The 144,179-nt window shown below is 44.3% G+C and overlaps 1 protein-coding gene and 1 pseudogene across 1 annotated transcript; both read right to left on the bottom strand.

Moving 5' to 3' along the window:
- Positions 1–10,385: 10,385 nt before the first annotated feature.
- Positions 10,386–13,353, bottom strand: LOC122097945 (nuclear pore-associated protein 1-like). Its single transcript, XM_042668513.1, has 2 exons — positions 12,918–13,353; positions 10,386–12,727 (listed from the first exon to the last, which is right to left on the bottom strand). The coding sequence occupies exons 1-2, from the start codon at positions 13,351–13,353 to the stop codon at positions 10,386–10,388; spliced, it is 2,778 nt and encodes a 925-aa protein (XP_042524447.1).
- A 35,181-nt stretch (positions 13,354–48,534) lies between these two features.
- LOC122097944 lies at positions 48,535–113,088 on the bottom strand (annotated as a pseudogene).
- Positions 113,089–144,179: the final 31,091 nt, after the last annotated feature.

Below are 144,179 nucleotides of genomic sequence, written 5' to 3'. Positions count from 1 at the left end.
AAGATGTGAACAGATGCCCAAATTCATGGCCTCCTTACAGCCCAAATCTCAGGAAGTAAAGAGAAGCCAGGCAGACTTAATACCTCTCATTTTCAATGACAAAAGTTACTAGATAGAATTTAATATAGAGGTAGTGTCAATCGTTTTTTGGACAGCTACTTTTTTTTGTCCTTCCCAGATTGTCCCTACCCTGAACCATCCTCTCAGAATATCCTCTGTGCCTCCATTTCTTTACAATGGAATAAAAGTGGATACCTTATATTTTCAAGATATTAGAGGATGCTATATACATGCAAATCAAACAAAGCAATTAACCCAAGTAAGTTCAGCTGAAGTAAATGCTACACACTTTTGGCTTAACGAAAGGCAGCTAAGATTATAGTAAGCCTTCAACTCATTTAAATCTCTCCCCTAAGCAAATACTTTGCTGATTGCAGTATTCTCAGGGTATTTGATAAAGCATTGCTTCAACCATAGAAAAGCAGACATTTGTGAAAGTAATTGCCAAAGATTTTATAATAATTCATAATCACTATCTGGAACCTTAATGTAAACTTACATGCACATTTTTGGTGAGCTATGTAATCTTATATTCCAAAATGGGGGGGGATGCCTTCTTTTCAATATCTGAGAATGGGTCCACTAACTGGAAACAAATAAATCTTACTGCAAATACATGGACTTTTTATAGTATAAACAAACTATAAATATTACTACTAATACATGGACTTTTTATATTAAAAATCAAACAAAGGAATTTTCCTATCTTATCTGCTTCTCTTTCTGACTGACTTTCACATACACATAGGTACAGGGACATTCTCTCTCTCTCTCTCTCTCTCTCTCACACACACACACACACACACACACACACACACACACACAGTACCTCAAACTCCCAATTAAGTGTGTTTTATCCTCTGGAACATTAATATTAGCTTCAGAAAAAGTATAGTCAACCCTTCTCCAAACAGAGTAGGTCTACATTTGTACTTTTTAAACTATAGCTGCTAGAAGCTGCATCCCAAGCTTAACATATTTATATTTCATTTCTCTAAAATCCCTTTGTGTGAGACTCACATAGTTATTTACTGCTTCTGGAAAATGAAACACACATACACACATGAACACATACACACACACACACACACACACACACACACACACAAAATTTCTCTTTAATAGAAAGACAACCCCAACAGATGTATAGCATATTAAAATTTTTCATAGAAATGCAGTGCATGAGAAAATGAACCAGTGCCCATGCTTACCACACATTACATGGCCTTCTCTCTGGCTTCACAGTAGGATGAGACAGAGAAATACAAGTAAGTTCATGAAGCAGTCATGTGACCTTCTTACCCGCCAAGCACTCTGGTCCAAAATAAGAAGCTTTAAATTTCTTCCTCATTAAATACTTAAACATCTTCATAGAGAGATTTAATAGATAAGTCCTCTAAACCTTGTGTTTAAAAGTTAACCAGAGCAATCTCTCTCTAGAGTCCTCAGACCACATTTTCTGTCCAAAACCTAAATTTTAATTTACAGAGAGGCAATTACAACTCATCCCCCAGTGTTTGGTTTCTATGTTCTTGCTTTTCGATTACATTCTTATGTATTTTGCTAAATGTCCAAGGCCACACATGCCAGTTTTTAGAGATAGTTCTAGTTTCTAATAAGGCATATAAAATATAGTCAATTTGAAGTACATTTCTTCCCCAACTTGGTGAACAATATGTTGGAATGTTTTCTTTGATTGAAGGGAACTTTCTTTCTCATATTTTTACAAGTTCTCCACATTTATTCCTATCTCTCTATCTCCAAGAAGACCACAGCCTCTCATCACCTAGCCAGAGTAGATATCAAAAGTCAAACACTTATAGTCCAGGAAATGCCCAGAAAAAATGTGTTAATCAGAAGTCTAACATCCAATTGTCACTAGGACAAAAGCCTAAATTTTCAAACAATTCTTCCAAGACAGGATTTGTTCTTCCTTTTTGTAGGCGTTCCTAACTCACATCTATATGCTTTTCAGTGCATCCCATTTCTTTCCTGTGAGAAATACACCTGTATGAGTATTGCAGCATTGTTGTTATTAATTGCTTTACCACCCATTTTCTTCTCAGAAATGTCAGTGAGATCTGGGTCTGGGAACAGCCACAAATCCCTCAATATTTTTAAGCCTTGCCTGCAGGCTGATGGCAGTCTCTTAAGCTGCCCCTGATTCATTCTCCATCACTCACCAGAATACAGAGGGCTGCTGTGACCACTACAAAAGGATGGTCCTCTGCTGCAGAGATTGATCTCAGCTAGCCAAGTTTTTACTTTCATTTCTAATAGCAGAGTTTAGAGTCTTATTTTTCCCAATTGCAACAACCCTGTAAGATGTATCTTTACATTCTTCTGTATATCATTCCAATCCATCCTAATATAAAAATGCATTATTAATGTCTACCTTTAATGTATTTATTTGCTCAACATTGTGGGAAACAAACAAAAAGAAATCCAATGGCCTTCATCTGGCTTATATATATCCTCAGAGACTACTATTGCTTGTTTCTTCCATCTTGCCTACTCCTCCATATATCCACTTTGCTGTAGCTATATCATATTTTGTGCTAATACTAGGGCTTGAACTCAGATTCTAATACTCTCTCTCAGCTTTTTTCCCTCAAAACTATTGCTCTACCACTTGTGTCACACTTTCAAGTACGTTTTGTGTTTGTTGGTTGGCTTGCTTTGTTTTGTTTTTGCTGGCTAATTGAAGAGTCTTACTCAGATCTCAGCCTTTGGAGTAGCTAGGTCTATGAATGTGAGCCTCCAGTACCTGGCTTATTATTCTCCTATGTAGTTCCTCTAAATAAAATGAGGAAGATCTTTGTCCCATTAATGTAGAAAGTTGTCAGGGAAGTACTGTGGTTTCACTCAGGTAAATGTCACTCTGAGCTATTCCATAATCTGCCCTAAGTTTAAATCCACCCTGGCTGTCCCTAGCTGCACTGCACATACCTTGTACACAATGATTTGACTTTTCTGAGGAGGAGGCTCTAAGGACATTGCATCTGTTCCTTTTTCAAATGTTTTAATTCAAAGGAAATTTGAGAGGAGGCAGGGTTCTAAGAGTGAGGTACTTTTTTCTGCTATAATGATAGATGAAGCGTGAACATATGTCAGAAAAAGAATAAATGAATAGAATTTGGTTCATGTTTGCTTCTTCTACAGATGCTCATATCTCCTCTCTGTGTCTGTGTCTGTGTCTGTGTCTGTCTGTGTCTGTGTCTGTATCTGTCTGCTCTCTCTCTCTCTCTCTCTCTCTCTCTCTCTCTCTCTCTCTCTCTGATTATCTCCTGATTATCTTCATCTCTCTCCCTCTGTCCTGGGGTTGGAACTAGCTTTGTGTTTGTTAGGCAGGTGCTCAGCCACTTGAGCTATGCTCTCAGACCTGTTTAATTATTTTTCAGATATAGGCTCATACTTTCTTCCTGAGTCAGCCCTGAAACACCATACTTCCACCTTCACCTCCTAGATGACTAGGATTAGAGACAAGAATAATCATGACAGACTAGTTCATTAAGATAAGATTCCACTGTTTTTGCACAGATTAACTTCAAACAAAAATTCTCTCATTTCTGCCTCTAGGCACTCCTGATTACAAGCATGCTCCACAGCACACTTATTTCCTCTTTTAATGACAATGTAGCCAGAGAAGTTTGATTAATTTACAACAATTTTAAGTATTAATTTCTTTATAGTAGTGTAGTATGGCTACTTAAATACACAAAGAATTAGTCATTTGGAATTGAAGTTATCTAAACAGGATGGGTAAGAAGACTTGAAGAGAAAGATGTAAGTCAAGAATTGTTTTGTGCTCTAGAGGTTTAATGCTGGTTCTAAAACATTCATCCATCCCCTTCAAAGTACTGCACCAAGCAGGTGCATTAAAAAGTGAAGATGAAGAATTTAGCTATGAATGCCTCATGTTGAACTTAACGTTGGTAAAATTCAAGTCTTGTTAGATCAATGAAAACACTGCACCTCCACTTTCCTCACTGCATGATATGAAGGCACTTAGACAAATCACTTTCAGAGTATAACTTCAGTGCATAATTTGGAAAGGAAATCCATCATCTAGTTCTTTCCTACTTTCTCAGCAAACATATTATAAGATTTAAGGAATTAAGGCCATGTTCTGAGACTTCTACCTATTAAAAACAATCAAACTTAAGTAAACAATTTAGGTAGCCTCAAAATAGGTAGCTACTGGGTTTGAGAATTCTCACTAGTATTGTTCTAGAGGGTTCTGAAGAGTGACAGTGGGTGTTTTCTGCCACCACTATCCCCACCATTCTGTGAAAATGTCAGGCAGAAAATCAACTAAATAGACCCAATATAAAGTTACAAACTTGCCCCAAACTCTGAAGTATTATTTCTGATGCATTATTCTTAAGCTACAAATACATTTGTCTAAGACTCTGGAGTATTAGTATCAAAAGGTATGACATAAAATAAATTGGTGACAAATAAGTATATCTTAAAATGAAGGTCAAATTAAGTATGACATGTACTCAAAATGGTTTATATGTTTCATCTTTTTGGGAAAGAGGGGAAAAATGTGGTTCTGCTAGCACTTAGAGAAATTATTTGTTTTCAGGTCATAGATCAGCCAACAACCAGAATCAAAGCCTGAAAACTCTTCCATCAGACACAAGCGCTGTGCAGGGTTGACTATGGAGGGAAGGAAAGTGTGGGACAAGCCAGGTGGCAGTGGATCTTGCCTTTCATCCTAACTGCTCAGGAAAATTACAGTTCAAAGCTAACCTACACAGAAAAGTCTACAAATGTCTACTTCCAATTCACCAGCTAGAAGCCAGACTTGGGAGTGGTTCAAGTAGTAGAGAGCAGCCAGGGGCTGAGAGAGTGTTAGTTGAAACCATAGCATCACAAGATGGATGCAAAATCTGCTTGTGGTACCAGTTTCTCCATGGCTATTTCTATCCCTCAGTCACCATGGAACCATACATAGAACAGAGTTTGAGAAAGTTCACCATCACATTTCAAATCAATGGGGTAACTAGAAACTGACAAAAGACTAGAGACACCAGTGCCATATGCTATTTGAATCATTCTAATAAAAAGTGAGAACAGTCTATCAACTCTGTAAAATTTAAAGACAATGTGGGATGCATGTTGTTACTTTCTAAGTTGAAAAAGATGAAGGTACATTTTAACTTGCCTGATATATGCATATATCTCACAGAATTACCCTTGCCCCAATTCTCCTAGGTTCTGACTTTTCCTTTCTGGATTTTCCTAACCACTAGTTGGCTTGACAAGCTCAAACCCGTGGACTACTGATACTATAAAACTTCTATCCATCAAAATCCCCTAAAGCAGCTCTGATATTCTCACTAAAAAAATCATGAGATGAGAGCAAATAAACAGCTTCTCTTCAAGCAAAGTGGCAACGGTGTGTACTTAAGGTGGAAATAGTTCTCTGTTAATTAACCTGTTAGGTGAAATATTACGATTCTCAAAAACTCCCAGAGGATGAAGTACAGAGAAGCACTTCTTAGCCCTTAAGCTAAACCATCAAAACAGAATTATAGAGAATCCTTTTGTCTTACTCAACACAGTCTGTAGTACACAGGATAATGTGCTCCTTACAATGCTTCAATTGTGACACAGTGGAAAAATGACTTATTTCCGAGAACATTTTCAGCCTTTGGAATGTCTTTGGAGTCTCAGAAAGTCAAAGGAAATCTACTATTGTTTGCTTGCCTGAGTTTATGCCCATTGTGTTTAAACAGAATAAACTCATTTTCAAATTTCTTTGCATAGAACGCAAAATGCTAGCTGAGCTAAAACATTGTGCTAATCTTAAGGAGAACTTTGGTGATTGCAGCAGAACTGGCTAGTGTTATTATATTAAAACATGTTCATCATAGCAAGTCTAAGTGTTTTAAACTTGTCTCATGGTGTTCTCTTCAATGAAGTCTGAAGCTACATAATCACAATTTTTTTTGTATTTGTTGAGTGTGGCTCTGTCCTTGAGCTTTTCTCCTCAAGGCTAGTGCTCTATCACTTGAGTGAAAGCACTTCCAGGTTTGTGTGGCTAACTGGAGTTAAAAGTTTTAGGGAATTTCCTGCCTGGGTTCGTTTTGAACAGTGATCCTGCTAGTATTCAAAGCATGACCCACTGGCTCCTGGCATCTTATAGCTTTTAAAAAGAGCACTTCCTTCCTTCCTTCCTTCCTTCCTTCCTTCCTTCCTTCCTTCCTTCCTTCCTTCCTTCCTTCCCTCCTTCCTTTCTTCCCTCCTTCCTTCCTTCCTTCTATCCTTCCTTCCTGTCTTCCTTCCTTCTTTCTACCTCCATTCCTCCATTTTCTCCTCCTTTCCCTTTGGCTGAACAGTCGTCCTGTGCCCCCTTTTTCTCCTCTTGCTCCCTTCTATTCCCAGAATAGAAGAGTCACCTTTTCTATGCTAATTAATTTTGAATATTCACAATTACTAAATGAAACCAGTAGGAAAGAAAAGCAAAATAGTCACTTGCCTTGATATCCCTCCCTCTGCCTAACTGCCTTCTGTGTAGTCTCACTGATCTCTTCCTGGAGCTCCTGGAAGAAGTACTCTGGGTTTGTGTTGACTGAGTAACTGATATAGGCAGGTGCATTAAGTTAGATTTTGTGGTTTCACCTCCAGCCCAACAGGTAATACAGAGAACAGGGTGTGGAATCGTGATGTTCAACTAGGCCTCATGAACATTGTCAAAAGTATCATTTGAAATCATTTTAAAGGTTCACTGTTGTCATTACCTGTGTATCAATATGAGAAAAATGAAGAACAGAAGGAACACATTGAGGATCTGGGAGAGAATTATTATGGAACAGGGCATTTTTTAATGACTCCCTTCCAAAGATCCTTAAGTATAGTCTATCCTAAGCCCATTCTTTATTTCTTTTATTCCTTTTTGCTGCTGCTTCTTGTTCTTCTCATTTTTCTTTTCTTCTTCCTGTTTCTGTAGTTAACTAATTCAGTCTCTCTCTCTCTCTCTCTCTCTCTCTCTCTCTCTCTCTCTCTCTCTCTCTCTCTCTCTCTCACCATTCTAGTATTGGGATTCAGCTCAAGTCTCACAGTTCCTAGGCAAGTACCATTTGAACAATGCCTCTAGCACATTCTTGGCTTGGGTGTGTTGTGTGTGCACACACGCACATGTGCGCATGTATGTGTAAATTTTCACTTTCTCCCTTTATTCTTTAATTACCTCTCATCGCTAAAACCACTGAACCCATCTCCTCTTCCTGGTAGTTATTTTGATAAACAGTTTGTTGATTTGGATTAATTTTGGGAGTGTCTGATTTTATGACCAGCCTGGACTGTTATTCTCCTGTATTTCCTTTTGTCACTAGGCTGACAAGCAAGTGCCATTGTGCCCAGCCATAGTGCTTTCTCCGTAGTTTGGGATAACAGGCTTACACCACCACAGCCCTTCATTGTTGAGATGGAGTATTATGTACTTCTATGCTCAGGCTGGCTTTGAATTACAATCCCTTAATATCTGTTTCCGAAGTGGCTAGTATTATAATTTATGGATCCCTGACTGAATTTTAAAGCCTACTTGCACCTTAAATTTTGTATAGTTACTAATTTTAAATTACAGAACTCAGGGTCTTCAAAGGATTTAGCATTCAGTACCCGTTACTAGACACTGGAGAGTCCTTGATTCTGTGTAGCTCTTTACATTGTCACTTAATGATGTCTTCTACAGGGAACTGAGCCTGGTGCCTCAAGACACCGGGACTGAGAGCCTGAGGTATTTCAGATGCTCACAAATCCCTGCCAGCAGGGAGGCTTACTGGATTCCACCCACAAAGTAGTACTTTATGGAACTTGGAGGAAAAGAACTAGACCTACTCAGGATCCCATGATTTTTCAACTCCCTGACTCCACAAAAGCAAGCAGAAAACTCAGAGCCAGTAACAGCTTTCTCCTTAGGGGTCCAAAAATCCCAAAATGTTTAGTAAACACCTCTATCTTTATGTTGACTCATTTTTTTTGTTTGAATGACAAGAAATGTTTCAGGTTACTTACAAACGAAGATATCTACATACTTATACTCCCAGCCCAAAGCTGATGTTCAAACCTCAATAGCTCTCTCCTATAGCACCCATGTTTCCATATTCACTAACTTCCCTTGTAAAACCTGCATTATTTTGTTGGAATTATTTTATTTAAAATTGTATCATTTTTACTGTTTTATATTATTATACCTGGTAAAAATCATACTACACAGCAATTGAGAGGATGGAATACTTTATCATTCACAAATATTTCCTTTCTAAATAGTAGTCTATCCTCTGGTTTGATTCAAGAAATGCAGATTTGAGATGGTATAACTTGCATCCAATTTTTTTGTTCATGTACTGGTATTGGGAAATGCAAATGTTTTTAAGTTCTGGAACTAATGTCATTTAAAAATGTGAAGACACAGCTGGGAAGGTGGCTCAGTGGTAGAGTGCTTGCCTTGCATACCTGAGGCCCTGGGTTTTATTCCTAAGCACCACATAAGCTGAAAAAGCCAGAAGTGGAGCTCTGGTCAAGTAGCAGAGAGCTAGTCTTGAGCTAAAGAGCTAAGGGACAGTGCCAGGCCCAGAGTTCAGGCCCCACACCAACCAAAACTAAATAAAAATAAATAAAAAATGTGAAGACAGAATGGGGAGCACATGAGGAATTCCTACAAATGGGGTACAGGAAGCTCCTGCTGGTAATCTTACCTATTCCAGAAAGTAAGATGCAGAAGATCATACTTCAAGGCCCACCCAGACAGATAAGTCTAAGATATTCTACCTCCAATTAAACATCAAAAAGCTGGACTAGAGACATGGTTCAAGTGGTAGACCACTGGCCAAGCAATCAAACAAGTATGAAGACCCCTGAATTCAAACCTTTGTACTTACTTCAAGTTACTTCATCTCCCATTGTGGATGCTGCTGCAAGCATAACGTGGTTCAGTGATGAATTAGGGTCACCAGAGCCTGCTAGTCTGCAGTTTTTGTGCCAGTTTTCACAAGTGTGGCAGTGTGAAAACACTATGTGAGTCACTACAACAGGCCTGCTGGGGAGTAATGGCAGGGTTCACTGCAGGCACAGGTGATGTTGTGGCCACATGTCCTGACTGCATGATGATGTCACGAGGACGTCGTGGTGCCACCAAATGAGGCCAGACAGACAACCAAACAGATTTTGGGCATATCCAAGATAGTGCTAGGGCACTAGCACTAGGTGGATGGCCAGTATTTGTTGCAGAAGTGGCCTGGTTCAGGGATGAATTAGTGTCATGAGGGCCTGTGCGTCTGGAGATTTTCTTGCCAGTAGTTTTCTGTCTGGCAGTGTTGCAAACACCATAAGAATCACTACAAGAGGTGTGCTGGGGAGTATTATCAGCGTTCACTGAAGTCACAGGCATGGACATGCCCATAAGTCCTGTTTGTATGTTGGTGTCATTAGGTGGTTGCATTGTAGGCACAGTTAAGCCAATAATTGGTGTTTGCAAGGGTACTGGTTGGCTCAGAGACAAACTGTCAGACTGTCCATTGAAGACTCCAGTGGTGGGGTGTGGAAGGGCACCAGCACTAGATGGATGGCCAGTGTGTGGGCTTGGCCCCGGCATGTGCTGGGATTGTATAAACTGATTGTAGGAGTCCTGTTGGTTAGAAATAATGTCACTGTGTGGCACATGGGCATGAGCAGGATGGGCCTGGTTCACTACAGAGAGGTTGTTTGTCAAGATGGGAGGAGATGGAAAGATTGAAACCTCTGAAGGAGATGTTGTATCCATCATGTTATCGTCATCGCCCATGGATAATTTCATTGGTGGGGAAGAGCCACTTCCATGAATAAGGACAACTGCTTGGTCCATGTTGGGGAAGACTGGAGGAGCAGAAGATATCGGAAGAGAGGAATTGTGCATTTAATGCACAACAGGGATCACATTGATGGAGTCATTAGGTGGTTGCATTGTAGGCACAGTTAGGTCAATAACTGGTGTTTGAAAGGATACTGGTTGGCTCAGAGAGAAATTGTTGGATTGCCCACTGAAAACTCCAAGTGTGGGGTCTGGAAGGGCACTAGCACTAGGTGGATGGCCAATATTTGTTGCAGGAGTAGCTTGGATCAGGGATGTATTAGTGTCATGAGAGCCTGTGCGTCTGGAGATTTTCTTGCCAGGAGTTTTCTGTCTGGCAGTGTTGCAAACACCAGAAGAGTCACTACAAGAGGTGTGCTGGGGAGTAATATCAGCGTTCACTGCAGGCACAGGCATTGGCATGGCCATATGTCCTGTTTGTATGTTGGTGGCACTAGATGGTTGCATTGTAGGCACAGTTAGGTCAATAATGTGTTTGTAAGGGTACTGGTTGGCTCAGAGACAAACTGTCAGGTTGTCCATTGAAGACCCCGACGGTGGGGTGTGGAAGGGCACCAGCACTAGATGGATGGCCAGTGTGTGGGCTAGGCCCCGGCATGTTCTGGGATTGTATAAACTGACTGTGGGAGTCTTGGTTGCTGGAAATAATGCCACTGTGTGGCACATGGGCAGGAGCAGAATGGTCCTGGTTCACTACAGAGAGGTTGTTTGTCAAGACGGTTGGAGATGGATAGATTGAAGCCTCTGAAGGAGGTGTTGTATCCATCATATCATTGTCCATGAATAGTTTCGTTGGTGTGGAAGAACAATTTTCAGGAATAGGGACAATTGCTTGCTCCATACTGGGAAGAACCCGAGGTCCATAACATATCGGAAGACAGGGATTGTGCAACTGCTGCACAAGAGGGATCACATTGACAGAGTCATTAGGTGGTTGCATTGTAGGCACAGTTAGGTCAATAACTGGTGTTTGGAAGGGTACTGGTTGGCTCAGAGAGTAATTGTTATCAGGTAGTCCACTGAAAACCCCAAGTGTGGGGTGTGGAAGGGCACTAGCACTAGATGGATGGCCAGTATTTGGGCTGGGTCCCTGCATGTGCTGAGACTGTATAAACTGATTGTGGGGGTATTGCTTGCTGGAAATAGAGTCACTATGTGACACTGTGTGCTGTGGTTGCACAACAGTGATGGAATTGGTGGAATAGTGATCATTTTGAGGGACCAAGGTTTGGGAAGAACAGGACCCCCTGGTAGGAGGTAGGTTGGTGGGGGCTAGCCCCATCCCAAGTTGCCCCTGGTACAGACTGCAGGGGATTTGGGGAACTGGATAGGTATAGGGTGTTGCAGGGGCAGTGGGGTCTGGGCCCACGGTGACATGGCCCTGAGGCGGACTGCAGAGCGCCTGGGGTACTGGTGGGCTGGTGGGCACTGGCCCATTCGGCAAGTGTCCTGGTTGCAGGCCATAGGGAACCTGAGGTACTGGTTGTGGGGGAGGTATAGGTGGGCCGCTGGGTACTGGCCCATTCATAAAGTTTCCCTGTTGCAAGCTATTGGGAGCCTGAAGCAATGCACAGGAGTCAGTGGTGGAGACTTGGGGAGATGAGTAAATGACGGCTGCAGATGGAGGTGTGGTATCCATCTGAACAATATCTTCATCTGTGGCCGGCTGCAGGCTCACATGACAGGATACACTGGGGGCGGCTGTAGCCAAATCAGTGGTGGTAGTGTTAATGGGAAGTGGGACTACAGGAAGGGTGGAGAAGGGAAGAGGACAGGAATCAAGAGAAGTAGCAGTGTTAGATTCCTTTGTGCAGGGGAGAAGGGAATAAACAGGAAGGTAAAGTTTGGAGGAGAGAGAAGTGGTAGGAGTTGCAGCTCTCATTAAAGGAGCATGGTTTCCATTTTTATCATTTAGAACCCCTAGTTGAGAAGCTGGGGTACCAAAAGGAGGAGAGTCTGCAGGAGGAGCCAAAGAGGAAATGAGGATTTTAGGTGCTAGACCCTCGTTAGAGTTTGATGAGGGTGCTGGCACAATGTTGGCCCCAGCAGCCTGCTCTTCCACATTAGTGGTGTTGAGAAGAGCTGGGATGTTTAAAGTGCAGGTAGGCAGGGTCACGAAGACATAAGTCTCTGAATCAGATGGAGGAACAGAAGAGGCAGTGTTGATGTCACTGCCATCTGTCACTTCTGTTCTCCTCCCTGAGCATTTTGTATTACAGATTTTACTGTGAATAGACTGAGTGGTGTTACAAATGTCCACGTCTTTCTCCATGTCCATGCATGGAAGTTTAGGAGGTGGGGGAAGCTCACTGCCACCCCACTGTATTGGTACTGGCACAATCTCTGGCAAAGGAAGAGCTGATGGCAATGCTGCTTTCCTTTTGGATGCTCTGCGAGCTGCCAGATTTGGGGTAGTAGGGCTTGCTGGTGGTCTAGCTGTGGGTGTTTCAACTGCCACCCCCTTCACTGACTCCAGGGAGTCCTGTGGTGGACGAGCTTTGGGCTTTACATCCACTGCCCCCTTCGCTGACTCCTGAGAGTCTGGTAGATGAGCTCTGGGCTTTTCACTGTCCACCATCTTCGCTGACGCTTGGGAGTCTTGTGTTGGATAAGCTTTGAGCTTTTTACCCACTACCCCCTTCGCTGACTCCTGGGAGTCTGGTGGTGGACTTGTGGTTGGCTTTTTGCCCTCCACCACCTTACCTGACTCCTGGGAGCGTGAGCCATTCGGGGGTTCGTTTTCACCCAGCTTGTCTGCGGTGGAGCTTTGCGAGTTAGGAATGTCACAGCCATGAGATTGGGTAACTAGAGGAGACACAAGTACCTTTTCATTCCTTTCCACACTGGGAAGAGTCCCCGGCTGGGGAGTAAGGCAGCATCAATTGAGAGTAAGTCTCTCCTGATGGTCACAGAACGGCATGGTGCCTTTGCTCCATTGCTAGGTCTCCCCTCCCACTGGCCTGTCCCTGATGGTCTCCCTGAATTTTGAACTCACCCTCTTGGCCTTCAAACTCTGCGCTGCTTGAATCAGGAAGAGGGACGTCCCACGGCATCTTGGGCACCACAAGATGATTGCGCGGCCTGGGTGTTGCAATTCGAGGTGTGGACTCGAGCTGACCCGAAGGGGTGCTTGGGCTTCTGGGGGTTTCCAACCCCGAGTCTCCAGTTGGCAGCAGAGGCGCAGGTCTTTTTGGCGATCGCTCTGGAGACGCTGAAGGGCCCTGCCCCCGGGTGGTGTCCGAGGCCTCCGGCAGAGGGCACCTCCTCTTGGGGGCCCTAGGTGGACGGGCTGGTGGTGGCGCTGGCCTGGGAACCGGCCTGACCTTCCTACAGACAGGGCAGCGTGCAGGCTCGGGTCCTGCTCTGCGAACCCACCTCGGGAAGGTGAGGCCGCGCAGCTCAAGATACGATTTACTGACAAAGTTTCCCATGACGGGGAAATATGTGCGAATTATCAGCTATGAGAGGGAGGAGCAGCAGCAGCGATCCTTCTCCTCGGGTCGCTGAGGACGCACTGCCCAGCTTGGCCTCTGTGACATCACCTGCCCATTCCACAGACCATGCATGCATGCGGAGGGTGAGCAGCAGCCTCAAAGGAACGTTTGAACCCCACATTCTTCTGATGGTCACACAGATGCTAGTGGCCCAGGCAGCCCCTGGCCTCAGCATGAATTGGGAAAGCTCTCCGCCCATCTACCTCCTTGCAATCCTAGTATCTGAGTTACTATTTCCATAGTCCATCCAGGACCCTCCTCCACATTTCTTATCTACAGTGAGCACAAGCACTTGTCCACAGGCATTATCTACTCACATCAGGCTCCAGGGCACCAACTGTCATCACAGCTTCATGCCCCTCTCTCTTGGACTTGAATCTTGCACACTAAATGCATTTCGTTTAGGTGGAGGAATTCAACGGTGTCGTGGAATTCCTGTGGGCTTTTTGCCCCCCACCACCTTACATGATCCCTGGGAGTTTGATCAGTCTGGGAGTTGGGTTTCACCCAACCTGTCCTTGGCACAGCTTTGGGAGCTGGGGATCTCACAGGGTAACTACAAGAGACACGAGTATCTTTCAACATTGGGAAGATTTCCCTGCTGGGAAGTAGGGGAGCATCCACTGCATATCTCTTTGGATGTGTGCTAAAGAAATTCAGCAGCCTGTTATTCCATATAAATACCAAGCTAGTTTTCTGGTCTTTATGGAAGGTGTTGACAAATCATACGACTCATTGGTTTGCTAGCAAAGAACAGAACCTAATTTGGACTTTATGAGACACCAGTTGGGTGTACTGTTCAAGAACATTAGGGTCAAGTTAATATAAGTTTAGATTTCCTTATGCCCAAGACCAGAGTTCTCTTACTGGAGGTGTGGACAAGGGATATATACATAGGATGATTGAAAGAGTTATAAATTTCACCAAGATAAGTAAAATTGGAAAACACGTACCCATGACTTTGTCTTAGTTATATCTTGTTGGTTTGACTCCCTACATTGCAGTCATTGTCTCTCTTATAATTATTTGTGTCACCATTATGCAGAGATCTCAAATACATGAGTAACAGAAGGCTAATGAAGTATATATGTATATACACATACATATATTTATATGCATTTTCTTGAAAATAACATGAACACAAAATGCATATCTATCTGTCTGTCTGTCTGTCTGTCTGTCTGTCTATCTATCTATCTATCTATCTATCTATCTATCTATCTATCTATCTGTGTGTGCTGTTTTGTGTTTGAGTCAGGGTATTTAATTCATCATTCTCCTGCCTCAGATTCCCATGTGTCAGTATGCCCAATTTACTGTTTTAATTTAAAAATCTATTTAAGAGAACATTTACACATTGCACATAATGACAACTGTTGGTCATAACAACCATGAATTTAGCTTCAGGAATGTACGAATCTGATAGGTTTGAGAATTCCCACCAGAACACACTAGTATTTTTCTAATTGGTGACCTGGTGTGTGATTTCTGTCCACATCATCCCCACTGTTCTAGGAAACTGTCACAGTCTAAAAAGTAAGGAAACATAATATAAAATTACAAATAATTGGTCTAAAACTCTGAAATATTATTTCATAGAATGAGTATCAAAAGGCCTGACTTAAAATAAATTGATGACATGGAATTATATCTAAAAATGAAAGTCAAATTAGGAATGATATGTACTGAAGAGGTTTATATCTTTCATCTCTTTGTAAAAGAGAAAAAAGTGGCCTGCTAGAACTTGGAGAAGTTACTTATTCTCAGGTCACAGACAGCCAACAACCAGAGTCAAAGTCTGAAAACTCTTCTTTCAGATGTAAGTGCCCTGCAGGGTTAACTATGAATGGAAGGAAAATACAGGACAAACCAGGAAGTACAGGCTCTCACTTGTCATCCTAGCTACTCAGGAGAGTAGCCATCCTATAAAGAAAGGTTTACAAGTGTCTACCTCCAATTCACCAGCTAAAAGCCAGACTTGGGGAGTGGTTCAAGTGGTAGAGGGTCAGTCATGGACTGAGAAAGAGTGATAGATGAAACCCTGGCACTACAAGGCAGATGTAAAGCCTGTTTGTTGTTCTACAGTTCTGCAAACTTCAGTCACCATGGGACCATACATAAAACAGGGTTTGTGAAGGTTTATAATCATGTTTCAAATCATTGGGGTGACTAGAAACTGACAGTAGACTAGAGACAACAGTTTCATATATTATTTAATTCTTACCAATAAAAAGTGAGAACAGTCCATCAACTCCCTGAATTTCAAAGACAATGGTAGGATATTAATTCTAAGTTGAAAAAAGATGAAGGCACCCTGTAACTTTCCTGAGATAATATGTAAAACTGATAGACTTACTTTTGCCCCAATTCTCCCAAGTTCTGACTTAGAGCTCCTTTCTGGGTTTTCTTACCACTACTTGGATGGATATTATTTTCAACGACATGCACAAAGCTAGAGACTGCTGATACTATGGAACTTCCTTTCATCAAAAGCCCCTAAAGCAGCTCTGATAGTCTCACTAAATCTCTTCAAGCACAATGACAGCAAGGTATACTTAGGATACAAATAGTTTCCTGTTAATTAAACTTGTATATGAAATCTTCAGATTTTCACTATGATTAAACAGAGTAAATACATTTTTTAAATTTATTCACATAGAAAACAAAATGCTAGCTGAATTGAAACATTGTGCTAATCTTAGAGAGAATTTCAGTGATCACAGGAGAACTAGCTAGTGTTTTAAATCAAAATGTTCAACATAGTGGGCCTGAGTATTTTAACCTCGTCTCATGGTGTCCCTTCCGTGAAGTATGAAGCTCAATTCCTTCCTATTGAATTTAAGAGGGCCCTTCCTTCCTTCTTTCCTTTCTTCCTTCTTTTCCTCCTTCCTTTTTCCTTCCTTCCTTCCTTCTTTCCTTTTCTTCTCTTCCCTTCCTTTTCTCTTCCTCTTTTACGTCTTCCTCTTCCTTCTTCCTTCCTTTCTTTCCCTCTTGCTTCTCCAACTTCCCTTTTCCTATCCCTCTCCCCCTCTCTGTTTTTCTCCCCTTCCTTTCCTCCTTCTTTCCCCACTTTCATTTTGGGTCTGAGATCAAAGAACCCATGCTATATTAATATTTGTTGACTTTACAAACAATGCTAGACAATTCAAAGTGTTAAAAAATAAAGTTAAAACAGGACAAGAAACAGTCTTCAAATATTCAATACTAAGAGCTAGAAACAGCAAAGAGCTACTGTTGTTACAAGGTGGAGTAGAGAACAGGAGCAAACAATGTACTATGGTATTCACAAAAGCAATGAAATTAACTTTAGGAAGTATCATCCATGGCATATCAGCATCCTAAATAACATGGATTCTAGGTATGAGCCACCAGTGCCTAGTTATGTCCTTTTATATAGAGTTGCAATGATCAGGGTAGCTGCTCTTGCTTGTGGATTTAGAACTAAAATTCTTATTTTCTTTATTTCTATCAAGTACACAGCAGGAGATTTTAGTACATTATGTGGACATTTCTGTCCTCCATGCTCCATTTTTTTCCTCTTCTTTTTCTGACTAGTAGCTTGAAGAAAGATCTGATATGTCTAAGTAATTTTCTATTTTCTTTTCTTTAGATAGAGTGATTGTGACTGGCCTGGTTCTGAGGCTTGGACCTCAAAATTGTTTCTCCTTTGGCTTTCCTAAAGGAATCTGTAATCATTTTGATCCTGTACTAAAACAAACAAGTGTATTTTATACCTGATGCTCAACCTTGGAAGACATATGTGTTTCCTGTCTCTCTCACATGACATATTTTCTCTTGACTCAAAGGCTTTGCACATCCTTCCTGTGTTGACTGATAAAAGTCCTTTTTTAATTCCTTCTTCTCAGTTCTTGACATAAATGTTATCTCCTCAGACATATCAGCTCCTGGTGAAGCAACCCTTCCTCCATACTCCCTCATCTTCTCCTATTAAATATTCTGCTTTTAAATAGAATAGTATTTAGGGGTTTTTTGGGGTCCAGTCATGGGTCTTTGAACTCTGGGCCTGGACGCTGTCCTTCAGCTCTTCAGATCAAGGCTAGCACTCTACCACTTGAGCCACAGCACCACTTCCGGCTTTTTTTTCTGCTTATGTGGTGCTGAGTAATTGAACCCAGGGCCTCATGCATGCAAGGCAAGCTCTCTACCACCGAGCCACCTTCCCAGCCCTAGAATAGTATTTAGTACAAAGTTAGTGCTTAAGCATATCACATTCAAAATGTTGGAAATGGTATGTCACCTATATTTAACTACTATTTCTTTTTTGCCACACATGTTTGCTACTACTCACAAATGCAAGTGTGATACCTGGGAGAGAGCCTGGTTGGTGCCAGGCAATAACAATTTAAACTAAACCCTCTTCTTTCTAGCTATTACCCACCTGTGCAAGCAGCCCAACCTACTTTCTTTGCTTCCATTGCCAAGGCTTAGATGGGAAAACCCAGGGAGAACCTGAATACCACAATGCAACAGCCTAAAAGCAAACCACAAAACAAGACACTATCAGGGACTAGGAGGCAAAGATGATGTGGATGCTGCCCTGTCTCCCTAGAAACCTGGGAAGTGCTTCAAATCCTGAGGATCTGAGCATGCCCAAGAAAGAAATGTTTGATAAATAAACTGATATCATTCTGTCCTTTCATCTGAGAAACTCATCCAAGGTCAAGCATAGTGTTACAGATAGCTCTAGGGTCATGTCATCCAACACAAAAATAACTCTTTTACCATATCAGGCACTTATAGTTCATGCTACCTTTTCTGTGAAAGATCTTCCACTTTATTTCTGAGGTTAGAAGTATATTTCATTTATTTTAAATCCAGAGAGAAAAAAAATGAACATCCACATTGCACACATTAGAACATATAGAATATTTTTTAATCAGAACCCTTTCACAAGTCTTGCCATTTTCCAAATCCAAAATCATTTTGTACTGCTTGAAAGCCAGCTCTAGCATTGCTAGCAGAATTATACATGAGGTATACATTTCTCATGCTGATGACTGCATTCTTCTTGGCCCGGTTTCTTAGACTTATTTTGTGTTTTAATTATGACCAAGATGTATTTGGCTCATTTGATGAGGATCCCTTTCTCTATCTGTTGATATTGAAAATATAGAATAAGGAAAACAGCTTGTTACCTTGTGTGGCTGAATTCCTGACATGTTATTTACTTTTTAATCTATTTCACATAATAAGAAAAACTACTACCAAGATAGGTAGTATTCAAAAGGAAATATTGCAGAAATGTGGGTTGGAGGGAAACAGTAATTGTTCAGTTTCATTTAGTTCAGTTCTTGAATTTAAATTTGCTTTAGAAAATGTGATTAGGCTACAAATTTTACACTATAGTATTCATGCATTCTATAACAATATGTAAGAAGGCCAAACCTGACACAGTTAAGTTCTATTTACAATATTCAGGTAAATACGTGTAAAGTAATAGCATATCTTCATTAATGAATATCTAATAAGACTTTATTCAGGGTATTAGGTATTCATAGTATATGTTTTTTAAATTTCATTGTTATAAAACACAGGCTTCTCTATTTTTAAAAAAATCTGGTTGCTATTTACATAGATTTCATTTTTTAAAAAGTCAAAACATCCTATTCTTTATGATTAAACAGTATCTCAATGTATTTATAAAAGATAAATGATTTATCCATTTATTTGCTGTTAGTCAACAAGGCAGAGTCTACATTCTCTACTGTGAACTGTGCTACTACAAATACAGGAGTGTAAGTATCTCTAATGTATGCTGATGTACACCCCTTTATGGCCAGGAGTGGCAGAGCAGGATCAGATAGTGGTTTTGTTTTTCATTTTCTTTTTTTTTTTAATTGTGAAAATACTGTACAGAGGGGTTACAATTACATGGGCAAGATATTTTTTTTTTTTTTTGTCGGTCATGGGGCTTGAACTCTGGGCCTGGGCGCTGTCCCTCAGCTCTTCAGCTCAAGGCGAGCGCTCTACCACTTGAGCTACAGTGCCACTTCCGGTTTTCTGGTGGTTTATTGGAGATAAGAGTCTCACAGTCTCTCCTGCCTGGGCTGGCTTTGAACCGCAATCCTCAGATCTCAGCCTCCTAAGTAGCTAGGATTACAGGCGTGAGCCACCAGCACCTGGCTATGAGTACATTTCTTATCAAGCATTGTAGCCCCCTCCTTTGTTTCACCTTCCCATCCCTTCCCATCCTCTCCCCCGCCCCCCACCCAATCTTCCCCGCCCCCCACCCCCCTCCCCACAGCAAAGTTGTGAAGTTAGTTTTTGATATAACGACTTGTACATCTCATTGTTGCAATGGGTCCACCTGTATCCCTAGTTAAACGATTTGTTTTTCCCCTTCCCCTCCACAAATTATAACAACATCAAATACAGTGAAAGCAGGGGTTATACTGTGGGGAAGGGACATACAAAGCAACAAAGAAATAATCTTATAAATGTGTTAGAAACAATCGCATGAAAGAAAAAAAGACATTTGAATACATATCTTAGGGTTCATTTCCCTAACATCACCTTATCTGACCTTTTCTGCTTGACTCAGACATATACCAGGTACTGCAAATAAGGGAAACCACGGGACCTATGTTTCTTTGGGCCTGGCTTACTTCACTTCATAGAATTTTTTCCAAGCCTTTCCATTTCCTAACAAATGGGCAAAGTCATTCTTTCGGATGGAGGCATAGAATTCCATTGTGTATAAATATCACATTTTCTTGATCCATCCATCTACTGAGGGGCATCTGGGTTGGTGATTTACTGTCTCATTGCAGACCAAAAGGCAATGACCAATTGACCACAGACCAAACCTCCAAAGTACTGAGCCAATGCAAATCCTTTATCTTAACTCCTATGTTCCCACAGTGATAGAAAGCTCACAAGCAAAATGTGAGATCTTTAGTGTTACCAGGCATAGTGGGGAAGTAGCATGAAGTTTCTGAGAACCACCAACTGTGTCAACTCAATTCACTGTGTTGATCCAGCCAAGGAGCAGCGGAGACCCTGTGTGTCTGCACTACCCGGATGAATTTCATCCCTTCTGCTCTGCAATCCAGTGGCCTGTCTACTCCAACCAACCACAAAATGCCAAGCTGTCTCTCTCCAATGCAAATGCCATCTTGTTACCACCTGCCTAAAGCACTTAAAAGGCTCCTACATGGCCAGAGAATAAAGCCAGAACTGGGTGGTAAATGCCAGCACATCTCCCAGCTGCATTTCTGTCCACTTTCCATCTACCCATCCACCCATCATCCATCTATCCATCATGCACCCATCCATCATCCATCATCCATCCAAGTATCGATCCATACATTCAATCATCCATTTACCCTCTATCTGCCATCTATCATTAACCTATCTACTCATCATCCATCATCCTTCTATCATCATCTACTCTCCCATCCACCCACCCATCATCTGCCCATCCACCATCTTTCCACCCATCCACCCATTCATTCATCTACTATCTACCCATCATCCATCCCTCCACCTTTTACCATCATCCACCATAATCCATCCATCCTTCCATTTATCTACCCACCCATCCATCCACTCACTCAACTATCCATCATCTATACACTCATGCATCATCTACCCATCATCCATCATCCACCCATCAATCATCCATCTGTCCACTATCTACCCACCCACCCATGCATCTATCATCCATCCATTCACTTGTTCATTCATTTAAACATCCACTCACCAGTACACACAGACAGAAAGACAGACATGACCACTTAGAATTAAGCATCTATTGGATTGCAGAAATCTGAATTGATGAGAAGGAGAGGGGTGGTTGCTTCTTTGCTATTGAGGGGATGGACCAGAGGGAGGCCTGGTGCACAGAGTCCTAACCTCCCCTGTAGCTGGGGTGCAGTCTCCTCTGGAGGGAAGTCCCACCTCCAGAGAGTTCATTTTGAAAAGATCAAGGACCCTCTGGATTTAAGGACCATTTGTCTACCCTCTACAATAACAAAGATGTTGATGTTACCCACCCCTTCCTTCCCTCCTGGCCCACTGGGAGTGATCCTCATGAGAGAGAAGCTTGTAATTCACCCCAGAAATAATCACAGTACAAGTCTGGGGACATGGCTCAAGTCATACAATGTCTGTCTAGCAAGCACAAGGCTCAAGTTCAAACCCAAATATCAAATACACACACACAAACACAATTATGTGGTTACTTACACCTATAATCCCAGACATATATATTATAGATATTATATAATATATATCCTATATATATATATATATATATATATATATATGTATACAAAAGGTTCACAGACCTTAGCTCAACATACAAGCCAGACATGGTGCTTCATGACTGTAATCTCAGCTATGCAGGAGGTATAGATAGGAGAATCACAGTCAGCAGTCCACTTGGGCAAAGATGTGAGATCCTATCTGAAAAATGAACAAAAGCAAAACTAGCTGGGATGGTGACTCAAGTAGGTCAATACTTGCCCAGAAGTACAGGGTCCTGAGTTCAAACCCCAGGAAAGAAAGAAAGAAAAGAAAAGAAAGAAAAAAGGAATGAATGAGCCGAGCGCCGGTGGCTCACGCCTGTAATCCTAGCTACTCAGGAGGCTGAGATCTGAGGATCGCGGTTCAAAGCCAGCCCGGGCAGGAGAGACTGTGAGACTCCTATCTCCAATAAACCACTAGAAAACCGGAAGTGGTGCTGTAGCTCAAGTGGTAGAGCGCTCGTCTTGAGCTGAAGAGCTGAGGGTCAAGCGCCCAGGCCCAGAGTTCAAGCCCCACAACCGCCAAAAAAAAAAAAAAGGAACGAATGAAAGAAAGAAAGAAAGAAAGGAAGGAAGGAAGGAAGGAAGGAAGGAAGGAAGGAAGGAAGGAAGGGAGGAAGGAAAAGAGGAAGGAAAGAGGAGGGAGGGAGGGAGGGAACAATCCTGTAGCCTCAGTACTAAGGAGCAGGGAGGCAGGCCTGTGATGTGCTATGTATACAATATTGACTATTAATTTTGATCCAAGACCCATTAAAATGATCTGTTTTAATCAGATGCCAGTGTTCCATCACATAAGTGGCTTCATTAGCCATTTATCTGGACAGTACCTCATTCTGAAGTTTCCCTTAGTCCTCCCCTCCGTGTCATCCTGCTCAGCATATTTCATCCCAGAATGCAAGTAAGTGCTTCATTGTTCTGGACTCACCATCATCAATAGTGAATGGCTTTGCCATCTTCAGGCCAGCGCCTGGGGCTGAGTCCAGCTGGCTAAACTCCAGTGGCTGAGGAAGAGAATTCCTGGGTGGGTAGCTTTCTCCAGCCCATCCTGTCTACCAGGTGGCAAAGTGAAAATATTTGGTGGCACCAGAAGGGTGTCAGCGATGCCTGAAACAGTGCGTGTCTCCTGGGGAGACAGTGTGCGCTTTGCTCCTGCCGTGGGTCTTCCCATCACTGGGGCACCCCTCTCTGCCTGGGACAATTTCCTGGCATTTTTCTTTAGAGCATATTTAGTGCAAATCTATTCTATGCCCTCTTGCACTGGATCAGATGTTCAAGAATGTCCTTGCAGAAGGAAAGGGACTGAGGGGAAATGTTGTCAGTGCTGATCACCTTGTATGGCCAAAGGGAGCAGCCAAATGCCAGAGTTGAAGAGGCAGAGCAGCTGGAGGGCCTCAGCCTCAGGGATAGAAGGGAAAGCCTCCCTCCGAGGCTGTGGGAATTGCCCAGTCTTTGAAAATGACTTCCCCCACGAGTCTTATGTGAATTCCATCCTGAAATAGCAAAGTGGGGAACAGCAACTCTGGTTAAAAATCAGGGAAGGAAGGAGGCTTTGGGTGTAAGCACGTGACATGTAGTTGCTTAATTAATTAATTGATAGGCATGAATTCATTCCTGCAGTGTGACCAAGAGTGATTTTTGTTTGGTTGATTTGTTGGTTTGGATGGTAATGGGAGTTGAACTCAGATACTAATCTGGTCTCCTTTTCACAGTCTACAAAGAGGTCGGCTAGCCAGACATCCACCATCAAAGGGTCCATGGTTCATGCCTAGAATCCTCGCCACTCAGAAGGCTACGATCTGAGACTCTTGATTTGATGCAAGCTGAGGCAGACAAATCTGATAGATTGTTAGTACCAATTAACCAACAAAAACTGGTATGGCTCAAGTGGTAGAGCACCAGCCATGAGCAAAAAAAGCTAAGTAAGAGATTGAGGTCTAGAGTTCAAACCCCAGTACTGAACACACACACACACACACACACACACACACACACACACACACACACACACAGATCTGAGATACATTATATATAACATGCTATGATTTTCTGCTTTCTAAAATCAGGCAAAAGTTTTCAAGGTCTCTAATATTTCATGAGTTTCACTGTGAGAACCTAGGCCTCAACATCTTCAATTATCTTATAACAAAGTTCCATTGCCCTTCCTGTCTGCTGCTCCCCAACCCCCCTAACCTGGCCATTTCAGCCCTGAACATGCACTTGGTCCACAGCCCACCACACACACCTATGGCATTTCCTCGCTTTGGCTCAACACTTGCTTCTGTTTCTTGTCTGTGTTAAGAATCATCTGACTTGGGGCTGGGAAGGTGGCTCAGTGGTAGAGCACTTGCCTTGCATGTCTGAGGCCCTGGGTTCGATTCCTCAGCACCACATAAGCAAAAAGAAAAAAGTCGGAAGTGGTGCTGTGGCTCAAATGGTAGAGCGCTAGCCTTGAGCTGAAGAGCTGAGGGACAGCGCCCAGGCCCAGAGTTCAGGCCCCATGACCACACCCCCCCCCAAAAAAAGAATCATCTGACCTGCCACCACCCAAGAACACAAGTAGGACCCTCAAATGCCTCAGAAGGACCTGAGAAAACATTGTTTCCTCATCAGCTGACTTTCCTCAATGACAGCTACCAAGAAGCCACAGGAACCTTGTCCAGAATCAAAGCGATACTGGGAACTGTCCCAGAGCTGCTGCCTTTAGAGGGCTCAGCCTGCTGTCGCCTTCCTGCCCCGGCCCCCACTTCTCCCAGTCTCAGGTGATAGCAGCCTTGCCAACAGCAAACCTCAAGCCCAGGACTCCATGTACCATGGGGGCAGAAAGCAAATGTTTCCTCAAAGTGAGGGCCCCGAATCCACCTTAAAAAACACCTGAGAAAATATGACCTTGGATCCTGACAGCCAGAACTGAAACCATCTTACACTTTTGTACATGGGAACCCATACGGGCAACTGGTCCCTGCCTCCTCCACTCCCTTCCAGAACTAAGAATTCAAGGAATTCAAGGAAGGATGGACAGGAGGCAGGAGGCAGGAGGCAGGCATGTGGCATGTTTGTTCTGGTTTTGTTGTCCTTTGGCAGGACTCCCTTCGCCCCTCCACCAGGGTACTACCAGGATATCACCTGACTGTGCCACCAACACTGAGTTACCAACAGGCATTACTTCACAGTTCAACTTGACACAGAAAGTAGGCAAAGACTTCTGTCAGTGTGTGTGTGTGCCCACGCACATGCAATTTTACAAATGGAGACAGACAATGTGCAAGCACATAATCTCTCTCTCCCATTATTACCTGTATTAGACAGAAGAGCTTTCCTAGCTCCTTCTCTTCAGATCCAGTACATTATCTGCACTTAGCGTATTCATGCAGTTTTTACTTGATTATTGTCGATCCTTCCCAGGCTAGTGGAACGGCAGGTGATAAGGGCAATGATTGGCGATGAGCTCCCATGATGATAAGAGTATAGCTGGTGCGGGGCGCCGGTGGCTCACGCTTGTAATCCTAGCTACTCAGGAGGCTGAGATCTGAGAATTGCGGTTCAAAGACAGCCCGGGCAGGAAAGACTGTGAGACTCCTGTCTCCAATAAACCACTAGAAAACTGGAAGTGGCGCTGTAGCTCAAGTGGTAGAGCGCTTGCCTTGAGCTGAAGAGCTGAGGGACAGCGCCCAGGCCCAGAGTTCAAGCCCCATGACCGACAAAAAAAAAAAAAGAGTATAGCTGGTGCTCACTAAACAGTTGCTGAATGAACCAGTGCCATCATAACTTGGAGGTATGCCACATGGCGTCTCTAGAAGCTGATTTCTGTCCAGTTCTCCAGGCATTTTTCTTGCCCCTCTCTCTGAGAAAAAGCCACATTCTGTCTGCAGCTTGGCGGAAGTGACACAACATGAGACTTTGCACACACTGTGTTGCTTATCCAGAATGTTCTTCCTCACTTCGTAGGGAACCTACCCATATTTCCAAGTTTAACTGGAATGCCAACCCCCATTAAGCCCTTCCAGGCTCCTACAGGCAGACCTGTCCTGCCCCCAGGCTCCTTCGTCTGAATGCCTCCATGCTGTCCCCTTCTCATTTTGTGTCATTACATACCTGTCCATCCGTCCTAGAGCCACTCAATGGCAAGGCCAAGGTCTGCACTTGACATGTAGGGAAATCAGCCTAAAACCCAGGGCTCAGAACACTGTCCGAAAGAGTCACTGAATAGAAGAAGTGAACATGTTTTATTTCTGTTAATTCCACATGTAATGTATGTCAGTAATTTTAAATAGAGGTAAAGGAAAAAGGAATTTCCTGCATTTTTGCAGGACTTTTGAAGCTACTCTTTTTTTCTTTTTCTTTTTTCTTTCTTTCTTTTTTTTGTATGCTAGTCCTGGGGCTTGAACTCCAGGCCTGGGCACTGTCCCTGTGCTTCTTTGTTTGCTCAAGGGCTAGTACTCTACCACCTGAGCCACAGCGCCACTTCTGGCTCTGTTAATGTGGTACTGAGGAATTGAACCCAGGGCTTCATGTGTACTAGGCAAGCACTCTACCACTGAGCCACATTCCCAGTCCCCTGCTTTTGTTGTTGTTGTTGTTGTTGTTGGTTGTGGGGCTTGAACTCTGGGTCTGGGGACTGTCCCTCAGCTCTTCAGCTCAAGGAGAGTGCTCTACCACTTGAGCTATAGCACTACTTTTTCTTTAAATCACTGTAATGTTGCCTAAGCTAGATTTTTCCCAGAGAAGTGAGTAATGTTATTATCAGAAAATGAATTTGTTGACTGTTCAGCCTCTTATTTTTGGCTTTATCAGAAACTCAAAAACATAGATTATTTCTCCAGCCAGGCCTTCCTCTTCAGCCCACCCTGTGACCTTGATATTCTGTGCATCTCTAAAAACCGCTTGCTCCAATGGAAGCCCCTGCCAGGAGCTCAGTCTAAGGCAGAGTTGTCTTGCCAAGAGACATGAGTAAACTAGACAACTTGTGGTTTAAAAATTGATAGCTTATCTAATTTCACTACCGAGAAATGATGCTCTGGCTGGCAGGGTTGACACAGGTTGACACAGACTTTAAATTTTAGGAAATTATTTTTCTTGGAGAGAATGATGAGGTGGTAGTGGTGGTGGTGAATTCGATTGAAATACATATATGCATCCATGAAAACCAAATAGTGAAATCCCTTAAAATTGTAAAGCACAAAGGCATTAAAGGGGTATAAGAAAGAGCCACAAAAGGAAATGACATATAATAAATATATATAAATAATATACATAATAATATATTACATATTGTATAATATATAATAAATATATAGTAAAAGGAAATGCTCTTTCTCTGTGGAAATTGTGATTTTTTAAAGGCAATTTGTTCTTTAAGCAATGAGGGCTAGCACTGTGACTCAAATGGTAGAGCACCTACCAAGGAAAGAAGAGTGCTGGAGACTCAAAGAACTGGAAACTCAGGATGGCAAGAAAGGCAGAGAACAAGGGAGGGAATGAAGGGAGAGGAAGGAGGAAAAGGAAGGAGGGAAGAAGGAAAGAGGAAAGAAGGAAGGAGGATAAGAAGAGAAAAAACAGTGAAAGAAAAAAGAAAAGGAAAAATATTAGGAGAAAGATGCTAATGTTGATTTAAAAAGATGATTTTTTAAAAGCAAAATAAGTAATGTCAGGATTAGTGGGATTTTTTTCCCCCAGACCTATAAATATTAAATTAACTCTCCAAGCATCTTGAGAGGCTTTACTATAAATAAACAGGATGGGACGCCCTTCTGCTTTCCAACCTAGTTAATGGCTCCCTCTGGTGGTCAGGTGAATTTCTGCACTGGCCACTTCACTAAAGGAGGCTCAGCAATTGCTTTTGTTGTAAGACAACCAGGAATGAAGATTTCACTGGGCTTCTGGAATCTACTTTTCCTCACTGTGACCTCAGTCCCTATCTTCCCTGGCTTCTAACTCCCACTTCTTCACTTCACCACGGTTTCTCCCACAGTTGCTTTTTTTATTTTTTTATTTTTATTTTTAATTTTTTTTTTTTTGGGTCCAGTCATGGGCCTGAACTCTGGGCCTGGGAGCTGTCCCTCAGCTCTTCAGCTCAAGGCTAGCACTCTACCACTTGAGCCACAGCACCATTTCCGGCTTTTTTTTTCTTTTTGCTTATGTGGTGCTGAGGAATCGAACCCAGGGCCTCGGGTGCAAGGCAAGCACTCTACCACTGAGCCACCTTCCCCGCCCTGTTTTTTTTATTTTTATAACCAACTATATCAAGTCTGAACTTTAATATAGATGATAATTCTAGTTTGCATAATAGTCTAAGGTATTTGTTTTTGCATCAATTATCTGACCAACCCCTTGCAAAGTAAGTAGACCTATAGGCAAGCAGACTGAATTTCAAAAGGGTAAAATTACTTACTAGAAACCACACAGTTAAATATAGCACTGAGACTTCAAATGTTTATCTCATACATGTCTTGAGTGCTTCCATTCACACTGCCACAGACACTGAAACGTGGAGGTTATATGCTAATAAGAAATACAGGCAAGGGAAAACAGGTGTTAAATTTTGGCTCCCTTTTAATACACCACACAGGGAAGAAATGGATTTAAATGAGACTCAGTATAATATACTATGAGAGACTATTATAAAGTGAGGCTGTCCCAGACACTTAGTGAGAGAGCATAATTAAAATGTTCTAGGACACACAGCACTCTTCCTGTTTGCCAGACTGGGATACATTCCCTAATGTATTCCTTTTGTCTGTCTGGAGAAACAGACAGCTTCCTATCAGATAGCACGACATACAAAGGAATGCTGTAGTTATGGACATCTCAGAATAACTTACCAGTGACATAAAAGTCTGTCTTTTGAGTACCAAAAGTTTTCTCTTTTTTAAAATGGTGAGCTTCCAAAGTTCTTTCTGTTTTGGTGGAGTGCAAGTTTTTGGTGGAGTGCAATATTTTGAAAAACTGCTAGAGATTCGCTTCTAAGTAACATGCCCAAGAGAAATGCTGATATATGATAGCCAACAGAAAGCTATCAGGCTGTTATAGCTATTTTATCCCTAATAACCTTGAACTGGAAACAAATCAATGCCCAGCCATAACTTGGAAGACAAAGATGAGAAAAACTAGCTGGGCGCCAGTGGCTCACGCATGTAATCCTAGTTACTTAGGAGGCTGAGATCTGAGGATTGCGGTTCAATGCCAGCCCTGGAAGGAAAGTTTGCGAGACTCTTATCTCCAATAAACCGCTAGAAAACCGGAAGTGGTGCTGTGGCTCAAGCGGTAGAGTGCTCTCCTTATGCTGAAGAGCACAAGGACAGTACCCAAGCCCAGAGTTCAAGCCCCACGACAAAAAAAAAAAAAAGATGAGAAAAACTTTTAGAGAATACAGCAAAAAAACACAGCTTAAAAAAAATAGTAGTAAGAGGACAAAAAATACGAAAATCCATTTATATAAACACCAGAAGAAAACAGAAAAAATGAAGACAAGGAAAAAAAATCAAGAAATATTTAATTTCAATACAGCAAAAGTATTTCTAAGAGGTAAGATTGTACAGTCAATGCTACATTAAAAACCTGAAGAGCATCTACCTTGAACAACAGGAACCAATATACAAGGACACGTGCACCTCCATGTTTATTGCAGCACTGTTCACAATAGCTAGGATATGGAAACAACCCAGATGCCCCACCACAGATGAATGGATCCAAAAATTGTGGTATCTGTACACAATGGAATATTATGCAGCTATTAGAAATGACAAAATAATGGCATTTGCAGGGAAATGGATGGAGCTAGAAGGAATCATGTTGAGCGAGGTAAGCCAAGGACGAAGAGACAAACAGTACATGGTCTCCCTGATAAGTGGATGCTAAATCCAAAATGTTAGGTGATACGACAAAAGTAACAGGACTTAAGAAACAAAGAACTCCCACTCATCTGGTTGAACCACTACTAAATATCCCCATGCTGCTGCTCACATATATGGTGTATAACATGTGAACACCGTTATATGTTACAGACTGTGATAGACAATTTGCTCCAGGAAAGTTAGAATGAACTTGTGACTTTAAATGAGCATCATTATTCCACAATACTGTGAAATTCCAGAAATTATGTAATCACTTAATCACAATAAAAAAAAAAAAAAGAACCTCGGGGAAGGGAGGGAGGGAGGGGATGGTAGGGGGAAAACAATGGAGGGGGTAACAATGTTCAAGAGGAAGTGTACTCATTACCTCACTCATGTAACTGTAACCCTCTGTATAGTATCTTTACAATAAAAAAAAAAAAAGAAAAAAAAAACCTGAAGAGATAATGTATAATCTCAGTGGCAGAACACTTGCCTCAATTTACATCTTGGACATTTAACAACACACACACCGTCACAGTCAAGACACAGACACAGATACAGACACAAACACAGACTCAGACACACACACACACACACACACACACACACACACACATACACACACACACACATTCATCTCCTAGATAAGTATATTTCTAGATATTGTTGAAGCTATTACTAATTGTTTTGTTTTCCCAATTTCTTTTTCTGCATTTTCATTGTTGGAATATAGGAAGGCTACTGATTTTCATAGGTTGATTTTGCATCATGCTACTTTGTGATGTGTTTCTTGGAGAAGTCTCCAGAGTCTTTTAAATATATTATCACCTGGAAGTAGATAGTTTGACTTCTGGGCTGGGAAGGTGGCTCAGTGGTAGAGCGCTTGCCTTGCAATGCATGAGGCCCTGGGTTTGATTCCTCAGCACCACATGAGCAAAAAAAGAAATGTACTCATTATCCTGCCCATGTATTTGTAACCCCTCTCTACAGTATGTTCACAATAAAAAATAAAAATAAAAAAAGAACGGGCAGAGATAGTTTGACTTCTGCCTTTCCTATATGTACCTTGTTTATGCTTTAGCTTGCCTCATTGCTGTGTCTAGGAATTCCAGCACTGTTTTGAGTAAGAGTAGGTAAGGTGGTTATATTTGTCTTCTTCCTCATTTCAGAGGAAATGGTTTCAGGTTTTCTTCCATTTATGATGATGTTTGCTACAGATCCACATGTGATATTGTCTCATATATCTTTCAATATGTTGAAGTAGATGCCTTCTGTTTTTAGTTTCTTCATGGCTTTAACATAAAAGGATGTTGAATTTTATGAAAGGCGTTTTTTTCTGCATGTAATGGGATGCTCATGTGTCTTTATTCTGAACATATGTCACATTATATTTACTAATTTTCATGTGTTGTACCATCTTTCATGTTTGGAATGAACCCACCTTCCTCACAGTATATTATCTTCCTAGTGTGTTACTGAATTTGGTTTGCCAGTATTTTTGATGAGAAGTTTTTGCATGTATATTTACTAAGAAAATTGGTCTATATCTTTTTTGTTGTTGTTGCTCCATCCTTATCTAGTTTGGGTATCAGGGTAATACTGGCTTCATTGAATGAATATAGTAGAATTTCTTTCTTTTCCATTTTGTGAAATAATTTGAGAGCCACTGATGTTAGTTCTTCTTTAAAAGCTTGGTAGAGTGAATCAATCTAGTCCTGGACTCTTCTTTGGTGAGGAACTCTATTAGCTGTTCCAATCTCATTGCTCATTCTGCATCTGTTCATGTGGTTGATATCCTCCTAGGTTAATTCAGGCACATCTTGAGTCCAGAAATGTATCCATTTATTTTATGTTTCAGTTTATTAGAATCTACGTTTTTAAAGTATTCCCTTATGATCATCTGACTTTTGTTGATATTTGTTGTTTCTCATCAGTAATTTTGTTAATTTGGACCTTCTTCATCTTTCACTGTCCTTCTTTTTGGTTAGTGTAGGTAACTTATTTCAAGGTTTGAAGGAAGTTTTCTGTCCCATCACTCTCAGCTTTCAGCTTCTGTTGAGAAACCATTTTCTGTTGAAAAATCTGCTGTCATTCTAGTGGGTTTGCCATTCTCTTTGACTTGATACTTCTCCTGCAGCAAAAGAAGTTCCACATATTTCATTTTTTACCTACAATTTGTCTGGAAGTTGTTCTTTTCTGTTCTTATACATTAGGTGTACCTGACTGGCCGGCTCTTTCTCATGACTTAGGAATTTTTCTTCTTTTTAATTGAATATGTTTTCTATCCACTTAGCTTGCATCTTTCATCTTCCATGCCCATGATAAGAGTCTCACGGCTGGGTGCCAGTGGCTCATGCCTATAATCCTAGCTACTCAGGAGGCTGAGATCTGAGGATTGCAATTAAAAGCCAGCCTAGGCAGAAAAGTCCATAAGACTCTTATCTCTAATTAACCACCAGAAAACCACAAGTGGTGCTGTGGCTCAAGTGGTAGAGTGCTAGCTTTGAGCTGAAGAGCTCAGGGACAGCACCCAGGCCCAGAGTTCAAGTCCCATGACTGAGCCCCACCCCCCAAAAAAGTCTCAGACTTTCCTTCCTGGGCTGGCTTTGAACCATGATCCTCAGCTCTCAGCCTCCTAAGTAGCTAGGATTACAGGTGTGAGCCACCGGCACTGGCTTTATTGAATTCATCTTCCATATCCTCTACTGTTTTTATTTAATCAGCTGCTTATCTTTTTCTTTCTCAGAATTTGTCCAGTTTTACATGTTACTTATATAACAAACTTCCTAGTCCTCAATGGAGCAGCACCTTTCTGCTCTGTTCCACCAAGGTGCACGGGCTTCCTTGCAGTGCTCAGCACTTGGTGCTCAGTGAGTTGTAAGTGATTCCCTGTTGCAAACTGCAACCCTGCCTTCTGCTTCACTTTATCCTGAAGACCACTCCTCCTCCTCCTCTCTTCCTCCTCCCCCTCCTTGCCCCGGATTCCTAGCCTACCTTGGAGACTCTCACCCACTGGGAGTCTACACACCACAGAAAGCAAAATGACCAGGACAATGAGGAAATGGGCTACAGGATATGCACCACATATTGCTATTTCTACCTGTTCAGTTGGTCATAGATCTAGTAACATAAAAGTAGATGAGATTCCTGTCTCCCAGAAGTTAGCTCAGACTTCCTCCTCCCCGGCCCTTGCAGAATTGTTCTTGTGATCAGTGATGCACTGAAGACAAGATGCCACTATGAACACTGGCTGCTTCTGGGGTTAGAATCAAATCCTAACCAGTTATCCCTCTATTGCTGGCTTTCATCCTAGCTTGCCAATGTCAGCAGCACTTTCCTCCCTCCCCCACCACTGCTTTCTAAGCTTAGATCTCAGCCTTTTTACCTACTGAATGATCTTAGGTAACTTGAATTTCTGTTGCCCTTGCAAAGCCTAGGAGCCTTGGAAGTCCACACAGCTTGTCCCGGTCAGTTCTCATTCTTCAGTGACCTCAGCACCCATCTCACAGCATCTCTTCTAACAATCACATGGACTAGCTATCCAAAACAGCACCATTCAGTTCTTGACTTGGTGGTAGTCAGATTTCCTGTATTGTGACAAAATGCCTGAGATAATGAAGGCAAGATTTTGGTTTGGGCTCACAGTTGGGAGATTTCAATCCATGATCTTCTGGCCTTGTGGCTTTGTGGCTCTGGTGATGCAGTACATCTTGGTGGCTAGTTCACCTCATGGTGCCCAGCAAGCAAGGCATAGGAAAGGGTTGAAGTCCAAGTGCCCTCGTGAAGACCCTCAATGACTTCACTTGCTCCCACTAAGCCAGGTCTCCTGAAGTTTTTACCCCCTCCCAATAGTACCGCGAGCCTTCAGAGGACACTTAGAATCTACTTAGCTTTTGTTCTGTCCTTCACCCAAATGGAAGCCACCTAGGCATTAATTATACTTGTCATCCAGTGTAGTCCTGTCATTGTCCCACTGCTTGACCAGAGCCTCAGCCTGTCCATTCCTCTGATTCTATACCACCATGTTATGTCTTCTAATCTATTTGTCATTTTACTACTACTCCCCTCCCCTGCTGGCTTGCAAATGTCCCTTGCTGGTTGTTGTTTTATACCAGTTTGCCAAAAAACAAAAACAAAAAACAAAATAAAACAAAAAACCTGTACTGTGTTGCCCCAGCCAGCTCCACACCTCAGCAGCTGGAGAAACTATTCCAACATTAATACTGCCTCAGTGTACTAACCTCGCCACTCCATGAAACAATTTCACACTTTGCTCTGTAGTCCTCTGGGATATCTTTATATTATTTCATAGGAAAACTGCATCTATCAGCACATCTAGAACCAGCCAGCATCCATTCCCATTTATTACTACTAGGAGATCTCATGTCTTACCCTACCCTGGCCCCTCTACTGTCACACTCTTACCCTAGAGGTAAGGTATCACTCATGTTTCCCTCTTTCCCCTAGAATCATCCATTTTTCTCCCTTTTGTGAGTCCCTTCAACTGATACATAAGTATGCATAATATCCACCTTTTTGTTATTATAAAGGTGGTGTACAGAGGGGTTACAGTTACATATGTCAGGTAAAGAATACATTTCTATTTGGACAATATCACTCCTTCCCTCCAAGTTTTTCCCTGTTCCCATCCACATGCTGTATAGTTCTTATTCAGCATAGTGTCTAGTGAGTACCACTGTTTCATTTGCTCACCTTTTGTCCCTCCATTTGTGTGTATCATCCACCCTTTAAGAAAAAAAGATCCCTAACACCGTGTCTTTCTATAGCCACCACTTAAATTCTCTGCCTCCTACACCAAGAGTTGCCTGTGCTTGGCCTTCACTCCCTCAATTCACATCTAATCCACAGCTCACAATTCCTGCAAAACTTCTATTGGTGTCCCTGATAGGCAGCTTTTCTAATAAAAACCAATTGTGTCATGCTTGTGCCTGGAAGGCCTCCATTAATCAGTCATCTGGGTCTGTTTGATGGCTCCTCACCCTCAGAAAGAGGGGGAAGTACTCCTACACTTTGCAGGGCCAGGGAACAACGGTTACTACCCACACTGACCTCAGGAAACCTGACTTTATACCCAAAAGAAGCCACCTCACATTATCTATTTTACTGTAATTTCACAGCTCTTTCTGCAAGAAATATGCAGGACAAATGGTGAGGAGAAGAGGAGCCATATTCCAAGTTACTCAAGAGGCTGAGACCTGGAGGTTAGCAGCTCAAAGCCACCCTGGACAGGAAATCCTCAAGACTCTCCCTCTAATTTATCAGCAAAAAATCAGGTTAGATGCATGGTTCAAGTGGCAAAACTCCAACTATAAGCAAGTAAGCCAAGCAAACACAAGGCTCTGAGTTCAAACCCTACTACAGAGAGAGGAAGTACATTTCAGTTATAAGTTGTGCAGCATTACCCAAATGTCAACACTCATGAGCATAGCTTCTAACAGCTGGCCACTCATCTAATGTGAACCCAAACTGTGGAAATAATTTAAAATAACAATAATGTTCACTCAGTAACAGGAACCTCAAATGCAGAAATTTTCAGTCTTGTTGGAGGATGAGAGCATTCAAATTTAATGGTAGGAACAAGTTTGTTTCCTCATTTTTAACATTTAAAACATTACACACTAGTAGACATAGTTTTCATTTACAGTTCTGATGTAGGACAGATCCATCATCTATACAGCAGTAACTACACCATACGCTTCATGTCCTGGGGCACAGGGAATAGGTGACATTTATGAATAGTAATGGTTATTACAGCATGACCCATACACACCCAACTAAGCATCAACTACTCAGCAGAACATAATCTTGTCAGGGTTGAAACGTGGCCCGGAGGGACTCATTTCCACATGCTGCAGTGCATAAAGAGAGTTGGGGTACAATTATGCCTACCATCATTTAAGCAGATTTATACGAGTGTGAGCATCTTGCAAGTATAATTAACCACCAGTAAAGATCATTTTTCAAGGAAAATAATAATTTTCAACATATATATGGGAACAGTTAGTGATCTTACAACTAAAAAAAATATAAACAAATAATTTCTAAAAATAGCTAGTTCCTGACTTACCAGGATTAAAGCTGATTAAAAATGCAGCTTAAGAAAGGCTTTCTTGGGGTGGGTGGGTGGTGAACTAGCAGAGGGGGTTGGGCTAACAAGAAGGGTGAATGGGAAAGAATATGGTAAAAGTACATCCTTTGCATGTGTGTAAATACAACAATGAAGCCCATTGAAATTGTTTTAGAAAGTGGGGCAGAATAACAGAGGGGATAAGACTGACTAGAATATACTGTGTACATGAGTTGGAAATGTCACAATGAACCCTAGCCACAGAATATATGCTTAAAAAAGAGTGGGTATTTTTACTCACTGGTTTGGACAAATCTGGCCTAAGAAGTGTGCTTTATGGGAATTCCTGTTTTCAATATTCTAGCTTGCTCAGACACCAATTAATATATCAACAATTTATTTCCTAGAACTTGCCACTTAAAAAATTAAGTTCCTGCTGGGAGTGGTGGCACACACCAATCATTACACACCAGGGAGGCTGAGGCAAGAGGATCACAAATTTGGGTTCTAACTGGATTACACAGTGAGTTCCCATCTGTAAACAGACAAAGTATGTTTGTGAATGGAATATTCCTCATAATGATCATTTCTGCTCTCATGTTATTTAGGTTTGGATAACCTTGACAGTATAATCCTAAGTCCTAGCTCCCTTTGGTCTATGAGAACTAAAACTATGATGGACAGGCAGGAGTAAATGTTGGTATAAATTATCTGTAAGTAGATGATCACAACTTCAAATAGTGCCAAAGAAACTGACCAGCTCCTATGCAATCAGGCTGCCTGATTTCAATAGCATCCTTCAGATGCTGTAGTCCATGTCTGCTTGCAGACTTTCCTTCACATGCAGAAATAGCTGGGCACCGGTGGCTCATGCCTGTATCCTAGCTATTCAGGAGGCTAAGATCTGAGGATCATGGTTCAAAGCCAGCCAGGGCAGGGAATTCCATGAGACTCTTAGCTCCAATAAAAGCCTCTTAGAAAACTGGAAGTGGAGCTGTGGCTCAAGTGGTAGAGCACTAGCTTTGAGCTGAAGAACTGAGGAACAGGGCCCAGGCCCAGAGTTCAAGCCTCATGACCTACCAAAAAAAAAAAAAAAGGCAGAAATATTCAGATAAACTAAGATGCATATAAACTCTCTACTTATGTTGCCATATAAAGGCTATAGCAAAGTTTTGTCATGTTTATATTAAAATGTTCTTAATTAATAAGGCAGAATGAGCTGGGCCCCGGTGAATCATGCCTATAATCCTAGCTACCAGGAGGCTGAGATCTGAGGATTTGAAGCCAGCCTGGGCAGAAAAGTCCCTCTGAGACGCTTATCTCCACTTAACCTCTCAAAAGCCAGAAGTAGAGCTGTGGCTTGAAGTGATAGAGCTCTAGCCTTGAGCTTTTGCTTTAAGCTCTTTTGAGCTTAGGGACAGCACCCAGGCCCTGAGTTCAAACCCCACAACCAACAACAACAACAAGAAAAAAAGGCATCATGTTTTAGCATTTTGCTAAATATAAAATTTTTATTTTGGAAAAAGATAAAAAACCCAACAACAGGTGAAGGTTCCGGGAATATGGCGGAGGAGAAGCTGGAATCTGAACAAGCTCTCACATAGAAAGCAGTTTAAGAGTTCCAGTGAACAGTCCTAAGCCAGAGAATCACACCAAGTGTGCCATCACAGGACAGAGAGTTAGGCAAGAGAGGGGAAGCCAAGGCCAGGAGACACATCTGAGCGCTTGCCAGCAGCCGCCGCGGCGGCAGCAGGGTCCTAGAGGCGACCACTGCCGCCGCGGCCATACCTGAGCCACAGAGAGTCTGGGACGAAGGAGCCAGACACAGCGGGCGAGCGGATTCTACTCAACACCATCAAGAACCGACAAGGAGCGGACATCTTCATCCTGCAGGTTGCAGACCAGAGACGACCCAGGATCCAAGACTCGGCGTGAGTAGAAGCCCGACGTCCTCACTCCTTCACAGGGAGCAGAGGAGGGAAGGCCACCCCTTCCCCCCCAGCACCGGTGATCTCCATCTTAGATACTGACAAAGCTCAGAGGAGCTGCCAGCTCCAACTCAGGCCTTGGAATAAAACGAGTCATTTAGCAGAGGTCACAAGAACTTAATGGCAAAGTGACCTGCCAGACTCAGCTCCACCCAGGGAAAAGTCACCCAGCTCAGGCGCCAGCCATTGGAGTGGCTTTCCTCACTGGGTAACCAGAGCCGGAGGCTGCCCCTCCCTCTAGCAGCCTCCACAATCAATTGAAAAACAGAAACCCTGAGAATGGCTCCAGGCTGCGCTCTGTGAGTTTTTCACAAAATAGCCCCAGGGAAAAGCTACTGTTTTATTGAAAGGCCTCAACTCTACCCAGAACCTAGCCTAATCACTGCATCCCCCTCTTTTGTGATTCTCAAAGCAGATCACCCTCCCATTAAACTAATCTGGGAGGGGGATCTCAAAATCTTGGGTAAAGCAGAGCATTTTTCTGCCTGTTCAAACAAACTGACTTAAGAAACCAATCAAGCCACAGGACCTCAAGCTGACCAGAGACTTCAACAAGAGGCTGGTTACAGACAAAAGGGAGATACAGGATTCTTCCCACCCCTCCCAAAAAAATTTAAAAAAAAAATCAAAGAACATTTTTTTCTTCTTCTTTTTTTTTTTTTGGTACCTTATATATATAAAATTTTTTTTTCCTTTTCTAAAACTTTTATTAATCTTTAATTTTTGCCTTTTTTGAAAAAATAATTGTTTTCCAGTAACTTTTTTTTCCTCTTATAATTTTTATTTTAGGAATACGTGAATGTGCGTTTTCCTTTCTTTTCTTGTCTTCTTTCTCTTTTTCTTTCTTTCTTGATTATCTTTTTGTTTTTTGTCTAGCTCTACTGAACTTCTGATCTTTTTTCTCCCTTTCTTATCCTTTTCACCTTTTCCTCTCTTTTGTTCTTCTTTATGTGACTTAACTCTTGTCCTGCACATCCTCAGATAAACCCGTAGTTAACTAGTAGACCCTATCCCCCATTGTGTACACACTTAATCCACAAATTTATTACTCAATTCAAAACCTCTGAGACTTAAATTCTTTAATAGCAGTACTACCTCTTTATACCTATATAATATTTTAAGCATTTTTTTAAGTTTTTCACATCTCCTCTATGTCCCTCCCCTTCTCCCAATATATTCACATTCCTCTCTAAATAGATGGTCTTTTATACTCCATAATAATATTAATTTTTGCGTTTCTATTTTTTTTCTGGTCTCTTTTCATTTCCCTTTCCCTTTCTTCTTTTTCTCTCTCTCTCTACTTGCATCCTACCCAACCTATTTCCTGCATTATGATTAGGACATAGTTAACTCTCCCTGTGCCTCCCCACACCAATATATTCCTATTTTTTACCCACATCTCTCCCTAACCCTAATAATTTCTGGTTTTCCAAATTCTTCTCTGCGGTTCGAAGTCCATTAACATATAGTTGTTTGATGTTGAATAGATGTATCTGTTGAACTGGATTGTATCTGTAGACTATTGACTGTACAAAAGCAAACTTTGGTTGATGGTTGCCTTAGGATAGTGTTCTAGCACAAAACTGGTGCTATCTTCATCTCAAATGGGCAGAGTAAGCCAGAAAAACACTAGAAAAATGGCAAATCCGGGTATCTCAATTCGCAATCTTGATAATCAGGGGTCAAACAGATAATGAATAATCCAGAGGAGAGTTCCCAAATAGCTCTACAAACACTGCTGGCAAACATGATAAATGAGAAGTTTGACAACTTACAAAGGACTCTGTATGAGCGTGATAGGGAGAGAGAGGAGGCATCCCAAAAGTTTATACAGGAATATCATAAGCGTGAGGAAGCTTCTCAAAAACTGATACAGGATTTGCGTGAACAACTTGAGAATACTCAAAGAGAAAGGGAGGAATGGTGTGAGCAGGCTGAGAACACTCAAAGAGAACTGCAGGAATCCCACGAACAGGAGGAAAGAGAACTGCAGAAATCCCACGAATGGGAGGAAGCTAATCAAAGAGTAATACAGGAATTGAAAGACCAGGTAGAGAATACACAAAGATCACTAAAGGCATTCATGGAATCCATTAACAAAGAGCTGAAGGAAGTCAGGGAGACCACAAAGGGAATGCTGAATGGAACCCAACAGAAGGAATGGGAGTCCAAAGAAACCATAACCAATCAACTAAGTGATTTGAGAACAAACACTGAACACCAAATTAAGGAAGTAAAGAAATTCATACAAGACCTAAAACAGAGCTTCAACAAAGAACTTGAAGCCATCAAAGCTGACCAATTAGAAGGAAAAGAGATAAAAAAACAAAGTAGAGAGTCTTGACAGCAGGTTAGACCATGCAGAACATCGAATCTCAGGGATTGAAGACAGCCTAGTATTATAGAGAAAGAACATACAACCATCCAAGACAAGTCCAAGAAATATGATAGATCTATCCAACACCTGGAAGACACCATCAGAAGGCCTAATCTAAGGTTAATGGGTGTAGAGGAGCACCTAGAAACAGAAGTTAATGGTCTAGGAAATTTGTTTAACAGGATTCTAGCAGAGAACTTCCCAAACATGCAAAAAGATAGGCCTATTCAGATACAAGAAGCCTTTAGAACCCCAAATAGACCAGACCAGAATAGGACATCCCACCGCCACATTATAATCCACACAGGATCAACTCAGACCAAGGAAAAGATCCTTAAAGCTGTCAAAGAGAAAAGGTTAATCACCTATAAAGGGAAACCAATTAGAATCACCTCAGATTTCTCAGCAGAGACAATCAAAGCAAGAAGAGCCTGGAACAATGTATTCTATGCCCTAAAAACAAACAACTATCAACCAAGAATACTGAACCCAGGTAAACTCTCCTTCATAACTGAAGGCCAAATAAAAATCTTCCATAGCAAAGAAAAATGGAAACAATACATCTCCACCAAACCAGCCCTACAAAAGATTCTTAAAGATGTCCTACACATAGAAAACCAACAAAACCGCAAAAAAGGCCAAGAAACTGCACCCAAAATGAGAATCCAAGAACCATAGGAAGAACCCAGTTTTCGCAGCCCCCAAGAAGGTGGATAACATGGCAGGAACTCCCAAATACCTCTCAGTCCTATCTCTTAACGTTAACGGACTGAACTCTCCAATTAAGCGACATAGACTGTCTAGTTGGATTAAGAAACAAGACCCTTCTATCTGCTGCCTGCAGGAGTCACATCTTGCCCATAAAAACAAACACATTTTCAATGTTAAAGGTTAGAACAAAATCTACCAAGCAAACGGCCCCCATAAACAGGCGGGAGTTGCAATCCTAATATCAGATGAAATAGACTTCAAATTAAAATTTGTGAGAAGAGATAAAGAAAGTCACTATATACTAATTAAAGGATCTCTCCTTCAGGAGGATATTACAATTATAAATATCTGTTCGCCAAACAATGGAGCACCCAAATTTATCAAAGAAACACTACTTTCCCTCAAATCCCCATATAGATCCAAAGACATTAATTGTTGGGGATTTTAACACACCACTCTCCCCACTGGATAGATCAACTGGGCAAAAACTCAACAGAGAAACCGCAGATCTAAACAGCTGCATAGATCAAATAGACTTAACAGACATCTACAGAACATTTCACCCAGCAGCATCAGAATACACGTTTTTCTCAGCAGCACATGGAACGTTTTCTAAAATAGACCACATTTTAGGCCACAAAGCAAACTTGTCTAAATTCAGAAACATTGAAGTTATACCTTGCATTCTCTCTGACCACAAGGGAATAAAATTAGAACTCAACACCAAAAGCCACCAAAGAAAGTCCAGTATCACATGGAGGCTGAAGAACACACTGCTGAATCATGAGTGCGTCATGGAAGAGATTAGAAAGGAAATTAAAATGTTCATGCTATTCAACAAAAATGAACACACAAATTACCAGCTCCTCTGGGACACAGCAAAGGCAGTACTCAGAGGCAAGTTTATAGCTCTGGGCTCCTACATGAACAAATTGGAGAGATCTGAAACTAACAATTTAATGACACATCTAAACCTCCTAGAAAAAGAGCAGCAAGATAAACCCAAATCCAGTAGATGGAAAGAGATAATCAAAATTAAATCAGAATTAAATGAATTAGAATCCAAAAAAACTGTAGGAAGAATCAACAAAACAAAGAGCTGGTTCTTCGAAAAACTTAACAAAATTGACAGACCCTTAGCAAATCTTATCAGAAAAAGAAGAGAACACACCCAAATTAATAAACTCAGAGATGAGAATGGAAACATCACCACGGAAACAACCAAGATTCAGAACATTATAAGGGAATACTTCTCAAAACTTTATGCTAATAAGTTTGAGAACTTGACAGAAATGGACCTCTTCCTAGCAAATATTGACATGCCAAAACTAAACCAAGATGAGTTAAACTATCTTAACAGGCCCATATCAAGCATTGAAATAGAAACAGCAATAAGAGACCTCCCAGCTAAGAAAAGTCCAGGACCAGATGGTTTTACAGCGGAATTCTACAAGGCCTTCAAAGCAGAGCTCACACCAATTCTCCTCCAACTCTTCAATGAAATTGAAAGAGAAAGCTCACTACCGAACACATTCTATGAAGCCATCATAACCCTCATTCCAAAACCAGGCAGGGACTCATCAAAGAAAGAGAACTATAGACCCATTTCTTTGATGAACATTGATGCAAAACTTCTCAACAAAATTTTGGCCAACCGACTTCAACAATTCATCCAAAAAATCATACACCACGATCAAACAGGATTCATTTCAGGGATGCAAAGCTGGTTCAATATATGCAAATCAATTAATATTATTCATCACATCAACAGGAGCAAGAATAAGAACCACATGGTTATCTCAATAGACGCAGAAAAAGCATTCGACAAGATCCAACACCCCTTTATGATGTAGGTTTTGGAAAAATTAGGAATCCATGGAACATTCCTCAATACAATAAAGGCTGTATATGACAAACCTACAGCCAGCATTATACTCAATGGTGAAAAACTAAAGCCATTTCCTCTTAACTCAGGAACAAGACAAGGATGCCCACTCTCTCCACTTCTCTTCAATCTAGTATTAGAGTGCCTAGCTACAGCAATAAGACAAGATGCAGACATAAAGGGGATCCAAATAGGGAAAGAAGAAATAAAACTCTCCCTCTTTGCAGATGACATGATCCTGTATTTAAAAAATCCCATAGACTCCACTCCCAAATTACTCAAGCTGATTCAAAACTTTGGCAAAGTAGCAGGTTATAAAATTAACCCCCCAAAATCAATGGCTTTTCTGTATGCCAACAATGAGAAAAGTGTGGCTGAAATTAGGAAAGCAACTCCATTTGTAATAGCCCCACAAAAAATAAAATACCTAGGAATTAACTTAACTAAAGAAGTGAAGGACCTCTACGATGAAAACTTTAAAATCTTGAAAAAGGAAATCAACACAGAACTTAAAAAATGGCAAAACCTCCCATGCTCCTGGATTGGAAAGATTAACATCGTGAAAATGGCAATACTTCCCAAGGCTATCTACAAATTCAACGCAATACCTATCAAAATTCCACCCTCATTCTTCAAGGAAATAGAAGAGGCAATCCAAAAATTCATATGGAACAATAAAAGACCCCGAATAGCAAAAACGCTCCTCAACGGAAAGAACACTGCTGGAGGAATATCAATACCAAATTTCAAACTCTACTATAAAGCCATAGTAATCAAAACAGCTTGGTACTGGCATAAGAACAGACCTCAGGACCAATGGAATAGAATTGAAAACCCAGAAATGAACCTACAGACCTATAGCCATCTAATCTTCGATAAGGGAGCTAAAACAATAGAATGGAAGAAAGACAGCCTCTTCAGTAAATGGTGCTGGCAAAATTGGTTAACTACTTGTAGAAAACTAAAGCTAGATCCTTATATATCACCCTGCACCAGAATCAACTCCAAATGGATCAAAGACCTTGAAGTCAAAGCAGACACTCTGAAAACATTACAGGATGGAATAGGAGAAACCCTAGGTCTCCTTGGCTCAGGCCGAAATTTTTTGAATAGAGACCCAGAAACACAACAAATCAAAGAAAGGTTGGACAAATGGGATTGCATAAAGTTGCAGAGCTTCTGCAGGGCAAATGACATAGCTAGCAAGATCAATAGAAAGCCCACGGATTGGGGAGAAGATCTTTACTAGCCATACAACGGATAAGGGTCTCATATCTAAAATATACTTGGAACTCAAAAAATTAACCCCCCAACAACAAATCCTCAAAGAAACAATTGCCCAATAAATAAGTGGGCAAAAGACTTAAAGAGAAACTTCTCTGAAGAAGAAAGAAGGATGGCCAATAGACACATGAAGAAATGTTCAACATCCCTAGCCATAAAAGAAATGCAAATCAAAACAACATTGAGATATCACCTCACTCCAGTTAGAACGGCAAAAATCAAGAACTCTAACAACAACAGATGCTGGAGGGGATGTGGACAGAAAGGAACCTTTCTTCATTGTTGGTGGGAATGTAAACTTGTTCAACCACTTTGGAAAGCAGTATGGAGGTTCCTCAGAAGACTTCACATAGAACTCCCCTATGACCCAGCAATCCCACTTTTGGGCATTTACCCTAATGTTTACAAACAAGACCACACTAAAGCTACCAGCACAACTATGTTTATTGCAGCATTATTTACCATAGCTAAGATATGGATCCAACCCAGATGCCCCTCAGTAGATGAATGGATCAAGAAAATGTGGTATATATACACAATGGAATTCTATGCCTCCATCAGAAAGAATGACATTGCCCCATTTGGAAAGGCTTGGAAAAAATTATATTAAGTGAAGTAAGCCAGGCCCAAAGAAACATAGGTCCCATGGTTTCCCTTATTTGCAATATCTAGTATGAGTCAAGCGGAAAAGGTCAGATAATGTGATGTTAGGAAAATGAACCCTTAAATATGTATTTTAATGTTTTTTTCCTTTCATGAATATGTTTCTAACGCATTTATAAGATTATCTCTTTGTTGCTTTGTATGTCCCTCCCCCACAGTGTAACCCCCGCTTTCACTATATTTGATGTCAGTATAACTTGTGGAGGAGATGGGGAAAAACAAATCGTTTAAGGATTCAGGTGGACCTGTTGCAACAATGAGAAGTACAAAATGTCATGTCAAAAACAAGCTTTACAATGTCGGTGTGGGGGGGGGAAGGGTTGGGTGGGAGGGAGGGGGGAGGGTGGGAAGGGAGGTGAAGGGTAAACAAAGGAGGAGGCTGCAATGCTTGGTAAGAAATGTATGCATTATCCTGCCCATGTAATTGTAACCCCTCTGTACAGTATGTTCTCAAATAAAATAAAATTAAATTTAAAAAAAAACCAACAACCACCACAACAAAAACAATAAAGACAGAGAATCAGGCTTATCATATTTCTATTAAGTTTAGTTTTTAAAAAAATCAGGGGGGGGGAAAGGAGTATTTTTAAAAGGAACAATACCACACAGACAGGAAAAGGACAACACAATATGTAGTAAGTACTCATCTTGCTGGGTATCGCACACGTGGCCAAAGATCATGCTCTCAGTAATGCCTCAAACCCAGAGATGGGCATTCAAGGCCCTACTATGGGAGACAAGGCATCCATTGCTCCCTCTACACAGCTGGAATCGTGAGGTTCTACTTCCCAGCTTCCTCATCCTGCACTTCCCTTGCCATTCACAAAAGTAATGCAAGAGCAGCACCCACAGCTATATATACAAAACATGGCAGTGTACAATGATCAAATTGGTTCTAAATATTAAAAGCAAAGTATAACCAGTGAGGTAAAAAAGTTGTAGCGTATATTGAACCACTCAATGATAAATAGGAAATCATTTGTTCTATACATTAAAAATTAACGAGCTTTAGTTAAGAGTATAAAATTTTTCATTTAGATTGAATAAAAAAATTAGTTCCTTCTTTTTTTTATATATTTGCAAAGCATTAATAGGAAAAAACCCAACTACCCATAGTTAGAAATGACTAAAATTAAAATTTTAATTTTAGGTGACAGCTGGCACATCAATAAGAGTATGACTGACCCATCACTTAAGGTAAGAGGCTGGGCATTTCTGTTTCAATTTATGCCTGTGCTAAAACCACAGGAAGCAAATATGCATTTATCAAAAGCACTTTAATAGATACAATACTGAAGCCCCACAAGGCAGATTACCAGACTTAATAAAAAACTGGCTACTTATTGTGACATCGTAATTCACTCTAAGTACAAGCTGAGATTATTTGTCTCCGAAACCACTGAAGATTGGTGTGGTGAACCTGCAATACATTATTTTCAAGTGTCCTATATTCCTACAACCTATCATTTCTCCACAGAGTCTGACAGTTGATCTTTCCTTCTCACAAAAGCTAATCTAAGACATTCTACTCTCTACCATGAGCACTGGTCATTTTATAAATTACAAAATGAAAATAACATATTGATCAAGATCAATCTGAACTCATCTGATCAAGATCAATTATGAACTCATCTTTTGAACAGCACAAGGCCTCAACACCCTGCCACCCGCAGTGGCTTCTATTCCTTCAAAATGTACAAAGTTCAGGCCATGGTAGCTATCCTGAGCACCTGAAAAAGTCCTGTCAAAGGAAAAAAAATGACAACAAATTTAGTTCCAAGACAATTGGCTTTGAGATTATAAATTTGGACACTTCCTTCTATAAAACAGAGAAATGTTCTGATGGACTGAATAGAAGATACTAGTTTTCTACAGTGAACACTAAAAGATTCAAAAACAAAGAGCAAAAAGTAGACCTATCCAGGGCTGGGAAGGTGGCTCAGTGGTAGAGCACTTGCCTTGCATGCTTGAGGCCCTGGGTTCAATTCCTCAGCATCACATAAGCAAAAAGAAAAAAGCCGGAAGTGGCACTGTGGCTCAAGTGGTAGAGTGCTAGCCTTGAGCTGAAGAGCTGAGGGACAGTGCCCAGGCCCAGAGTTCAGGCCCCACGACCAGACCCCCCCCGCAAAAAAAAAGTAGACCTGTCATTTCAAATTTACAGGGAGATCGAATAGAAAAACACTTGATTTGTTCATCTCAGGTTATTTTATTCTAAGATTAAAGCAGAGAGAACTGCATTGTTCTGCCAACTCAAACTGGTCCATTTGGAAATTTTATTATTTTTCTGTGCCAGTACTGGGGCTTGAACTCAAGGCTTGGATGCTGTCCTATAGCTTTTTGCATAAGGCTGGTGATGCTCTACCACATGAGCCATAGCTCCACTCCTTTTTTGGGTGGTTAACTGGAGGTAAGACTTCCCTGCCTGAGCTGGTTTTGAACCAGAATCTTAAGATCTCAGCCTCCTGAGTTAGCTAGTATTTACAGGAGTGAGCCACCGGTGTCTGGGAATTTTAGCTGTTAGGTCTCTTATTTCTTAGGAAGTCAGATAAGAACTCCTTTCCTTTTGGTGACATGGGTAACTTCACTTTTTTTTGTTTTTTTGTTTTTGCTGGTCATGGGGCCTGAACTCAGGGCCTGGGTACTGTCCCTCAGCTCTTCAGCTCAAGGCTAGCACTCTACCACTTGAGCCACAGCGCCACTTCTGGCTTTTTCTGCTTATGTGGTGCTGAGGAATCGAACCCAGGGCCTCATGCATGCAAGGCAAGCGCTCTACCACTGAGCCACCTTCCCAGCCCCTAACTTCACTTTTTTAGTGTAGTGTTCTAGGACCCAGTACGGGTGCCTCAAGAAAAACAATGGCCTCCTCTGATTTTTACTAGCAGACCCAAACCCAAGTGTTATCTACCAAGCTATTAAGCTGACAAACTACTCATCTACCCGGTAGATACCCACTCACACGATTAGTGTAAGACTTCCTGCTCAAGGATATTTACATGCTTAAGAACTGGTTCTTTCATATATCAGTGAACTGACAGTAGGATTCATGCACACTGGAAGCTCCTAAGCATTAGGAAGACAATAGGAGCGCACCTGTACTAACTCGGGTTGTATTTAGTTCAGCCATTCTTCTCAGATTCCCAAGTTAGCCAATCACCCAAACAGCTATTTCAGGTCCTTGACCAAGTATTCTCAGTAGGGAAATACATCTAAACATGGCTGTTTCAAAGCAACTCTGATATGCATACAGAAACACAACAAGAAAACTAATCATGTGGGTACACTGTATTTGCTATTTAAAGTTTTTGAGGCATGATTCATTTTTTTGGCTATCAGCTGATTCATTTTAAAGGACAGCATTAAAAGTATTCTAGAGATCAAACATGATTTAGATTAAAAACCTAGAATAATTATTGTATACTAAATATACAAGATTTTCAGTGAGAAAGGATTACTGAATTTCTCAGACAGGAATTCTGAGTAACTTTTTGAGAGAGGAGATTGACCAATTTTTCATCTCATCAAATTTGTGGGAATTTTTTTTGTTGTTGTAGCAGTACTGGGGTTTGAACTCAGGGCCTTACACTTTCTAGACAGGTGATGTACCACATGAGCCACAACCCTAGCACTTTTGGCATGACTTTTCAAATAGAGTCTTAGGTGTATGCCCAGGTCAGCATCACCATGCCCAGGCTTTACTGATTGAGATGTGGTCTTGAAAACTTTGCCCAGGCTGACCTTGAACCAGGATCTTCCAAATTTCTACCTCCTGAGTAGCTAAGATTACCAGGATGAGCCACCACATCTGGCCTCTTCATTTGTGTTTTCTTTACACATTATTAAAGACTTCTAACAAAGAGAAAGTATTACAATGGCCATCCTACTAAGAGAAGGTGATACAAAATATAAAAAAAGTTACTGTTTATTTCTGTTATACAAAGAAAATTAAGCACAGCCCAAGATATCTCAGTCCATCTTCTAAGTCCTTTATGCCACAGTAACATGTAATAACAATGGTAAGTTGGATTATGAGTCCAGTTCAGGGTCAAGCTTCTCCACATTGACGACTATCTCTGGGGCTGGAGCATCAGCAGAGGCGTGGTGGGCCTCTGTCTCTGACTCGGACAGCACTTCCTCCTTGATCTTCACAGGCTTACCACTGGCTTCCTCCTCTTCATCTGAAGACTCATCCAGCTCCCATTCGTCATCGATGTCCATTTCAAATACTCATACATGACGGAGACTTGAACTTAACTAAAGAAGAAAAGGCACATTAATGTGTGTGTCTCTGTGTGTGTGTGTGAAAGCGCACATGCACCTGGAACTGGGACTTGAACATCTTATGAGCATCTTTTGCTCATGGCTAGCGTTCTAGTGGAGCCACAGCTCCTGAGCAGCTAGAATTATAGGTATGAGCCACTGGTGTCAGGAGTCACATTAACAATTTTCTAACTAATGGCTTTGCAAACAAATTTTATAAAACGAAGCAGAAATCAGAAGCTTTAAGCAAAGAATGGTTTTATGGGAAAGTTATATTTTTAACAATTTATTATAAAATCACCCAATTCCACCTTCATTTTACATAAAAGGATCTCCACACACCACATGGTGAATTTATGGAACTTAGAAACCAAACTATTTTTGCCAGTCCTGGGGCTTGAATTCTGGGCCTGGGTGCTATCCTTTTGTTCAAGGTGAGCACTCTACCACTTGAGCCACAGAGCCACTTCTGGCTTTTTCTGTAATTCATTGGAGATAAGAGCCTCATGAACTTTCCTGCCTGGGCTGGCTTCAAACTAAGATCCTCAGATCTCAACCTCCTGAGTAACTAGGATTACAGGTGTGAGCCACCAGCACCTGGCCCTGAAATTGCTCTTAATTACACAAAGTTTCTCCAAACAAGAAAACAAAATAGCTAGCCTGCTGCTTGCTCAGTTAACTGAAACCAAGGGACAGAATGACAAGCAGAGAATGAGCCTTGGAGATGACATGCTTGAGTACTCATAGGATGCTGCATAGAAACAAAGCCATACTCACCACACAGGATACTTTGCGAAAACCATTCCCAGCAACATACTGAGCTTTCATGCTCTCCAGTAACTGCCAGTGCTTCTCAAAGTGCAGGGTGCGTGTGGGAATAACACTGCTTTGTTCATCTAGCCTAGAGGAAAAACCAGCCCAGGAATCAAACAGGACCTCCACCTCCCACATTCACTAGAGGAGGGGTTTGGGGCAACTGGGGTCCTACTCCCACCCACACTCCATTCCCAGATGACAAGACAGTCTGTAAAAATACTACATTCCACAGAGCCTTGGCTTCATTTTAATAAGGTCTTGATGCCCTTTGTTTTTTGGGTGATGGGGAGGGAGGATACAGTACTAGAGATTAAATTCAGGCCTTGCACAACTGAGCTACTCACCCAGTCCTCAATTCCCTTTCAAGGAGAGCAGATGCCCATGTTTTTAAATTAGAGAAGGGATCTCATTACTTTAAATCCTCAAGCAACTAAAACTATCTCCTAGAACTGACTTTAGACTCTTCAATGGAACTGGGGTCCCAATTCTGGAAAATACTAAAGGCAAGATTACAATTATTAGTGACAACAAACTAAAGTTAATGCTATCCTTTAAAACATAACTCAAATGAAGTCCTCTTCTCCATTCCAAATAATTCCTCATCTTATTCTAGCAAAAATTCCTAGTTTAATATTAAAGCAAGGGACAAGACAATGATTAAAGATGGCACATTTTTTTCTGTTTTTTTAATTTTTGAGGTAACATACAATTGTAACATTAGGAAATTTGTAACATTTGGGAAGACTTTATAGCATGAAGGAAGACTTACCTTCTTCTGATTTTTTTCATTTCTGGTGTAGATGATCCTCCTAAATTTAATAGCAATTAGTCTCCTCCTCACCTTTCCTAACAGTGTTTGGTGGGTTTCAGTGTGTTGTATGAAGTTAGGATTTTAAAAATACAAAGTAGGAAGCCAGGCAGGCACTGGTGGCTCATTCCTGTAATCTTAGCTACTCAGGAGGATCATGGTTCAAAGCCAGTCCATGCAGGAAAGACTGTGAAACTCTTATCTCCAATAAACCACCACAAAACCCAAAGTGGCACTGTGGCTCAAGTGGCAGAGTGCTAGGCTTGAGCTGAAGAACTGAGGGACAGCACTCAGGCCCAGAGTTCAAACCCCATGATGGACAAAGAAAAAAAAAACAAAGCAGGAGGTTTTCTGCTCAGCTGTCTGTATGGGTAGACCAGTAACTACAAAAACATTGCCTAGCATATCTAAGAAACTTGAATTCTTGGCATATGGTAAATATAACTAAATATCAGCTAAGCCTGGTAGCATATGACTGACAACTCAACACCTTGGAGACCAAGGCAAGAACTTCATGAATTTGAGACAAGCCTGGCTATTTCAAGGCGAGGCAACCTGAGATACACAATGGGACACTTTTTATTTTAAGTTTTGGTGGTTCTGGGGTTTGAACTCAGCACCTGGCACTCTACCACTTGAGCCACACTTCCAGCTCTTTTTGAGATCCTATCATTAAAAAAATAAAGCTAACTTTTACCACACAGACACTCTACAACTAAGGCAGTTAGTTACCTTGTGGCATAAGTTCCAGTGAATTGATATCCTGCAGCATCTTCACTGTTATACACAAACGACAATGGCAACTGGACCAAGAGTCTGTCTCTTCCTTCACGCCCCATGGTGTCTTTAAGAATGACTGTTACAGTTTCATCATCATAAAACCGAGCATCTAAACAGCTGTAGTTGCTGGAAATGAGAAGCGTTTTGTTATATCAGAAATGATCATAACCACTGAAATACAGTATGCATAACATTATGCTGACACTAAGCAAAAACAAAATAATTTAAAACCGTAGGTGATAGTCCCTGCAATGACAAAACACCTTATCAGTTTATACTTTTATAGCAATTTTCACAAATATAACTAGTTATAACAAAATAAGTAATCATGAGATCAAACAAAATGATCTGTGACATTTTATCACAGTTCTAGAAAACTCTGGACATAAATGGCTAGGCCTTAAGCCTGTGAAAATTTCATGAGTTATACCTTATATATAACTGAGTGAACAGAGCTAACCAGAATCAAAGTAAAAGAAAATCTGCCCCCCTACAAGTGGCAGAGCCCCTTTGTTGACAGCACATCTGACATAGCACTGACTACACATACATCCCACATGCTTCTGTCCCAAATCAGACTTGGGCGTTATCTTCTTCTGACTTTTTCAGTTGTAGCATAGGTGAAGCTCCCAAATTTCACAGCAATTAGTTCATTACTTACAGATCTTGAAGAAAGAAGGGAGAGAGGGGAATGAGACCCTATGGAACAACTACATAGCCAATAAATCTAAATGCCTTAACAAACATGACTGGCAATGTTAGCACACATATCTAATTCCCAAATTCCAGACCAACACTACCACTTCCACTCCAGAATACTATAACTTAAACATTTAGTCACGCAAACCATCTTGGTTTAAAATCTTAATCACTAAGTAGCTAAAGGCCATAACTAAGGACAACTAACATCTTGAATTCAAAAATTCCCTTTAGTGGAGGTTCTCAAAAGGCACATAGAGCAACCCTATGACCCAGCAATCACCTGCTGGGCATTTACCCAAATGACCACAAACAAAGCCATACTAAAGCTACCAGCACAACTAGGTTTATCGCCGCATTATTCACCATAGCTAACATATGGAACCAACCCAGATGCCCTTCAGTAGATCAATGGATCAAGAAAATGTGGTAAACCTGGGTGCCAGTGGCTCATGCCCGTAACCCAAGCTACTCAGGAGGTTGAGATCTGAGGAATGCAGTTCAAAGCCAGTCCAGACAGGAAAGTCTGTGAGACTCTTATCCTCAATAAACCACCAGAAAACTGGAAGTGGCACTGTGGCTCAAGTGGTAGAGCACTTGCCTTGAGCTGAAGAGCTGAGGGACAGTGCCCAGGCACAGAGTTCAAATCCCATGACCAACAAAAAAGAAAATGTGATACACATATGTATACATACATACATACATACATATATATACATATATATATGTGTATATATATATGTATATATATATATATATATATATATATATATGGAATTCTATTCTTCCATCAGAAGGAATGACACTGCCCCATTTGTAAGGAAATGGAAAGACTTGGAAAAGAATCCTATCAAGTGAAGCCAGACACCCCCCCAAAATAGGTCCCATGGTTTCCTTTATTTGCAATAATTAGTATACATCTAGGATAAATTTAACAGATGAGAAAAATAGCTCAAGAGCTATGTACATATAACCATATAAGATGATGCTAAGCGAAATGAACTCCAAGACATGGAAACATGAGGTTTTTCTTTGTTGTTGTTGTTTTGTTTTGTTTTTTGGGTCCGTTCATGGGGCCTGAACTCTGGGCTTGGGAGCTGTCCCTCAGCTCTTCAGCTCAAGGCTAGCACTCTACCACTTCAGCCACAATGCCACTTCCGGCTTTTTTCTTTTTGCTTATGTGGCGCTGAGGAATTGAACCCAGGGCCTCAGGCATGCAAGGCAAGCACTCTACCACTGAGCCACCTTCCCAGCCCTATTGTTGTTTTTAATGTACTATGTACTTTTTGTTTCTTTGGTGTGTTCTTCCCCCTATCGTTTATCCCCTATTGTCACTGTAGTTGATTTTGGTACCCTGGTATTGCATATACATTTTTCTGAATTAGGGAAGGGAAAGGAGAACAGAATCATGAGACAAAGGACAAGGGGGATCCAATACAACAGCCATATTCACAAGTCAGTATGTTGGAAATGATCTGTACAATTTGGCAAGTGGGAGGATTGGGGAGGGGAGGGAAAGGAGAAAAATGAGGCGGGGGTAACAAGTTAGACAAGAAATGTACCTATTATCTTACTTATTAACTGTAACCCTCTGTACATCACCTTGACAATGAAAAAAAAATCCCTTTAGTCATGTGTTGGTGGCTCATGCCAGTAATCCCAGCTACTCAGCGCTGAGATCTGAGGATCATCATTTGAAGCCAGTCTGGGCAGGGATCCAGGAGACGCCTATCTTCAATTAACTACCAAAAAGTCAAAAGTGGAACTGTGGTTCAAGTGGGAAAGCAATAGCCTTGAGCACAAAGGCTCAGGGACAATGCTCAGAGCCTAAGTTCATGCCCCAGACTGGCACACACAAATAAAATACTACCTTCATAGTGAGACTTAAAACCATTTAAAATGCTAACAGAACCCTGAATATCATTTGATTTTCAGAATGTTTACTTTGGAATCTCAAAAAGTCTCTGTGGGCAAGATCTCTTATTTGATGAAAGATAAATAACCTAAAATTTTAAAAAAGCCTTTCTATGAAGTACTTACTAACACAGTTTTGAATCGCTAAGTGTTCCTTAGATATAACCCAGGTCTGCTGTCATTTTCTTAAACCTATTTTAAAAAAAAACTTATATACGAGGCTATATACTAATATAAAAGTTAAAACTCTAGAACAAGAAGGGATCAAATAGCTTCTCAACTCAGCATTACCATCTCCCAGATGTGAGAACTGAGAATACTGAATGCAAACCTAAAGTCATGAGGCAGCTTCACTGAAACCCGAAATGCTGGAAGGGAAGCTGAATGGCTTAATATTATTATTACAAATATTAAGCTCTCATCTCTTCGGTTCAAACTTCAAAGGAATACTCACTGGGAAATATCAGTATGCCTTCTTAAGATACATATTTTATACAGTGAGTCTTCTAAAATAGTAAAAAAGAAGGTATTGTAGATTTGAACTTTTATTATTCCACCTAAGGAAAGAAAAGTAACGTATTTAGCTATTTAAGTTTAGAACAAAAACTACTGTTTACACAAGATAAGGAGACACACACTTACAGAAAAGGAAATTTGAGCAATCTGCACGCAGAGTCCTCACTAAAACAAAAGCAAAAAAAAAAAAAAAACACATGAGAAAAATTCAAACTGGCTGTTAAATTATACTACCTAACAGGTAAAGATTACCTTTTAGCATCTCTATATAATGGAATACAGATGGCTTGATTCATTGATTTTCCAATTACATCCTACAGAAAAGCAAGATTTGGAAACATCATTAGAGACAAGGGGAGCAGCTAGTGGTGAGGAGCCTGCTTGGCCTGTGGCTAAAGGACCACTCCCTCCCTCTGGTCTCATGACATCAGTCACTGACAAGACACACCAGCTCTGGGACTAAGATTGTAATGAGATTGATCTGGGGGGCAAATAAAACACTAAAGATACTTTACTAAAACGATAATTTTTAAATTTATGTGAGCAGAAAATGAGGGAGGGGGTTACATTGTTCAAAAAGAAATGTACAGTATTCAGTACCTGACCTATGTAAATGTAACCTCTCTGTACATCACCTTTACAATAATTTTTTTTTTTTGTCGGTGATGGGGCTTGAACTCTGGGCCAGGGCACTCTGTCCTTCAGCTCTTCAGCTCAAGACTGGGCACTCTGTCCCTCAACTCTTCAGCTCAAGACTAGTGCTCTACAACTTGAGCCACAGTGCCACTTCTGGTTTTCTAAGTGGTTTATTGGAGATAAGTCTCATGGCCTTTCCTGCCCTGGCTGGCTTTGAACTAGGTCCTCAGATCTCAGTCTCCTGAGAAGCTAGGATTACAGGCATGAGCCATAAGTGCCTACCTTATAATAATTTTAAAAATACATAAGGTAAAATAAATTTATATAAGGAATTAACTATGGATATAACCAAGCCATAAGAAACTGCCAATTTTGACAATCAAAACCAGTTGAATATCAGCATCTTTACAATTTATCCTAATATCTATATTCATTTACATAGATGAGACATACTATACTCTTGTTCCCACACAAAGACATGCATTTCTTCCCAACTTATTGCTGGCATTTGCAAACACTGATCAATAATGATTTCCATTTGCCTTTTCACAAAATGCAATGATTTTCAAGCATAATAAGGAAACAGCAAAGGGCTTTCTGGTTTCAGACAAAAACAGAAACAAAACAAAAACTATAGCAAACCAATGATTAGGAGAAATTAATTCAGTGTCAGAGGCAGTCCATAGTTTTTCATGGTGGAATTCTCATTATGCTTTCGACATACCTTGTTAAAAAAAAAATGACCAGAATCTCCCTTCAATCCAGCCCACTTAATACAACTACATTCACTTGGTCCTTCTCAAGCTTAGTCCTACACCAAAGTCCAACAGTAAAACGCTATTGGCTATTAGAAAGATGGAAGGCATTGGAAACCATAAGCTATGTACTGAAACCTGTTCTTTCTTCTCAACTCTGCCACAATGTGATAGCAGCATCAGTCCAGGCTACTCTGCCACTGCTAGCTTTGTTTCTTTTTTGCTATTGTATTCAGTATGCTTTTTATTTTAAAATGTTTTTTTATACAGCATTACAATATCCATAAGAACTCATTGTATTCTCCAACTTAAAAGGAAAAAAACAAAGAGGCCTACTGGGCCTCTGGAACTGCCTGGAATGAAAAGAGCTGTGAATCAAGCTGTGACTCAGGCCCACCAGCTCAAATGGCTCTGAGACTGTCTCTCCCACACTCAGCACTTCCCTTCCCAGCTGTGTTAGGTAAAAAAATCATCATTTCAGCACTTTAAGGTTCAAAAGGTGACATACTGGGTAATTACAGAAAAACATGTTGCCTTTGTCCCCAGTTCCCAAAACTCAGCTCCTGAAACCCAGGAGATTTCCTGAGTAGTAAATGTGATGGCCAATTTTAATGTGGTCACTCTGGCAAGTTCCTGCAAAGCCTCAGGGTTGGGTGGGTGGAAAGACTATGCCTTAACCAGAAGCTTATAACTTTCAGCTCCATCTGCCAGACTGCAGGAAAGAAATAGGGACTTGGGGTTGAATTCTACCCCAGTGCCTTAATCATTATAATGAAGCCTCCATCAAAAACCCAAGACAAACTGGGAGAGAGTAAGGGAAAGGGTGACATTGTCAAAAAAGAAATGTAATCTTTACCTGCCTTACGTAACCATAACCTTTCTTTTCTTTTTCTTTTTTTCTGGTCCTGGGGCCTGAACTCTGTGCCTGGGAGCTGTCCCTCAGCTCTTCAGCTCAAGGCTAGCACCCTACTACTTGAGCCACAGAGCCACTTCCGGTTTTTTCTGCTTATGTGGTCCTGAGGAATCAAACCCAGGGCCTGATGCATGCAAGGCAAGCCCTCTGCCACGGAGACAACTTCCCAGCCCACCATAACTCTTCTTTACTAACCTTCTTAATAATAAAAAAAAGAAACTGGGGAGGTTTGGATGGCTCCCTGGTTGATGAACATGTTGAGTGCTGGGAGGATTTAAAAGCTGTGGCCTCTTCCTCCATACCAAACCCTGAATGATGTTTTTGATTGGGCTATGCCCAAGTTAAATTTTTATAACAAACAGTCTGGAAAGGAAAGCTGAATGTGTTCCTGAGCATTGTACACCATTCTGGAAGCTATGCCAACTTAAGGGGGAAAGTTGTGGACACATGCCCCATAGTCAAGTCCCACAGAGGTGTGGGTAAGGGAACCTAACTCTTGGGACTGATGTGATATGAGGAGTCTAGCGGACTGAGCCTTCCTCCCCCTGGAGGCTAATGCTCATTGTGGGTGCTCAGTGTCATAACTGCTATGAATTGCATTGCAGGACCTTCAGCTGGTATCATAACTGGCTGGTGCCAGGAGGGAAAATATAATTTTAGTGTCAGCATAGTTAATGTACCACCGCACAGTTAATTTCAGGGTGTTTTCTATCATGGTGACATCATACTCTACTTGTTAAAATGCTGTTCTCTAATCAAATAAAATGGACATGCCAAGTAAGCCTGAAGAAACTAGACAAATGTTGAGGCTACTCTTTAATCTCAAATACGTATAAACATGGCCAACATCTGCTTGGTTCATAAAGTACCTTTAAGATGGCTGCTGTTTTGGAGGAAGTCATACCACTGGTTTCCTTCCGTGTTAGGGGATGACACAAGACCATCATCTTCATCTTTCAAATACTAAAAATACAGTTAAAAGTTTTTCAGTTAAGCAATGATTCAGGCTCTAACCTGTATTTAACACTATTCTAGTTAGTAAGTTATCCTGTTGTACTGCCAGGTTCTCTAAAGGTACATTATTTTTCTAAGTGAGGTGACAAATTCTAGACAACATGCAAATGACTTAAATGGTCAGAGTATACAGTAAGTGTAGAAACCAGAGTTTACATTTTGTGGTTCATTTTCAAGATATATTTTAACCTTATCTATCAGGGCTATATTTTAGTTTTACAAGTACCAACTGACAGTATGCTCCACAAGGGCAGTTCTCACAGTGTAGCCCCATCCCTGAGAGTGCTCAGCATGCTTCCATTAACTACAAGGTTAATGCCAGGTATAGTGCCAAGGTGTCACTTGCCCTTTCACGGTGTCAACATTTGCACTGAAGGTGTGGAAGAAAGAACAGCCAGTACCTGCACCCCTCACCTAGTGGGCCAAATTCTTGTGTTCTTTGTCACATATTCAGTTTCATTTATCCTGATAGAACTATTAAATTGTTAATTCTCAAGTCTTGATGGCAGATCTTTTAATGTTTTTTGAGACAGAGTTGGGAGGCACACAGGAGTGATTTTACAACACATCAAAGCATGCAAAGTTGTCTTGAAGAAATACTGAAACTGTCTTGTTTCAGTTGTAAAGGCAGACATTTTGTAAAAAAATGACATTCCAGGGGGGAGGATAGGAAGGGATGGGAAGGGGAAACAAAGGAGGAGGCTACAATGCTTGATAAGAAATGTACTCATTATCTTGCCCATGTAATTGTAACCCCTCTGTACAGTATTTTCACAATAATAAGTAAATAAAAATTTTAAAAAATGACATTCCATTTTTACTTGGAAACAAAAGACTAGGGGACAAACTGATTCTTCATATTTAGATGTTTGCAAGGTATTTTTTAATTTTAAAATTTTTATTTATTTTATTAAGTAGATTCACAAAGGAGTTGCCATTGTTCAGCTTATGGACAAATATGTCTTGGTCAATGTTACCCCTTTGAACATGCATATTCATCCATCCCTTTCCCCCCTCAAACTCTTACTTTTGGCAGGTATTTTCTTGAAAATAAAGTGACTTTGAACAAAACAACCTAAAATATTTATTGCGAATAACATTTCAGCTAAACATGGTTCTAAAGGCCTGTAATTCTAGCACTTAGAAGAGGATGAGGCAGGAATATTACAAGTTTAAGGCCTCTATAGCAAGACCCTGTCTCAAAAAAAAAAGCAACTTTTAAGCAAAACTCAAAATGTTGGCACCTGCATCTGTTACTGAGTGCCTGACAGCTTCACAGTAACTAAAGACTCTGATTAGAGTAGACTGAAGTCACCTGATATTTATAATGTATAATGGAAGGCATCAGTACTTAAAAAGACCCGTAAAAGCCACAGAACCAATATTTCTAAAAATACCAAGTTATGATGCTATGAAAACAAGCATGAGTAAAAGTCCCTTTCAAAGTGCAAGGAAGATGGAGAGATTTTTAATGAAACTGAGTATGAAGTGTCTACTAACCCAATTTTAGATTCCACATTAAAAACTTCCAAGAGACCAACACTTGGAAGGATTTTGTATAATATTAAAGAACATCCTCAGTTAAAGGACAAAACTAGTTCAGTACTTTCTCCTTTCCAAGGACACGCACCTGCTTGAAGTTAGATTTTCCTTATATACATTAAGCAAGTTAGCATATTAAAACAGAATATACACATAGGTAGACATTAAAATTAGCTGTCTTGAAGTTAGATTTTCCTTATATACATTAAGCAAGTTAGCATATTAAAACAGAATAAACACATAGGTAGACATTAAAATTAGCTGTCTTCTATTAAGCTGGACATCAAAGACAGCTGAGAAAATACACAACAACGCCAGTTATACTGGCATTATATTATTTTCCATAAACTTTAGATAATATGAATTAACAGTACAAAGTCTTAAAATTCGTTCTTAAAAATCAAACCAAGTTCAATAGAAAGCCCATACCTGACCAACTTTTTCAACATTAAAGTATTTTCCTTTTCGATTATAAAGGTCTGGAGCCTAGAAAGAACAAATATAGTTTATTTCTAAAAGCTCAAAATATTAAGAAAATAATCTTAAATTTAACAAACTCAATATGTATTTTATAAAACAGCTATCCATTGCATTTAGTCTTTTGCAGACTGTAAGATACATACAAACAGAAGTCTACTTATAGACTTTATATTTAGTCTTTTTAAAATTAGTCTTTTTAAAAAAAGTAATTGCTAATTACTTTTTAACCATGAACCATGTTTGCTGTGATTATTTTCAAAGTGGCTAAATTGTAAAAATAGCTATTTCTTTCCTCATTGAAATGTTCAGTAAGAAATTCAGCAACAAATGTGCTATCTTTCTGAGTCATCTATTAACAAAAAGGGGCAAAAAGAAAACAAATCAAGGTAAAAAGTAAGTTTCCCAATAATTTGCCTGAACCCACAGTTTGGGTCTGGGTGCAGGTGAGTGGGCTATGGGGAGCAAGGAGGAGGCTGGCTGTTCTCTGAGCTCGCTCTTCAGGGAATGCTTCTTTCCACATCCTCACAGAAAGAAACTGCTCATTTCCAGGCTTCAACTTAGGTACAACATTTAAGTACTTATATTTCAAGGAAAATAAAAATGCGTTTAAGACTGAAGGCATAAGATATAGAACCAACCCAGATGCCCCTTAGTAGATGAGTGGATCAAGTAAATGTGGTATATATACACAATGGAATTCTATGCCTCCATCAGAAAGAATGACATTGCCCCATTTGTTAGGAAATGGAAAAACTTGGAAAAAATTATATTAAGTGAAGTAAGCCAGGCCCAAAGAAACATAGGTCCCATGTTTTCCCTTATTTGCAATATCTAGTATATGTATGAGTCAAGCGGAAAAGGTTTCCCTTATTTTCAATAACTAGTATATGTCTGAGTCAAGCCGAAAAGGTCAGATAAGTTGATGTTAGGGAAATGAACCCCAAGATATGTATTCAATTTTTTTTCTTTCATGCGATTGTTTCTATCACATTTATAAGATTGTTTCCTTGTTGATTTGTATGTTCCCCCACACACAGTATAACCCTGCTTTCACTGTATTTGATGTTGTTATAACTTGTGGAGGGGAAGGGAAAAAAACAAATCATTTAAATAGGGATACAGGTGGACCCATTGCAACAATGAGATGTACAAGTCGTATGTTGAAAACGAACTTTACAACTTTGGTGGGGGGGAGGAGGGCTGGGTGGGGGAGCGGGGCGGGGGTGGGGAGGATGGGATGGGAAGGGGAAACAAAGGAGAAGGCAACAATGCTTGATAAGAAATGTACTCATTATCTTGCCCATGTAATTGTAACCCCCTCTGTACAGTATTTTCACAATAAAAAAAAAAGACTTAAGGCAGTTAAAGAGTATAAGGATGCTATGTTGTAAGAATTATAAAACCTCATTCAAACATGAAAATTGTAAATTCAAATATCCGTAACAGTATTCTGCGTGATGAAAATATTATGCAAACACTCAAATTTCTTTAGATAAAAAGCCCAATGTCCTGTTATCTAACTCTGTAAGAGTACCAAAACCATGAGCAAGGCTGAGCTCAATCAGGACAGTAAGGAAATTACACAGGTGTCCCCTGTTATCTGAGAAATTGGTTCTAAGACCCCCAAGGATAACACAATCCACAGGTGCTCAAGATCTTTATATAAGAGAACACATCCTCCTGTACACTTTAAATCCCATTTAGAGTGCTTGTAACACCTAATACAATGTAAATAACTATTGTTGTATTGTGTAAGGAATAGTAAAGTGAGAAACAAGTACATATGTTTGGAACAGATGCATTATTTTCAGAATATTTTTCGTTGGTGGTTGGTTGAATCTACTGAGATGGAACCTGCTGACACGCAGGGCTGGCCATACGTACTTCTGTGCATACCTTATTCAGCTCAGGAAGCACATGGTCTTCGGTCATTCTCAACATGGCTGGAAATACAAAGTTAAAAATTATCTTTAAAGGAAACTAGAAATGTAATTTTTATTACAGATACACCTCAAAGACCAAATGAGTTTTACTGAACTAAATTTTCCATTTGAACAGTTTCTTTTTACTACAAAAAACGTTCTCTTTGAACAATTAAACTAAAGATGAACTAAAATCTGATTTAATCAGGATCTGAAATATATTCAGGATTGTTGGTCCTCACCCCAAACAAAACCATATTGATTATGCTGCTGGGGACAGAGCAGTAAAAATGCCTTCATGGAAATTACATTTTACAAAAAAAGACAACAAAGTTATAACCTCGTGTCAGTGACAAAGCCAGGGTGACAACAGTGTCACATTCTGGAGATAAGAACTGAGCAGTTAGTCACTGCTCTTCTACTGCTGATGGCACGCAATAATTATAAGAAAAACTAAACCACTAATCCCATCAGAGAAAAGGATTTCTAAAGTCCTACTTTTAATAGTGCAATTTATTCTAATTAAAACTCAGATCTGCAACAAACTAGCCTGAAAAAACTCCAGTTCACTATTCCAACTATCAATGATACAGTTGAAAAAAAGGAAACAAACAAAAATACCCAACCAAGAATTCAAGTAACTTAAGATCACATTCAGGTTTGAAACAAAAGTAACTATAGTAGAGTGACAAGCATAAAGTCTGCTTTTGTAATATTAGAACTGAACATCTGGACACTTTGCGGTATTAGCATATCAAAAGGAATTTATCTTGTATTTCACTCTAAATTTTAACAAATATGAGACATAAAACTAAATGTTGCATATGTTGGAGAGAAATGTTTGTTTCATTATTTAAAGAATATACTTCACAAAAATAGCAGTATAAATGGGCCTAAAAAAAGCAAGTACCTCAGAGTGGTGATCAAACCATCTCATGTGAAGTCAACAGGTATTTGTTAATTAAACTGCCTACCAAATGGCAAAGACGTAGTGGCATTACAAAGGAAGTCCTAAAGTAGTCTGTGTACCACTTAGCAAGGGCACCACTGCCCATGAAAATGTCCCAGTTCTGTGCTGTCTGATCATCTGTGACCCCTAGGAACTTCAAAGAGGCTAACCTGACTACATAACTGAATGTGTAATTTTAGATGATTTCAATCAATTCAACAGCCACAGGCTAGTTAGTGGTTACCACCATGGACCACACAGCTCCAGAGACTAAAGAACAGAGTGTAAAATGTTACACAAGCTACTGAAGGGCTCTTTGAAAATCTTACACCCATGCCCAATATATAGCAAGGGCTCAAACACTCAATTTTAACCTAAGGAAATACAGTTGTCCCTCGCTGTATTGTAGCTTCATTGCATCCCAGGTTTAAAAAACAAAACAAACCAGAAATAGTGATCCGTCACCTATCATGTAGTTACTTTCCAGAGCAATAAGTGAACCACGATAGAGCATGGGATTTTCACCTATCACGGGGGTGTCTGGAACTTAACTCCCAAGATAGGTGAGGGATCACTGTACTAGTGAGTGGAAGGGACACAGATGTTACAAATTAGCTTTAATACTTCTATGGGGGAAGCATGAAGTAGGTGAAATAGGACTGCCATAGATGGACAACAGTTGAAGCTGGGTGAAAGAAGGAAACAAGGAGGCTCATTATACTATTTTATAAGTATTTGAAATTTTAACAGACTAATCCAAATCTAAGATGTATTTCCACAGTTTTCAAAAGTATTAAAACAACAATGTTAAAGTTAACTTACCCACATAAAGCCACCGGAAAAATGCCTTGAAATTCTTCATACTAATGTCTATAACTCTAAAAAGATAAACAAATCAGAAAAAAAAGGTCATGTGCAGTTCATGTAGTACTGTTCAACTGTCACAGAGTAAAATAAACCTTACTGTTCTTCTTTGTCTTGTCAGGATTTAAGCCCTTAGAAGAGCAGATTTTACAAACCAAACATTATTACATTCCTAAAATTCAGGCAAACAAAAACAAAACACATCTCGATTCTTTTAAAAAATTAAGCAAATAAATGATACTATCTGGTTGTAACTGTGTTTCCAAAAAACTGAATCTTTCCCAGCATTCTGTGACATATGAATTCTTTTCCTAACTCTGCAAGTAAGTGAGGAAAAAATTTTCCCACATTATTTTTTGTTAAAAAATTACTAATCAGTAAAAAAAAAAAAACAACACTGACTCCAAGAGGAAGTTACTACTATAAACTTGTTATGTCACAATGTATGATACCACTGGACATCATTTTATGAAGCTGATTTTTTAGTCCAACAAACAAATGAGGTCTCAAAAATTGAATTCTCTTGGATTTGACACAAATAAAAAACGTTAAGTATTATAAATCAAACTCATCTTCATTTTGGTGAACTTTCTGAATACAGAGATGAGTTCAATTTTTACAATCTCTTTAAGTTTACTTCTATGTGATAATTACAGTAAGCAAATAATACCTATACTGATTTTCCTTGAGGTCCTAAGACCTGAACCGAGAGCCTGTGCATACTAGACAACAGTGTGCCAGTGAGCCACGTCCCCAGCAGTACAAGTATTTTTTTTTATGTTTCATAATATCACTGAGAGGTGGATCAGTATCAATCACCCTAGTAGGAAATCAAAGACTGCAGCACTCCTATGTTATCAAGTAAGGTAACTAAAATTCTCTTGCAGCACCAGTGAAAAACAAAGTTTCTCTGTGTTCTCCCTAACTAATACCTTCACTCCTACCTAACACAACCAGACCACACTAAAGCCCTACCCCACTGTTCTTGTTCCTCCATCTGTAACCCTTTGTAGTGACATTTTTTTCTACTTGAGAGGATCAAGAAGTTAAATACTTTCTATTCATACTGAGAGGTGATCCTAGAAAACTTAGTATTTCATATTTGCTCTCAGCAAATGTAAATTCCAAAAATATTCCAAAACACAGGAAAAGCAATGTCATTTCTCCTCTCACTTTGTCTTCTGAGCAAGTGCTGGAGCTTTCACTTTCTAGAGCCCAATTATAATGACAGTGAACAGGAGGAAGCATATGTATTATAAACTTAGAAAAATAAAGGGTAAAGAACATATTAAAACTAGTTTCAGAAGTGCTGAATACTGGTGAGTGACAAAGTTCCCCAGGAGAAGCCAAGTGCAGACAGCTCAAAGAGCAAACAGCCAGGAATGACAAGAGAGTCTGAGAAGCTTGGTGCTGGCAGTTCACGCCTCATCCTAGATACTCAGGTGGCTGAGATCTGAGGCCTGCAGTTCAAAGACAGCCCAGACAGGAAAATCCAGGAGATTCATAAACCCCAACTAATCACCAAAAGCCAGAAATGGAGCAAATGGTAGAATGCTAGCCTTGAGAAAAAAGCTCAGGGACAGCACTCAGGCCTTGAGTTCAAGTTCTGAGACTGGCACCAAAAAAAAAAAAAAAGAAAAAGAAAAACAGCTCAACAGAGAGAGAAAGTACAACGTATTCCTAAACTGTATCTTACTGTACTGGACATACTAGCCAAATATAAATAGATCAAAAACTGAATCAAAGTTAAATTTCCTAGACTTGAAACTCTTTGTATGATTAAATAAACTTACAATCCTTTTGCCTTAGCATCCCAAGCACTGGGATTACAGGTATGAGTGTAAGGTTCTTATTAATTTCAAATGTAAATATTCGCAATCAATAGCATCTAAAAGGAAATAAAAAATATAAAGAAATAGTCCTTGTTAAATAAGTAAACTATATCTAATATATTCTGTTGAGAAATTAAATCACTACCTTCAATTCCCGTAGCATCCAGTCCAAGGGGTTTGTATTTTTGCTTCCATGAAGCCATTCCTTTCAGTTCACTCAAATGATACAATAAAGACTCTGAGCCACTAGCACAACAGGAGACATAGTATCATTACTTAGTCAGGGTGGTAGGCAGTGGTAGACAGTTCCAATTTTTCAGAAATAAAAACTTAAGGTAACTATTTAATTTTCTTGCCATTAAAAAAATTGTATCTCTAGTTCTGTAAACATAAGCAAAATCATCTGGCTATCATCTACTGAAATGAATACACATGACAATACGATTAAATTTTATATGATCAAATTGTGTTTCACAGTCCTGGCACTATTTGGGGGGAGGGGCAATGCTAGGGATGAAGCTAGGGCCTTGCATAAGCTAGCAAGTACTCAACCACTAAGCTACCCCTTAGCCCCAATCTTGGCACTTTAAAGACAGCCAGTAGGCAATCTTGTTCACCCATATCTACCCAATACTAAACAAATAGTTTTTGAGATCCAACTTTGTGTCAGACATTGTGCTAGATGCTAGGGACAGAAAGGTGACAAGAATCAGGTCCTTGTGACCACAGGAATTACAGCGTAACAGGGGAGACAGGTCACAACCACACAATCATACAGTGTAATCTTCCCAATGGCCATAAATGCCTTGAGGGGAATGCATAGGACAAGGGTATAAGTGTAATATGAGTTAATATGGGGACTGGTGAAAACTGTTCTGAGGGAGTGAACTGAGCTGAGAGCTGAAGATTCAAGAGCAGGGCAGGTGTTCATAAGCAAGAAGGAGGCCCCCAAATCTCTGAGTGGGAGATGTCAAGTGTGGAAAGTAGAAGGCCTCTTATAAGAGCAATAGGCAATGCTATAAAAACATTCTGGTTCTAAGATCAAAAAGAAGGGACCAGGAGCATCTGTGAGAGGTATTCCATTGGATTTACTGAGGAATACACATTCTACAGGGATGGGGATATAGCTCACTAGTGGAATGCTTGCCCAGCATATACAAAACCCTGGTTTTGACCCAGAGCATTGCAAGAAAAGGAAAAAGAAGAGTAAAAAGACCAGACATTTGTGGAACAAAGTATAGAAAGACCAGTGCAGAAGGCACTACATAACGGGCTGTATACAAATTTAAACTGAACATTCAGCATCCGCTTGTAAATCTGTCACTCAAGCAGCTATGGATAGGAACAACACGAGACCTGGAACACTAAAAGGAATTGTGGCTCTGCCATGTACTAATTTTGGGCCAGCCATATAACTAATTCCGTTTCATCCTGGTAAAATGAGACTCAGAACAAAATTCTAGGGTGTTGAATGAAAAATACACAATATGTTTTACAAGATAAAATATACAACATACTCAATTTTCTCTGTGGAACAAAAAAAGGAATATACGCCCTATTTCAAACTATACCTTATAGTTTAGTGGGGGGATCCAGATGGGAGACTTGCTTGGTGAAAAGATAGTGAAAAATTATTTCATGAAGCAGAAATAATCTTTACACTTGAGTATGCCAAGATTCCCCTTCAAATGCCAATGCAAAAATTTCAGCTTGGCACTATTCACAATAAATAGCCAAGATATAGAAACAACCCAGATGCCCCACAGACTGGAATATTATGCCATTAGAAAGGATAAAATAATGGTATTCGCAGAGAAATGGATGGAACTACAATGAATCAGTTTGAGTGAGGTAAGGCAAGAGCAGAGAGACAAATAGCACATGTTCTCCCTGATATGAAGATGTTAAAATCCAAAATGCAAGGAAATACGACAAAGTAAACAGGACTCAAGAAACCAAGGACATCTACTTAATCTGCCATATAATTTCTAAATGACTCCATGTTCTTGACCTCATGTATGGTACATATGTGCACACATCTGAGGGAAGCTAGGAGGAGGGCACGGAATCAGAGGGAAACAGGTGAAAAAATACAACAGAGGGGCCCATCAGCTACACTGGACATTGATGAAAATGAACTAAAGAACTCAAGGGAGGGAGGGAATGAGAGGGAAAGAGGGAACAGCTAACACTAAGCAAAAGGAAAGAAATATATTTATCACCCAAAGCAGAAGAAATATTGTCAAAGCTCATAGAATTCAGAAACTTTATAGACCAAGATAATGACAATTTGCCTTGCAAAGGTTAAAATGTGTTTGTGACTTTAACAAAGTATCACTATCCTACAGTACTATGAAATTTGTGAAATTTATATAATCACTTAATCTCAATAAAAATTATTATTAAAAAAATTTCAGGGTAGTGGCACTGTAGCTCAAGTGGTAGAACGCTCGCCTTGAGCTGAAGAGATGAGGGACAGTGCCCAGGCCCAAAGTTCAAGCCCCACGACTGACAAAAAAAAAAAAATCAGCTAGGAAAGATTCTAGAAGAAAATACCAGACAATAAAGGTAAATTTTCAGAAAGATCACAGCAATGTCCATCATCTTTATACCTCTGCAAATGACTTATAACCAACTTCTGAATACTGGAATATGATGACTCTATTGACTGGCCAACCTTTTTAAAGCCCTGATTAAGAGAAGAAAATATATTAGCACTCAACTAGGAGAATATATGCCATTCCAAAAAAAAAAAAAAGAAAAGAAAAAAAATTAAGACTGCATTCACATCTACACAAATATTTAACAGCACCTTTACAGTTAGCTGGTTCATCAAAAGGGTCTGAAGTTCAGCAATAAAATGAAAAAGGATGTTTTAGTCATTTCTCCATCTAAAATCTGTACACATTGCTTAAAATCATAGATTTCAAAGAAAAAAACAAGATTTTGGAGCAAAGTAAAACTACCCCCAACAAAAATACAACTTTCTTTAAAAAATACAACTTTCTTTTGTATACAAAAAGAAACAAAAACATAACCCTAACACACTTAAGTACACATGAGGATACACTGCATATTAAAAAGGACTTGACTTAGTAAGGCAAAGGGCAATGCTCATCTTGTACCAATCTAAGCATTTAGGAAAAAGATGGCAGAGGTTTCCACAAAGCACCACGGAAATTACATCTGAAACACGGGAGGGAATAAATGAAAACCATAAAAAATAACTCCAGAAGTAAATACAGATTAGCCTTTTCATGCTCTTAAGATGGGGAAAGTTCTAGGATACCAAAAAGAAAAAGTTTAGTTTGGCTACATAAAAACTAAAATTTCTGTACAAAATGATCACATTAACCCAAAAGGATGTATCCAAAAACCTAGAGATGTATACTTCTAATACTCTTTATATACGAGAATTTTCTATTTCATTTGGACAAATGAATTATTCATTTTTATTTACTTCTAAAATACATTGATTTAAAAAGGGGGGATAGGGGTGAAGCAGGGCATCAGTGGCTCATGCCTATAATCCTAGCCACTCAGGAGGTTGATATCTAAGGATTGTGATTCAAAGACAGCCCAGACAGGGCTGGGCTCAGTGGTAGAGAGCTTGCCTTGCATGCATGAGGCCCTGGGTTCGATTCCTCAGCATTACATAAGCAGAAAAAGCCTGAAGTGGTGCTGTGGCTCAAGTGGTAGAGTGCTAGCCTTGAGCTGAAGAGCTCAGGGACAGAGCCTAGGCCCAGAGTTCAGGCTCCAGGACAGAAAAAAAAGACAGCCCAAACAGAGAAGTGCCTGTGAGAGTCTTATTTCCAGTTAAGCACTCAAAAAACTGGAAGCAGGGATGTGGCTCAAAGTGGTAGAGCGAAAAGATCTTAAGGACAGCACATAGGCCCTGAGGTTCAAGCCCCACAACCGATTGGGGGAGAGGGGAGGAAAAGGAGGAGTTTATTACCTTGCCTTCCCCCACAACAGCAAGTGCATAAATTCATCCTGTACTGATGTGGTTGTGTTCTTTTCCTAGATAAAATAAAAAGAAATACGTGATACGTGTTTTGCAGCTTATAAAGTACATCTACTCACTGTTCTTTCCTCTGTCTTCTCTCAAGTCCTTATATACAGGAAACATCTGAGGTTCAGTGACTGGAGACAACCAGTCAGCTGTTTCAATAGCTTCCTCATTCCCAAAGCCCACCCACTGCATTAAGTTGTTCCAATGGTGGAAGAGTCAGCTATGGATCTGATATGGTTTGTCCCCCAGCGGTTCATGTATTATGATGCTGCTGAGGTAGTGGAATCTTTAAGAGGTAAGGCATACTGGGAGGTGGTTAGGTCACTGGGGGTGCTGCTATGTGAAGAAAATGTAGTTCTCATAGGAACCTGGTTAGATCCTGCAGAGTGAGTTGTTCTAAAAAAGCAAGACCACCCTTCTCCACTTTCTGGTTCCTGGGTCACAAAGTGATCCCTCTGCCAAGATGCCATCTCCCAGAGGAAGAAAATAACAGAGCCACACAAGCTGGGACTTCTAGTCTACAAAACTGGAAGTTACATAAACCTCTTTTCTGTACACATAACCCAAGTTCAGGTACTTTGTTATAGTAACAAAACCTAATATAGAGTCCCTTTTGCAAATATTTTCTGTGAAAATAGTCGTTAGGCCAAGCTGTCTGAAGAAATTATGGTCTTAACCTCTCATAAATTAAACTGACTTTTCTCATATAGCATATGAAGCAAATAGACTTTTAAACTCTTTCCACGGGAAATGTCAACTACATTACCTGCACAAACAGTGAGACGAGAATCCATCTCCATCAGTATTTCTTCCCATGCTTCACACATACATGTCAGTGACAAATTTATATACTATTAGCAAAAAGAAGAAAATACTTTAAACCCACATTCTACCTAATATGTGCTTCTTAAGGTCACAAAGAAATCCAGAACTTACTTTCAATCACCCTAATTAACTTAGTTAAGCCAAAGGAAAAGAGAAGACCATAGCTAACCTTTGGTAACTTCTTTTTTTTTTTCCAGTTGTGGGGCTTGAACTTGTGGTCTGGGGACTGTCCCTGAGCTCTTTTGCTCAAGGCTAGCTCCTTACCACCTTGAACCACAGTGCTACCTCCTATTTTCTGGTGGTTAAATGGAGCTAAAAGTCTCATAGACTTTACTGCCTGGGCTGGCCTTGAACCATGATCCTAAGATCTGAGCCTCTTAAGTAGCTAGGATTACAGGTGTAAGCCACCAGGGTCTAACTGTTTGGTAACAACTATTTTTACCAAAGAATCAATTATTCTTAGAACTTTAAAAAGGAACTTTTTTTATACTTAAATTTTATTGTAAAGGTGATACACAGAGGGGTTACAGTTACATAAGAAAGGTAATGAGTACATTTCTTTTTGCACAGTGTTACCCCTTCCTTCATTTCAAAAGAACATTTCTGTACCTAGTAAAACAAACATCTTTTACATTTTATTATTTAAGCTGTGTTTTATTACACTGTCAAAATGTTAGTTTGTTCAACTATTAAACTGTCAGAGGACCCTAGTTACGTTTGCCATCAAGTAAATTAATGGCTGTGGTAGAACAAAAATGAAAAAAAAATGGCCTCAATTCTTTACAGTTCTTCCATCCTGACTTAATCTCCTCACCTTGCACCTGGCTACCCTATAACTTGCTCTAACTGAACATAGCAGAAACAACACTGCTGAGGCCAGGGCCTTCAAGTTGTTTATACATCTTGACTCGCACTTTTTTTTGAGGGGAGGGAGAGGGAGACAGGATCTTGTTATATAGCCCAAGCTTGCTATATAGCTCAAGTTGATATTATAATACTCTTGCCTCCCAATTGCTGGATTATAGAAGTGTCCCACCAACCACAGTTCAACTTACACTCTTATTTATTTATTTATTTAATTTTTTGCCAGTGCTGAGCTTGAACTTGGCCTGGGCACTGTCCCTGAGCTTCTTTTGTTCAAGGCTATCACTCTGCCACTTAAGCCACTGCTCCAGTTCTAGCCTTTTTTGTGTACATGGTACTGAGGAATAGAACCCAGGGCTTCACGCATGTGAGGCAAGCATTCTACCACTGAGACACATTCCCAGCCCTCAATGTGTACTCTTGAAACCTTTGCTGCCACTACCCAAGAAACAACCCAGGACTAGCTGGCTAGAAGATGAGGGATACAGGGCAGAGACAAAGCAACTTCAGCCAGGGACACATATCAGCTTGCATGATCAGGCTGGGTGACGTGAGTCATACCAGGTACAGATCACCACAACTTTCTGGCTGAGTTTAGTCCAAACTGCTAACCTACAAAATTATCTACTAATTTGGGGTATCTTTCTTATGATCAAAAGCTAAAATCAGAAAAAGACTATTTTATTTGCAAGAGTATAAGGAACATTTTATTAATAGGAACATTTAAAAAGATTGACTATTTTTTCCCTTTCGTTTGGAGGTGATAGGATTGGATGAATAGGTTAATTAAATTACTTTTTCTGGCTTTAAAAAAATTGTAAGATTAGCAGAATAGATATCCAACTGCCATCAGTTTTAAAAAATAAAATTACAAAGGTTATAGTAAATACTTCTAGAAAGCAAGTGATGAATAAATACCTGCAACAGAGCTGAAATGTGAATAAACTTCCTGGCCATCGAGTTACTTCAGGTAAGAAGGAGTAGAGCAGATTGGTTTCAAGCTGAAAAACAAGAATAAATTGAGTCATAATCAGATGTATTTACTTTTTTAAAGATAAATTGTTCCTGTAAAACACACACACACACACACACACACACACACACACACACACACACACACACACACACACACATGTGCATGAGCACACGTGTGCATCCTCTAACTTAAAGAGGAGCAAAGATGTAACTAAGTATCAGGAAGACCAAATCAGAATTCTGCCCCCTTTGAAACATAACCAAGTTGGAGGCATCAGAACCAAGGGAAGGCATCAAAAGGCATTAAAATACTACTGGTAAAAACAAAGAAAATACCCCTTACCAGTTGTATCACAGAAGTTGTCATTTAAAAAAAAATCTATTACTAGCTGGGAATGTGGCTTAGTTGTAGAGTGCTTGCCTAGCATGCATGAAGCCCTAGATTTGATTCCTCAGTACCACATAAACAGAAAAAGCCAGAACTGGCACTGTAGCTCAAGTAGTAGAGTGTCAGCCTTGAGCAAAAGAAGCTCAGGGACAGTGCCCAAGCCCCGAGTTCAAGCCCCAGGACAAAACAAACAAACAAAAAAAAAAAACTTTTACAAATTTCACAGAAAAAAAAGAGCTGCTCTATTATAGCACAAATACAGCCTGGTGATCACAGTTGCTCAGCCTTAAGACACAAATGTGTACTACCATTGTTGTGAATTCTATGTGCTCTGGAACACTGAACAGCATGCTATTGAAGACACTAAGCAGTCCTCACATCTTCTATCCTTTTGTTCTACTTTGTTTGAAAATTCACACATACTTAGGATAAACATATAGGATTTTCAGAGGAAACACTGGGGAAGTTTTCTTGGCAAAGCAAAGGTACAATCTAAATAACAGGAGCCCAAACAGTTTCCTAATCTTATTATGTATGCTACACACAATAAAAGACCCTCACCAATACTTAAATGTTTTACACAAAAAGCATGTGTTAAGAGCAGAGCCTAATGGTGCACACCTGTAATCCCAACACTTGGGAGGCTAAAGCAGGAGAACCTGAAGTTCTAGGCCAGTCTGGATTACAGAGCAAGCCTTCCTCTCATTAGAAGGAGAAAAAAGGCACAGAACCTGAAGGCAGACTGCCTAGCATCACTTTCCAATTATGAGCTTTTGTATGTGCCCAGTACTTTCTTCAGGTATAATAACAGTGCCTATCCATATGTTGTTGTGTTTAAGGCACTAAGGGCTTGGCATATAATAAATGATGAATATCAGCCCTTATTATTACATAATAATATAATAAATATAATATAATAATAAATATAATATATTTATATTATATATAATATATTTAAAAACTGAGTCCCAAGAAAATGCTCAAAACCAAGTAATTCTGTTATAGGAACCAATTTGTAGGGCCATGAATATCAAAACATTGTTTTTATGTGGAAAATAATAGTACTACAACAGCATTCAATATGTACAATTTAGAAACTCCACATAGATACTTTATTTTGCTGCCCATTAGAATACAGTGAGATATAGATACAAACCCACAGAGGTGGTGACCCAGCTCAGTGGTGGACAGCATGCTAGTACGTCCTGTCAACCCTCAGCACCAACCACCCTTAAAAAACAACAGAAAAACTAAAACATATTCTTAATCTCTACAATTATGAAATTCCAGTACATAGCTGAAAGTATGAAACCTCTGAAGCATCACCAGTGGAAACCTCTGCGACCACTGATAATGATTTCAAATCACTTGATAGACACAATGCAAGACAAGTGCCAGCAATCTGCAAAATAATCACACACCCTCATACATGTGGTATCACTGCTAGGGTGCATTTTGTAATACTGGAAGCAACAATTTATACACAACTTTAGAAAGCTGTGACACACACTTCTGGTTTCAGCGATACTCATGTAGCAGGTAAAGGTAGGTAAAGCAGGTAAAGGGCTCCTACTAGTCACAAAGACCTATAAACATTAAAACTTCTGATCCCAATCCCATCAACAGTTGCACATCAAAGGTTGATGAACAAACAAATTCCCTGAAGGCTATGATATTTTCTACACCTTTGGGAATTGTGAGAGCGAGATGAAAAGAGATGAAAAAGGCTCTGGAGAAGACTGATTTAGCAGTAGTAGGAGACTCAGTACTCAACAAAGAGTGGCTTCCAATAGCTTTCATTAGGCTCCAGTTAAATCACAGTCAAGTGGATCAGATCAATCTTTTCACTAAAGGAAAAGGCATGAGTGAAAATTCCACCAAAAGTTTCTCATCTCTATAGTAAAAACATTATTTTAGCTTAAAAAATCCTCTTATTATTTAAAAACAAACTGAAACTGAAAAAATAAAAAAAACTTACTATGTTATTCTTATTCCATAAGTAAACTAGCCACTATATTTTAAGAGAAATAATACAGGAAACCTAAAAGAAAAACTCACCCCTGTGACTTGAGCAATTTTGAACATCCCATAAGCATAAAGCTCAATAAATCCAGAGCTTCCTCCAAGGACAAGAATATTTAATCTCATAAAAAAATGTAACAAGCAGAGAACCAGTGAATAACACAGATAATTGTGGGTGTTTTTTATATTTGTTGATTTTATTTCTACACTATCTTTAAAAAAATAATTAGCATGAACTTATAGTACAAAAGTGTTACACTGTGATATTTACAACATGAATATAATATACTTTGATCAAATTTACTCCTAATCTATATTACTCTTTCTTAACTATCCTCCCTCCCTATCTATTCCTTCCTAAGTTTCTGGAGGGTTTCATGATGGTATTGTCATATATATATATTCACCTTCCCTCACCATCTCTTTTTCCTTTCTCCCTCCTGCTGGTTCCTCTTCTCTCTTTTAGATGACTGTGGGTTTTTTTAGCCAAAATATCAATTGTTACTGCTTTCATCTAATCTGAGTGCTAAAGTTCCTCTTTGGGGAAAACTGATACACTAAGCAAACACAGCAACTCTCAATATTCAATCACAGCAGGCCATTTCTTTTGTTTCCGAAGAACAATATATATTTCTTATAGCTAACATTAAGCATTTATAGTAACATAACATACTAATAATTGTATTCACATACATCCAATAACAAAAGTTTTATTATGGATATGACACAATGAAGAACTTGGATAATTAAAATTGAAATTTTAAAAATTCTAGTACTATCCCCTTTTACTTATTAAAAACAAGTATACTGCATTACTGCTAACACATGAAAGAACGAGCACACAGTAAAAACAGCAAGACGGTGACATCTATTATTTGAAGACACTGAGTGTCTACCATGAGATAAAATAACTAAAGATTTGCTCCTGAAAATTTGGAAATGTTCCTCCAATATGAAAAGTGACTTAAAGAAATCAGACTTATTTAAATTAGATTTACCTGACATCTCCCAAGAGTTTAATAATTTCATCAGAATTCTCCTCACTACAATATAAAAATAAATTGAGTCATCTTTCAACCATGTTCTTTCAACTAAAAAAAAAACATTATTTTATTTGAAAACAACAAAAAAAGTATATCTTACCTAAATATTTTTGAGGTGCTGCTATAACGGAGAGAAAAGAGAGACAAAGGTAAAATGATACTCATGAGAGAAGTATGTACCAATATTTAAAGCAGATTAACCTGCAAGATTAAGTCCAAAGAAATACAACTCTGATACTTACTTTTTTGGTAATGTGGGCAGCTTAGGTAAGAGAAGGTTTGACTCATCTTCAGCAGTATAGAAGGATGTTAGAACACTAAAAGGAAGGGGAACCAGGCATTACACAAACAGTAAAAAGTTACTTCTCTTTCTATTAAAAATATATTTTTTTAAAGACTCATTCCGTAAACATTAAGAAGTAAACATATGCTAGACACCCTGGCTCATGGCTCATGCCTATAATCCTAGCTACTCAGGAGGCTGAAATATTAGTGTCACCGTTCAAAGCCAGCCAGGGCAGGAAAGTCAGTGAGACTCTTATCTCCAATAAACCACCAGAAAACGAGAAGTGGTGCTGTGGCTCAAGTGGTAGAGGGCTATCCTTGAGCTAAAGAGCTAAAGAGCCCAGGCCCAGAGTTGAAGCCCCACAACCAACAACAACAACAAAAATTAAAGATATGGCACAAACAGTTTACCTGTCTAATAATCACAAATAAGAAACGATAAAAACAGAAATTTCTTTTGTTTGTAAAAACAAATGGACCTACTGTTATTCAACAGTTTTCTTGGGCTGGGAAGGTGGCTCATGGTAGAGCACTTGCCTTGCATACATGAGGCCCTGGGTTCGATTCCTCAGCAACACATAAGCAGAAAAAAAAAGGTCAGAAGTGGCGCTGTGGCTCAAGTGGTAGAGCACTCGCCTTGAGCTGAAGAGCTGAGGGACAGTGCCCAGGCCCAGAGTTCAGGCCCCACAACCGGAACCAAAACAAAAACAAAAACAAAAACAGTTTTCTTAGCATAAAATACCTTCGGCCTGGTGCCTGTAATCCTAGCTGCTCAAGCGGCTGAGATCTGAGGACCATGGTTCAAAGCCAGCCTGGGCAGGAAAGTCTGTGGGACTCTTATCTCCCATTAACCACCAGAAAACAGGAAGTGGAGCTGTGCCTCAAAGTAACAGAGCTCTAGCCTTGAGCATGAAAGCTTAGGAACAGCGCCTAGGCCCTAAGTTCAAGCTCTTATGACAGATAAAAACAAAAACAAAAACACACACACAAATCCACCTTTCATATATATTCATTATTGGGATACTGAAAATATAAGATTTTTAAACTCAAATCTAAGAAATTTTGCTACTAAAAGTAACTTTAGAGAACAGTGCATTAATATATCATTTAATTACTGGTTCTATGGCTTATATACATTTGCCATCTGACAAGACAGCAGGTACAAGAGACTATATCATAAACTTTGCAACAGTCTCAGTAGCTGGGATAACAGCATGTGGGATTATAGGCATGTACTACTGCACTTGGCTTATAAATAGGTTTATTTCTCCTTGTCATTCTCAAATAAGACTAGAAACAGATAAGCTAGCAAATGAAAGAATGGGAACTTAGAAGTATTTTTCACACTTTTACACAAAGGAGCTGTCCTGAGTTTCTAGACTTAACAGGAAACAATTCTAAACCATCAGTACCAAGTGTTGAGAACACCGTTAGCAAGTAAGTGAGCTGGGGTAGGAAGTACAAATATGGTCTGCTTCTCTCACTTTCTAGAAGATTCACTGATTACCTGATGATGATTAATCACTGTGGGTTCATGTATATTTCAAATGCCAGGCTACCACCTTGTTATCTATTTCTTTCAGGCCCTTCATCAAGTTGTCAGTTAACATTCAGGATTTACAAATTTATTTGTATCAAGTTAGTAAAATTTAATCAGTAAGGAGGAGGTGAGGAAAAAAAAGTATTTTTTTAGGGGGGTGGTTGGTAGGGGGTTTGAACTCTAGGCCTTGAACTCTAGCCTGGGTGCTGTCCCTCAGCTCTTCATCTCAAGGCGAGTGCTGTACCACTTGAGCCACAAGTGCCAATTCCAGTTTTGTGGTAGTGAATTGGAGATAAGAGTCTCATGGACTTTCCTGCTCAGGCTGGCTTTGAGCAGTGATGCTCAGATCTTAGCCTCTTGAATAGCTAGGATTATAGGCATGAGCCACAGGCTCCCTGCAGAAAAGTAAATTTTTTAATCCTCCCTTCCCCAAATTCAACATCACCCAGATTCACTAGCCCCTCAGTCTACCTTTACTGTAAGCTTTACTTGTCTATACTATTTTGAAAGCATTTTTGGAAATTTTACTTCTAGTAATTAATCTAAGGAGTAATTACACAGAGTTATTCCAAGTACTCAGAATGTTTATACAACATTGCTTATAAAAACCCAAAACTGACAATTATCTAAAACCACCATAGGAGTCATATTTAGTAAATTATAATATATGAAAATAGTGAATTGCTATGCAGTCATTTAACATTAATGTGATAAATCTATCTCTATTGAGCCAAAAAGAAAAAAATTATGTACGAAAATAGGAAGCATCATTAACTTTAAAAAACTGTATTGTTATTATAAAGGTGATGTACAGAGGGTTTACAGATCACTGACTTAATAAAATGCACACATAGATCTCTATTTGCACATATCTTATCAAGCAATGTGGAAAAGTGTTCACCAAAATAAAAGCAGTTGCTACTTTTCAGTGATAAGCTTTCAAAGAATATTATTTATTTATTTATTTATTTATTTTGGGTCCAGTAGTGGGGCCTAAACTCTGGGCCTGGGCGCTGTCCCTCAGCTCTTCAGCTCAAGGCTAGCACTCTACCACTTGAGCCACAGCACCACTTCCGGCTTTTTTCTTTTTGCTTATGTGGTGCTGAGGAATCGAACCCAGGGCCTCATGCTTGCAAGGCAAGTGCTCTACCACTGAGCCACCTTCCCAGCCTGTCAAAGAATTTTAAGTCCTTACATTTACCTAGAAAAAAATTAAGCAATGAAGAATATGTATTCACTTTACAAAAGCAATTCGCCTTTTTCTTAGAGTACTAATGATGCAGACAAAGTTGACACTAGGATTTAGTAGTTTACAGTGCTTACTGTATGTGTACCACAGCTCAGGAAAGGACTCTCAGAGAAGTTCAGTCATCATAGCCCTACCAGCCACGATAGAAGAGGTAGCAAGAGGCAAAAGACCACACAGAAATGAAAGAACTGGAGTCAAAGCAGGGGGTCCTCATGTGTGACCTACTTATTTATATTATGCATATCTTATTCACACTTATTCATACATATTCATAAGAATGCTTCCGAGGCTGTACAATTACCACTAAAATATTTTCTGGGTAAAAGGCCATGATGGCACTAATTAGACTGGCAAACGGCAGCTGGTGCTTGACCAAAGGGTAGAGGACAGGAGTATAGAAAGAACAAAGTTAGAGTTTACTGCAGTTATCTTTGCCAAGAAGCCAGATTCTTTCAAAGAGGTATCTCCAACAGACAGAATTCGAGCTATGAAAAATGTTAAACCACTAAAAAAATTCCACAGGATAGGGCTGGGAAGGTGGCTCAGTGGTAGAGTGCTTGCCTTGCATGCCTGAGGCCCTGGGTTCGATACCTCAGCACCACATAAGCAAAAAAGAAAAAAAGCCAGAAGTGGCACTGTGGCTCAAGTGGTAGAGTGCTAAGCCTTGAGCTGAAGAGCTGAGGGACAGCACCCAGGCCCAGAGTTCAGGCCTCACAATCGGAAACCCCCCCGCCCAAAAAAAATAAAGAAATCTAATTTTGCCCAATATTGGATTATGTGACACTTGTTTACAACCAGAATATACACTGATAATCTTTGGTTTTTGTTTGTTTGTTTTTTGGGTCCGGTCATGGGGCCTGAACTCTGGGCCTGGGCGCTGTCCCTCAGCTCTTCAACTCAAGGCTAGCACCCTACCACTTGAGCCACAGCACCACTTCTGCCTTTTTTCTTTTTACTTATGTGGTGTTGAGGAATCTAACCCAGGGCCTCATGCATGCAAGGCAAGCGCTCTACCACTGAGCTACCTTCCCAGCCCCTACACTGATAATTTTGATATTAAATGTCTCTTTCATTATAAACATACAAATTTAGCGCTGGGAAGGTGGCTCAGTGGTAGAGCCCTTGCCTTACTTGCATGAGGCCCTGAATTTGATTCCTCAGCACCACATAAGCAGAAAAATCAGGAAGTGGTGCTGTGGCTCAAGTTGTAGGGAGCTAGCCTTGAGCTGAAGAGCTGAGGGACAGTGCCCAGGCTCAGAGTTCAGGCCCCACAACTGAACCAAAAAAACCAAAAAAAAAAAAAAAAAATCCAAAGGAAAGACTGACACCGTCCAATAGAAGAAGTGTACTCATTATCTGAAATGAAATGGTAACCCCTCTGCACAGCAATATAATAATAAAATTATTTTTTAAAATTCCAAACTGTCATTCGTAATTCTACTACATACTAAGAATAATTACTTCTTTCTTTTTTTTTCTGGTTGTGGGGCCTGAATTCTGTGCCTCAGCTGTCCCTCACCTCTTCAGCTCAAGGCTAGCCCTTTACCACTTGAGACTCAGTCCTACTTCCAGCTTTTTCTGCTTATATGGTGCTGAGGAATCGAACCCAGGGCCTCATGCATGCAAAGCAAGCACTCTACAACTGAGCCACCTTCTCAGATCAATTACTTCTTTCTGAAAACAGACTTCATATTCAGCATACTCTTTATGAAAATGAAAATCTGTTTTATATTATTATTATTATTATTACATTTGACATCTGGTCTCCAAGCCAGACAGGTCACTTCCTTTCCTGTATTTTCATTTGGTGGAAAACTCCAAACTCGATGAAAACTTGCAAGTCTATGAAGCAAAACCTAGGATAAAACAGATAACAATGGCAGAATATTAAAAACACATCTTCAGAATAAAATAAATATAGATCTCTCACTAAAATCTTTTAAATAATCTCTTAGATATAATATTTACCTAGCAGAAGAGGAATGAACATGAGTATTTTCAAAGAAATAGGTGAAATGAAAAGGTCCACTTTTACTCCATATTCTAAATATTTTCCTATCTTTTCTTTGGACAAGAGACTTACCTTTCAGAAAGGAAGGAGACAATAAAGACAGAACACATACAATATTAAAAGTATAGCTGTGCAAAGAGTTTGAATTGAAGGCATGGCTCAAGTGGTAGAACACCATCCGTGACCAAAAAAAAAAAAAAAAAGCTGAGAGCACAATGCCCTGAATTCAAGCCCTAGTACTAAAAATAATAAGGATGGGAATGTGGCTTAGTGGCAGAATGTTCACCTAGCATACATAAAGCCCTGGATTCAATTCCTCAGCATCACATAAACAGAAAAAGCCAGAAGTGGCACTGTGGCTCAATGGCTCAAAGTGGTAGAACACTAGCCTTGAATGAAAGACCTCAGGGACAGCACCCAGGCCCTGACTTCAAACCCCATGACTGCCCCCCCCCAACAAAGTGTATTCCTTTCAGATTCTGGGTCCTGAGGGTGTAAGGCCTATTTTTATTTTTAAATTAAAATGATGTACAAAGGGGTTACAGTAAGAGGCTCTATTTTTCATCTTGCCTAAGTGATCCTTGAGTCTTAGGCCACCTCTACCTGATAACAGCTTTCCTTTCTGCACAAGCTGGACCAAACTTACCTCCCCAAGATGAAAGAAATGAGAAGGAGAGAAGGGAGCCAGGAAAGCTCAGTGGAAGGAGGGCTTCATGTTTCCAAGCAAAGGAAATCATTAAGCCAAAAGAAAACTTTATTGGCTGGGTGCCAGTCTCATGCCTGCGATCCTAGCTACTCAGGAGGCTGAGATCTGAGGATCACGGTTCAAAGCAGCCCAGGCAAGAACATACGTGACACTCTTATCTCCAATTAAACACCAGAAAACCGGAAGTGGTGCTGAGGCTCAAGTGGTAGAGCACTCGCCTTGAGCTGAAGGGCTGAAGGAGAGCGCCCAGACCCAGAGTTCAAACCCCAGGACTGGTTCCCCCCTAAAAAATTAATAAATAATCCTTTTTTGGTTAAGTCCCAGGTTCATGCAATTTATTGACAAAGCAAAGAGAGAAAAAAAAGATAATAAAATAAGTGCAAATCATTCGCTACGAGACATCTTAGTATTTAATTTAACCTGAGTTCCTAGGATCTTACACAAGTCACAAACTTCCATTCTCACAGTAGTAAATGCCCAAACTGAAAGGTCAAGATGATGCCCTAGGCTCTTAATGCTCCAAAACTAAAACGGCCCTGACTTCTAACCTCTATGCAACCAGTTAAGGAAGAAAAAAGTCTCAGAAGTGCAAAAGCTCCTGAAAAGACTTCTCACCCTACTTACCCAACTTAGATCCTAAAAACAGCCTCATCACCCTGTGTCTTAATTCACAGTGCAAAGCATCCTACATCCCTCGTGGTATCAGTCACCAGAAGGAACCCAGGATTCCCAGGAACTGCTACCTCCTGGGTGTGACCCACTAATGAAGCATCTCCACCACTCATTACTTCTGAAACCCTTCTTCTGTGCCACTGGAAATCACAGTCAGTTAATCACCATAATGCCCCATTTCTTTATTTTTTCCTCTGAAAGGTGCTTCTCACACTACTTCCCTGGAATATGCTCAGGAGAAGGCCATTTTGCAAACTGCAGTCCCCTGCACTATTACTACTGAGAAAAGCAGATGTCCTCTTTAATGTTCCCTGGCATTTCTGGATGACTTTCTCTTCTCCAAATATCCCATAACTGATTAAATACAATTGTGATCACTTCCTACCTTCTCTTGATTCTAGGCATGTACAGAATCCTAGGTCATTCCCCTCCTCCTTGAAGACATGGACTCTTGGCACACTCATACTTCTCAACTCAACTGTCATCAAAGTGACAGTTCTCAATTATGTTTTCTTCAATGATCACAGTTTCTACCTTACCTCAGCCACAGCTAAAATCACACTTTGGTCTGATCACTACAATGCTATTAAAATCTATTTCAAACTTCCATTCCCACTTTCCATCCAGTGCTTCTCTTTCAGCTCCTATTTGTGATACCACCTAACCAGGATATACAATCCATTAAATCTAGCACTGATTTGTGCTTTACTCCACATACCTTCAATTCCCACCTTGATCAGGTGAGAATCAAAAGTTCATAATTCTTTAACTTAGAAAAATAGTCTCAATGGTCTCCATATAAAAATGCAGATTTTCTAATACTATGTACAATACAATTCCTTCTTATTTAAAAATATCTTGAAGAGTATAATTTTGCATTATTTATTTGTAAGTGTATATCTTTTCTGTGTTCTTTTTGTTTCTCTATGTATTTTGGGGGGGGGACATAATTTATACCTTCATTTTTTAATTTTTTTTTTTTTTTGTCTGTCATGGGGCCTGTACTCTGGGCCTGGGCGCTGTCCCTCTACCACTTGAGCCACAGCTCCACGTCTGGCTTTTTCTGCTTATGTGGTACTGAGGAAGTGAACCCAGGGACTCATGCATGCAAGGCAAGCACTCTACCACTGAGCCACCCTCCCAGCCCCATACTTCATTTTTACATTGCGTGGTTTAGTCACAAGTTTGGTATGATTATTAAAAATAGTGTTTACTACTGTAAACGGTATCTTTTCAGTGATTACATTTTCTAGATCTAATATAGAATATGCTCATGTAGTAAATTTATAATCCAACCTAAAATATTTTAGTATTGTCAAGATAAAAATTTCAAAAAAAGAATTCAAAAGAATTTCCTTTCAGTACTTTTTCCAATTCTTAGCATTGTACAGAAGAACATCAAAGCACATGAATCATTATGCAATTATAATAAATGAAAATATTAAAAAGGTCAGTCTTGTTACTCCACTCCTTGCATATAACATGAACTCCTTTGCACATGAGCAAAATAATCCTGGTTAAATCCAATGGTGCCTGCACCAACACTGCCAAATGGAATGAATGTGTACACTTGCTGATTTCTCTAAAATTATAGAATCATTAGCTTCATAAAGCAATTAAGAAACCAGCAATCCTGCTGGGATTGGATACCTGCCTTGTCAGCTTCCTCATATGTCTTTGTCTTCCTCTAACTCCCAAAGTTATCTTTTGCATAGTTACTCAAGGTCAATTCCCTCCTTGTTTAGAGAAATAAAAGCAACAGTGTTCACTCACACTCAACATGGTAATACTGATGACTATATTCTCTACCTTCCCTCTTACTGCCATGGCTGTACTACCACTGACACTACTCTTAAGAGCCATGACAAATTTCCAAAGCATCCTGGGAGATGGAAAAGGGAAGATTCCTATAGGGCCCTGAGAAAGTAGTGTCAAAACCTTAATGGCTGGATCAACATGGTGATGAAGCATTGCAGGCTGCTAAGATTTCCTTATCAACCTTCTTTTCCCCACTTTGCTCCCAGAGCATGACTTTACCTGGTCACTATTGGGAAAACTTCCCCAAAGGCTTAAACAGAAACCCTGCACACTGATGAAGGTTTCCTTACAAGATGTCTGTGACGTAGTCATACCTCTGGGCGGAAAGTTGAATACTATTAGCTCCAACTTGAAACATCTCCATATTTCTCATGTAAAATTAACAATGCTAATTGACAACGTCCACAGAAATGATCTCAGGAATCCAGAGAAACATCCTCTCTTTCTTTCTAGGGAAATGTCATTTTACTAATGGGGGCTGGCTAATTTAAACCTAGGTAAAGAGATGTGGATAACCGCACAGAAATCCTCAGGCCTACCCCTTAAGCAGCTTTGGCCCTGCACATTTACTGCAAGGCTGGGCAAGAACTCATCTTTGTTTTGCTGCCTCAGATATGGCCCATAGCCCTGCCAGGATGCCTGCCTGCTGCAGGGGCACAACGGTGTGACCGTGTTCCACCGGGTCCTGGAGATGTGGTCCTTTGCAGATGTGGGCCATCTCACTTGAAGTGGACAGCTGTCCCGAGAGGCCGAGGTGGGTGGTCCGCCGGGCCTGCATGCGGGGAGACCCAGGCCTGGGCAGGGCTGGAGCTGGTGAGTCAGATGAAAGGCCTCGGCCTCCAACAGCATCTTTTCCTTCTCGCTCTTTATCCTCCCTGCAGCCTCGCAGTGCCCCACACAGCACAGCTCTGGCTTCGAGAAGGAAATCTTCACAGTGGGGTTGTTCATATTTTCCCCCACAGTGGAGATGAGAGACAAGGCTGGTGGCATTCACACTTTTGAAACCCACGCATGTCTGGAAAGCTGCTAAGGATAGGCTGGAGGGAAAACCCAAAGCTTCACTTGGCAAGTTGAATTCAGAGGTTAGAAGTTCTTTGGTCAGAGCCATCTGGCCCGTAGGGTTCTATGGGGTTAAGCTGGGAGCTGCTCAGCAGGGAGTCCCGGGAGCCAGGGCATGGGAAGAGTGATCTGGACTTGTCTGCTGAGATGTATCCATCAGAGAGCAGGGGCAGAGCCCCAGAGAGGAGAAAGTCTACAGGCCAACCCACCTGGACCCTCTGAGCTGTGAGTCTGTGCACCACCATTCTGAGCTCAGAGGTTCAAAGCTGCTCTAAGAGAGACAATGGCCTGCTCATATCTAGTTAAAGCAGATGAAGCAGAAGGCACTGAAGCAGACAATTTCCTGTGTTCAAGACACACCCAGCCCTGCTTCCACACCTACTGTGTCAGTGTGAAGATTTTCCTGTCAGACCCGTGACAACAGGGGCAGTCCACTGTCCATGCAGACATGTCCCCATGCATGCTCACGTATCCATCCATATACCCATGACCCCATGCGTGCATACATGTTCCCTTCCACACACCATGCATGTCCCCATCTAGGCACACGTGTCCCCTTCTATGCACATATGTCCCCGTCCATACACACGTCTCCATCCATACAGCATGTCCCCTTCCATGAACACATGTCCCGGTTCATGCACATATATCCCTTGTCCATGGAGAACAAATGTGTTCTTCTGTGGAAAAGAGGTCAAGCAGGCCACAGGGCCCAGGGCCTATTCCACAGATCTTTTTCAGCTGCTAGAGCAGGCAGGGCCTTGTATGCATGTGGCATGCCCATCCTCTGGCTCATTAGAATGGAGGTATAGAATATACATTCACTCTCCTCTAGCTTTCTGGCAGCTCTAAATGGGTGAGTTCCAGCTCTCACGCATGTCTGAGCCCAGGCCTCCATTTCTCTCCTCTCTATGTGCTGCTTCCTCACCTCGGCTCTGCTCAGCACATGGGGTTCTGGGGAATTTCCCTCTCTTTCCTCACAAAACCCCTCAAACATGGTGCACCTGTGGCAAGGGCCATGCAGAGCTGCTCAGTACCCAGCATGTGTGGCTTTCCCTTTGTTGCCTGGCCGGGGTACTGCTGCTGTCTCTCACCACCAAGAGCCTCCCACAGGCTGGGCCACCCATTCCTGGGATCCCAAATCCTTCCACATTGCTAATCAAGAATGTCTGGTGCCCTGGAGCCAGCTCCAGGCCCCTGATTCTTCTTCCTGCCTCTCTGGGCTTCTGGGAAATGATGTGGACAGGACAGGTGGAAGTGTGCTGGCCAGACATCAGGACATCGCCTCTGTCCCTTCTCCTCACCCAGCTTGGCCAATTGTGGTTCCTGACCCTTCTCAGGCTCAAGCCCCCGTCCTGTCATCCTCCTCACGCAAAGCCTTCCAGACAGGGTCCTGCTGGCCACAGAGAGCAGCCCTTCACGCAGAGCCCCTGCAATGGCCCCAAACAGGGCAGGGGGAGGGGGGAGTCTGCACACAGACATATGCACTCACATGTACACGTGCATACACCCCTTCTTACTCTTCCAGTTCTGGAAAAACTGGGTTGATTTCTATGTTGTTGTTGGAAGTAAAGATTCAGTTCCATCTTGTTTTATATTATACATTTAGAAAGCAGATAGAATTGTTGAAACAAAAATCCAAGAGCTCTGGTCACAGATGGTGTGTTCCGCTGTTCTCTGCTCCCCTTCTCCTCCTTCTCCCCCTCCTGCTCTTCCTCTCCCTCCTCCTCCTCCTCCCCCTCCTCTTCCTCCTCCCTCTTTTCTTCTTCCTCCTGTTACAGGAAAACAGACTGGATCCAGCTTTATGTATGCACAGACCCACCGGAGTTTCTACTCCACACTCTGCACCCTGCTCACCTGACAGGGGTCCCTTCCTTCAATCAGCAGAGTGCCCAGTGTTTCAGGACCCCCCTCCCACTATGGGAAGAGCACCAGTGTTTTGCGTTTGGTGTTACATCAAGGGTCACAGTTTCTGGAAAATTCCTCACAAGCTGGCTCTCTGAGCCAGTTGATAGTGGCAGGCTTTCCTTCTAACTTCTTCTAACATTTACTGTCCATTTGCACATATTTTCAATAGACCATATTGCTTAATGAATTGCTTTTTATATAAAACAGTTTTTGATGATTTGAGGCAAGGCACTTATAAAAGAGGCACTATGAAGTTATTATTTTTTAATTCTGTAAAATTAAGCATAATTGATATTCTTCTCTGGTGCCTTGAGCTGTAGGCCTACTCCCGGCCCTCTAGCCATTCTCAGGGCCTCCTCCATTGGTGAGTTCACTACTTGGGTCTCCTCTATCATGAGTTCTCACCACCCAGGGCCTCCTCTATCATGCATTCTCACTACCCAAGGCCTCCTCCATCGGTAAGTACCCCACCCAGAGCCTCCTCCATCAGTGAGTTCTCACCACTCAAGGCCTCCTACATCAGTGAGTTCTCACCACCTGGGGCCTCCTCCATCTGTGAGTTCTCACCACCTGGGGCCTCCTCCATCAGTGAGTTCTCACCACCTGGGGCCTCCTCCATCTGTGAGTTCTCACCACCTGGGGCCTCCTCCATCTGTGAGTTCTCACCACCTGGGGCCTCCTCCATCTGTGAGTTCTCACCACCTGGGGCCTCCTCCATCAGTGAGTTCACCGCTCAGGGCCTCCTTCATTGGTGAGCTCTCACCACCTGGGGCCTCCTCCATCGGTGAATTCTCACCACCCAGGGCCTCCTCCGTCAAGGAGCTCATCACTCAGCTCTCTCTGGTGGTCCCCTCTCTAGGATGGGCAGCTGCACAGACAGAATCTTCCCGAGCTCATCTTCAGGTCTTGTATCTCCCTGCATCCAGGCCACCCCAGGGTGCTCCATGCTCATGTCTGCCTTCCTTCACCCTGCACTGTTTGCTGTTCCTCTGAAATCCATTTCTCATGTTCCTAGACCTTGCATTTATCTTTGGACCTCATATCCCTTCCCCCCCGACCCTGTCCCATCCCCTCACCATCCCCACCCCACCCCCTCCTCCCCATCTCTCCCCATGCCACCCACCCTCCTCACCCCTGCCCCATCCCTACCCCCTTCCCGGCCCCCTTCCTGCCCCTGCCCTTTGCAGTTATCAAGCAGGACACCTGGGATCGTGGCACACAGCATGGCAGGAAGTGATTCAGACGTTGCTGGGATTGAGTGGAAAAATAAGTAAGACTAAAACAATGTGGAGCTGAAAGTGTCATTTGGTGATACAGTGCTTGTCTAGTCTCTGGGAAAAATGAAAGAAAAGGTAATTAATAATATTCCAGAACCAAGAAGTGCCATCACTGAATATTTTTTTTAACCACTGTATGAACTTCACAGCAAACTGGAGATGACAAGAGTTGGTGAACTTGCAGACAGATTAATAATACCATTGATCAATCTGTCAATAGAATTTCCTGACTGCAGTTTAAAAAAAAAAGTGAAGAGTTCAAGCACAGCACAGAAATAAAGAAAGAAGGGTAAGAAATGAAGGAAAATTGGAAAAGCTGCATAAATCTAATTAGAGTTCCAAAAGACAGTAATGGGGGAAGGGGAGAATAAAGCTATGACAACTAAAAACTCAAATATAATGAAAATACACAGACTTCAAGTTCCAAGAAGCTTGCATGCCTCAAGAAATTTTAATATAAGCCATGCACACCTAGTTAACATCATCAGATTCGGAAGTGACTGCTTCTTCAACGGAGCCAGCATTAGCCATACAACATTTGCTTTTCCTGCAAGAGGCAGAAGGAAACTGAGAAACACACAAACAAACAAAAGTATTAAGTGCTGGGGAAATAAAAGATACAAATAACTTCAAATGAGAAGAAAATGGAAGAGCATCTCTAAAGTGCTGGGGGAAGAAAAAAAAAAAGGAAAACACTGTCAGTCCAGAATTTACTAAAAGAAACAAAATTCTTCAGGAATGACAGTAAAGGAAGGGCATTTTAAGGTAAGGAAAGCTGACTGTACGAACAGCCTGCAGGCTGAAGGAAAATAGTATCAAATGAGAACTCGATCTACAAGGAGACACCACAGTACAGAGAAAGAAAAAAGAAAAATGAATGGCAAATGACGACATATAAGTGGTTATGTATTAGTCTCTTCCCAGTCTGGCAGATAGTATCACCATTTATGAGAATATAACTGACTGATGGCATAAGAAAGGATTTATAGCCGGGTTCCAGTGACTCACGCCTGTCATCCCAGCCACTCAGGAGTTTGAGATCAGAGGATCACAGCTCAAAGCCAGTCCAGGCAAGAAAGTCCATGAGACTCTTATCTCCAATGAACTACCAGAAAACTGGAAGTGGAGCTGGGCTCAAGTGGCGGAGTTGATAGCCTTGAGTGAAAGAGCTCAAGGACAGCACCCAGGCCCTGAGTTAAAGGACAGGACTGTCAAAAAAATCAAACTGGGATGATACTGTAACAAAAATGGAGGAACATTTCCCAGAGCAACACCAAGCTAGACTCCAGAGTTTCCAGGGTGCAATCCTATCTGTATGCACTTCTAGAACAGACAGACTGTAATGCTCAGGGACCCAGCTCGGATGGCTGGCTGCCTGGAGGGTTGAGTCAGACAGTGAAATGGGATGCAGGGGAGTTGGGAATGCTCTGTCTTGGTGGGGATGCCATTATGAACATCTGTGGAAAGGCACTGACCTGTGTGTGAAAGAAATACCCGACTTGCATTTGACGGCACTGGGATTTGAACTCAGGGCCTTGTGATGGCTGGACTGCATTCTGCTACTGAACCACACCTGCAGCCCCCCCCCCACCTTTTTGCATTGATTATTTATAAGAGCGGCTCTACCACTCCCCAGGAGAACTGGGTTGACAACAGCACACCGCTGTGTCCAGCCTATGCCACCGGGATGGAGTCCTGAGGACTTTTCCGCCGAGGCTAGCCTGAGACCACAGACCTCAGGACCTCAGCCTCCCATGCAAATGGGAGGATAGATAACATGCCAACATTCCAACCACTGGTGGGGAATGGGTCCTTAGGGCTGGCCTCGAACCTCAATCCTCCCCATCTCAGCCTACTCAGCAGATAGAATTATCATCATAAGCCACTGCTACAGGGCTCCTTACATTTCTGTAAATAGAGACCATTTTGCCTTTTTTTTCCATCAAAGTAACAAACTTTACCAACAGGCATTCATGTAGGAAAGGCCAAAGGTTAAAGACTCAAATGAAGTAAGGGCCTGCATCACTGGGTGTAGGCATTCCTATACATTCTGAGCACAGACTTCCAACAGCCACACTGGCATTCTTATGTAATTGCTCCTCAATTTTATTGATCATTCATGAAGTTTAATGATCTCAAAGTCTGGTTTCTAAAGTTCTCTTGGAGATCTGAGGAAGTTGTTGGGATTTTTTTTGAGTGGGGGGGGGAGGCAGGCAGACAGACAGACACACACACACACACACACACACACATACACAATGCTTTTATTCCTATCCCCTGAGGTGCTCAGAACGCAAGCACAGAAAAGACTCAGGTGAGCCTTCGTGCTCAGGGCAGTGATCGAGAACCATCCACAGCCACCAGGAAACCCAAGTGGTCCATCCAAATCCACCCATCCCATCAGTCAGCTTTACCTGTCCCTGTCCGGGAGATAGTTCATTTTCCCGTGACAAATAAACTCTGGCCAGAGCACAGGGGCGGTAGGGCCTGTCCCACGATCTCCACCCATCTCACCAGCTGACTGGGTGTGGGGAGAGCGGGCCTCCACCCTCATCATGATCTGTGGAAGGACTCGAGGAGATGCCCTCCTGGAAGGACCTGGAACCCAGCCAGCCAGCACCCCAACCCTGCAGTGTGTTTGCTTTCTTCTCACCTTCCTGTGTGCCCTCTAACTCATCCCCTTCACACACACACAGAAGGATGAAGTTCCAAACTACGAGAGTGGAAGGACAGATGGATGGATGTGGCAGGATGAGGGGTTTAAGGAGGAGATAATGGGGTAAGAGCAAGCCAAGGGCTGTGCGGACTAAGAATGAGAAAACACAGAAACTCGGCGGAGCGTGATGGGCTCCCAAGAGAGGGCCAGGTGGCCACTGCGGCTAGAAACCACTGAACACCCACCGTGGAGAAAGGAAAGGTCATGGCCTGCCCAGGTGAGGGGAGAGAGAAGCAGAGAGAGAGACTTGATTCCCTCTCTCTCACCCCCTGCCCCTTTCACAACCAGCCACATCCTTCCTGCACCAGGACAACTAAGTCACTCTCTTAAGTACCTTGAGAGGTGTAGATCCCATGTCACATTCATCTTTCCCATCCTGCCTACTTCCTCCTCCACCTCATACACACACACACACACACACACACACACACACACACACACACACACACACACACACACACACACGATCCACCCTCTCCTCTCCATTTCCCCTCAGCCCACACCTCCTTCCATCCACCCTTCCAACTGGGGCAACGTGTCTCGCTGGGCAGCACCAGCCCCAGTCAGGAAGGGCAGACACACCCCACAATGAGCCCCTGGGAGCGAGGGGGGACTGGCGAGGAGGGGGGGTAGGGGAGATCTGTACCCTCTGGTGTTTGGAATAAAGCCAATCCTATCATGCCCCCCCACCCCCAACCAAATCCTCCAAACGGTATCACCAGCTTGTGAGGATGATCTCAGTGTGATCTCTTCTGTTTGAGGACTTTGGGGTGTGGGGCTGGGTCAAAAGGCAGCTCAGGACTCTTGCCAAAACTTGTGGTCAACAAGTTTTTAACAGAGGATCTGAGGACTTCAGGCCAAGGGCAGGTGGCCGCATCTCCCCACCGGAGACGAGAAGCAGGAAGAAAAGCGCAGTGCGTGTCTCCTGGCAGGCTAGCCCTGGGGCCTAGTGGGGACCTTTCTGCAATTGGCAGGAGGACAGGGGGCTGTGAACCCGGACAGGAAGATCTGCTCCTGCAGAAGGGTTAGAGAGAGGGGAGGCCAGGCGTGTGGCTTACACCTGTCATCCCAGCTACTCAGGAGGCTGAGATCTGAACATCACGGTTCAAAGCCAGCCCCAGCAGGAAAGTCTATGAAACTCTTATCCCCAATAAACCACTCAGAAAACCGGAAGTGGTGCTGTGGCTCAAGTGGTAAAGCACTATCCTTGAGCGCACAATTAGGAACAGTGTCTAGGCCCAGAGTTCAAGCTCTATGACCACCCCACACCCTCCAAAAAAGTAAAAGTTAGAGGGCTACCATGGTGACAGAGAAGGAATCCACCTGTAGTCCACCCAGAAACCAGACTACTGGACACTGGAGAGGGGGACATACCAGAAACCAGACCACTGGGCAGTAGAGAGGGGTACAGTGTGCAGCTCGGCAGAGGTCAGTCTTCAATCCACTCTTTCACAAGCCTGTTACACGGAGGGTGTCCCGACGGGTCAGCCACATAAATGACCACCCTTATTCTACCTTTCCCACAGTCACCAATGGCTTTCCATCACTGGTGACCTGGGAAAAAGGACTATACCTGTCCCCTGAAAGTGGGTCCAAGGGCCTCGAAAGAATTATTCTAGAACATCAGAATATGTCAATTGAATATACTTTCTTTCTTCTTTCTCTTTTTCCTTTTGGTGCCAGTCCTGAGGCCTAGGCACTATCCCTGAACTTTTTCATTCAAGGCAAGTACTCTACCACTCAAACCATAGCTCCACTTCTGGTTTTCTGGTGGTTCATTGGAGATAAGAGTCTCAAGGCAGGCTTTGAACTGTGATCCTCAGATCTCAGCCACCTGAGTAGCTGGGATCACAGATGTGAGCCATCAGCGCCCAACTTAAGATCTACTTAAGCAGCAAACCCTTTCTTTGTTTATCTCCCTGTAGTTAATTATTCATCTGGACCTGAGAAGTTTCCAGGTCTCCACGCACCAAATAGTAAACACCTCGACTCTCTACACATTCAGGTCTCCCAATCAAACTTCTACAACCACCAGTAAAATTAAATCTCATTCATTTGTAATTTTTAAGGGCTGGAGTATCTTGTCAAAACTAATAAGAACCCAGATCTTTGGGGAGCAATTATTTTATGGCTTGGCTGTACAAATAACATTTTAAACGATGGCACAGATGGATTGTAAGTAAAATTACAAAAAAAAAAGAGGCAAATTAACCATATCCTGATGGGGCTAAAGTAGGTAATTATCTATTATATATATTATATATTCATATATATGTGAATTATATATGAATATATATGAATCCTCAAGTAGGTTAACTTATTTCCATCTCTTTGTTTCATATGATGTAGAAAGGTTAGCTGCAAATGCATACAAACGAAGGGAATCTAAAATCCACAGATACATATAACCCGCTATATTGCTTGAAAGGGTGTATGTATTTACCTCAGCCAGCTGAAGGCCCACCCCACACGCCCAGGAACATTAGACAGACACATTGTCTCATCTCCCCCATAAAGAGAATCCCTAAATCATGAGAACTGTGAGGGTCCCCCAGCCTGGCTTGTGTTTTGATCATGCCTGTGGCCCCTTTGGTCCCTACGAAAGCTTTCTGTACTACACCGGGGCAGGGCAAAGCTCCCTCTGAAAACCCATGGTGTGAGATGAGGGGCAGCTGGGCCCCAGATTCCTGTCCTGCAGCAGTGAACCCTCTGATCTTATTACCCCATCCCTGTAAGAGACGTACAGGAAATGCTGGCTGTGATGAAGTCTCACAGAACATTTCTGCCTGGGCTGGCTATCAAACCACGATCCTCTGGATATCAGCCTCCAGAGTGAGTTAAGATTCACAGGTACAAGCAACCTGCACTGGGCCGGGCCACTCTCTGGTCTCTTACATAGGTTTAATTGTTCCAACCTCTGCATGATGAAGTTTACTTGTAAAGTGTTAGTAAACTGTGGCATTGTTGGGTATAGCCGTGTCTAGACAAACAGATTGATTCTCACGAATACAGCGGCTCAACACGGTTTCTAATACACTAATAAAAGAGACTGACGATTCACGAAGGCCTAGGGACTAGAGGCACAGCGAGGGACAAACCAAAATGAAGCCATGAGCCACAAAGTGAAGCATAGCTTGGTCCACACCCCGCCACGGCTGTCCCACTGGAGGAACGTGAGGGGTGGCTGGCCGGGCAGCAGCATTTTGGGGAGGGGGGGTTAGACTATTTGAACTAACCCGCCCTTCCCTGTCCAGATGCATTTCCAGAATCATTGCCCATTCTTCCTACATCCCTGGGAGTGTGGCTACATCTGCATGACCCTCGTGGAAGATTCCTGAAGATCGGGTGTGGCGTGCTGGCCAGGAGGACAGGTAAGAGATAGGGGAGCCCGCCTGGCCTGTCCACATCAGAGGAAGGGCAGGTCATGGCCATCTCGGGAAGCTGAGTCAGGAAGGACCAGAAGCATCCAGCTCTTCACCTGGCTGACTCCAAAAGCACAGGGCTGAGCCACCGATGGCCATGATTCACTCTAAGGAATGACCACACGGGCTGGGAAGGTGGCTCAGTGTTAGAGCACTTGCGTTGCATGCCTGAGGCCCTGGGTTCAATTCCTCAGCACCACATAAGCAAAAAGAAAAAAGCCAGAAGTGGTACTGTGGCTCAAGTGGTAGAGCACTAGCTTTGAGCTGAAGAGCTGAGGGACAGCGCCCAGGCCCAGAGTTCAGGCCCCACGACCAGACCAAAAAAAAAAAAAAAAAGGAAAGACCACACAAGCCGAGCCCACCAAACCACAACTATGAGTCACCAGCTCGGCACTGGGGAAATGGCAAAGGCCTGGGCCCTGGTTTAGGTGATAAAGCTCTTCCTTAGCAAAGGCAAGGCTTTGAATCCCAAGTGTTTAGTACTGCTAAAAATAAATAAATGCCAAGCTATTATTGAACATCTATCTCTTAATAAGCCCAGTTCAGAAATAGTTGATGGGGCCTTGATTAAAAGATGTTCCTCTAAGCCGGGTGCTGGTGACTCATACCTGTCATCCAAGCAACTCAGGAGGCTGAGATCTGAGGATCACAGTTCAAAGCCTAGGCAGGAAAGCCCATGAGACTCTTATATACAATGAACCACTAGAGAACCGGAAGTAGAGCTGTGGCTCAAAGGGGTAGAGTACCAGCACAAAAGCTCAGGGACAGTGCCCAGGCCCTGAGTTCATGCCCCAAGACCGGTGCATATGTGTGTGGGCACGCGCGCGCACACACACACACACACACACACACACACACCATGCTTCCTCTAACAGCAGTATTTCTTATTATCATTTTCTATGACCTTAGGAGCATTAACATCTTGGGACTAGCTAGGTAGTGAAATTCTAGGTAAATGAGAGACACCCTCTTCTTTTGACATGTAAGAAAAAGTCACAAAGGGGAGAGGGGAGGGCTGGCACTGTCTCTGGCAAGGGAAGACAGGCGGGAAGGAAAGATCTGGAAACTAGAACCTTCCGATCACCTGCACCTTCACACTTCTTGCAGAGCTGGGGGTCCTGCATGTCCTCTGCTCTCTACACTGGAGGCGGCAGCAGTGGCTGCAGACCGGCCCGGCTTCCAGCAAGGCCAGTGTTCACCTCCTCGCTCTTTGCCATTCCCTGAGCAAGGAGAGGCTGCGGTGCCCTCTGCGATCCTCGTCCTGGGGTGATGCCAATATGGGCCGCACTACTTTCCTCTCCTCTTTATCGCCCAGTAGGAGGGAGCTGACAGCTTGGCCCAGCCAGCAGAAAACCTGTGAGCCAGGCTCCACTAGACAAGCAGGCCTTCACCTCCCTGAGGACTGGGGACCTGAGAGAGCAGACACAGGCAGACATTTCCCCCACCGCAGCCAAGGCAAAGCTGTCTGTGGCCTGGGCAGATGGCACCATCTCCATGGCCCTGCCCTAGCTTGTCTTCCCAACGGTCTCTCCCATCCTCTCCTTTTCCACACTGGTAGCTCACGCCTGTTTTCCTACCTACTCAGGAGGCTGAGATCTGAGGATTGTGGCTCGAAACCAGCCCAGGCAGCAAGTCCTTGAGACTCTTATCCCCAATGAATCACAAAAAGCTAGAAGTAGAGCTGTGGCTCAAATGTTGAGTGTTACTCTTGAGCAAATCAGAACTCAAGGGCAGCATCCAGGCCCTGAGTTCAAGCCCCATGACCGACTTAAAAATAAAAATTGGAAAAAAAAAATTGCAAAATCAAGAGAGTCCTCCCCCAGCCAGAGATTTTTACCCAATTTGAGGACCCCACCCCAGCTTCTATCTTCTCATGGGAACAAGTCCAACACAACCCACATTTTGGTCTCTTCCAAAGTCCCAGCTGTGACCTCTGCTCCATCCCCTTCTCCTGCTGCTCTCCCAACACTAAGCAGGCAAAGGTGGGCATTAAATGTCCTTTGAATGCCAGCTAGCTTGAAACACATAAACGCATAAGTGATGTTAAACAAAATCCCTACGAACAACGACATGGCATTAGACCATGCCTGTGGAGAATGTACACCTTGACAGAGAAGCAGAGAGAACACTGAATAAAAGGTGGGGTTCTGAGGCAGTCACCAGTGGCTCACACCTATCAATCCTAGCCACTCAGAAGATTGAGATCTGAGGACCGTGGTTCAAAGCCAGCCTGGGCAGGAAAGTCTGATGAGAGTCTTTAGTTCCAATGAACCAGCAAAAAGTCAGAAGTGGAGCTGTGGTTCAAGTGGTAGAGTGCTAGTCTTGAGTAAAAAAGCTCAGAAAAGCACCTAGGCCCTGAGTTCAAGCCCCAGGACCAACACACACACAGACACGCACACACACACAGACACACACACACATACACACACACTTTTACCCAGGCCAAATCCTCTGTTCAGGCCTCAACGCAAGAAAACATGAGTTTTACCCCCAGGAAGTACGGCATTTATTTAGGCACGAGAAAGCCAACTCTACTTCAGCTCCCAATGGACACGCTGACACTAGTCAGAGGGGCCCTGGGGCATCGTCTGCGTATGACTCATGGCTGACCTCTCTGAAGAGCGCTAGGCCAGCAATTGCAAAGACACCAGAGTAACACGTGCAGCCACAGAGGTGATCCTCGGGGGTTGGGAGCCTCAGGGGAGGGTGGCACTGCTGACCCAGCCAGACACTAGGGAGAGGGCTCCAACCAAGAGCCAGCCCAAAGGTCACCACCATGGAGAACCAGCAGACAAACTTCCTGGGAGGAAGTCTGAGGACATGGAGAACGTTCCAGATGAGCATCTGTGACTCCCTGACTTACATGTCCTGCCAAGATCTCAGAATAGATTACACCCCCCCATTAAAATGGAGGCACCTGGTAGCTCACACCTGTCATTCCAGCTACTCGGGAGGCTGAGAGCTGAGGATCGAGGTTCGAAGCCAGCCTGGGCAGGAAAGTCCATGAGACTCTGATCTCCAGTGAACCACCAAAGGCCAGAAGTAGAATTGTGGCTCAAGTGGTAGAGTGCCAGCCTTGAGCAAAAATAGCACAGGGAAAGCGCCCAGACCCTGAGTTCAAAGCCCAGGACCAGCACAAAAAATTTTAAAAAGTGACAATGAACTTGATACATGGCTCAAGTGGTAGAGTACCTTTACTCCACTTAATTAATTAATTACCAATTTATTAAAGTATCACTTTAATAAACTGACTTTTTAGAGACAGGAAGCATAGCTCAAATGGTAGTGTCAGCCAGGAGAGAAAAATCTGAGCATGAGCTAAGGAGGTCCTGAGTTCAAGCCTCAGTACTATCACACACACACACACACACACACACACACACACACACACCAATGGACTTTTGGTTGTTAAAATTATGATTAGAGAAGGATAAGGTGACATCTAATACTAGTACCCAGATAAACATGCAAAATGTCAAACTGTTGTTGAATGGAAAGGAATAAAGAATGATATTCTGGGGCAAATACAGGCACACTGTCTCCAAGGAAGGAAAAGAAGAAGGGGAGGGGAGAGAGGAGAGAGGGAGAGGGGGAAGGGGAGAGGGAAGGGGAATGGAAGGGGAAGGAAGGGGAGGGAAAGGGAGCGAAAGAAAGGGAAGGGGAAGAGGGGAGAGGAGAGGAAGGAAAGGGGAGGGGAGGGGAGGGGAGGGGATGATAACATGCTATCAGGGACCCATCTGCCCCTTCCTCTAGGTTGAAATTCAAAAATGTTCCCAGCAAAAGAACAGAGTTCAGCCTGGATGGAGGGCAGGCTGGGGGGGAGGGGCTGCTACATGGCACCCAGGCTGATTGTGCTCTGCATTCCCAGGGCAATCCCAGTCCCCCACCACACCCAAATAGCACCGCCCCACACACATGGCCCCCATAGATCCTGCTCTCTTTGGATGCCAGACACTGACCCCCCAACCCGGCTGGCAGGGGAGGCTGGGAACGGAGGGGCCATGTTCTCTAAATAAGCAGACACCCAGGGGTCCCACAGGTTCTCAGGAAGCATTGAGCTCATCCACTAGCCAAAGAACCCATGTACTCCCAAGAGACATTGGGAGAGACAAGACATGAAATGTATCCGAGATGCCGCCAAAGCTACTGGCTGCATCGGAGAAATCTCAAAACAAAATACAGTCATAATACAGCAGGTGTATTATATACACCAGGTAATAATACATCAGGTACCAGTGGCTCACACCTGTCATCCCAGCGACTCAGGAGGCTGAGATCTGAGGATCATGGCTCAAAGCCAGCCTGGGAAGGAAAGTCTGTGAGACTCTGATCTCCAATGAACCACTAGAAAACCAGAAGTGGTGCTGTGGCTCAAGTGGTACAGCACCAGCCTTGAACTCACCACACAATTCTGTACTGCCACCTACACACTTGGGAGACCTCAGCCTATCATGATCACAGGTGAGCAAGGAAGCCATTCTGTCCCATGGATTTGCAGACAATGATCATAAACCCCACCATACACGGATGGATGATGGGGCAGATGACAGGTGGAGACAGCTTGAAGCCAATCACCTTTAACTTGTGGCCAGGCTACAAATATGTTTGAAAGTACAGGGGTCGGAAGGAGACAAACCCATCAAATTCAAAGTTACTTTGAATTATGACAGGGACGAGGTGTGGGAATCTCCTTGTATTATTTGAGGAGAAATGCAAAAGAAAGCCCAAAAAATAAAAATAAAAAAGAATCACAAAGATTAAGAAATCCTCCAGCCCTTGAATTAATCCTTTGACCACCACAGGTTGATTTACACAAGCCCAGAGAAAATAGATTGGGGGAAGGAGGGCAGGAAGAAAAGGACAGCCAGCACTTCTGAGGGGAGCTGTGGTTTCTGCTCTGCAGGGGGAAATCTGTGTATTTGGTGGGGGAAGACTGTCAAAACAGGGTACCACGTACTACAAGAGGCTACAAAGGATGCTCCTTGTCACAAATCATTACAACAGGATAGATCAATCCACCTAGGAGTACCTCCTGTTTTCCCAGCCAGGTCCAATGTCATCCAGGGCCCAAGCTGGGGTTGAGAAAGAGGAAACTCTCTGGTGGGGTCAAAAACCCAGTGTGAGCCAGGTACTGGTGGTTCACACCTGACGTCCCAGCTACTCAAGAGGCTGAGATCTGAGGATCACAATTCAAAGCCATCCTGGGCAGGAAAGTCTGTGAGACTCTTATCTCAAATAAACCATCAGAAAACTGGAAGTAGCACTGTGGCTCAAGTGGTAGGATACTCGCCTTGAGCTGAAGAGCTAAGGGACAGCGCCCAGGCCCTGAGTTCAAGCTCCACGACCGACAAAAACAAACACAAACCACAAAAAATCCAATGTGCCCTTTTTAGGCCAAACAACCGGTTCATGTTACCTAACCTCTTTGCGATGCACCACACACACACACTCACACACACACACACACACTCCCTTTGAAAAAGGAGGATCACCACTTTCCTCAGTTGTCATGAGAAGTGGCATACACAGGTAGAGAAAAGTGTCTGGTGCCCGGCGCCCGGCACCACACACAGGAGTTGCTCAGTAAACAACTGCTGGGCTCATTGCTTATTTGTGGTTCTCACTGTCTGTCTATAAAGGGGGGCTAACCCAGCTTGTCCAGTTCAACCCGTCCACAGGACCGTTAGTGCCCTGCACCCACAATCACAGCCTGTGACTCACACTTTGGCACACTTCATTTATGTCTTTTTCTTGCCTTGCTCCTGTGGCTAGGAATTCCAGAACTATACTGGACAGGCCTGGAGAGAGTGGATGTCCTTGCCTTGATCCTGATTTAGGGGAAATGGCTTAGCTTTTCACAGTTCAGCAGGGTGCCATTGGTTCCTCATATATAGCCTTTATTATTTAAAGATCAGGATTACATTTGTGGTTTCCTGGGTAGTGCTGGGATTTGTACTCAGGGGCCAGCGGCTTGCTAGAAGAGCATTCTACAGCCCGAGCCATGCCTCCCACCTCTGACCCACACTTGTACACAATACTTTTTTTTTTGTCGGTCATGGGGCTTGAACTCTATCCCTCAGCTCTTTAGCTCAAGGCTGGTGCTCTACCACTTGAGTTACAGCACCACTTCCAGTTTTCTGAGTGGTTTATTGGAGATAAGAGTCTCACAGACTTTCCTGCCTCGGCTGGCTTTGAACTGCGATCCTCAGATCTCAGCCTCCTGAGTAGCTGGGATGACAGGCCTGAGCCACCAGTGCCCAGCTTGGGCACAATTCTTATAATGCGTTGCCCCACTTCACACTTACTGAGCAAACCAAGTTTCTGGTCCAATATAGCATTGGTAAAAATGGTTCAGCCACCAGCCAGAGCTCTGCTAAAGATGACCCCCGTTCCTGTCAAACGCTGTCAGCCCCCTGCCACGTGCAAAGCGGAAGAGTTCTGAGATGGACCACAGAAATAGGAAGGCCCACTGTCAGCCTCTAAAAACATCACTTCCAGGGGTGTAAGTTTCAAATACCTGCCTCTCCCTTGTAAATACTGCACGAAGAGAGACACAGAAGGGGCAGGGCGGACTTGCCAGATTAAAATACAACATGCCTGGTTGGACTTGAACCTCTAGAGTGGGAGGACAATGAGTATTTTTAGTATAAGAACATAAATATTACAAGCTAATGCTTTAAAAGTATCATAGGCCAAACGCTGGTGGTTCATGCCTGTCATCCCAGCTACTCAAGAGGCTGAGATCTGAGGATCGCAGTTCAAAGCCAGTTCCAGCAAGAAGGTCCATGAGACTCTTATCTCCAATAATCTACCAAAAGCTGCTAGTGGAACTGAGGGCACCCAGGCCCAGAGTTCAAGCCCCACGATCGACAAAAAAAAAACAAAAACAAAAACAAAAAACAGCCTCTACCTCTGCCCTCTGCCCTACTGCCCCTCAGATCTGAACATCCAGATCCCAAGCCAGCCCAGGGCGAGCAACCAAAGCCCATGAGACTCTTCTCACCAATTAACAAGCAAAAAAGACAAAGCCAGAAATGGAGCTTTGGTTTAAGCAATAGAGCACCAGTCTTGACTTTAAAAAGCCAAGTAAGCACCTAGGGCCCTGAGTTCAAGCCCCAGTACTTGCACACAGAGGGGAAAAAGGGCGGAGGGAGAAGAGGAGAAGGAAGGAGGGAGGAAAGGAAGATTTTGAAAGTCTGCACAAAAGTGTATTATTCTGAGATAGACTTAATGTTGTTTGTTTGTTTTCAAATCTGTTAACCAAGTGTAGATGTGTCTCAGAACTCAGGGTGGAAGTGAGGGGTGACCAGGGTGTCCAGGCGGAAGTGAGAAGCCACACACACACACACACACACATGTCCCCTGCAGCCTGCTGATCTGGCCCTCCCTACAGAGTCACAGGCACAACAGGACTTGCTCTTTAGAAAGCCATTTGTTGTTGTTCTTGTTGTTGTACAGGTCCTGGGGCTTGAACTCAGAGCCTGAATGCTATCCCTGAGCTCTTTCACTCAAGGCTAGCACACTACCACTAGACCACAGCTCCACTTCTGGTTTTCTGAGTAGTTTATTGGAGATAAGAGTCTCATGGACTTTCCTTCCCGAACTGGCCTTAAACCCTGATCCTCAGATCTCAGCCTCCTGAGTAGCTGGAATGACAGGCGTGAGCCACTGACAGCCGGCTTAGAAAAGTAATGCAAGGGCTACCATGTCCTAGTGTCTCCAAGGTATGGAGAAGTATCTGCTTCAGTATTTTTCCAATATTTGTGTTTGTAACTTGGTGATTCCCAGATACATTCTCTTCCTAAACAGATGAAAGATAAACCGGCCCTCAGCTGTCATCTGAAACCTGGGTGATATTTGCACCAGGCAAGCATTAGGACTGTAGTGTGTCTGCTGATGTGTTAAAGGCATTCTGGAATCCCTCATTGAGCCCAAAGCTGTTTATTATTTTCCTTGCAATTCATGTGTTAAAAATCCTACTGTGAAATAAGCTCTGTGTTCTCAAACTCACACTCCAATACAAATTATGCGCTCACAACATGTGATATTGTGTGAGCCACCAGTCCCTAATTTATAGTGCATGGTGTGCATGTGTGTGCATGTACACACATGGATGTATACCAGTCCTAAGGGCTTGAACTCAAGGCCTGGATGCTGTTCCTAAGCTTTTTTTACTCCCAAATGGAGCTCTACCATTTGAACCAGAGCTCTACTTCTGGCTTTTTGGTGGTTCACTGGAGATAAGAGTCTCATGGGCTTTCCTGTCCAGGCTGGCTTTGAACCTATGATCTTCAGATCTCAGCCTTCTGAGTTGCTGGGATGACAGGCGTGAACCCCCGGATCCAGCTCCCCACTTGTGTCTCTGAGAAATTAAAGACAGTTCACCCCTTATTGTCATGGAGACCACCCTAGCACTTTACCTTTCTTTAGTTGCTGATATAAAATTCTAACTTTTTTCTTAGTTTCCCAATCATCTTTTCTAAATATGAAAGAAAACAACAATTTTTAATCCTGTCTTATACAAGTGTTGGATGGAAAAACCAAAGGAGTTTTCCCATGGGAGGAGATGGTCACGTCACATTTCCTTAGCTCACTGGGTGACCTCTAAGCCTTCTCCTTCCTGCTCCCAAGCTGTTTCTCCTAAGCCAGCCCGAGACGCAGGCCGGGCAGGACGAGCTCAGGGCCTAAGATCCTGATGGCCTGCAACTTGAGTCTCAGCTCCTTCTCCTTCCTGGCTGCGCTATCTGTGTACTCAGGGCCTGGATGATGGTTTCCTCATCTGTAAAATGTAGGTAAGAATTCATGTCCAGAATCCCTGCCTGGTGTGTGTGTGTGTGTGTGTGTGTGTGTGTGTGTGTGTGTGTGTGTGTGTGTGTGTGTGTGTGTGTGTACTCAGGGCCTGGCTGCCTGGTGTGTGTGTGTGTGTGTGTGTGTGTGTGTGTGAACTCAGGGCCTGGATGCTGTCCCTGAGCTTCTCTCACTCAAGGCTAGTGCTCTACCACTTTGAGCCACAGCTCCACTTTTGGTTTTCTGGTGGTTCACTGGAGATCAGAGTCTCATGGACTTTCCTGCCCAGGCTGGCTTTGAACCGTGATCCTCAGATCTCAGCTTCCTCCTGAGTAGCTGGGATGACAGGCGTGAGCCACCAGCGCCTGGCTTGACCTTTATTTTATTCTATTTTTTTCCTTCTCTTGCCTGGTATGTTTTGATGATGAGACTCTCAGAGAAGTCAGCACTGGTCTAATCCTGGGACCTACCCTCTGATACAGAAAGGACCCCAGACAGCTGGCACGGGACTAGGCAAGATGGTTTCTGCCATCCCAGGTGGCTCTGGGCCCCACACTGCTGCAAGGCTGCCCGCTGGGGTGGTGACAGCAAGCCCCATTGAGGATCAGAGAGAAATGACTGCCTGCGTCTCACAGCCACTCCGGCAGCCAGTGTCACAGACACCCCCACTTGATAGATAAGAAATCCTGGATCGCAGAGAAGCAAAGCCCTTTTCCCAGCTGACTCGTAAGGGCCAGAGCATGAACCCTGAGAGCCCAGCTCCCGAGTCTCCTCCATCTGCCAGCATGGGATGACACAGTAAGAAAGGACAGAGGGGACAGAGGCCAGGAGAACAGTGAAGAACTCCAGTGCCAGTTGAGATGGCACCCGTGCTCATGCCTGCCCGGCTACTCAGGAGGCTGAGATCTAGAGGATCATGGTTCAAAGCCAGCCCAGGCAGGAAAGTCCGTGAGACTCTTATATCCAATGAACCACGAGGCAACCAGAATGGGGCTGTGGTTCAAAGAAGAACATTAACCTGAAGTTTGCTCAAGGACAGCACCCAGGCTTTGAGTTCAAGCCCCATGACCAACAAAAAAGAAACCATTCTAAAGGCGATAACTGGAATGAAGTACAAGTTCTGAAAATACAACCCACTTCACCCTCTGCACTGCTGAAGGAACACCACTTCTAAGCCTGCCCTGGGTTCAGCAAAAGACCACACCAAGGGAACGAGGGCCACAGATGTTCACACCAACCCACAGTCCCAGACACCCCTCAAGTTCAGCCACGCACCCTCTCCCATTCCCCGAATCTCTCATCACGCAGAACAGGGAACACATGTATTCCTTCCAATCTCCCACTGTGAGTCACCCTAAACACTGACGATACACCTGAAGAGCAAAGGGCTTCAGAGAGTGGAGCCCCGCCAGGCGCCACACACCTGTGATCCCAGCTACTCAGGAGGCTGAGATCTGAGGATCAAGGTTCAAAGCCAGCCCAGGCAGGAAAAGCCATGACACTCTGATCTCCAATGAACCACCAGAAAACTGGAAGTGGCGCTGTGGCTCAAAGTGGTAGAGTGCCAGCCTTGGGTGAAAGAGCTCAGGAACAACACCCAGGCCCCAGGACCAGCAAAAGACAAGAAGCAGATGACACACCATGAGCCTCATCCACCACCCAATCTCCCCCCCTTCTTCCCCCCCCCCCCCCCCGCTACTGCCTCCCTCTCCTTGCCTCGGGTTAATGCAAAGCTGTTGAAAAGCATGCGTCATTCTGAGCACTACATGATGTCCTATTCTCTCAATAGGAGAATAAGAGCAGAACTATTATATGCTTAGCTAATCTCAAGCCATCTTCTGAGACGATAGTGGGCATGATAGATATCTGAAACAAAACCAAAGCCTCAGTGTGTGCACGCATGCGTGCGTGCACACGTGTGCATGTGTGTGCCTGTATTACTGCAGCTTCAAACTCAGAGCTCTGCACTTGCTGGACAGCAAACTCTACCTTCGTGACCCTGTTAGCTGTGCTTATTTGTTGAGATGAGGTCTCACGTTTTCCTCCATGACACCTGGGCGGCAATCTTTCTAGGTACACTTCTCTCTATGTCTGGAATGGCAGGCATGAACGCCCAGGCCCAGCTTTTTTCCATTGAGATGAAGTCTCCTGAACTTTTTTTGGGGGGGAGGAGGGGGCAGGGGGTCAGTAGTGTGTCTTGAACTCAGGGCCTGGGCACTGTCCCTTAGCTCTTTTGCTAGAGGCCTAGTGCTGTACCACTTGAGCCCAGCTCCATTTCTGATTTTCTGGTGGTTCATTGGAAATAAAAGTCTCGTGGACTTTTATGCCTGTGCTGGTTTTGAACCTCAATCCTCAAATTTCAGAGAAACTGGGGTTCCAGGCATGAGCAATTGGCACCTGGATTCTCCTGAATTTTTTACCCTAGCTGATCTAGAACCTCCATCCTCCCAATCTCTGCCTCAGGAGTAGCTAGAATGATAGGAGAGAGCGACCACACCTGACTTCACATTCTTTCTGGAAAGTTCCTTTGAAAACAACAATGATTAAAAAACCCATCACTGAAGCAGCACTCCCGCCGGCCATGCCATTCTCAAGTGGGGAGAATCATGGTCAGACTCCACACAGAGTCCGAGTTCACAGACAGAATGCAGGCAGAGACAGGCACAGGAGAGTAGACGGTCTCCCAGATGCACAGGGGGGCGCTGGGGACCTATGTACTGCAGGAAAGGGGAAGGTGGAGAGGACAGAGGCCAGAACTCAACCTTGTGGGAAACGGGATCACCATGTGCGTGGCAATTTCCCGCCCTCTTGTCCTCCACTAAGTACATCAAGACCCGGAAATGGGCTATTTTGCAGGAATTCCAGTCATTCATTCGAACCAAATCAGACTTGTGTGATGTGCGAAGAGAGAAGGCTCTAGAAGGTCACTCTGGGGAACGTCCCAAAGCCAGTGCGGCTAAGAAGTTCCTTCACTTACAACGTGAACCATGACTTCCACCCCCAGAGGGCCACACACCAGGAGCTCAACTCTCAGGAGACCTACTCGGAAACCTGGGTGGTATCAGTGCCACCCAAGTTCTGCAGCCCCTGCCTCTGTGCCTCTGAGGGGCAGCGAGAATCACACAAGGCCAGTCTCCTGAGGCCTCCACGTGTGAACCTGACACAGAATGCCAAGGGCCAGCCACCAGCGTCCAAGGACATCTATCCCATCAGCACCGTAGCTGTCGGAAGTCACCACCAGCAGAGACTAGTCACAAGTCCCAACGGGAGACTATCCTAGTCAGATTCACACCAAAGGCCTGTAGAGCTTTCACCCCACCTTTTATTTTTTTATTTTTTCAAAAACACTAATGATCTCAAGCTCCCTATTTCTAGAAACCTACTTGTGTTTTCCCTTAACTGCTCTCATCTCGCTTTCTGTAAATAAATGTAGATTCACCGGCAAAACAGACTCCAGGAGAAGATTCTTGAAAGAATCGGGTGTGTTTCAGATGTAACCTTCTTGGGTTTTTCTTCTTGAAACCAAAGCACCTTTGTAAATAGGCACAGAATAAATTTTAAAAGAAAACAGCTGGGCACCGATGGCTCACGCCTGTGATCCTAGCTACTCAGAAGGCTGAGGTCTGAGGATCATCGTTCAAAGCCAGCCTGAGCAAGAAAGTCCCTGTGAGACTCTTATCTCCAATGAACTACTGGAAAACCAGAAGTAGTGCTGTAGCTCAAGTGGTAGAGTGCTAACCTTGAGCACAAGGAGGCTCAGGGACAGTGCCCAGGCTCTGAGTTCAAGCCCATGACCAACTAAATAAATAAGAGGTCGGGAAGATTAAGGAAGTAAGATTGTGTTTGTTCCAGAAAATGGAAGGACAGAGAGAGGAACTGGGATGACTAAGGGGTGAAAAACCCTCATAAGACCTGAGCCCACAACCATTTAGGAAAAATGGTAGGAACACAGATGAGAACAGGAGTTCGAGGACAGACATGCTCAGAGCTTATTTCCAGCTGAGGAGAACAATCGAGAATTGCAGCAGACAGCCCCTTTGGGATGCAACTGGAGGAGAGAAGAGCTTTGTAATGGAGTTGGAGAAATTTGGGGAAACAGCATCCCCACAGAAGGATGAAGCTAGATGAAGACCAAATGACCAACACAGGTGCAGTGGGTCAGCCCTCCTCCTACATGACTACAGCTAGACCGGCAAGGCCTTCCCTCCCTTCAAGTCTAGTCTCCGTCTCATTCCAGTAGATTCTACATGCCCCTCCCTATGATAGGGCACCTGTGGTCCAGAACCCTGGGTAGGCCAAAGTGGAATTGTTCTCAAGTCATTTCCAGCAGAGATGGGTGCAAATCAAAGCAAATAGTGACCCTTGAGTTTCATCCACAATTCCTGGAGTTTCTAACAAGAACACACACACACACACACACACACACAACCAAGGCTCCCATTCTGACACTCCAGAGGCACACCTGGCCTGCCTGGTAGGAACTCCCAGCCATGGTCACTCAGTCCGTCTGTGATCACTGCCCCCGCCTAGGTGGAGCACACCAGCCGAGGTCTGAAAACACAGATCCATGGGGCATGACTTGATTTCCCTGAATATTGTAGAGCCTACCACACACCCCCAAAAACCCAGATTACACTCACTACCACTCCTCCCCAACCCACCTCCACCAACAGGCATCCAGAAGAAAAACAACAGAAAAGAAATAGGTAAATAAATGAACGCACCAGGCTTTGATCAGGAACACAGATCCATAAATCTTTATCTTGATTGGCTTTTTTTTCTATTTCCTACCTCTATACATCTGGGTTCCCATTTATTTTAAAACAGAGAAAGGAGGAAGCCAAAAAAGGTGGTTGTGCAAAAATGACAAAGCCAGCCAGGCTAACCATCAGTGATTAAAGCCACAGTCAGGTGAGCAAAGGTGTCTCTTAATGCTTCCTCCTCCTCCTCCTTGCTCTTCCTCCTCCTCATTCCTCCTTCTCTTTTTCTTTTTCTCCTCCTCTTCCTTTCCTTTTCCTCCTTATTCTTCCTCCTCACTCTTCCTCCTTCCCCTCTTACTCTTCCACCAACCTCTATTTTGACATCTGCATGACCCGATGGGGCCCCAGAAGATGGGAGGAGGGAAGTGCTTTTATCTCCAATGAGCCAGGAGAGAGGTGGGAAGTAGAGCTGTGGCTCTAGTTCAAGGCCAAGGAAGCTCTCACCTACAACTCTTCCCCACCCCCCTACAACACCTGGAAGTCCAGTGAAGGATTCTGCCCACCATGTCCGCCTCCCACCCCCAGCCAGACCTGACATCTATAGATCCACCTTGGTCTCTCCTCAGTTCCCCTCCTGCTCTGGCCTCCAAGGCAGAGTCTTGTGCCTCTGCCTCCAGGCGCTGTCCTTCAGAGGCCCCTGGAAATTCATACCCAACAGTTCCAGCCCCAGAGTACTGCATCTGGCCTTAAGGCTGAAGGCCAGGTATGAGAGCTTGCACCTGTATTCCCAGCTATGCCAAAGGTATACATGGGAAGATCACCGTCTGAGGCCCCCTACCTGAATAAAAGCAGCTAAAGCGAAAAGGGCTGGGTGCCCAGCTAGAGGGGGGAAGTGCCCACCCAGTGAGTGAGTGAGAGAGAGAGCTAGAGAGAGGGGGGAGAGCAAGTGAGCACATCTTCAGCTGAGCCTCGGTTCGTTTTTGTGAATTGTCTTTCTGAATGCAAACCACAGCGTGGAGATTCGAAGGTGAAAAATCAATTTTGGGGCAGCATCTGTCCAAACCACAACCCCAGGGGCTGGGTGATGCAGTGCGTGGGGTCTCCCCTCGCCCCTTCCCCTGTCCACAGTGAGGGAGGAAGTGCTACAGGATCAGGCCATGCCCAGGGGCTTCCTGGGCGCCCCCCTTCTGCCCAATCCCCCCCACACCCCTCACCCGGCCTGCTCTGCACCCCCAGTGAAAGCGGCCAGTGTGTGCACGGCACTGCCTTTGCCACTCCAGAAACACAGGGGCCCGGGCCCGCCCCTGGCTGTGAGCAGCCGGGCCTGGGCCCCCATCCAGCTCTGTCGTTGGCCGAGAGTCGACCAGCAGTTTCCCTTTCTTCCTCCTGGCCAGCAAGAAAGCCAGTGGCCAGGGAGAAAGCTCGCTTCGTGCGTCCTTCACTAGCCCCTCGGCTGGACAGCTCGGGTGCGGATAGATCAGGGAGCCAGCCCCCTTCCCACTGGCCAGAGAACGCATGTGTGTGCCCCTCATTACATATCTCCCTGAGTGGGGGTGCAGAACACAGAGGGCTGGGCCCCCCACCAGCTCCTTCTCCCTGTCCTTCCTCCTCCTCCTGAAACCACTCTCTCCTCCTTTCCTGCAATTCATCCTTCAGGGGGAAACTGAAATATGGGCGAGGGGCCTGTGGCTCCAGCCTGTCACCCGAGCTGCTCAGAAGGCTGAGACAGGAGGATCGTGGGTCAAAGCCAGCCTAGATAGAAAAACTCTGTGAGACTCTTCTCTCCAAGGCACCAGCAAAAAGCCAGAAGTGAGGCTGTGGCTCAAATGATAGAGCACTAGCCTTGAGCAAAAAGACAGTTTCCAGGTCCTGAGTTCAAGCCCCAGGATCTGCACTAGAAAACAACCAACAACAACAAAGGAAGTGGGGGCACAGAAATGAGGGGACAGAGGGTGAACAAAGGCAGCCGTGGTCCTCACTGGATACCACGTGGAGAATGAACTCTACCACTCGTGGGTGGGGACGGGAGGGAGAAACTGGGGGAGAGAGCGAGGGAAGGGGAGACATGGTACACAGAGAAATGAGCTCACAACCCAACTGAGGTCACTGTCACCCTTCTGCATGTCATCTTTATCATCACAATAAAAAAATTAATTGTAATATGTATATGGAGCTGGACACCAGTGGCTCACACCTGCAATCCCAGCCACTCAGGAGGCTGAGATCTAAGGGTCAATATTCAAAGCCAGCCTAGGCCAGGAAGGTCTGTGAGACCAAAAAGCCAGGGGTGGAGGTGTGACTCAAGAGGCAGAGCCGCCAGCTTTGAGCAAAACCAAAATTAATTAATTAATTAAAAATTTTAAAAAGTCAGGGGCAGCGCTCAAGCCCCACAACTGGCACCAAAAAAAAAAATCTAAATAAATAAAAGAAGACAATGTGAAAGAGAAGAGACACCAAGATATCAGATAAGATCAATTACAAAGAGGGGGGGGGACCCAAAGAAAAAATAAGAAAGCAAATCACCCGTTAAGAGAAAGAACCAGAGAACACAGAAGATAGAAACAGAAGCAGAAGGCCAATGAATGAACACAGCATGGAGATGAGAGAACTTCAATCTACAGGCCGACAGCTGATGTGTGCAAGCACAAGGCTGAGGCTCTGGAGATCCCAATATTCGAGTCTATGCCAGACTGCTGTGCCCAGGGGCGTGGATATGGCGGTGGTTTGGCCCTGTGATTCCAGTACAGCAACTCTGGCATGACCTGGGCACTTCTCAGAGCAGCAGAACGCCAGGCCACACCCCAGACCAGAGCGTGCGCTGTGCCTGGGCTGCCCAGAGCCTCTGCACAAGGGGCCACCTGAAATCCACCCAGAGCTCCTCCCCGTTTCCTTCAGGTCAGTGGTGCAGGGCACCGGTGCCGGGCACCGGACATGGGTACTGAGGAGCCACCAGCCCTGAGGCAAATCAACCTGGAGACCCTGGGCCTCAGTTTCCCCCATCTCTTAAATGAGAAGCTGGCAGTGGACATCTTTCTAGCAGGTCAGAGCTGTATGTTCCCGGTTTCCTCTAATCCACCAGACCACACAACCCCTGCCCCATCTTCATTAACTCATTCATTCATTCACTCAGTCCACAAGTGTGTATTTCATTAGGTGCTACTAGTCACTCAACAACGTTAAGTACAAGTACTGAATTGAAATCTCTCTCCCCACCCTGGAGAAGTTCACACATTTCCCCTTCTCCAGCCGGCTGCATGAAGAGAATTTCGGGGCACCAAGTACACCCGAAATCCTGACCAGGTGCCGGTGGCTTCAAGAAGGCCCGGAGAAAGGCCACAAGGCCACTAACCTGGGAGGAGCATGGACATCCAACCACGAGCGTGCCCTTCCAGCTCACACCACCACTCTCCCATCCCTGCCCCCCGGGGCTGAGGCACCCAATGGGTTTTGTGCCACGGCCAGGGCCTGGGCGGGCCCTGAAGCCCACCCCTCTCTGGACTGCCTGCTACTGGCCCAGCCCCGGCCTTCTGGAAGAGGCCATCAATCCCACCACTAATCTCCTGTCTCTGGAGAATCCCCTGCGGTTGAAAGAGATCCACTCTAATAAAATGTGAACAATTCATTAGACCCATAACTCGCCTTTTGATCTCTATTTACAGAGAGGATGGGGGATGGGGGTGGAGGGACTCCAGGAGGATGGGGTTGTGCACACCCAGTGGCAGAGAAGGGGAAATGGGAGTCAACTGTGAGGAAGAACTTTCTAGAATTGTCAGGGAAGCTTGGAGGATGAGGCTGAAAAACAAAACACAAGAGCCGTGCCTGGCCAAGACCATCCACAACCCACCCCCTTGGGTCAACCTCCATCTTTGTAGTTCAAAAGAGGAACTGCAGAGGGAAGGGGGGGGAAGGAGGCGTGTCTCCGTTGATAGAGTGGCCAATAGGGTCAGGGACCAAGTTCAAGTTCAAGTTCAAAACGGAAAAAGGAAAGAGAAGCACACTAGCTTGGAACCACCATGCCCAACCACACAGAGCCACACAGCCAGTTCTCCCTGCCCCTTCCTCACACCCTGCCTCAGACGTCAGCCCACAGAGGCGAGCCCAGATGTCATTGTCAGTTGATTCTTGAACAGTAAAACATAAAATGCCATCATCATCTTCCCCGTCCTCTCCCGCCCCATCCTCAAATCCAGCAGAGATGAGAAGGATTTGGAAAGATGTCTTATGATGTAAAAACATGCTGAGAGCCAGATCCACTCAGCCCATTTCTCCCTGCCAAAGATCACTTCCTCCATCTGCTGATTTCAGCCCCGGTGCCATTCCCCACCCGGCCTCCCCTGCACCAGGCCCTACCCGAGGGGACCATGAGGCCAAAAGCCAAGAGGACGGGGAAGAATCTGTCGCCATCTTTCTAAAGCAAGGCCCTATAGTTCCCTCCTCCTCCAGTAGGAGGCGCTCTTCTCAACCAGACTAAAAGAAAAGGAGGAGAAAGAAGCCAGGCACCAGCAGCTCACACCTGTCATCCAAGCTACTCCGGGGACTGAGATCTGAGGATCGAGGTTCAAAGCCAGCCCGGGTGGGAAAGTCTGTGAGCCTCTTGTCTCCAATTTCCCAGTAATTTCCAATTACTGGGAAAGGGTTGGAGGTAGTGGTGCTGTGGTTCAAGTGGTAGAGCACTCACCTTGATCTCAAGCGCTCAGGGACAGCACCCAGGCCCAGAGTTCAAGCACCACAACAGCCAAAAAAAGCAACTGGTATGCAGAAGGGGTGATTTTTCGAGAGGGATTTTTCTCCTCCCTTCCCTATCCTGCCATTTATCCTCACTTACTCCTCTACCTGCTGCATCATCCCTAAGAAAAAAATCACCCAGTAGCAGAGGCAGACTCTGCAGACAAGACAGGCTTCCTAGAGCCAAGGCCAATGAGTGAGAAGAGGAGGCAGGCCGGAGCCCACTGGCTGCCATCCCCATGCAGGGACCCCAGCCCAGCACCCCAGAAACAAGGCCCCCAGGGAGGCTGGGCCTCCTCGCTTCGCAGCACCACCGACCCTTCCTGGGAAATCTTGGTTTCCTATTAATTTCTTGTCTTCATTGCATACCACGCGTGCTCCTCGTTGCTGTTGCTCTTAAAGCTGCTCTTGCTCCCACCAGCAACCTCGTCATGCATGCCAGGGGGGACGGGGTAGAAGGAGACAAAAAGCCAACCCAACTGGCAATTCATGCAGCCAGGAGGAGAGGAGAACAAAGGCTCCCCCCTCACCCCGACCCCTCACCTTGGGGGTCCCCCCACCCCGCAACAGCCCACCTGTGGCCACTCCCCCAGAGGCCTTGGCCAGTCAGAACCCCTCACCCCCACTCGGGTTCTTCCCCTCCACAGCCTCCTCACGCCCTTTCTCTTCTCTTCCTCTGCACCCACCTTCTTTCACCCCTCCCTCCCCATTGCTGGTGGGTCCTGGGGCCCACACATGACAGCTGGAAACCTGGCTTTGTCCCACTGGGTGAGTGGGGAGGGAGGGGGGCTGAGACCCCGCCATTGCCCCAACCCACTCCACGCCAATCACTGGGAGACCCAAAGGTACTCACCTGCCAACTCCACCTGCAATCATGGCCCACTCCACCCCTGCCTCTGAGCTATTCTGAAGTAAGATGAAGAGTTCTCCCACCCCTCCCCCTTCCTGGAGCAAGCAGGTGGAGAAGCCAGCTGAGGGACCTCCAAGGTGAGCAAGCACCTCGAAGATGTGTGGATGCGGTGGGACTCGAACCTCTCACTCTGAGACACCTCAGGCACAGACTGGAGTCTCACACACACTCTGAAATAAGAGGAGATGACTGGGCATCTGGCTGACATCCATCCACCCTTTTTGGACAATTCTTTTTTTTTTTTTAATAATCCTCTACTAGAGGGTGGAGGGACGAGGGCCTTCCGCTGGCTCTCCATCTCTCCATCTCAATGGTTCCAAAGCATTGGTGCTTCGCTTTTTTTAAGACCAGAGAGGGGAAAATAAGTAATACACATAGAGAAAGGGATGAGATATCGGGAAAGCATTATTGATTCTGCTCTAGATTCCTTCCAGACCTTGATCCCAGCTCAGGCAGGTGTGTGCCTATTCCCCGAGTTTGCAGCTGTCTGTTGAGCGAGGCAGGAAGGTGGGCCCGGGAAGAAAGGAAGCTCCAGCTGCTGCCATCCCCCAGCTGGGTCATGATCCCATCTTGTTTTTCCCTCAGGAGTTACCTTGGCTTGCCCAAGTGGCTCATAGAAGAATCATTTCTTCAGCTCTCCTCCTCCCCTCACACACACACGCACACACACACACACACACACACACACACACATTAAAATGCTGCCTAACCCACATTTTGCCATATTGTGAAAATGGATGAGAGGGGAAGGTGGGGGAAATGGAAGTATCCATGCGATTTTCAGGGCTGGTAAGACACACACACACACACACACACACACACACACACGTGTGGGGTCAGTACCATCCCTTTGTTCAGCACAAAAGCTCTCTCACATGTGGACTCCCTTCCCACATGCCCGGCGTTTTGAACTCAGGGAGAGAGCCATTTGCAACCCCAGAGCTCCAGCAGTTTGCCCCCCCAAAGGAAGGGGGAAAGGGGGGAGGAATGTGTGGGTATAAATAGATGTGTAGACACAGGAGAAATTTACAGCTCAGAGAGAGAACACAGGGAGTGGAGTATGATTGAAAAACAAAGAAATAAAGAAATCTTCCCCCCCCAATCCAAATGAAAAAGCGGATTACAGACACAGTCCCTCCTTGCCGAGCTCAGGATTTTAAGGTCTCCCTCAGCGACCCCCCCCCCGGGAGGGGGAGGGGTGGAACCTGACAATCCTGCCTCTCCAGCCAGCCTGGGACCCTGGGCAACCGGGCCTCCGGGGATAGGAGGCAGCTCGGGACCAGGTCAGCCCTTGGGATGGCCGCAGCAACCCTTACTGTAATCCTCCCTCCTGATTTTTAATGTAAGGGTGGAGAAGATCATTAGGATGGGGTGAGAAGATGAAGCCAGGAGATAGGGGTGTGGGGGTGGAGACATTAGGCACAAGGGGAGAAGTGGGGGGGGGGGGTGGAATCTAGATAGCTGGAGCTCTGGGTGAAGAAAATGGCATTTAACTAGAAAATCATCATTCACCCAGATGCCCACCCACCCTCCCACCTGCCCCCTGCCAGGATCCCCCCAAAAAAACTGTTTGATGATGGAGGGGAAAGAGGCCGCCTTCTTTGTAAAAAGTCTTCCCCCCCCCAAAAAAAAGCATTATTTTTCAGATCCTTTTTTGGGGGGGAGCGACCCAAAAATAAATGAATAAAGAATCACTTGAAGGGAATGAATGGTAGAGACCCCTTTTGTGTGTGTGTGTGTGGTCCGGGGGGAGGCGACTGGGGTGCGGAGAACCCCTCGCCCCTGGTGAGGAGCGGGTGGTGGGGTAGGGGCCGCGTGGGGATCACCTGGGTGGGTAAGAGCTGAACCTGTAGCCGGGCCGGTCAGGGCAGCGGCCAGCATTGGTGGGTGGCTCCGGCCTCGGGTGCTGCCTGTCATATCCACCTGGGAGGGAGCCAGGAAGCTTGCATGGAAATCCGGCCCTGGGGTCCGGGCGCTGCAGGGCGGCCCCAGCATGGGCGGCGGGCGGGCAGTCTGGTCGGTCGGTGGCCCCGGTACCCCCCTCCAGCGGCCCGCTAGGTGGGGCTCCCACTGTCGGTGGGGCTCCGCGCCGGCTCTTCTTTCTGGCCCTCCTCTTTCTCGTGGAGGCTCAGTGGTGGAGGCTCAGGGCTGAGCAGCAGGGCGCAGGCTGTGTCCCCTGGCGGCAGAGCATGGCTGAGCCCGCGGCCGCCCCTTGGGGGGGGGGGGAAGAGAGAGAGAGAGACAGAGAGAGAGAGAGAAACGGGGGTCAGGGCGGAGGGGGGCGGCGAGGGGAGGGGAGCGCGCTCCGGGAGAGATCCGGAGTGGGTGGCAGTGGAAGGGGAGCCCCGCACCCCGTGTGTGTGTGTGTGTGTGTGTAAGGGGGGCGCTGGAAACCGCCGCTCCGCACCTCGGGGGGGGGGGGGGGGCCGCTGGAAACCGCCGCCCCGCGCTATAAATAATCCCAGGGAGGTCTGGCCGGGCCCTGCCGGGCAGCGCCGGGCAGCACCGGGACAGGCGACCCGAGGGGGGCGGAGGGCGGGGGCGCACGCACCGGCAGTCACTCACGCTGGGAACGCGCCGGCCGGTGCGGCTGAAGCCCCAGGCCGCGGGGCTGACAGGTAGGGGGCACCCGGACCTTAGCTGCGCTGGAGGCGGGGCCTCCTCCTTCCTCCTCCCCTTCCTCCTCCTCCTCCTCCCAGCCCTGCTTGTGCCGAGGGCTCTGCCCGTGCCCGCGCCGCACCCGGGGCTCCGCTCACAGGGCGCGTGCTGGCTCGGGGGGACGCATGCCCCCGTGCACGCGTGCACGCTCAGCCCCGCCCACGCCCCCACCGCCGTCCCCCTCGCGCACTGCCCCGCCCCCTCCGCGCGCATGCGCGTCCTCGCGGGCTTCACCTGCCACGCGAGCCCCGTGCCGGACGCGGGAGAAGGGGGGGATCCCCAGGGCCCAGCCCCGGCCCCCGCCCCCCAAACCCGCAGAGGACCACGACGAGCCCCCCGGAGTCCCTTCGACCCCCAAAACCCGCAGAGATCCATGGCGAGCCCGGGGTCCCCGCAGCCTAGCCCAGCCCTCCCCCCCCCCCCCCCCCGCAGGCCTGACGCCGGGCGCTCACCGCGGCTCCGCAGGAGGGGTCGGGGTCGCGGTCAAGGGTCGGGCCCACTCCCTCCCGCGGCAGGTTTACTTGAGTCGGTTGGTCGGCAGCCAGAGCACTCTGGGAGGAATGCAGCCGGCGTGGCAGTGCCCCGGGACCACACAGGTGGCCGGGCCAGGGCTGGATTTGGGGTTCACACCCCCCGAGATGGGTTGTGCACACGAACACACAGCACACGCAGGCGCGTGTGCCCTCCCCGCGGGCCTGCGCCCCCGCCTCTGCCCCGCCAGATGGCCAGCACCCTGGCGGGGGGCGGCGGCCCACGTCGAGCGCCGGGCACCTGGTCGAACTGGGGGATACCCGAGGCCAAGCCCCTAGTCGGCGGCGCCTCCTGCCGGCCGCTGAGGCGAAGGAGGGGGCCCAGACCGGGGGCGGGGCCTCAGGAGGGTGGGGCCCAGGCCGGGGGTGGGGCCTCAGGAGGGCGGGGCCGCGCCCGGGCGCCTCTGATTGGCTAAACTCCTCCATGGGGGCCTCTGATAGGTCGAGAGGCATGATTGACAGGCGATAATTTGCATACGGCGGTCGTGGACTGGCACCCAGGCCCGCGCTAGGCTCGGTTCCCGCCTTCGAGGAGCCTCAGTGCGGCCTGGGGCCGCCGCCATCGCCCCCGGATCCCGTATTGGAACCCAGGCTGCGGCATCTGCGGGGTTCTCCCTAGTTCCAGCTAACCAGCACAAAGCCCGGAGTGGAGCTGTGGTTCAAGCGGTGCAGCGCCAGCCTCCAGGGGAAAGGAAAGAAAATCAGGGAAAGCGCAGCCTGCGGGCCCATAATTCGAGGCCCAGAGTTCAAGCCCCGGGAAGGTGCGGACTGAGGTAAGTGTGAGCTGGATGGGGGGTGCTGACACTCGAGCTGGGGTCACACCTGTCACGCCTGTTCACACCGTTCACACCCACTCGTTCGCATGCAGACCGTCTGTCTCGGGTGGGTGCTCTGTCGCCGAGCCAGGCCCCGGCCCGCTTTGCACCAGCTTCCTGTGCATAGCGGAGCTGGACTGCGGCCCGCCGATTCTAGACTTCTTAAAATCAGAATGGCCAACCGGCTTCATCCGCCGGGGCCATGTCCAGCCAGTTTTGCTGCCCCTTGCCCGGCCTCCAGACTCCGGCCTCCAGATCTCAGCCAGGACTCCAGACATGATCCTCCAGATCTCAGCCTCCTGTGTAGCTAGGATGACAGGTGTGAGCCACTGACACCCAGCTACTTTTACACATTTTTACAAACAACCTGGCCTCTGTGAACCACAGACCTTTCATTAAAACTATGTCAGGAGCCAGGCAGCTTTTTCAAATCTGAAACACCATTCCTTGATGTGGCAAATAATGATGTCCTGGCACACCTCCTCACCGCCCCAAAGTAAAGTGCATTCTAACAAGACAAGGGGTCTGACTGTATTCCCCAGCAATGCTTATTGAGAAAAACAAATTCTCACCGAGGACTGAGAGAGAGGCAATGCCAGATAGATAGACAGATACATAGATATATAGATACATACATACATACATACATACAAACATACGTGCAATACATGCAATACAGAGTGCCTCTTTCTGTATGTCTATAATGTATATGCATACATGTTAGCTTGTATTAGTATTACAGGTGTTTCATTGTACATTTCCACACAGATTATCAATATATTGCAGTCCCACCCCTTCTAGCACTCTTTCTCCCCTTCCCAGAACAATTTCAACAGGTTTCTTCCTTCCACTTTCACAAGTTGCCAGCAATCTACTTTAACCCATTTATCCCACAGCTTCTCATCCAGAAAGAGCAAGGAGATGAACAGGGCAATTGTGACTTCTTGTACCAGAAAGTCTTTCTCTCCCTGGGGCAAGCTACTGTTGGGAGCCCTACAGGGAGTCTATCTGCATGATAGGCTTGACTATCTCACTGGAACATCAGGAGGCTGTTCACAGAATCCGGTCTTTTCATCCTGCCCCATACAAATACCGGTAGCTGCTAATGACCACCTTTTCACCCCCCAGTAGCTGCTAACGACCACCTTTTCACCCCCCATACAAACACCCCCACCTTTTCACTGCCCTAAGCAAACATCCTACAGCTGCTACGGCCAATGAAAAAGCTTCCTTATTCTAAACATATAAATACCCCTGTGTGAAAAATAAAATTTGGCAGCTTGATCAGAATCCTTGTCTTGCTGTCCTTCTTCGTGACTCTTGTCCCTTCATTCCTTCTCGCTTAGGTTCATTGCCCTCGTTGAAATCCTGCGGGTCCGGACAAGCTACCAACAACCTAACTCTCTAAGGAGCTGATTCGAGCTTCATAAATAACATCTCACTAAACCCAAGTTTCCAGTTCAACTTGCACTTGCATTCAGCTTCATCTTCAAAGTGCTCAGCATCACTTTCAAAATACCAAGCCAAAGTGGCTGGGGGTAGGGCAGGGGTGGAGAAGGGAACAGGAAAAGCTAGGGTAAGATCACCAGGAATCATGATTAAAATATCCTTGGGCCAGGCACTTGTGTCATGCCTGTCATCCCAACTACTCAGGAGGCTGAGATCTGAGGATTGGCTGTTCAAAGCCAGCCCGGGCAGGAAAGTCCATGAGATTCTGATCTCCAATGAACCACCAGAAACCAGAAGTGGAGCTGTGGTTCGAGTGGTAGAGCACCAGCCTTGGGTGAAAAAGCTCAAAGACAGCACCCAGGCCCTGAGTTCAAGCCTCAGGACCAGCATATACCCCAAATATACATAAATGTATAAGCAAAATCAATAATGACCATTATAGACCATGATAAGTTATATAAATCATTATTCCCTGGGGATGCCCCACATAGTGAACAATGGAAACAAAAGGTTTTCCATGCAAGTTATAAATGCTGAAGGAATGACAGGAGAAAATTGCTAATTTCCAACCTCATGTGTAATATTTTTTTTTTTTGTCCGGTTGTGGGGCTTGAACTCTGGGCCTGGGCGCTGTCCCTCAGCTCTTCAGCTCAAGGTGAGCGCTCTACCACTTGAGCTACAGCGCCACTTCCGGTTTTCTGGTGGTTTATTGGAGATAGGAGTCTCACGGTCTCTCCTGCCCGGGCTGGCTTTGAACTGTGATCCTCAGATCTCAGCCTCCTGAGTAGCTAGGATTACAGGCGTGAGCCACCAGCACCCGGCTCACATGTAATAATTATCAGTGAATGCTAGTAAATGCTTTTCCGATGATAGCCGTGGGCAAGGGACAGTTACTGAGTCTGAGTCGCTTTCTTTTGTTCCTTCTGGATTAGCATAAATTAATTGCACATAGGGACTTCATTGTCATATTTACATGTATGTGTCTAGTGTACTAGCATCAAATTGCCTGAGCTTTTTTCATTCAAGGTTGCCACTCTACCACTTGAGCCACAGCTCCACTTTTGGTTTTGTTGGTAGTTCCTTGGAGATAAGAGTTTCCCGGACTTTTCCTGCCCAGGCTGGCTTTCAACTGTGATCCTCAGATCTCAGCTTCCTGAGTTGCTGGGATGACAGGTATGTAATTTTTTTTTTAATTCAATCATAATAAAAGGCTAAAAGGACCTGAGTTCAAGTCCCAGTACAAGCACAAAAAAATTAAAAATTTTAATTTTCCCAGTGTATAAGAATGTGGGGCTTTCTGAAAGTGGATATTTCTGTGTGTCTTTAGTGATTTTTTCATTGTGGTTTTCACTTCACTTTCTGGAACGTTTTTGGTTTCTGAGGATGCTGCTACACTCCTGGGAAGAGATTTTCCTTGGCTCCTTGTCCTGTGCCCCCTTTATCTGGGTTTCAATCTGAACTAACACTGTCAAGCTGAACGTAGCCCATCCTTCCTCCTGAACGGGTTTATTTAGCATGGTGTTATCTTTTCTGAAGGCCTGGTAAAATTTACTATTGACACCAGCTGGCACTAGGGTGGCACTGTAGGAAGATTTTTAATTACTAATTCAACCTTTATATATTTCAGACCTATTTAGATTTCTATTTCTTCTTGGGAATTTTTTTTTGAGAATTTGTATCCTTCCGGAATATTAACTATTTTGCCTAACTTGCCTAATTTGTTGCGTTAAATAAAAATAGCTCTGAATAGAGCCAGGTGCTGTCACACCTGTCATCCTAGCTACTCAGGAGGCTGAGATCTGAGGATCATGGTTGGAAGCCAGCTCAGGCAGGAAAGTCCGTGAAACTCTGATCTCCAATGAACCACCAAGAAAAGTTGGAAGTGGAGGTGTGGCTCAAGTGGTAGAGCACCAGTCTTGAACCAAAGAACTTCAAGGACAGCACCCAGGCCCTGAGTTCAAGCCCCAGGACTGGCATCAAAGAGAAAGGGGTGAGAGGGGAAGAGAGAGAGAAAAGTAAGGAAGAGAAAAAAAAGACAGACATGGGAAACCCACTTGGGTCTTTTGTGAGACTGATAGACCAAGTTTTGACCTAACTAAGCATTGTTCAATTGTGCCAAGATGTGGAGCACAATTTAGTGGCCCTTCTGTGGTCATTCAAGGCCCGTGGCTTTTGTGCCTCAAGTACTAGGATGTTCCCTGATGCGGTGCAGTTCAAACAGCCACAAACCAGCCAATAAGCCCCATTGCAAGGCAAGACAAGGCCTCTTAGAATCCTTCCCTGGGCTGATGGAACCCACTAGTAAAGGGTTGCTTGTCCTTCACAGGGCTGGGGGGGGGTCTGTCTGTCCCCTGCCCTCTTGTCCCTGAGGGTGAGGCCAGCTCACATCGATCCTTAAAAGGCCCAGTTAAGTCCTGCTCTCTGAGACTGGCCAGGCACTGAGCCGCCTTTGTGGAGGCCTGCTGCTGGAATGCATGTTTGCAGAGAATGGAAGGCAGCAGGGCGCACCCAAGCTATTGTGTCAGGAAAAGTCACCAGCCAAGAAAGCAGGACACACACCCTCGCCCTCACCAAACACGTCCAAGCCAGAGCTGGGAACAGCTGGGGACAGCTGGAAGCCACAGTGCACCAGCACAGAGAACATGAAGAAAACCCGTGGGGGACACGATGGACAGCAAGGCAGCCCTGGTCGGCCCCAGGGACGGATTTGCTAACCTGTGCTCTTCTTCAGTCCAGGCTGGCCCAGCGAGAACAAGAACTGCCCTGTAGTCTGTATCTTCATTCCAGCCACTCAAGAGGCTGAGATCGGAGGATCATGGTGAGAAGCTCAGCAGGAAAGTCCTTATCACTAATGAACCATCAAAAGGCCAGAAGTGGAGCTGTGGCTCAAGTGGTAGAGCACCAGCCTTGAGTGCAAAAGTTGAGGAATAGTGCCCAGACCCTGAGTTCAAGACAGAGGACTGGCACTCACACACACACACACACACACATACACACACACACACAACCCAAAATGTTAAAATATCAAATTTGAGAAACCCAGTTAAACAGCGCCCAGGACTAGATACTTCCTTTGACCTGAGGAAGTTCACTGTGAATCTCTGAGGACACACGGGCAGCTTTTGTGATGCTTCTGACCCCTGACCCCAGGAAACCATCAGGATCTCATGAAATGGTAATGTTCTTTCCAGACTCAGAGTGAGGCCCAGTGTATGATCTTTTTTCTTTTTTTTCTTTGTCAGTTGTGGGGCTTGAACTCAGGGCCTGGGCACTTCCCAGAGCTCTTCTGCTCAAGGCTGGCGCTCTACCACTTGAGCCACAACTCTCTACCTGCCCTTATTTATTTATTTATTTATTTTGGTGGTTCCTTGCAGATAAGAGTCTCATGAACTTCCCTGGCTCAGGCTGGCCTCAAACCTTGATCCTCAGATCTAAGCCTCCAGAGTAACTAGGATGACAGGCGGGGGCCACCAGCAATAGGCTGTGATGATTTCTTAAAGCAACAGTAGAAAATGGATAACCAAAACTGCAGGTATCTTCCCTCTGCCCCTGCCCATCTGCCCTTTTGACACTTGTGTCAACATAGAACCATCTGGAATCAACCCTGAGAGTAGCTGAGCTATATATTCTGTCCACAGCTCCTGTCCACGGTTCCTATCCATGGCCTGTCTACCTTTTGAAGCCTTGTATGAATCTGAGACAGAATAATGTTAAATAATGTGTTGGGTGGCCCAGAAAGAGACCCGTGCTATTAGTTAATGAGAAGAAGAGATAGTAACGAATGAAGACAACTAATTGAGGTTTTGGATCCCTGTGGAGTGGGAGGAATCCAGGAGAGCTGACCTACACTACACAGATTCACCAGAGACTTAATATGAATCAAAATGGCAATTCATCATGTTAAATGTAGGGCATATCTTCCCAGTGATTAAAGTGTCTGTGTCCATAAGCAAGGAAGCCTTCCTGTGATCAGATCAACTGGTAGATTTAATTAAATAGGCCTACAGCAACTGATTGGGCGAGGATGGGAGCAAAGATGGGCTATCGCTGTGGGTGTCATTGGCTATGCTGATCAGACCCTACCAGCTGCCCGACTCTTCACTGCCCTTGCAAGAATTCTACAAGCCAGGCACCGGTACTCATGCCTGTCATCCCAGCTACTCAGGAGGCTGAAATCTGAGGATCACAGTTCAAAGCCAGCCAGGGCAGGAAAGTCCGTAAGACTCTTGACTCCAATAAACTACCAGAAGACCAGAAGTTGCACTGTGGCTTAAGTTGGTAGAGGGCCTGCTTTGAGCAAAAGAGCTCAGAGATAGTGCCCAGGCCCTGAGTTCAAGACCCATGACCACGAAAAAACAGAGAGAACAGCTGTCTTACAGTATTGACATGCTTGTGGGACCAAGTGACAAAACGTGTTCCGACCCCACAGTCCTGTGTGAACTTAGAGCTCTAGAGACTTGAGCCATGGCGTGGGTCCTTCCATTCCACTCTGTGAGTGTGTGTGTGTGTGTGTGTGTGTGTGTGTATGTGTGTGCCAGTCATAGATCTTGAACTCAGGGCCTAGGCACTGTCCCTGAGCCCTTCAGCTCAAGGCTGGGACTCTACCACTTGAGCCACAGTGCCATTTCTGGTTTTCTGGTGGCTCATTGGCAATAAAGTCTCACGGACTTTCCTGCTCAGGCAGGCTTTGAACCCTGATCCTCAGATCTCAGCATCAGACCCTCAGATCTCCCCGGATCCACACCAGGAGCCCAAGCCAGCACTGTACAATAACCCAGTGCTGTCCGCATCGACCTTGCTCAACCTTGAGGAAGACTGGTCGCCCCTGGAGCTGAGGAAGATGCTGGAATCAGGGGCCTTGGGCAGGGTGGTGGCCACCATGTGCTTTCACCCATGTCTTGACTCCCATCACCTTCCACTGGCCGAGACACCGATCACAAGCACTCAGGCAAACAGAGTCCTCCTCCCTCTCCAACAAGGTACTGATTCTCAGTCCTGGGAAGCCAAGCCCCACCGCCTTCGGTGGGATCGCTGTTCTTAGTAGACGGCTGTGGGAAAGGGAAGTGGGGAGGATGGGGGGGGGGACTCAGCTGACCCACAATGGCTCCTGATGGAGAGCAGAGCTGAGTGGGGCCTCCCGGGCCATCTCCTCCTCATCTGGTGACTGAACAGAAGCCAGCACAGAAATCTTTCTGTGGGAAAACTTTAAATAAAGAAGAGCTCCATCTCCTAGGAAACCACTTGCCTCCTCGTTGTGACTCTGCTTGGAAAAGATGTCCAGCATTCTCTCTTCTCCTCCCCCTCTCGTTCTACCCCCCCATGCCATACCTTCTCAAAAAAAAAAAAAAACCACAAAAATCACCCAGTCACACAAGGCACTGCAAGCACTCAGTGCCAACCCCAACTGTGGCCAACCCAGACCCCAACGCACCAGCGAGGCACAGCACCCACTCCGAAAAGATGATGGGGGATTTCAGACATGCTGTACCCAGAAGCATTGAGATCCACGGGGAACAGATGGCACAGGAAGGAGACTGCAGCTCCACCCTCCCACCCCACCATGATCTTCAGAATTCAGCCAAGGCCTCATCATCTCAGAGCAGGCGAGTCTGGGACTCGTGTCTCCCAGATTTGGGGAGGGAGGTTGTACCCACTCCCATGTTTTGGTGGAATGGCAAGGCAGGGGATGAAAGGCCTACAAGGAATGGCCAGCACCCTGGGTTTAAGCGAGGAAACTACAGAAGAGGGGACTGTGGTGTTGGAGGGGAGGAGTCTCAAGAAAAGATAGAGGTGGCCGGTGCTTGGTAGCTCATGCCTGTCATCCCAGCTACTCAGGAAGCTGAGATCTGAGGATCACAGTCCAAAGCCAGACCTGGCAAGGAAAGTCTGTGAGATTCTCATCTCCAGTTAGCTGCCCAAAAGACAGAAATAGGGCTGTGACTTAATATGCTAGGGTGCTAGCCTTGAGGGGAAAAAAAAAAAGCTCAGGGACAGTGTCCAGGCCCTGAGTTCAAGCCCCACGATGAGCAAATAATAATAATAATAATAATAATAATAGTGATAATAACCTTGTTTTCTTCACTTGGTTTAACACAAGGGCTAGTCCAGGTAACATGGCTACAAGGTAAAATACATTTCCTTTCATCTAAATGCTCTTTGGGTGCTTTGCTTGCGAATTCAGTACAGTCTCCAAGTGTACAAAAAAGAAAAAGGAAAAAAAATGTGAAATTAAAAGACCAAAGAGGAGAGTAATTGGATGGCTCCATTTGGGAGGGACAAGAAAGTGCGAGCAAAAGAAAATGAGCTTAAAAGCCAAAGCAAGCCAGCGTCTTTTATTTCACCCATGGCACAAGCAATTGGACGAGCCACCTCCTCTGTGCAAAGAGAAAATGATTTTCAAACAGTGGAAATGTGCCAGGTTCTGCACAGCACAATCAAATCGCAGCCACCTTGGAAGAAATAAAACTCAGGGCCTGGGACACTGTCCCTTGGCTTTTTGTTTTATGCTCAAGGCTGGCGCTCTACCACTTGAGCCACACTCCTGCATCCAGCATTTTGGCATTCCAGTGGAGCTAAGAGTCTCATGGACTTCCCAACCTGGGCCAGCCTCAAACTGTGATCCTCAGATCTCAGCCTCTTGAGTAGCTGGGAAGACAGGCATGAGCTACTGATGCTCATATGATATATATTTCCTGTTGCTTCACTCTGTTCTGGTTAGCTATAGCCAGAGAACGCCACCCGTAGAGGTATAGCTGGATAAGAGAAAGCCACCGGTGGCTGGGCCTTAGCATTCTGCGTGCATGGTGCCTCCCGAAACCTCAAGTGGAGACCCAGGACTGAGACCCCAGAGGACCTGCTTCATCCATTGTCATGTTACCCCACTTCACAGGCCAAGGCCAGGATGGAGATCTCACCCAGCCACGGGCAGGCAGAGTCAGAACCACAGGGCTCTCCCTGGATCACACATGACACAGACAAGACCCAAGGAGCGGTCACGGGAGCATGCCTGGTGTGGTTCAGTAGGCTTCTCTGCTGCTTCTTTGCTCCTGTCTCAACTGTCTGCTCCCTACTCCTTCCTCCCCACTGCCTCCCCTCCCTCCCACATCATCTGGGCAGCCTGGCTTCCATGCTCCAAGCTTCCAGGTGGCCCATGCAGATCCCAGACCACAGAGACCTGCGTGGACTGGAGTGGGCAGCCATGGACTGGCTGGCTTATTCAGTGTTTGCCTGCCTGCTTGGTTGGTTGATGGTTGGCTATTTGGCTGGTTAATTCATTGGTTGGTTGGCAGTTGGTTCATTCATTCATGCATTCATTGGTGATTGGTTGGTCGGTGATTGGATGTTTGGTGAGTTGGTTAGCTGGTTAGTAATTGGTTTATTCACTCATTTGTTGGCAGTGGGTAAGTAGCTTGATGGTTAGATGTTTTTGGTTAGTTTTAGCTAGCTGGCTGGTTGGTTAGTAGTTCATGGCTCATTCATTTGTTTTTGGTTGGTTGGTTGGTAGTTGGATGTTTATTCTTTCATTGGTTATTGGTTAGTTGGTTGGATGTTTGTTGGGTTAGTTTTGGCTGGTCAGTTGGTTGGTTAGTAGTTGATGCTCATTTATTTGTTGGTGGTTGGTTGGTTGGTTGGTTAGTTGGATGTTTATTCTTTCATTGGTTATTGGTTAGCTGGTTGGATGTTTGTCTGGCCAGTTGGTTGGTTAGTTGATGGTTCATTCATTGGTGATTGATTGGTGGTTGGTTGGCTGGTTAGTAGTTGATAGTTCATTCATTCACTCACTGATGATTGTTTAGTTGGTTAGTTAGTACTTGATGACTCATTCATTCATTCATTGGTGATTGGTTAGTTGGTTAGTAGTTGCTGGTCATTCATTCATTCATTGGCGATTGGCAGGTTCATTCATTCAACTGTTCTCTTCCTCTTCCTTGAGGGAAAAAGCTTCTAAACTCAGCAAAATGAAGGTTCTGCTCAGCCTAATCTTCATGTTTCTTTCCTGCATGGGAACTGTCCACCGAGTTCTCCTGGGCAGTGATCCTCAGATCTCAGCCTCTTGAGTAGCTGGGAAGACAGGCATGAGCCACTGATGCTCATATGACATATGAGCAAGGCAGTGGCACCAGCTCCATACCGCTGGGCTAAGCTTCCTGGCTGCGAACCGAGTGAATTAAAACCATGGTAGGGGGGTTGCAAGGACAAAAAAAAGTACAAAAAATGAGAATCAGCCCTATTTCTGGTACTAGCTTTCTGATGACAATCGTGCTTGAGGAAACCGTAGCTCGACAGTGCTCTGTGGTAATTATGATTTTCGTATATCCTAAGATTTAGTAAGGGTTCTCTTTCTTTTGAACACACAAATATTCACTCAGAATTATTTGATTTAAGCTACATTTTGAAGTAACAGTTGAACTTTACTTTTCTTTTACAGCATTCCAGTGCCATTTGTTAAGCAGATCCTTATCCTTACCCCAATACTAAGTTTCTTCTTACCATGGAAGGGGTTCCTTATGGGCAGATGTCTTTCTCTAGGTGCTGTATTTGTTGCCAAACCTTTCTGACATTTTACATTATGTGTATATTATATGTCATTTTCTGGTGTTCTGCAGTATTTTTCGGTACATTTTAGGTTTTTCTGTTTTATTCAGAAACACTATAACATTTTGTCTCCTATACAACCAGCCTTCAGTGTCTATGGGATTGGTTCCAGGACCCATGACGAAACTGGTGTCTGATCATGTGTCTTCTATGTAATAGTCCTATATTTACATATAACCTGTGACACTCTCCTGAATACTTTCAGTCATCTCTGGACCATGGCATCCTCTGTTATGATACAGGTTCTTTGGTATGAGAGTTGGAGATAATCTGACTGCCTCACTTCCAGGAGAAACATAAAAATATAGCCACCAATGAATCTCAGTTTCAGCAAGGTCTTGGCTGCTATGCCTCAGGGCCCTATTTGTAAAATGAAATTCTGGAGCATTAGCTACTGCACAGAGACTCCACAGGAGATGAAACATCATAGATGTTGAGGAGAGTAACAGAGGGAGGGAGTTTGACCAAAGCAAATTCTATGCATATATGGAAAGACCACAATGAAACCTCTTTGTACACTAAGGTGCAAAGAGAAGAAAGTTGTCTGTGAAGTATTGGAAAACTGTGTGGCTCTTCCTTTTCCTGACAATCCCATAACAAAAGACAGGTTAACCAGAGGAGAACATGAATTTATTCAGTAAAAGTATGCCTGACACCAGAGCCATCAGAAGACACAGAGTATATGCTGAGATATGATGAGGAATGGAAGAAATGTGTCTGGAAGAGAAGGGCCTGACTTAATGATAGCAGATGGACAGAGAAGCTCAGCAATGTCTACCTAGGTGCTCCAGCCCCAATCCTAGGAGTTTCTTTTCTTTTCCTATGATTCCTAATCTTTTTTTCAATCTATGTCAACAAATATGGTTTTATTTAATAATTTAAAAATTATCTTTAAATAGTTTATATAGGGGGTTTCAATTCAACATACCAATTTATATAAACAGTGCATCTTGACAGTGTCAACCCTTTTGGTCAATCAGTCTTGAATCTTTTACCACCAAAATATATCCTGAATGTTAGTTATTTTTCTATCTATCTTCAAGACTACTCCCTGATCCAAATAATAACCATCAGTTGCCTGCACTACAGTATTTCACTGCTTTTTCTACTTCCATCCCTGGCACACACTGCCAAGGATATCTCTCACAAATAGTAATGTGTTACTTCTGGGCTCCAAAAATCTCTAGCAGGCTGAGCACTGATGGTTCACACCTATAATCCTAGCTACTCAGGAGGCTGAGATCTGAGGATCTTGGTTCAAAGCCAGCCCAGGCAGGAAAGTCTGTGAGACACTTATCTCCAATTAAACACCAGAAAACCAGAAGTGGTGCCATGGCTCAAGTGGTAAAGTACTCGCCTTGAGCTGAAGAGCTCAGAAACAGCACCCAGGCCCAGAGTTCCAGCCCCAAGAGTGACCTCTTATACCATGTCCTCTTTCACTCAGTTATACAAGCTTTCTTTCAGCTCTTCGGGCTAGTTCTCCAACCTAGAGCTCTGCATCATTCCTTCTACCTTTGGTACTGCCTCTGTCATCTCATCTACTCATACATTTGCTGGTTTATGTACTATCTCCTTGGCTAGTTTTCCTTGATAAGCTCAAGCTACATTAAATCACCAGCCACATACTATCTGATTTTTCATCTTCCATTTTACTTTACCTGGTATTTCATTTATTTTATTTTATTTTTTGTGCTGGTACTTGGTTTTGAACTCAGGGTTACACACTCTCACTTGGCTTTTATGCTCAAGGCTGGTACTCTACTCAAGCCATATCTCCACTTTCAGTGTTTTGATTGTTGACTGGAGATAAGAATCTCACAGACTTTTCTGCATAGCCTGGTTTTGCACATCAATAGTCAAATCTTACCTCCTGAGCAGCTAGCATAAGCCACTGATGCCCTGCTAAATTTTAAAATATTAAGTTTTAAAAATGCTCTCTCTTGGGCCAGGCACCAGGCAGGAAAGCCTTCCCAGGCAGGAAAGGCCACGAGTGTCCAATTAATCACAGAAAACCTCCAACAACAACAAACTAATGGAAGTGGAGCTGTGGTACAAGTAGTAGAACACTAGCTTTGAGCAAAAAAGCTCAGGAGCAGTGTCCACGTCCTAAGCTCTAGCTCTAGGACCAGCATCCCCTTCCCCCCCCCCAAAAAAAAGTTCTCTTTTAGTCTGCAAGAGAATATAAGCTCAATTAGAATAGGGACTTGGGGGCTGGGAATGTGGCTTAGTGGTAGAGTGCTTGCCTAACAGGCATGAAGCCCTGGATTCGATTCCTCAGTACCACATAAACAGAAAAAACTGGAAGTGGCAATGTGGCTGTATTGCTAGAGTGCTAGCCTTGAGCAAAAAAAGCTCAGGGACAGTGCTCAGCCCTGAGTTCAAGCCCCAGGAATGACCAAAAAAAAAAAAAAAAAAAACAGGGACTTGGTCTGTCTTGTCCACTACTGAATATATAACACTTTGAACAGTGCCTGGCACAGCAGATATTAAAAAAAAAATTATTGAGTGAAGATTAGAACCACCTTGAGAAGCACTTAAATTAACATCAATATTGTAAATTAATATCATATTTTAGCTCACATTTTCCAGGAGCCAAATAATAATGTACCTAGGAGAAATATTAAAATATTATTCTTCCTAGTAAAACACAGCGAATACACATGTTCATGGTACTTACTAAAAGATATGATCCTTTTTTTCCTTAGGATAAAAGAATAAATGTACATTTGTCTTCCAGATTAAAATGATAATTATTAATTAGAAAAGATCATTTTTTTCTTTAAAATGACCTCAGCTTATTTTCTTTGCAGATTTGTCCTTTGTACTTACTTGGTAGAATCTTTCTGGCAGGTCAGAAGCTCCAACAGGAAAAGTACAAATGGTTGATGAAAGCAGTGAGGCTGTCCTAGGGATTCTGTACAGTACTGAATTACCCTCAGGGCTTCCAGGACACTCTTGGCTTGGGCTTTCTTTAAGGAAAGAACCTTTACAACACTGGAGACAGAACTCAAGTCAGAATATGCAGGAAACTGAGTTAGGGTAGGAAAATAAATAAATAAATAAAACACCTATTCTCCACCCAAGTTCTGAAGCTTTATGAATAAAAAGAAAGTATTGCTGTTGGTATTAAATATGCAAAGGAGAGTATTATACTATCTACTACTTTTACTTAGCAGCATTAAGAATCAATTGCACACAAATTGTGTGAAGGCACAACTCATTTTGAAAAACTAATTCTGAAAAACTTTGATACATTTACTTGTCTATCAAGAAATAAAGCTTTAATTCATAAGATTAGGAAATTCCTCACTAACTTTCAGGGAGGTAGGTAGGCCCATGGACTGTCAGAAAAGATCAAAACCTCCCAAGGTATGATGATTTCCATGCAAAGCCCAAGCATTACACTTTTTTACCTGTAAAAGTTTCAGCCTAGCTCTCTACAAAAATACATTTTCAAAGATATTTAAAAAAATTAATACAATTCTTTCATAATTCTTTGAACCACATAATTAAGCTGTCCTGATAGAGCAGCAGGGCAGCACAGAAAACTACTGCAGAAACACCCAGTGTTGAAATTATAGAAGACTTCGTAACTATTGCCCAGCTGCTTAGGACGTGGGCTAAACTTGTTTTCTTCATCCTTTGAAGCTGTCCACAAAACTACTTTTGAAGACCTATCTACAAAACTACCTCCTCTACCTCATGTGGAAGGAATTTATATATATGACTTTATTATTTCACAAAATTTAAAATACTGGTGCTGAAGGAGATTTTCTCTAAAGCCTACCAGTAAAGACAAAACAGCTGAGGTCTAGAGAAATGGAGGCCTTACTACAGCCATATATCTAGTTTGCTTCAAAAATTGTTCTAATTTTTTTGTGTGTATGTGGAATTCTGGGGCTTGAAATTAAGGTCTGGATGCTGTCCCTTAGCTTTTTTTTGGGGGGGGGGTCCCGTTGTGGGGTCTGAACTCTGGGCCTGGGCGCTGTCCCTCAGCTCTTTAGCTCAAGGCTAGCGCTCTACCACTTGAGCCACAGTGCCACTTCCGGCTTTTTTCTTTTTGCTTATGTGGTGCTGAGGAATCAAACCCAGGGCTCAGGCATGCAAGGCAAGCACTCTACCACTGAGCCACCTTCCCAGCCCTCTCTTAGCTTTTTTATTCAAGGCTAGTGCTCTATCATTTGAGCCATAGCTCCACTTCTGGATGTTTAGTGGTTAATGGAAGATAAGAGTCTAATCAACTTTTTTTTTTTTTTTTTGCCTGGACTGGTTTCAAATCATGATCCTCAGATCTGAGCTTTCTGAGTACAGGATTACAGGTATGAGCCACTGGCACCCAGTTTGTTCTTAAATTTTGAACTCTGTTCTACCCTGATGAGGGGACAACTCTAGGTGATGCTGAGACTTCAGGCAGAGAAGGGTACTATGAGAACAGACTGAGGCAATGATCACAGCATGGGCCACAATGCTGACAGCCAGGCAGAAGGCACAAGAGAGGCCAAGGTCTCAAACAGAAAGCCAGTATCTTGTGTGTTGGCAGTCTATTCTAGGCTCACCAGAGCATTATCTATAGCATGCCTTGTAAATAGCCGCCAAAAAGTTTTCACCTAAACTATGTGGCTAAGTTTCTTAGAAACTCTTTTCTTTCAAATCTTACCACTTGTCTTCTCTGTTAGCATACTTTTTTAAAAAAATTTATTTTTTTATTGTGAAAATACTGTACAGAGGGGTTACAATTACATGGGCAAGATAATGAGTACATTTCTTATTAAGCATTGTAGTGTTAGCATACTTTTTTAATTCTTGTTCTACCACTTTTTATGGTGAGTACTCTACGTCTGAATTAACTCATCCAGCTGATTCTCCTTCTACTACCTGATGATGATGCCTTGTAATTTCTCCTAAGAGATTTTGTTTACTTTAGTTTCTAACTATCCAGTATAATTGGGACACTAACTATGGTCTAGTCAGACAAAGCCTGTGTGTTTGTAAACTCATACTTTAAAAAAAATAAATATTAAAAATAATTTAAAGTTACCCTCCGTCTTCACATGTCTCTGACACATCAGTCACTTAGATTATCCACCAAGTTCTCGAGCTAGATGTCTGAGATAACAGGTCGAAAGCTTAATTTCTTTCCTAATCCATAAATCAAAGATTGCTTTTCCTATCCTGATCAATGCTTCTCCTTCCTACCAAGTAATCCATCAAAGATTGAACTATCCTAAATTCCTCCTTATTCACTACTCAAATCCTTCACAAGCCCTATGATCGTTTCATCTCAGTTGCAAAAGCTATTCTTTTTTAGTTACTATAATTAAGTCTTTTGCTTTCAATTTCTTTTTTCTTTCTTTTCTATCAGTACTGAGCCTCTCAAAAGGTTTTGCTCAAGGCTGGCACTTTACCATTTGAGCCACACCTCTACTTAGGGCCTTTTGCTGATTAAATGGAGACAAAGGTCTCCCCAATGTGTCTGTCTAGAACTGGCTTTGAACCCCAATCCTTGGATCTCAACCACCTGGACAGCTAGGATTACAGACATGAACCACTGGTGCCCACCTGGCTTTTGCTTTCAATTTTTGTTATCCTTTCTCTACCCATTTGCTTATTTTTTTTTCTCAATTACTATCCATGGTTAAAGATGCATACAAATATATACCATGTGAGTTCAAGTCCCATATTGGCAAAAAAAGAGATATAAATAATATAAAGAATATCACTAATGTTTAACTACTTTCATACCTAAGAATCAAAAACAATTCTCCTGATTTCAGTGTTCAGCATTTCTATGTATTTGTATAATTATATCACTCATTTATGTAAAACATGAAAATCTGGCTTGTATTAAAACAGGTAAGAATTATCATACTTAAGCAGATTTACACTTTTCTATTTTTCTTTTATAAAATCTATGGAAAGATGACCTTGCTGATAAATGTAGCTTTATTTCTTTCACTTTTTTGTTGTAATGTAATATTACTCATATCATATATTAATATATAAATCCTTTTTTTTTTTTTTTGGTTGGTCATGGGGCTTGAACTCTAGGCCTGAGCGCTGTCCCTGAGCTCTTCAGCTCAAGGCGAATGCTCTACCACTTGAGCTACAGGCCACTTCTTGTTTTCTCATCATTTATTGGATATAAAAGTTTCACAGACTTTCCTGCCCAGGCTGGCTTTGAAATGCAATCCTCAGATCTCAGCCTCCTGAGTAGCTAGGATTACAGGGATGAGCCACCTGTGCCCTGCTCCAATTCTTTTTCTTTTCCCCACCAATAGACATTTAGTTCTTCCAGGTTGCCCTGTCACAACGAATGCTGCAGTTATTTTTCAAATATGTCACAGATCTTTTACCTTACTGAAACTAGCAATGGCTGCCAGTATCTAAGGCAATTCTTTCCTTCCATGTATGAGGAATTGCCCACAGTGGTATTACTTTGGGTTTATTGAAAGATATGAAAGGGGTTTAAACCCCTTTCATGTTTACTCTGCACATTTTTAACACTCACTAAGTTATGATTTCAAGGGTTCTAAATTACTTTAAGCCTATTCATTACACTGAAATTTAGTTGTTTTTTTTTAATTCATAAGTGCTGGGAATGTGGCTTAGTGGTAGCATGCCTAGCATGCACAAAGCCCTGGGTTCGATTCCTCAGTACCACATAAACAGAAAAAGCTGGAAATCATGCTGTGGCTAAGTTGGTAGAGTGCTACCCTTGAGTAAAAGAAGTTCAGGGGACAATGCCCAGGCCCTGAGTTCAAGCCTCAGAGTATTATTTTACGATTTTTTTAGGATAGTTCAATCTTTGATGGATTACTTGGTAGGAAGGAGAAGCATTGAAGCTTTCAATTTTGTTATTCATTCTCTACCCATTTGCTTATATTTTTTTTCTCAATTACTATTAAGGCGCACCCCCGACCCCCATCCCACTCCCACTTACCTCAGTCGGCACCGTCCTGGGGCTTGAACTCCAGGCCTCGAATTCCGGGCCCACAGGCTGCGCTTTCCCTGATTTTCTTCCCTTTCCCCTCGAGGCTGGCACTGCACCGCTTGAACCACAGCTCCACTCCGGGCTTTGTGCTGGTTAGCTGGAACTCGGGCGAACCCCTCAGAGGCCATGGCCCGGGCTCCAATACAGGCTCCGGGGGCGATGGCTACAGGCCCTGGCCACGCAGAGGCTCCTAGAAGGAGGGAACCGATAGCGCCCGCCTGGCCACCCAGCCACGGCCGCCATATGCAAATTACTGCCTGTCAATCATAACTTTTCACCTATCAGAGGCCCCCAACGGAGGAGTTTAGCCAATCAGAGGCGCCCGGGTGCGGCCCCGCCCTCCTGAGGCCCCGCCCCCGGCATGGGCCCTTTCGTTTGCCTCAGCAGCCAGCAGGAGGCACCCCCGACTCGGAGTTCGGCCTAGAGTATCCCCCAGTTCGGCCCGGTGCCTGGTGCTGGACTTAGGCCGCCGCGCCCGCCAGTGCTCACGATCCGGCGGGGCGGAGGCGGGGGCGCAGGCACGCGGGGAGGAGGCACGCGCCTTCCTGTGCTGTGTGTGCGTGTGCGCGTGCACAACCCATCTCGGGGGTGTGAACCCCAAATCCAGCCTTGTCTGGACACCTGTGTGGTCCAGGGGGCACTGCTGCGCCGGCTGGGTTCCTCCCAGAGTGCTCCGGACACCGACCGACCTACTGAGGTAAACCTGCCGCGGGAGGGAGGGGGCCCGACCCCCGCCGCGGTGAGCACCGGGAGTCGGGCCTGCGGGGGGCGGGGCTGGGCTGCGGGGACCCCCGGACTCGCCGTCGATCTCTGTGGGTTTTGGGGGTCGAGGGGACCCCGGGGGGATCGTTGTGGTTCTCTGCGGGTTTGGGGGCGGGGCCGGAGCTGGGCCGTGGGGATCCGCACCCCTCCTGGTCCGGCGTGTGGCTCGCATGGCAGGTGAAGCCCGCGAGGACGCGCGTGCGTGCGGAGGAGGCGGGGCAGTGCAGTGAGGGGGGGATGGCGGTGGGTGCACGCGGTGGGGGGCGGCGGGCAGTGCGCGTGCGCGGATGCGGGGGTGGAACGGCGGCGGGGGCACGCGCGGGGTGGGCAGGGAGGAGGCGCGTGGGGCTGATCGTGGGTGCGGATACGGGGGCGTGCATCCGCCCGAGCCAACACGCGCCCTGTGAGTGGAGTCCGGGGTGCGGCGCGGGCACTGGCAGAGCCGTCGGCACGAGCCAGGGTGGGAGGAGGCAGAGGAGGAAGGAGAGGAGGAAGGAGGAGAAGGAAGAAGGAGAGGAGGAGGAGGAGGAGGCCCTGCCGCCGCCAACGCAGCCATGGTCAGGGAGCCCACGACCTGTCAGCCCCGCGGCCCGGGGCTTTGGCCTTACTGGCCGGCGCGTTCCCAGTGTGTGACTGCCGGTGCGCGCGTGCCCGTGCCCGTGTGCGCGCCCCCTCCCTCCGCCCCCCTCAGGTCGCCCGTCCAGGCGCTGCCGGGCGCTGCCTGGAGGGGCCTGGCCAGACCTCCCTGGAATTATTTATAGCGCAGAGCAGCGATTCCCAGCGCCCCGCCCCCACCGGGGTGCGTGGCGGCGGTTTCCAGCCCCCGCCCCTTACACACATACACACACACACACACACACACACACACACTCGGGGGTGCGGGGCTCCCGCTCCCTGCCACCCACTCTAGATCTCTCCTGGAGCACCCTCCCCTCCCCGCCCCCCTCTGCCCTGACATCCCCCTCTCTCTCTCTCTCTCTCTCTCTCTCTCTCTCTCTCTCTCTCTCTCTCTTCTTCCCCCTCCCCCAGGAAGGAGTGGCCGCGGGCTCAGCCATGCCAGGGGACTCAGCCAGTGCCCTGCTGCTCAGCCCCAAGCCTCCTTGAGGAAGAGGAGGGCCAGGAAGAAGAGCTGGTGGGGAGCCCCACCGAGCGGGCCGCCGGAGGGGGGGAACTGGGCCACCAACCAACCGGACCGCCTGCCTGCCAGCTGGCCTGCCACCCATGCTGGGGCTGTCCCACCATGCCCCACACCAGATTTCCACGCGAGCTCCCCAGCTCCCTCTCAGGTGGATATGACAACCAGCACCAGAGGCCAGAGCCACCCACCACGCTGTCTGCTGCCCTGACCAGCTACAGGTTCGGCTCTTACCCACCCAGGTGAGCCCACCCCACCGGGATCTCCAGAGCCTCAGCCTTGTGCTTGCACACATCAGCTGTCGGCCTGTAGGCCTGTAGATTGAAGTTCTCCTGTCTCCATGCTGTGTTCATTCGTTGGCCTTCTGCTTCTGTTTCTATCTTCTGTGTTCTCTGGGTCTTTCTTTTAATGGATAATTTGCTTTCTTATTTTTTCTTTGGGTCCCCCCCTTTGTAATTGATCTTATCTGATATCTTGGTGTCTCTTCTCTTTCACATTGTCTTCTTTTATTTAATTAGATTTTTTTTTTTTTTGGTGCCAGTTGTGGGGCTTGAGAGCTGCCCCTGAGTTTTTTAAATTTTTAATTAATTAATTAATTTTGGATTTGCTCAAAGCTGGCAGCTCTGCCTCTTGAGTCACACCTCTACCTCTGGCTTTTTGGTCTCACAGACCTTCCTGGCCTAGGCTGGCTTTAAATATTGTCCCTCAGATCTCAGCCTCCTGAGTGTCTGGGGTTGCAGGTGTGAGCCACTGGTGCCCAACTCCTGTCTTTTCTAAGTGTGTGTGTGTGTGTGTGATTTCTCTATTCAACTATTCAATAAATACCTGCTACAGACAGAGTTGCCAAACACGGGGTGACCACTGGGGCTGTTCTCTGCCTTCTAGCACTGTGGGAACAGAGTGCTTGGAGACCATCTCAGGGCCGGGTGAGATATCTCGGGAAGAGGGTGTGGGGAGAGAGGGATAGTCCATATTACAATTAATTTTTTATTGTGATGATAAAGATGACGTGGAGAAGGGTGACAGTGACATCAGTTGGGTTGTGAGCTCATTTCTCTGTGGACCATGTCTCCCCTTCCCTCACTCTCTCCCCCAGTTTCTCCCTCCCGTCCCCACCCACGAGTGGTAGAGTTCATTCTCCACGTGGTATCCAGTGAGGACCACGGCTGCCTTTGTTCACCCTCTGTCCCCTCATTTCTGTGCCCCCACTTCCTTTGTTGTTGTTGGTTGTTTTCTGGTGCAGATCCTGGGGCTTGAACTCAGAACCTGGATACTGTCTTTTTGCTCAAGGCTAGTGCTCTATCATTTGAACCACAGCCTCACTTCTGGCTTTTTGCTGGTGCCTTGGCGATAAGAGTCTCACAGAGTTTTTCTATCTAGGCTGGCTTTGACCCATGATTCTCCTGTCTCTGCCTTCTGAGCAGCTTGGGTGACAGCTGGAGCCACAGGCCCCCCACCCATATTTCAGTTTCCCCCTGAAGGATGAATTGCAGGAAAGGAGGAGAGAGTGGTTTCAGGAGGAGGAGGAAGGACACAGGGAGAAGGAGCTGGTGGGGGGCCCAGCCTTCCGTGTTCTGCACCCCCACTCAGGGAGACACGTAATGAGGGGCATGCGTGTGCATTCTCTGGCCAGCGGGAAGGGGGCTGGCTCCCTGATCTATCCGCACCCAAGCTGTCCAGCCGAGGGGCTAGTGAAGGACACATGAAGCGAGCTTCCTCCCTGGCCACTGGCTTTATTGCTGGCCAGGAGGAAGAAAGGGAAGCTGCTGGTTGACTCTCGGCCAAGACAGAGCTGGATGGGGGCCCAGGCCCAGCTGCTCACAGAGAGGAGCTGGCCCGGGCCCCTGTGTTTCTGGAGTGGAGTGGCGAAGGCAGTGCCATGCACACACTGGCCACTTTCACGGGGGGTGCAGAGCAGGCTGGGGGGGGGGGATTGGGCAGAAGGGGGGTGCCCAGGCCAGCCCCTGGGCATGGCCCGATCCTGTAGCACTTCCTCCCTCACTGTGGACAGGGGAAGGGGCAGGGGGAGACCCCACGCACTGCATCACCCAGCCCCTGGGGTTGTGGTTTGGACAGATGCCGCCCCTAAATTGATTTTTCACCTTCGAATCTCCACACTGTGGTTTCCATTCAGAAAGACAATTCACAAAAACGAACCGAGGCTCGGCTGAAGATGTGCTCACTTGCTCTCCCCCCTCTCTCTAGCTCTCTCTCTCTGTCACTCGCTCAATGGGTGGGCACTTCACCCCACTAGCTGGGCACCCAGCCCTTTTAGCTTTAGCTGCTTTTATTCAGGTAGGGGGCCTCAGACGGTGATCTTCCCATGTATACCTTTGGCATAGCTGGGATTACAGGTGCAAGCTCTCATACCTGGCCTTCAGCCTGAAGGCCAGATCCGGTACTCTGGTGCTGGAACTGTTGGGGATGAATTTCTAGGGGCCTCTGAAGGGCAGCGCCTGGAGGCAGAGGCACAAGACTCTGCCTTGGAGACCAGAGCAGGAGGGGAACTGAGGAGAGGCCAAGGTGGATCTATAGATGTCAGGCCTGGCTGGGGGTGGGAGGCGGACATGGTGGGCAGAATCCTTCAGTGGACTTCCGGGTGTTGTAGGGGAGTGGGAGAGAGTTGGAGGTGAGAGCTTCCTTGGCCTTGAACAAGAGCCACAGCTCTACTTCCCACCTCTCTGCTGGCTCATTGGAGATAAAAGCACTTCCCTCCTCCAATCTTCTGGGGCCCCATCGGGTCATGCGGATGTCAAAATAGAAGTTGGTGGAAGAGAAAAGAGGGGAAGGAGGAAGAATGAGGAGGAAGAGTGAGGAGGAAGAATAAGGAGGAGAAGGACAGGAAGAGGTGGAGAAAAAGAAAAAGAGAAGGAGAAATGAGGAGGAGGAAGAGCAAGGAGGAGGAGAAGGAAGCATTAAGAGACACCCTTGCTCACCTGACTGTGGCTTTAATCACTGATGGTTAGCCTGGCTGGCTTCGTCGTTTTTGCACAACCACCTTTTTTGGCTTCCTCCTTTCTCTGTCTTAAAATAAATGGGAACCCAGATGTACAGAGGTAGGAAAAAGAAAAAAAAAGCCAATCAAGATCAAGATTTATGGATCTGTGTTCCTGAACAAAGCCCGGTGCGTTCATTTATTTACCTATTTCTTTTCTGTTGTTTTTCTTCTGGATGCCTGTTGGTGGAGGTGGGTTGGGGAGGAGCGGTAGTGAGTGTAATCTGGGTTTTCAGGTGTGTGTGGTAGGCTCTACAATATTCAGGGAAATCAAGTCACGCCCCATGAATCTGTGTTTTCAGACCTCGGCTGGTGGGCTCCACCTAGGCGGGGGCAGTGATCACAGACGGACTGAGTGACCATGGCTGGGAGTTCCTACCAGTCACGCCAGGTGTGCCTCTGGAGTGTCAGAATGGGAGCTTTGGTTGTGTGTGTGTGTGTGTGTGTGTGTGTGTGTGTTTCTCCTTGTTAGAAACTCCAGGAATTGTTGATGAAACTCAAGGGTCACTATTTGCTTTGATTTGTACCCATCTCTGCTGGAAATGACTTGAGAACAATTCCACTTTGGCCTACCTAGGTTCTGGGCTTCAGGTGTCCTATCATAGGGAGGGGCATGTAGAATCTACTGGAGTGAGATGGAGACTAGACTTGAAGGGAGGGAAGGCCTTGCCGGTCTAGGTGTAGTCATGTAGGAGGAGGGCTGACCCACTGCACCTGTGTTGGTCATTCGGTCTTCATCTAGCTTCATCCTTCTGTGGGGATGCTATTTCCCCAAATTCCTCCAACTCCATTTCAAAGCTCTTCTCTCCTCCAGTTGCATCCCAAAGGGGCTGTCCGCTGCAATTCTCGATTGTTCTCCTCAGCTGGAAATAAGCTCTGAGCATGTCTGTCCTCAAACTCCTGTCCTCATCTGTGTTCCTAGCATTTTTCCTAAGTGGTTCTGGGGTCAGGTCTTATGAGCGTTTTTCACCCCTTCGTCACCCAGTTCCTCTCTCTGTTCTTCTGTTTTCTGGAACAAACACGATCTTACTTCCTTAATCTTCCCGACCTCTTATTTATTTAGTTGGTCATGGGGCTTGAACTCAGGGCTTGGGCGCTGTCCCTGAGCCTCCTTGTGCTCAAGGCTAGCACTCTACCACTTGAGCCACAGCACCACTTCTGGTTTTCGAGTGGTTCATTGGAGATAAGAGTCTCATAGGGACTTTCTTGTTCAGGCTGGCTTCGAATGATGATCCTCAGACCTCAGCCTTCTGAGTAGCTAGGATCACAGGCATGAGACATTGGCGCCCAGCTGTTTTCTTTTAAAATTTATTCTGTGCCTATTTACAAAGGTGCTTTGTTTCAAGAAGAAAAACCCAAGAAGGTTACTTCTGAAACACATCCGATTCTTTCAAGAACCTTCTCCTGGAGTCTGTTTTGCCGGTGAATCTACACTTATTTACAGGAAGCGAGATGAGAGCAGTTAAGGGAAAACACAAGTAGGTTTCTAGAAATAGGGAGCTTGAGATCATTAGTGTTTTTGAAAAAATAAAAAAATAAAGGGTGGGGTGAAAGCGCTACAGGCATTGGGTGTGAATCTGACTAGGATAGTCTCCTGTTGGGACTTGTGACTGGTCTCTGCTGGTGGTGACTTCCGGCAGCTACAGTGCTGATGGGATAGGTGTCCTTGGAGGCTCGTGGCTGGCCCTTGGCATTCTGTGTCAGGTTCACACGTGGAGGCCTCAGGAGACTGGCCTTGTGTGATTCTCGCTGCCCTTCAGAGGCACAGGGGCAGGGGCTGCAGAACTTGGGGTGGCACTGATACCACCCAGGTTTCCGAGTAGGTCTCCTGAGAGTCGAGCTCCTGGTGTGTGGCCCGCTGGGGGTGGAAGGCACGGTTCACGTTGTAAGTGAAGGAACTCCTTAGCTGCACTGGCTTTGGGACGTCCCCCAAAGTGCCCTTCTAGAGCATTCTCTCCTTGCACATCACACAAGGCTGATTTGGTTCAAATGAATGACTAGAATTCCTGCAAAATAGCCCATTTCTGGGTCTTGATGTACTTTGTGGAGGACAAGAGGGCGGGAAATTGCCACGCACGTGGTGATCCCGTTTCCCACAAGGCTGAATTCTGGCCGCTGTCCTCTCCACCTTCCCCTTCCCTGCAGTCCATACGTTCCCAGCACCCCCCTGTGCATCTGGGAGACCGTCCACTCTCCTGCGCCTGTCTCTGCCTGCATTCTGTCTGTGAACTTGGACTCTGTGTGGAGACTGACCATGATTCTCCCCACTCAAGAATGGCCGGCGGGAGTGCTGCTTCAGTGATGGGTTTTTTAATCATTGTTGTTTTCAAAGGAACTTTCCAGAAAGGATGTGAAGCCAGGTGTGGTCGCTTTCTTCTATCATTTTAGCTACTCCTGAGGCAGAGATTGGGAGGATGGAGGTTCTAGATCAGCTAGGGTAAAAAATTCAGGAGAATCCAGGTGCCGATTGCTCATGCCTGGAACCCCAGTTTCTCTGAAATTTGAGGATTGAGGTTCAAAACCAGCACAGGCATAAAAGTCCACAAGACTCTTATTTCCAATGAACCACCAGAAAATCAGAAATGGAACTGGTCCCAAGTGGTACAGCACTAGGCCTCTAGCAAAAGAGCTAAGGGACAGCGCCCAGGCCCTGAGTTCAAGGCACACAACTGACCCTTTCCTCCCTCCTCCCCCCCCAAAAAAAGTTCAGGAGACTTCATCTCAATGGAAAAAAGCTGGGCCTGGGCGTTCATGCCTGCCATTCCAGCAATACAGAAAAGTGTACCTAGAAAGATTGTCACCCAGGTGTCATGGAGGAAAACGTGAGACTTCATCTCAACAAACAAGCACAGCTAACAGGGTCACAAAGGTAGAGTTTGCTGTCTAGCAAGTGCAGAGCTCTGAGTTTGAAACTGCAGTAATACAGGCACACACATGCACACGCGTGCACGCACACATGCGTGCACACATTAAGGATTTGGTTTTGTTTCAGATATCTATCATGCCCACTATCGTCTCAGAAGATGGCTTGAGATTAGCTAAGCATATAATAGTTCTGCTCTTATTCTCCTATTGAGAGAATAGGACATCATGTAGTGCCCAGGTCCTTAGAATGACCATCTGCATGCTTTTCAACAGCATTGCATTAACCCAAAGCAAGGAGGGGGGAGGCAGGGAGCCCTGTGGTAGCTGGGTGGGGGGGGGGGAGAGGGGGGAGACAGGGTGGTGGATGAGGCTCTGTGGTGTATCATCTGCTTCTTGTCTTTTGCTGGTCCTGGGGCCTGGGTGTTGTTCCTGAGCTCTTTCACCCAAGGCTGGCACTCTACCACTTTGAGCCACAGTGCCAATTCCAGTTTTCTGGTGGTTCATTGGAGGTCAGAGTGACATGGCTTTTCCTGCCTGGGCTGGCTTTGAACCTTGATCCTCAGATCTCAGCCTCCTGAGTAGCTGGGATCACAGGTGTGTGGCGCCTGGCGGGGCTCCACGCTCTGAAGCCCTTTGCTCTTCAGGTGTATCGTCAGTGTTTAGGGTGACTCACAGTGGGAGATTTGAAGGAATACATGTGTTCCCTGTTCTGCATGATGAGAGATTCGGGGAATGGGAGAGGGTGTGTGGTTGAACTTGAGGGGTGTCTGGGACTGTGGGTTGGTGTGAACATCTGTGGCCCTCGTTCCCTTGGTGTGGTCATTTGCTAAACCCAGAACAGGCTTAGAAGCAGTGTTCCTTCAGCAGTGCAGAGGGTGAAGTGGGTTGTATTTTCAGAACTTGTACTTCATCCCAGTTATCGCCATTAGAATGGTTTCTTTTTTGTTGGTCATGGGGCTTGAACTCAAGGCCTGGGTGCTGTCCCTGAGCAAACTTCAGGTTAGTGTTCTTCTACTTTGAACCACAGCCCCATTCTGGTTGCCTAGTGGTTCATTGGATATAAGAGTCTCACAGACTTTCCTGCCTGGGCTGGCTTTGAACCACGATCATCTAGATCTCAGCCTCCTGAGTAGCCGGGCAGGCATGAGCACGGGTGCCATCTCAACTGGCACTGGAGTTCTTCACTGTTCTCCTGGCCTCTGTCCCCTCTGTCATTCCATGCTGGCAGATGGAGGAGACTCAGGAGCCGGGCTCTCAGGGTTCATGCTCTGGCCCTTACGAGTCCGCTGGGAAAAGGGCTTTGCTTCTCTGCGATCCAGGATTTCTTATCTATCAAGTGGGGGTGTCTGTGACACTGGCTGCCGGAGTGGCTGTGAGACGCAGGCAGTCATTTCTCTCTTATCCTCGATGGCGCTTGCTGTCACCACCCCAGCGGGCAGCCTTGCAGCAGTGTGGGGCCCAGAGCCACCTGGGATGGTGGAAGTCAGCTTGCCTAGTCCCGTGCCAGCTGTCTGGAGTCCTTTCCGTATCAGAGGGTAGGTCCCAGGATTAGACCAGTGCTGACTTCTCTGAGAGTCTCATCATCAAAACATACCAGGCAAGAGAAGAAAAAAAATAGAATAAAATAAAGGTCAAGCCAGGCGCTGGTGGCTCACGCCTGTTATCCCAGCTACTCAGGAGGAAGCTGAGATCTGAGGATCATGGTTCAAAGCCAGCCTGGGCAGGAAAGTCCATGAGATTCTGATCTCCAGTGAACCACCAGAAAACCAAAAGTGGAGCTGTGGCTCAAAGTGGTAGAGCACTAGCCTTGAGTGAAAGAAGCTCAGGGACAGCATCCAGGCCCTGAGTTCAAGTCCTAGGACTGGCATACACACACACATACACACACACACACACACACACACACACCAGGCAGGGATACACACACACACACACACACACACACACACACACACACACACACACACACACACCAGGCAGGGATTCTGGACATGAATTCTTACCTACATTTTACAGATGAGGAAACCATGGTGCCAAATTTTCCCCTGTGTGCCCTGGATAATGCAACCAGGAAGGAGAAGGAGCTGAGACTCAAGTTGCAAGCCGTCTGGATCTCAGGCCCTGAGCTCGTCCTGCCCGGCCTGCGTCTTGGCCTGGCTTAGGAGAAACAGCTTGGGAGCAGGAAGGAGAAGGATTAGAGGTCACCCAGTGAGCTAAGGAAATGTGACATGACCATCTCCTCCCACAGGAAAACTCCTTTGG

The sequence above is a fragment of the Dipodomys spectabilis genome, unplaced genomic scaffold (assembly GCF_019054845.1).
Source record: "Dipodomys spectabilis isolate Male_0828 unplaced genomic scaffold, ASM1905484v1 ptg000442l, whole genome shotgun sequence".
Taxonomy (NCBI): domain Eukaryota; kingdom Metazoa; phylum Chordata; class Mammalia; order Rodentia; family Heteromyidae; genus Dipodomys; species Dipodomys spectabilis.
Note: the sequence above shows the minus strand (reverse complement) of the source record. Positions and strands in the feature narration are given on the sequence as shown.

Coding starts and splice junctions, on each gene's coding strand:
- LOC122097945 (XM_042668513.1), bottom strand. CDS start 13,353: ATGGGAAACTTTGTCAGTAAATCGTATCTTGAGCTGCGCGGCCTCACC. Junction 12,728..12,917: donor AGAGTTTGAAGGCCAAGAGG/GTGAGTTCAAAA, acceptor TGTCTCCTCTAG/TTACCCAATCTCATGGCTGT.